General features: G+C 43.8%; 2 protein-coding genes across 3 annotated transcripts; both read right to left on the bottom strand.

Moving 5' to 3' along the window:
- Positions 1-25575: 25575 nt before the first annotated feature.
- On the bottom strand, positions 25576-80429 carry LOC143289554 (uncharacterized). Its single transcript, XM_076598562.1, has 21 exons — positions 80265-80429; positions 77507-79489; positions 75615-75659; positions 67688-67774; positions 62823-62904; positions 61896-61972; positions 58878-58964; positions 56665-56746; positions 54544-54632; positions 53723-53783; positions 49430-49629; positions 45723-45817; positions 42135-42197; positions 41255-41343; positions 38655-38733; positions 35871-35994; positions 34057-34494; positions 30615-30703; positions 27987-28103; positions 26899-27066; positions 25576-26022 (listed from the first exon to the last, which is right to left on the bottom strand). The coding sequence occupies exons 1-21, from the start codon at positions 80427-80429 to the stop codon at positions 25935-25937; spliced, it is 4308 nt and encodes a 1435-aa protein (XP_076454677.1). The 3' UTR covers positions 25576-25934.
- Positions 80430-90049: 9620 nt separating this feature from the next.
- Positions 90050-97507, bottom strand: LOC143289553 (estradiol 17-beta-dehydrogenase 8-like). Of its 2 annotated transcripts, XM_076598561.1 has the most exons (9): positions 97392-97507; positions 96017-96136; positions 94104-94294; positions 93242-93337; positions 92661-92746; positions 92112-92239; positions 91612-91686; positions 90944-91007; positions 90050-90558 (listed from the first exon to the last, which is right to left on the bottom strand). In XM_076598561.1, exons 1-8 carry the CDS (start codon positions 97429-97431, stop codon positions 90991-90993), a joined length of 753 nt encoding a protein of 250 aa, XP_076454676.1. In that variant the 5' UTR covers positions 97432-97507; the 3' UTR covers positions 90050-90558; positions 90944-90990. The 2 variants fall into 2 exon arrangements, with proteins under 2 accessions (XP_076454676.1, XP_076454675.1); XM_076598560.1 differs by lacking the exon at positions 90050-90558 and having other exon boundaries at positions 90609-91007.
- Positions 97508-112500: the final 14993 nt, after the last annotated feature.

Here is a 112500-nt window from a genome sequence, read left to right as displayed (position 1 = left end):
TCTCTACTTCAGTCACACACACTCCTCCCTCACCTCTCTCCATCCTCTCCGCTTCAGTCACACACACTCCTTCCTCACCTCTCTCCATCCTCTCCGCTTCAGTCACACACACTCCTCCCTCACCTCTCTCCATCCTCTCCACTTCAGTCACACACACTCCTCACCTCTCTCCATCCTCTCCGCTTCAGTCACACACACTCCTCCCTCACCTCTCTCCATCCTCTCCGCTTCAGTCACACACACTCCTCCCTCACCTCTCTCCATCCTCTCCGCTTCAGTCACACACACTCCTCCCTCACCTCTCTCCATCCTCTCCACTTCAGTCACACACACTCCTCCCTCACCTCTCTCCATCCTCTCCGCTTCAGTCACACACACTCCTCACCTCTCTCCATCCTCTCCACTTCAGTCACACACACTCCTCCCTCACCTCTCTCCATCCTCTCCACTTCAGTCACACACACCCCTCCCTCACCTCTCTCCATCCTCTCCGTTTCAGTCACACACACTCCTCCCTCACCTCTCTCCATCCTCTCCGCTTCAGTCACACACACTCCTCCCTCACCTCTCTCCATCCTCTCCGCTTCAGTCACACACACTCCTCCCTCACCTCTCTCCATCCTCTCCGCTTCAGTCACACACACTACACTCCAGTCTAAACTCACCACCACCCCTCCCACCTCCACCCCCTCTCACCCCAAACCCATCCCCCTTTTCCTTCACCCCCACCCCCACTCTAGTTGCCCTCCCCCCCCCCTTTTCAGTCCACTCCCACCACCACAAGTCCCCTCCCCCACCCCCACCCCTCCCCCGCCACACCCCAACCTTCTCTCTCTATAATAAAAAAAAAAAAAAAAAAAAAAAAATCATCTCTCCCTTTCGTTTCTGATTTATGCGCAGACTGGCAGCATTCTATTTCTAAACTGACTTCTTTCATCTTTTTTTTTTTAATTTTTTTTTTTTTTTTTTTTACTGAACTGAGCTGCGCTTGACTTGCACGCACCTGTCTGTTTGGCTTTCCTTTGTTGAAAAGGGACTGGCTGGCTGCTGTTTCTGCCAGCCCTCAGTGATAGCATTGACAGCAGTCACCGTGACAACCCTCACTCACGGTAACGGTAAAAAACAACAGCAAACAAAAAAAAACACACAAAAAAACAGAGGCTGGTTCTTCTTCTTCGGTCTTCTTTTTCTTCTTTCTTCTTCTTCTTCTTCTTTCTTTTTTTTTGTTTTTTGTTTTTTTTTGTTTGTTTTTGTTTCTTTCTTTTTTTTTCAGCCGGAAGCTGTCTTTCTTTTCCTCATTCGTTACAGTTGGGTTTTTCGACATCGTCAGTCGTCATCGCAATCATCATCATTATTATCATCAGCAACAGCAGCAGTACTGGTTGTGTGTGTGTGTGTGTGTGTGTGTGTGTGTGTTTATTTTATTTTATTTTCTTAATCGTTCTTTTTGCCCCATGTATGTTATCACCATGCACATGACTTTATGTAGTATTGCTTTGTGTAACCCTGTTCAGGGCGGGGACTGGTTGTAAAAAAAAAAAAGAACATCAGTGCTTATCTATTAGTCGTAGAAGACCTCCTTCGGTCATGGCTGACCATGGATAGAGTATATCCGACCTAATGTCTAACTGGGCTGTCTGCTTGGACCAAACAGCGTCGCCTGTGACTGTTGAGACCGATGCGAGAGAGACAGTCTCTGTCGCAGCGGTCACATGTGTAAGCTGATGCTGGTCTGTCGGCTGCCGTCCCTTTTCTGTGAGCTCGCTTTTCTGCTGCAGCAGCTGACAGTTTGTCCTCACCAAACCATAGCTGATTCTTGAGAGTGCTTCTCCATCTGTTGCGGTCATCTGCAATGTCCTCCCAGGACTCAGCGTTGATCTCAAGCGCCTTCATGTCACGTTTGCAAACGTCTTTGTATCTCAGCTGTGGGCGGCCGATGCTTCTCTGCCCCGTGGCGAGCTCTCCATAAAGGATGTCTTTTTGGATGCGACCATCTTTCATGCGGCGAACGCAGCCCAGCCAGCACAGCCGACGCTGTCTCAGCATGGAAAACATGGTCGGGAGGCCAGCGCGAATCAGGACTTCGGTACTTATCTATTATCCTCGAAAATAAAGAATTTTGTCTTGTATTGTCTTGTCTTGCCTTCTCTCTTTCTCCCCCCCCCCTTTCCTCTCTCTCTCACTCTCTCCCTCTCATTCTCTCTCCCCCTCTCTCTCCCTCCCTCTCTCTCTCTTCCCCTCTCTCTCCCTCTCTCTCTCCCCCTCTCTCTCCCTCTTTCTCCCTCTCTCTCTCACTCTCTCTCTCTCTCCTCATTCTCTCTCTCTCACTCACTCTCTCTCATTCTCTCTCCCTCTCTCTCTCCCTCTCTCTCATTCTCTCTCTCTCTCTCACTCACTCACTCTCTCTCCTCTCTCTCACCCTCTCTCTCTCTCTCACTCCCTCTCTCTCATTCTCTCTCTCCCTCTCTCTCTCCCCCTCTCTCCCTCCCTCTCTCTCCCTCTCTCTCTCTCTCTCCCTCTCTCTCCCTCCCTCTCTCCCTATTTGTCAACCCATCTCTCTTATTCCGATTTATTTTGATTTTTTTTTTTTATTCATCCATTTATTCATTTTATTTCATCATTTAGTTTTGCATCATTTCTTTCTTCCCCTCTCCTCTTCGTTGCCTGACAAAACTTTTTCTTCCGTAATTTGTTTGTTTGTTTGTTTGTTTGCTTGTTCGTTTCTGCTTGTCTGCCTCTCTGACTGTCTCTGTCTCCTGTTTGCTATCCAGAAAAACTCCAACTGGTGACGTGAAACGGCAATAAATCAGCTTAACATACAGCCGCACGCGATAATGTTGATATAGGAGCTGGCAAAGTGGAAATCTTGAGAATCAGAATGTCTTTACCCCCCGGAAAGCGGGGTATGGCTGCCTTCATGGCGGGGGTAAAAACGGTCATACACCTAAAAGCTTACTCGTGTACATACGAGTGAACGCGGGAGTTGCAGCCCATGAACGAAGAAGAAGAAGAAGAATGTTGCTAGGAATACCGACGTTGTTTTTGTTTGGTTTTGTTTAGTTTCTCCTTGTTATCTCCCCCTTCAGATGTTCATAAGATGTTCACAGCAAACCGTGTTCGTGATTTGAGATAATGTGGATGCCAAAAAAAAGAATAAGTAGTTGGGAAAATAAACAACAACAACAAAACATCTGACACATCATTATAAATCAAACACACACACACACACACACGCACACACACACACACACACACACGCGCACGCACGCACGCACGCACGCACGCACAGGGGAGGGAGAGAGAGAGAGAGAACTCAGATGATCTGATGCACTGCGCAGTACGCCCAGGTTTTGGAGACGAGGAAACCTAAAACATTAACTCTCTCCATACGAACGGCGAAAGAGACGACGTTAACAGCGTTTCAGCCCAATTACCATCATCAAAATATTGCAAGCGGAACGCTCTTATACTGAAGAGGTGAATGTTGACAAAGAATACCACAGTTCTGATGACGGAAGCTAAAGGTTGGGTCATTCAGACACCCACTGGACATCCGTGTGGTCTGTGTAGAGGAGAAGAGAGGACTGGCCGTACTGAGTGAGTTAAGTGCAGCAAACACAATCAGTAAACTCGGGTTAAAAACACACTGAACAGCAGAACATATACAAGCAAAAGCACAGACACGGACATACGTAGCAATGTAGCTGATGATCAATCAGTTTAGAGGGAGGGAGGGAGGGAGAGAGGGCACTGGAGTGAAAGTACGTTTTACTTTGTGGTAATTCTTTAAGTTTATTGTTGTGCAGTTTTTCGAACTCCAAATGTTTCTTTTTAAAAGCCTAAAAAATATAGCATGCAAGAACTTTACAGTGTTGAGAGAGAGAGAGAGAGAGAGAGAGAGGGAGGGAGGGAGAGGGAGAGACAGACAGACAGACAGACAGAGACAGAGAGACAGAGGAGGCACAAGAAAAAAAAAGAAGACAATTAGACAAAGCCGGATCAAACAAAAAATAAATTGTCCACCATAACGAAAACATGCAGAAAGAAGGTGTGTGTGTGTGTGTGTGTGTGTGTGTGTGTGTGTGTCTGTGTGTCTGTGTGTGTCTGTGTCTCTGTGTGTGTTGTAAAAAAAAAAAAAAAAAAAAAAAAAAAAAAAAGCAACAAAAACACAAACATCTGTATGTATCAATAAACGACCCCCCCCATCACAACCCAGCTCCCATAGCGACCTATGACTGCCAGGAGCAGTGCCAGCAATGGCGGTATATCAGGGGGACTGAAGCACTGCAGTGGTAAATGGCGTGGTGACTGCTGGGTTGGCAAAAACACTTTCCCCCGACTGTTAGTTCAACACTGATGACTTTTGATAGTTCGTCCTCCGACAGCAGGATAATCAGAGAACAGTGCCAGTACCAAGGACACAAGAACGGCCAGAACTCGGACTTGAACTCCGATCACTGCTGAGACACTGGGTCAGAAGTCTGAAGTCTGACCCACGGCCACCCCGATACTGCTAAAGTCTGACCCACGGCCACCCCGATACTGCTAAAGTCTGACCCACGGCCACCCCGATACTGCTAAAGTCTGATCCACGGCCACCCCGATACTGCTAAAGTCTGATCCACGGCCACCCTGATACTGCTAAAGTCTGACCCACGGCCACCCCGATACTGCTAAAGTCTGACCCACGGCCACCCCGATACTGCTAAAGTCTGATCCACGGCCACCCCGATACTGCTAAAGTCTGACCCACGGCCACCCCGATACTGCTAAAGTCTGACCCACGGCCACCCCGATACTGCCAAAGTCTGACCCACGGCCACCCCGATACTGCTAAAGTCTGACCCACGGCCACCCCGATACTGCTAAAGTCTGACCCACGGCCACCCCGATACTACTAAAGTCTGACCCACGGCCACCCCGATACTGCTAAAGTCTGACCCACGGCCACCCCGATACTGCTAAAGTCTGACCCACGGCCACCCCGATACTGCTAAAGTCTGACCCACGGCCACCCCGATACTGCTAAAGTCTGACCCACGGCCACCCCGATACTGCCGAAGTCTGACCCACGGCCACCCCGATACTGCTAAAGTCTGACCCACGGCCACCCCGATACTGCTAAAGTCTGACCCACGGCCACCCCGATACTGCCAAAGTCTGACCCACGGCCACCCCGATACTGCTAAAGTCTGACCCACGGCCACCCCGATACTGCTAAAGTCTGACCCACGGCCACCCCGATACTGCTAAAGTCTGATCCACGGCCACCCCGATACTGCTAAAGTCTGACCCACGGCCACCCCGATACTGCTAAAGTCTGACCCACGGCCACCCCGATACTGCTAAAGTCTGACCCACGGCCACCCCGATACTGCTAAAGTCTGACCCACGGCCACCCCGATACTGCTAAAGTCTGACCCACGGCCACCCCGATACTGCCAAAGTCTGACCCACGGCCACCCCGATACTGCTAAAGTCTGACCCACGGCCACCCCGATACTGCTAAAGTCTGACCCACGGCCACCCCGATACTGCTAAAGTCTGACCCACGGCCACCCCGATACTGCTAAAGTCTGATCCACGGCCACCCCGATACTGCTAAAGTCTGACCCACGGCCACCCCGATACTGCTAAAGTCTGACCCATTGTGCTATGGCTGTATCTGTGTGACAGTGTCAATGTGTGTCTTTGTGTGTGTGTGTGTGTGTGTGTGTGTGTGTGTGTGTGTGTGTGTGTGTGTGTGTGTGTGTGTGTGTGTGTGTGTGTGTGTGTGTGTGTATGTGCGTGTCTGTGTCTTTGAGTGTGTGTGTGTGTGTGTGTGTGTGTGTGTGTGTGTGTGTGTGTGTGTGTGTGTGTGTGTGTGTGTGTGTCTGTATCTTTGAGTGTGTGTGTGTGTTGTTGTTGTTGTTGTTTATGTCTGTTTTCCTTCAAGTGTCAGGCTATAGAAGGCAATAGAGCACAGTTCAGTGTGTGCATAGCCGCTGCATTGCATTACATTACATTGCATTACATCACATTACATTACATCACATTACATTGCAGTGCAGTGCAGTACAGTGCAGAAGCCAGCAGTGTGAACCAGGAACCAGTGTGTGTGTGTGTATGTATGTTTGTTGTTGTTGTTGTTTATGTCTGTTTTCCTTCAAGTGTCAGGCTATAGAAGGCAATAGAGCACAGTTCAGTGTGTGCATAGCCGCTGCATTGCATCACATTACATCACATTGCAGTGCAGTACAGTGCAGTGCAGTGCAGAAGCCAGCAGTGTGAACCAGGAACCAGTGTGTGTGTGTGTGTGTGTATGTTTGTTGTTGTTGTTGTTTATGTCTGTTTTCCTTCAAGTGTCAGGCAATAGAAGGCAATAGAGCACAGTCCGGTGTGTGCATAGCCGCTGCATTGCATCACATTACATCACATTGCAGTGCAGTACAGTGCAGTGCAGCGCAGAAGCCAGCAGTGTGAACGCAGGATGTACGGCCAGTGAAGTGAAGTCACAAATACTGCTGACTCCGGGGAAAATGGGTGGAACAGAGACTTGTGCTTGGAAGTGTGTACTGGATAACTCTGTCTCTCTCTCTCTCTCTGTGGGGGTGATGGGTGGGGTGGTTTGTGTGTGTGTGTGTGTGTGTGTGTGTGTAATGATGATAATAATAACCTTTAAAAATCAGTTCTTAGAGTTGCTAAAATAGTTATCCCCATATAAAGGTTCAAAGTAGTGTGACCATTTTTCTTCTCGAAATGTTTGGTGGAATAAGACACGTGTGTTGTGTGTGTGTGTGTGTGTGTGTGTGTGTGTGTGTGTGTGTGTGTGAATGCATACGTGTTTGTGTGTCTGTCAGGCTGTGCTTATATACACATTTTAAAGCAATGCGTTCGTATATACATAAGCTGATGCACAGATATCGTACAAGAACATGCAGACACTCGTTGTTCCTGTTATTCTCGGCAAATCTCAGATAAGCTGACAGCGTGAACCACTATCTGTCTTTCAACATTCCAGACACGCACATCCAGACATATAACATCCAATAAGAACTTTTGTTTTTCTCAACATTTTTGTTCAGACCAAGGTTTACAGATACAAAATGTCTATACCTTGTGCATTTGGAGACGGTAAAGACATAATGATTTCCATTTCCTAAATACTATTCCGCAGCACTATACTATAGGCAGAACAATACAATGTCAAGAACATTGTTAATTGCATGATGACGTTGTACAGCTTAATATCGTACTTGATATGTGCATCGTGCCCAATAAGAACTTTCAAACACTGAAAAACGTACTTGAAAATGTGAATAAGATAACTACGTATCCAGATACGTACATGAATGAACACATACATGGAATTCTCCCTTCTTCATTTTTTTTCCAGGCAGCCAATAAGAATTTATCGTATAAATCTTTTTTGTTATTGTTTAAACAGAGCGTGTGTGGAAGAGGGGGGGGAGTGAGGGGTGGAGGCGTGAGAGAGAGATTCAAAATTCAAGATTCAAGATTCAAAAACTTTATTACGCAAGAATAAAGATTTTAGGCATCACCCAGTCTTCCAATCTGTCCTTGTGACAACAATAACAGTAACAACATTAACGATAACGACACAACAATAATAATTTTGTTAACACTGCTACATCTACTGCTACTACCACGAAGAATAACCACCATTATCATCATTAACATCGTAAAGGTAATAAAACGAACGCATTCACACATTCATATCCATACACATGCACACACTCTCTCCACCCAACACACACACACACACACACACACACACACACTTATGCACAAACAGAGACATGACCGAAATGAGAAACATATAGCGGACATAAAGAGAACTGAGAAAAACAACTTTATCATTGTGCATATATAAAAGTGATTAATTTGCTGATGCAAGTGTTACAGGTAAAAAGTAAAAAGTAAAAACATTAAAGCACAAAGGTAGAAATAAAATAAATTCACTGCATGTAAAGGTATAGATACAACTTTCACAAAAAGCATGATTTTCTGTCTTTTTTAGCTGGTATAAAAAAAATGAAAAACTGCTTTGTGGGCCTATCGTTTGTGGAGCAGAAGTTTTCGAATGCTTGATTTGAAGGAACGTAATGAATCATACGTCTTAATGAACGAAGGAAGAAAGTTCCAAACAGATGGTCCAAAAAAATGCAAAGCTAGATTTGTACAAATCGATGCGCACATGAGGCAGAAAATAATTATCTGAATCGTAACGCTCTGATGCCCGTTGAACAAGGTCACTGAGGTATAGTGGTGACATGTTTTTGTGTACTTTAAATATGAAGACCATTTTGTTGTAGTCGAATTGCTTGTATAGTGGTAATATTTCCAGTTTTGTTAATTTTTCATCTGTTGATCGGGAGTGGGCTGGTAAAATAAGTTTAGCTGCTCGTCTATGCAATGAGTTAACTTTTTTTTTTAGCTGGTTGTGACTGGCATTGCTCCTGACTGTAGATGCATAATTGACATGAGAGAGACAGTGTGCCCCGAAGAATAATTTTCTGGTTGGAGTATCGACGTAATATCTAAGTTTATTGAATGAGAACAAATTGCGGGCTAATTGTTTGCATACATGGTTGATATGAGCTTGCCAGTTCAGTTCTTTATCAATAAATTACCCCAAGGACGCGGTGCTCACAAACTTGATCAATTGAGTTCTTGTTTACCTCGAGCTTTAAAATGAGAGGTTTACGTTGGTGTTTCTGTCTGGATGTTAATGCCATACTTTTTGTTTTGTGTGGGTTAAGTTCCATGTGGTTTTGATAACACCAGTCTGAAATGTCATTTATTCCCTGTTGTAGAGATGATTCTACAAGATCAATGTCGGTGTCGCTACAATGAAGGGAACTATTGTCAGCGAACAGATCGCAGATGACATTGCTAGTTGATATATGCATCGGCAAGTCGTTAATATAGATGCAAAAGAGTAGGGGTCCAAGAACAGAGCCTTGTGGAACACCACGATTTACATGACCTTCAGAAGAATACGAGCCGTCTAAGTAAACACGCTGTGTTCTGTTTTCCAGGTAAGACCGGAAAAAGGAAACAGTTGACTGGTTTTGAGTATACTCAGTCAGTTTTTATCTATTTTTATTATTATTATTTTTTTTTATCAGTATTCTGTGACCCACAAGATCGAAAGCCTTCTTTAAATCTAGAAAAACTGTTCCAGTGATCTTGTTTTGGTTGACTGCAGATAACCACGTATCACAAAGCCGGGTTAATGCTGTGTGACAGGAGTGATAACGGCGAAAGCCAGACTGAAGGGGATGAAAAGGGTTATTTTGCTCCGTATGTTTCATAAGGTGCTTGTGGACGTGCTTTTCGAGAGGTTTGGACACTACTGATAGTAGGGATATATGTTGTTGTTGTTTTTGTTGTGTTTTTTTTGGGGGGAAACAGGGGAGTGCATAGGGTGTGGGGGGCTTTATATATATATACACTTGTTGGTTGTTGTTGCGTGTGTTGTTGTTGTTGTGGTGTGTGATTTTGTGTGTGTGTTCTTGTGGTTTTGTTGTTGTTGTGTGTGTGTGTGTGTGTGTGTGCTTGCTTCCCCATAAATTATGATCTGATACAATGTATGAGGATGGGGGATAAGGGGGGAGGGGTATGATGTGGTGTGGTGTGTGATGTGGTGTGGTGGTGGTGGTGGTGGTGGTGGTGTGTGTGTGTGTGTGTGTGTGTGTGCGCGCGCGCGTGTGTGTGTGAGAGAGAGAGAGAATCAATCTGAATCAGAATCAATTCTAATGTCAAATAATCCCGAACAAGGTTTAAAAGACACGTGTGTGTGCAACGTTACATGAAACCACGCACAAAAAAAAAGCAAAATAAAATAGATAAATATTGAACAAGAGATTGAATCACTCAGATTCTGTGAACGACATATGTCAGTGCCTCCTCTCCTTGTTATATCATCAGTTTAACTCACTCAGTACGGCCAGTCCTCTCTTCTCCTCTACACAGACCCCTCGGATGTCCAGTGGGTATCTGAATGACCCAACCTCAGTTTTGCTTCCGTCGTCAGAATTGTGGTATTCTTTGTCAACATTCACCTCTTCAGTGTAAGAGCCTTCCGCTTGCAATATTTTGATGATGGTAATTGGGGTGAAACGCTGTTAACGTCGTCTCTTTCGCCGTTCGTATGGAGAGAGTTAACTGCTATGTTGTCGATGACTGCTGCTTTTTCCATTCTTTGGTCAGCTCTGGGCTTCCCCCACTTTATACATGCATACACATTTTCTGATACATTAGGTTACGCTGCTGGTCAGGCATCTGCTTGGTAGATGTGGTGTAGCGTATATGGATTTGTCCGAACGCAGTGACGCCTCCTTGAGCTACTGAAACTGAAACTGAAACTGATACATTATTTCACTCTGTGATCGTTTCTGGAACTTCGATAATATTTTGTTTTGTTTGTTGTTGTTGTTGTTGTTGTTGTTTTCCACATCTCTTTCATTCCTGCAACATTTTGGAACAAAACTCTCACGGCCTGGTGGGGGAACGAGCGAGAGAGAGAGGGGGATGGAGGGATGGGGGGGGCGGGGGGGAGAGAGAGAGAGAGGCATTGACAGACAAAAGATTTAAAGATTTATTCTTGCTACACAATCTAACAAGACAAATGACAGACACAGACACCCAGTTTGAGAAATCATAACAGATGTTCATTGATTTTTCTTTTTTTTTCAAATCATGTTCAACACACAATGCATACATGGAATCTGTTCAAGTTCTCAGTCAGCCACACACACACACACACACACATACACACACACGCGCTTGCTTGCTTGCTTGCTTAAAATTTAGAAAAAAAATTCTTACAGTTTACAACACTTTTATACGCTACTAAGGCATGTGTGTGTGTGTGTGTGTGTGTGTGTGTGTGTGTGTGTGTGTGTGTGTGTGTGTGTGTGTGTGTGTGTGTGTGAAAACCAAAAACATTTTAAAAACCCATTTCATAAACACAAACACTGAGTAATTTTCAATTTTACCAAAAAATGAAATCCGAACAAATAAATGAAAACTAAACTTATTTCATATCTCATGTCATAAATATAATCATTGAGTAATATACAAAAATGAAAACTACACAATTTTTCATTGCTGATTCTTTTTTTTTTCTTTTCTTTTTTTTTTTTAATCACCAACTCAATGTCAAACACACACTAAAAGAAAACCCAACTCTCAAAACATACAGTGGAATCAACCTGCTGATTGAAATATCAATCAGCCCAAACCCATCAACCAACCAACCAACCAGCCAACCAAAGTGGAATCAACCTGCTGATTGAAATATCAACCAGCCCAAACCCATAAACCAACCAACCAACCAAAGTGGAATCAACCTGCTGATTGAAATATCAACCAGCCCAAAACCCATAAACAACCAACCAACCAACCAGTAGAATCAACCTGCTGATTGAAATACAACCAGCCCAAACCCATAAACCAACCAACCAACCAAACCAGCCAACCACAGTAGAATCAACCTGCTGATTAGAATATCAACCAGCCCAAACCCATAAACCAACCAACCAACCAAAGTGGAATCAACCTGCTGATTGAAATATCAACCAGCCCAAACCCATAAACCAACCAACCAACCAGCCAACCAAAGTGGAATCAACCTGCTAATTGAAATATCAACCAGCCCAAACCCATCAACCAATCAACCAACCAGCCAACCAAAGTGGAATCAACCTGCTGATTGAAATACCAACCAGCCCAAACCCATCAACCAACCAGCCAACCAAAGTGGAATCAACCTGCTGATAGAAACATCAACCAGCCCAAACCCATAAACCACACAGCCAACCAAAGTAGAATCAACCTGCTGATTGAAATGTCAACCAGCCCAAACCCCCAAAACAAGCAGCCTAGCAATCAACGACGCCCGTGGAAAGACATGCATCAACAGATAAGAAGAAAAAAAGAAAATAAAAATAAAATGGGGGGTACGGGGGAAGCAGAAAACGCGCGTGCGCGCTTGTGTGTATGTGTCTCAGTATGGGTGGAGAGAGAGAGAGAGAGAGAGAGAGTGTGTGTGTGTGTGTGTGTGTCACTGTGTGCACGCGCGCGAGTATGCGTTTGCAAATGGTGCTGCGCGCGCCTGAGTGCATGTGCGTCTTAGTATGCGTTTGTAAATTGTGTGTATGTGTGTGTGTGAACGTGTGTCTGTGAGTGCGCGGGCACACGTGTATGTAAATGTGTGTGAATATGCCGTGTGTATGCGCGCGAACGCGCGCGTGTGCGTGTTTGTGTGTGTCTATGCGACCGTAAATGTTTGTAATAGTATGTGTGTTTGTGTGTGAGTGTGTAAATGTTTGCAATAGTGTGTATGCGTGTATGTTCGTGTGCGTGCATGTGCGCGCGTGGTTGTGTGTTTGTGCGTTCAAGTGTGTGTAAATGTAATAGTATGTGGGTGATTGTGAGTGAGTGAGTGTGTGGGTGTGTGTGTGTGCGCGCGCAAGCAAGCAAGCAAACAAGCAAGCGTGCGTGCGCGATGGGACGTCATATGAATGTAAACTCAAGCCCCGAAACATCATCAATCACAGAAACACACACACACACACACACACACAAATTCTTCTTTCCTCTCTCTCTCTCTCTCTCTGTTATTATTTTCTGCCAAGAGCAAAAATGCGCAACAAAAACACATACGTAAGATTCTGCAAAGCGGAAAGCAAACACGTCACACGAAATACTTCCAAAATCACAGATTGAAAGCTGATACCACAAACGAAAATAAACATGCGAACGAAAGAAGGGAAGAAGAGGAAAAACACAACAAAGACAAGAAAACAAAATATTCCAAGAAGCCCCCCCCCCCCCCCCCCTCCAAAAAAATAAAAAATCAAAAAAAATCCTGAACGGCTGCATCCTCTGGAACGTTTGTCGTGGAAACCGAAGTAGAACGTGACAAAGAAAACAGAGAAAACACAAACAGAAAAAAAATGAGGTTTTAAAACTCAAATTCCTGTTCGACTGCATAAAGTGCATTCACTGCGCTGATTCTAACAGGTGCTTGTTCAGCTGCTAATGAAACCTGTATAGATGAATTTAACTTAGTAAACATCAAAAATTAAAAACAAATTAATAAACGAATAATTAATGAATAAACTTTTTTTTTTCAATCAACATATAGAACACTACCTGCATAAAAAAATAAAACAAATTAATAAAGGAATAATTAATGAATAAACTTTTTTTTTTTTCAATCAACATATAGAACACTACCTGCCTGGATTAGGAAAACTGAAGGAGAACCAACAACAGACGTTTTGTGCTTACCTTCAGTTTCTGACTTCTTCTGTCCTGAATGGAACAAGTGCGTTGAGAGTGTGTGTGGGTGTATAAATAATCATACTGCCACCACTAGCCTACAGTGCCAAGACATTTCAGTTAGATATACATAATAATATAAAAAAAAATAATTAAAAAAAAAAGAAAGAAAGAAAAGATGAAGATACACACATAACACTATTGCTGGTGTACAATTGGCTAACAATGCCATGCACATGAGATGCATCGCATGCCGAATATTTGATATATCTCATGTCTGATATATTCTCACAATGTAGATAAAGTAAGTGTGTGTGTGTGTGTGTGTGTGTGTGTGTGTCTACGTGGGCGCGCGCGCACATGCATGTCTATCAATCTATTAATTCTGCTGCGCAGGTACAAATTAAGATTTCATTTATTCATTATTCATGCACTAATTTATCTATTTAATTTCACAAGATGGGGAGATGGGCGAGGGAGAGGGGGCAGAGAGAGAGAAAAAAAACAAAAACAATGAAAGAGCGAGACAGGGAAAGAAGAGAGAAAAGGCGAGAGATGGGGAGACAGAGAGAGAGGGGGGGAGACAGAGAGAGAGGGGGGGAGACAGAAAGAGAGAGGAGACAGAGAGAGGGAGAGACAGAGGGGGGGAAGACAGAGAGAGAGGGGGAGGGAGAGGGGAGACGGAGAGAGGAGGAGACAGAGAGAGGGAGAGACAGAGGGGGGAAGACAGAGAGAGAGGGGGGAGAGGGGAGACAGAGACAGAGAGGGGGGGAGACAGAGAGAGGGGGAGACAGAGAGGGAGACAGAGAGAGGAGGAGACAGAGAGAGGAGGAGACAGAGAGAGAGGGGGGGAGACTGAGGGGGAGACAGAGAGAGGGGGGAGACAGAGAGGGGGGAGACAGAGAGAGGGGGAGACAAAGAAGGAGACAAAGAGAGAGGGGGAGACGGAGGGAGACAGAGAGAGGGAGGAGAGAAAGACGGGGGAGACAGAGAGAGAGGCAGGAAGCAGAGAGAGGCAGGAGACAGAGAGAGGGGGAGACAGAGAGATGGGGGAGACAGAGAGGGAGACAGAGGGGGAGAACAGAGAGATGGGGGAGACAGAGAGGGGGAGACAGAGGGGGAGACAGAGAGGGGGAGACAGAGAGGGGGAGACAGAGAGAGGGGGACACAGAGAGAGGGAGAAAGAGAGAGAGGGGAAAACAGAGAGGGAGACAGAGAGGGAGATAGAGAGAGAGGGGGAGACAGAAAAGGAGACAGAGAGAGGGGGACAGAGAGAGAGAGGTAGGGAGAGAGAGATGGAGACAGAGAGAGAGGGGGGGAGACAGGGAGATAGAGAGAGGAGGAGACAGAAAGTGAGACAGAGAGAGGGGGACAGAGAGAGAGGGAGACAGAGAGAGGGGGGAGACAGAGAGAGAGAGAGGGGGGATACAGAGAGGGGCAGACACAGAGAGAGGGGGAGACAGAGGCAGAGGGAGACAGAGAGGGGAGACAGGGAGAGAGAGAGAGGGGGGAGGGATACAGAGGCAGACAGAGAGAAAGAGATAGAGAGAGAGAGAGAGAGAGAGAGAGGAGAGAAAAGGGAGACAAAGAGAGAGGAGACAGAGAAAGAGGGGAGAGAGAGAGGGGAGACACAGAGAGAGTTTCAGTTTTTCAGTTTCAGTAGCTCAAGGAGGCGACACTGCGTTCGGACAAATCCATATATATATATATATATATATATAGAGAGAGAGAGAGAGAGAGAGAGAGAGAGAATGAGAGGTGATACAGAGAGAGAGGGGAGACAGAGAGGGAAGACAGAAAGGGAGGGGGGGGGAGAGAGGAGAGACAGAGAGAGAGAGACAGAGACAGAGAGAGAGAGAATGAGAGGGGATACAGAAAGAGGGGCAGACAGAGAGGGGAGACAGAGGGAGAGGGGAGAGAGAGAGGAGACAGAGAGAGGTGAGAGACGGGGAGTCAGAGAAAGAGGAGACAGAGAGAGAGGGGAGAGACAGGGGGGGGGGGACAGAGAGGGATACAGAGAGAGAGGGGGGGAGACAGAGAGAGGGGGGAGACAGAGAAAGGGGAGACAGAGAGAGGAGAGACAGAGAGAGGGGAGACAGAGAGAAGGGGAGACAGAGAGAGGGGGGGAGACAGAGAGGGTGGAAACACAGACACAGGAGACAGAGAGAGGGGGAAGACAGAGAGAGGGGAGACAGAGAGATGGGGGGGAGACAGAGAGGGGGGGAAGACAGAGACAGGGGAGACAGAGAGGGGGGGAAGACAAAGAGAGGGGGAGTCAGAGAAAGGGGAGACAGAGGGGGGGGGGACAGAGAGGAATACAGAGAGAGAGGGGGGAGACAGAGAGAGGGGGAGACAGAGGAGCGAGGGGGAGACAGAGAGAGAAGGGGAGACAGAGGGGGGGGGGACAGAGAAGGATACAGAGAGAGAGGGGGGAGACAGAGAGAGGGGGAGACAGAGGAGCGAGGGGGAGACAGAGAGAGAAGGGGAGACAGAGGGGGGGGGGACAGAGAAGGATACAGAGAGAGAGGGGGGAGACAGAGAGAGGGGGTGACAGAGGAGCGAGGGGGAGACAGAGAGAGAGGGGGAGACACAGCGAGGGGGGGGGGGAGACAGAGGGAGACAGAGAGAGGGGAGACAGAGAGATGGGGGGAGACAGAGGAGAGAGGGAGAGACAAGAGACAAAGAGAGAGGGGCAGACAGAGAGAGAGAAGGGAGACATAGAGAGGGAGAGAGAGAGGGGAGACAGAGAGGGGGAGACAGAGGTGGAGACAAAGAGAGAAGGGAGACAGAGAGGGGGAGACAGAGATAGAGGGGAAAACAGAGACAGAGAGAGGGGGACACAGAGAGAGGGGGACACAGAGAGAGGGGGAGGGACACAGAGATTGGGGGACACAGAGAGAGGGGGACACAGAGAGAGGGGGAGGGACACAGAGAGAGGGGGACACAGAGAGAGGGGGATGGACACAGAGAGAGGGGCACACAGAGAGAGAGGGGGACACAGAGAGAGGGGGAGGGACACAGAGAGAGAGGGACACAGAGAGAGGGGGATGGACACAGAGATTGGGGGACACAGAGAGAGGGGGAGGGACACAGAGAGAGGGGGGAGGGACACACAGAGAGGGGGACACAGAGAGAGGGTGAGAGAGAGGGGGGACACAGAAAGAGGGGGACACAGAGAGAGGGGGACACAGAGAGAGGGGGAGGGACACACAGAGAGGGGGACACAGAGAGAGGGTGAGAGAGAGGGGGGACACAGAAAGAGGGGGACACAGAGAGAGGGGGACACAGAGAGAGGGGGACACAGAGAGAGGGGGAGAGAGAGAGGGGGACACAGAGAGAGGGGGACACAGAGAGAGGGGGAGAGAGAGAGGGGGACACAGAGAGAGCGGGACACAGAGAGAGGGGGAGAGAGAGAGGGGGACACAGAGAGAGGGGGAGGCACACAGAGAGAGGGGCACACAGAGAGAGGGGGAGGCACACAGAGAGAGGGGGACACAGAGAGGGGGGGAGGCACACAGAGAGAGGGGGACACAGAGAGAGGGGGAGGGACACAGAGAGATGGGGAGAGAGAGGGGGACACAGAGAGAGGGGGATGGACACAGAGAGAGGGGGACACAGAGAGAGGGGGAGGGACACAGAGAGGGGCACAGAGAGAGAGGGGGACACAGAGAGAGGGGGAGGGACACCGAGAGATGGGGACATAGAGAGAGAGGGGGACACAGAGAGAAGGGGAGGGACACAGAGAGAGGGGGACACCGAGAGATGGGGACATAGAGAGAGAGGGGGACACAGAGAGAGGGGGAGGGACACAGAGAGAAAGGGAGGGACACAGAGAGAGGGGGACACAGAAAGAGGTGGGCACAGAGAGAGGGGGACACAGAAAGAGGGGGGCACAGAGAGAGGGGGACACAGAGAGAAGGGGACACAGAGAGAGGGGGAGAGAGAGAGGGGGACACAGAGAGAGGGGGACACCGAGAGATGGGGACACAGAGAGAGAGGGAGAGGGGGGGGGAGACAGAGAGGGGGAGACACAGAGAGGGAGGAGACACAGAGAGAGGGGGGAAGACAAGAGAGAGAGGGAGGGCGTGGGGGGCGGCAGGCAATTGGCATGAGAAGGAAATACACGGACTGGCAGAAAATATCCAAACAATCACGCAGAGGTGCGGGGGAAAGCGAAACCATATGAAACACAATCACACACAACAGAAACAACAGACACACGCGCTCGTGCGCGCGCGCACACACACACACACAAACGCGTGCGTAAACATATTCTCACTTCCCACCTCCACACAACACACACACACACACACACACAAACATACAAATGCACGCATACGTGGGTCTGTGCGCGCACACACACGCACCACGGTGACAACACACAAAGACACTGAACACCCTCCCCCCCCTCCCCCCAGACAACAGGAAATAAATAAAAAGATAGACAACAGGAAATAAATAAAAAGACAAACAGACAACGGACAGACAACAGGAAATAAATAAAAAGACAGACAGACAACAGGAAATTAAATGACTGACAGACAACGGGAAATAAATAAGAAGACAGACAAACAAACAACAGAAAATAAATAAAAAAGACAGACAGACAACAGAAAATAAATAAAAAGACAGACAGACAACAGGAAATAATTAAGACAGACAGACAACAGAAAATAAATAAAAACACTGACAGACAACAGGAAATAAAAACACTGACAGACAACAGGAAATAAATAAAAAGAAAGACAGACAACAGGAAATAAATAAAAAGACAGACAGACAGACAACAGGAAATAATTAAGACAGACAGACAACAGAAAATAAATAAAAAGACTGACAGACAACAGGAAATAAATAAAAAGACAGACAGACAACAGGAAATAAATAAAAAGACAGACAACAGGAAAAGAAAACAGAAAAAAAAACCAGACAGACAACAGGAAATAAATAAAAAGACAGACAGACAACAGGAAATAAATAAAAAGACTGACAGACAACAGGAAATAAATAAAAAGACAGACAGACAACAGGAAATAAATAAAAAGACTGACAGACAACGGAATAAAACAGACAACAGAAAAAAGAAATGCATCAGCAAGAGAGGGCAAACAGCAACCAGATGCGCACAAAAAACAACAACAACAACAAAACAAAACCAAAAAAAAACCCACACACACACGAAAAACAAAAACAACACACAAAAAAAAAACAAAAAAAAAACCCACAACAAAACAAAAACAAAACACACACACACAAAAGAAAAGATGTCAACCCCTAAGATCATTTTGTCTAAGGATTCAAACCTTTAATAATGACACATCTCCTCACTGACAGTCTTGAACACACACACACACACACACACACAGACACACACACACACACTACAGAGATAAAATACACATCCCCACAACACAAACACACAGACAGACATGCGCGCGCGAACACACACACACACACACACACACACACACACAGAGGAGGGGCGGGGGGGGGGGCAATAATAAAATCCCTGACAGACAACAGAAAACAGGCATCATGCAGGGAAGGCAGACATGAGCCAGGTGGGCACAGCAGACAAAAAAAAAAAAAAAAGAAAAAAAAGAAAAAAAAAAGAAGAAGACAAAACCATCACCAAAGGAGCCAGCCTCTCGAATCACCAGTCAGGGCAGCAGCACAACCTTCCTGCAATTACTGAAATTATTCCACACAGACACACATGAAGGACAACAGATTCACAGGCAGGCAGAGAGGACAACAGATTCACGGGCAGAAAGGACAACAGATTCACAGACAGGCAGAAAGGACAACAGATTCACAGACAGGCAGAAAGGACAACAGGTTCAAAGGACAACAGATTCAGACAGAAGGGACAACAGATTCACAGACAGGCAGAAAGGACAACAGATTTATACACAGGCAGAAATATTCACGAAGGACAAAGGGCTCAGATATAAAGGGCAACAGATTCACAGACAGGCAGAAAGGACAACAGATTCAAAAAGAAAGGACAAAAGATTCAGAGAAAGGTAGAAAGGACAACAGATTCACAGACAGAAGAAAGGACAACAGATTCACAGACAGGCAGAAAGAACAACAGATTCACAGACAGGCAGAAAGGACAACAGGTTCAAAGGACAACAGATTCAGACAGAAGGGACAACAGATTCACAGACAGGCAGAAAGGACAACAGATTCACAGACAGACACAAAGGACAACAGATTTATACACAGGCAGAAATATTCACGAAGGACAAAGGGCTCAGATATAAAGGGCAACAGATTTACAGATAGAAGGGACAACAGATTCACAGACAGGCAGAAAGGACAACAGATTCAAAAAGAAAGGACAAAAGATTCAGAGAAAAGGCAGAAAGGACAACAGATTCACAGACAGAAGAAAGGACAACACATTCACAGACAGGCAGAAAGAACAAAAGATTCACAGACAGGCAGAAAGGACAACAGGTTCAAAGGACAACAGATTCAGACAGAAGGGACAACAGATTCACAGACAGGCAGAAAGGACAACAGATTCACAGACAGACACAAAGGACAACAGATTTATACACAGGCAGAAATATTCACGAAGGACAAAGGGCTCAGATATAAAGGGCAACAGATTCACAGACAGGCAGAAAGGACAACAGATTCAAAAAGAAAGGACAAAAGATTCAGAGAAAGGTAGAAAGGACAACAGATTCACAGACAGAAGAAAGGACAACAGATTCACAGACAGGCAGAAAGAACAACAGATTCACAGACAGAAGAAAGGACAACAGATTCACAGACAGGCAGAAAGAACAACAGATTCACAGACAGGCAGAAAGAACAACAGGTTCAAAGGACAACAGATTCAGACAGAAGGGACAACACATTCACAGACAGGCAGAAAGGACAACAGATTCACAGACAGAAGAAGAAAAAAAAACACATTCACAGACAGGCAGAAAGGACAACAGATTCAAAAAGAAAGGACAAAAGATTCAGAGAAAGGCAGAAAGGACAACAGATTCACAGACAGAAAGAACAACAGATTCACACAAAGCAGAAAGGACAACAGATTCACAGATAGGCAGAAAGGACAACAGATTCACATACAGAAGAAAGGACGACACATTCACAGAAAGGACAACAGATTCACAGACAGAAAGGACAAAAGATTCAGAGAAAGGCAGAAAGGACAACAGATTTACAGACAGAAAGAACAACAGATTCACACACAGGCTGAAAGGACAACAGATTTACAGACAGGCAGAAATGACAACAGATTCACGCAGGGCAGAAAGGACAGTAGATTCACAGACAGAAAGGACAACAGATTCAGACAGGCACAAAGGACAACAGATTCACAGACAAAAAGGACAACAGATTCATCGACAGACAGAAAGGGCAACAGTCACAGACAGGTAGAAAGGACAAAATATTCAAAGACAGAAAGGGCAAAAGATTCACAGGCAGACAGAAAGGACACCAGATTCAAATGACAACAGATTCACAGACAGAAAAGACAAAAGATTCACAGACAAAAAGGACAACAGATTCACAGACAGGCAGAAAGGACAACGGATTCACAGAATGGGCAAAAGATTCACAGACAGGCAGAAAGGACAACGGATTCACAGACAGACAGAAAGAGCAACAGATTCACAGACAGGCAGAAAGGAAACAGATTCACAGACACACAGAAAGAGCAACAGATTCACAGACAGGCAGAAAGGACAACAGATTCACAGGCAGGCAGAAAGGACAACAGATTCACAGACAGAAACTGAGAAAGGATAACAGATTCACAGGCAGGCAGAAAGGACAAACAATTCGAAGATAGGCAGAAAGGACAACAGATTCACAGACAGGCAGAAAGGAAACAGATTCACAGACAGGCAGAAAGGACAAACAGTTTGCAGACAGGCAGAAAGGACAACAGATTCACAGAAAGGGCAAAAGATTCACAGACAGAAAGGACAACAGATCCACAGACAGACAGAAAGGACAACAGATTCACAGACAGACAGAAAGGACAACAGATTCACAGACAGAAAGGACAACAGATTTGCAGACAGGCAGAAAGGACAACAGATTCGCAGACAGAAAGGACAACAGATTTGCAGACAGGCAGAAAAGACAACAGATTCATAGACAGGCAGAAAGGACAACAGATTCACAGACAGGCAGAAAGGACAACAGATTCACAGACAGGCAGAAAGGACAACAGATTCACAGACAGGCAGAAAGGACAACAGATTCATAGACAGGCAGAAACAGAAAGGACAACAGATTCATAGACAGGCAGAAACAGAAAGGACAACAGATTCATAGACAGGCAGAAACAGAAAGGACAACAGATTCATAGACAGGCAGAAACAGAAAGGACAACAGATTCATAGACAGGCAGAAACAGAGAGGACAACAGATTCATAGACAGGCAGAAAGGACAACAGATTCGCAGACAGGCAGAACAGACAACAGATTCACAGACAGGCAGAAACAGAAAGGACAAAAGATTTGCAGACAGGCAGAAAGGACAACAGATTCGAAGACAGGCAGAAAGGACAACAGATTCGCAGTGGAACAACAGATTTGCAGACAGGCAGAAAGGACAAAAGATTCACAGACACAAAGGACTACAGATTCACTGACAGACAGAAGGGACAACACATTCACAGACAAAAACGATAACAGATTCACAGACAGGCAGAAAGGACAACAGATTCACAGACAGAAAGGACAACAGATTCACAGGCAGGCAGAAAGGACAACAGATTCACAGACAGGCAGAAAGGACAACAGATTCACAGACAGGCAGAAAGGACAACAGATTCACAGACAGAAAGGACAACAGATTCACAGACACAAAGGACTACAGATTCACAGACAGACACAAAGGACTACAGATTCACAGACAAGCACAAAGGACAACAGATTCACAGACAGACAGAAGGGACAACACATTCACAGACAGAAAGGACAACAGATTCACAGGCAGGAGCAAACAACAAAAGATTCACAGACAGGCAGAAAGGACAACAGATTCACAGACAGAAAGGACAACAGATTCGCAGGCAAGAGCAAACAACAAAAGATTCACAGACAGGCAGAAGGGACAACAGATTCACAGTGACAAAATATTCATGGACAAGCATAATACGAGAGAATTACAGACAGACCAAAAGATCACAGGTGGGCAGAAAGAACCAGTGAACAAAGGATACAGAATGGACAAAAGATTCACACACACACACACTCACTCTCTCTCTCTCTCTCACACACACACACACACTCACTCTCTCTCTCTCACACACACACACACACACACTCTCTCTCTCTCTCTCTCTCACACACACACACACTCTCTCTCTCTCTCTCACACACACACACACTCTCTCTCTCTCTCTCTCTCTCACACACACACACTCTCTCTCTCTCTCTCACACACACACACACACACACACACACACACACACACACAACAACAACAACAACAACAACAACAACCCAGTCACACAGCGGTTCATCCTCCACACCCAGGTGGAGACACACACACACACACGCACACACACACACACACACACACAAAACCCAACAGGCAAGAACAAACTTGGGAACTAAGTAAATGCATACACATCACAACAAACACTTCATGGACCATAACAAAAATAACAGCACAAATTGCAATCAACGCTAAACACACACACACACACACACAATCAACATTAAACCAACCATCACAAAAATAACAGCATGTACATATATCAATGCACAAAGGCTACACTAGCAACATTGCACAGATAAAAAAAAATCTGGCAACAGACCAGACCACCCTTTCATCACTGTCTACAATCAGCATCAGAAACAACAGGATATGTCCTCACAAAGAGTGTGCCCTGAGAATTTTTCACTCATTCTATGTGGCAGTAATGGTGAAGATGGAAGGAGGAAAAAGGACAGATATGGATGGAGAGAACATAATCATATATAATAATAATAATAATAATAATACCTGACAGTAAGTTAAAAAGAATGACAGGACAAAAGAAATGAAGGAAGGAAAATAGGAAAATTAAAAGACAGACAAGAAAGGGGAAAAAAAATAGGTAGGGAGAGAGGAAATACGAAAAAAAAGGAAGGAAAGAAGAAAGGAAAGAAAAAAAGACAGATGGATGAAGCAAAAAAAAGTCAAAAAGGAAGGAAAAAAAAGGATAGACAGATGAAGGAAGAAAGGATGGAATGTCAGATTGATGAGTAAAGGAACGAAAAATGGAAGGAAAGAAACACGCGTGGATGAAGGAAATAAGAAAGAAAGGTTGAGGAAAGGAGGACTGATGGTGAAAGGAAGGAAGGAAGGGTGGGTGAAGGAAGGAAAGAAAGAAGGAAGGAAAGAAATATGGGAAGAGGAAGGATGGAAGGACAGGTAGATGAAAGAAAAAGGGAAGAAAGGATGAAGGAAGGAAGGAAAGAAAGAAGGAAGGAAAGAAATATGGGAAGAGGAAGGATGGAAGGACAGATAGATCAAAAGGGAAGAAAGGATGAAGGAAGGAAGGAAGGAAAGAAAGAAAATGGATGGGTGGATGGCTGAACGAAAGAGGGAAGAAATGAAAATGGATGGATAGCTGAAGGAAAGAAGGCTGAATGGATGAAGGAAGGAAGGGAAGGAAAAGGAAATAGAGGGATGGGTGGGTGAAGGAAAGAAGGAAGAAATGGATGAATGGTTGAAGGAAAGAAGGGTGAATGGATGAAGGAAGGAAGGGAAGGGAAATGGAGGGATGGGTGGGTGAAGGACAGAGGGAAGAAATGGAAAATGGATGAATGGTTGAAGGAAAGGAAAGAAGGGTGAATGGATGAAGGAAGGAAGGAAGGGAAATAGAGGGATGGATGGGTGAAGAAAAGAAGGTAGGAAGGAAGGCAGACCAGCAGAATGGAAAGAACAAAGAAAAAGAGACACAGAAAAGGAAAGAAAAAGAAAAAGAATGGGAGATACCCAGTCATAAATAAAATGAAGACAACAACACCAAAAAAGGCCCCATGGTATAAGAGAGTGGAGAGAAACTCTGGCAAACTGCACTGCAATATATACACACTGAGTCAATGTACAGAAACTCTGGCAAACTGCACTGCAATACATACACACTGAGTCAATGTACAGAAACTCTGGCAAACTGCACTGCAATGTATACACACCGAGTCAACTGGCGCTGTCCTGCATTAACCCCTTGACTGCTGCCACCGAGTTAGAGTACACTCATCAGAGACAAGCTTGTTCCCTGAGACAAGATTGAGTTTGCAGGTCAGGATGTCACTTGCATTCTTCATTCTGACTTCCTCCTCTAAAGGGACTGTGTTACTTTTTATTGTTCATTAAAAATAAATAAAATCAATCAAACCACTTTAAAAAAAAGAAAAAAAGAAAAAAAAAAGTACACTCGAAGTTGTACTTCTCCCACTTCTGAAGTGCATGTGGAGTGATGGCCTAGAGGTAATGCGTCCGCCTAGGAAGCGAGAGAATCTGAGCGCACTGGTTCGAATCATGGCTCAGCCGCAGATATTTTCTACCCTTCACTAGACCTTGAGCGGTGGTGGTCTGGATGAGGCGATAAACCGAGGCCCCGTGTGCAGCATGCACTTAGCACACGTAAAAGAACACACAGCAACAAAAGGGTTGGCAAAATTCTGTAAAAAAAATCCACTTTGAAAGGAAAAACAAATAAAACTGCATGCAGGAAAAAAAAAAGAAGAAAAAAAAAAAAAAGGGTGGCGCTGTAGTGTAGCAACGCACTCTCTCTGGGGAGAGCAGTCCAAATTTCACACAGAGAAATCTGTTGTGATAAAAAGAGAAATACAAATAAAAATACTTCAAGTTTCAAACGCCCCACTAATTTTCCTTTCACTCGGGTTCAGCAGTGAAGGTATTAAAACTGAACTGGAATGCACTGCGACTAATGCTACAATTTTCTAAACAGTGACCGGAGTCTGCCGTACATTCAGCTTCTGATACGGGCAGACTGAGCGTTAGCCTGGACAGTTTCAAAGTGAGTCCACAAGGAACCCATTTTGAATCTCCCATTGTCAACAATACAATAATCAGTAAGGATCAGCGCAACACAATAATCAGTAAGGATCAGCGAAATACATGTATGTGTCATGTCTGATTTAATATGTCAACATTTGAAAGAGGGATGATAAATGCAGACTTAGCATGTCCAACGTTTCATCTCTCAGTATGATCCAAGCACTCTCTCTCTCTCTCTCTCTCTCTCTCTCTCTCTCTCTCTCTCTCTCTCTCAGGAACTAAGATATGAAAATATCATCAATGCACAAAGTCCATGAACACATTTTCTTCATCTTAATTTGTGTAACATTGTTTTCAGCAATTCTCTTCCTCGTCTTTCTTTTTATCACTGCAAATCCTTTCTTTTGCATCAATCATGCTTCCAACATCTCTACTAATTTCTCCTATCTATATCACTGCAAGACGCTGCCAATCAGACGATTCAGTTTAAATTGTACACCCATCATCAATCCAGAGGAAGTAACTGTCACTCAGAGTAATTACATTCAGCACAAACATTCAATACAAGCAAAGTCCTAACAAAGGCAATGCGTTGTGCGTTGTCACAAGGTTACGGTTTGCTTTGGCAGTGTGAAAACTACACTACACTGGATACCCATGAGATCAACTTCTGCAGTCTCCCGACCATACCGTCCAGCTGTTCTAAGCCGTTTCGCAAAGGCACTCTGCACACACAGAGAGGAAGACAATGGTAAGAAACCTCAGGGTGTTTCAAAAACAGCTCTCCAGGAGAAAAGATTGTGGGAACCCTCATACAAAACAGCGAATCTTACACTCAAACAAAGTCACAGTTTAGGAGAAAACTCTGCCCTGGGATAAACCTTTTTCCAGTTACACTTTCACAAACAAAGAGTCACAGGTTATGAGAAACGTTACCCTGATATAAACCTTTTCCCAGTTACACTTTCACAAACAAAGAGTCACAGGTTATGAGAAACGTTACCCTGATATAAACCTTTTTCCAGTTACACTTTCACAAAGAGTCACAGGTTATGAGAAACGTTACCCTGAGATAAACCTTTTCCCAGTTACACTTTCACAAACAAAGAGTCACAGGTTATGAGAAACGTTACTCTGAGATAAACCTTTTCCCAGTTACAACTTTCACAAAGAGTCACAGGTTATGAGAAACGTTACCCTGAGATAAACCTTTTCCCAGTTACACTTTCACAAACAAAGAGTCACAGGTTATGAGAAACGTTACCCTGATATAAACCTTTTCCCAGCTACAACTTTCACAAAGAGTCACAGGTTATGAGAAACGTTACCCTGATATAAACCTTTTCCCAGTTACACTTTCACAAACAAAGAGTCATGTCATGAGAAACGTTACCCTGAGATAAACCTTTTCCCAGTTACACTTTCACAAACAAAGAGTCATGTTATGAGAAACGTTACCCTGAGATAAACCTTTCCCCAGTTACAACTTTCACGATCACCAACACCTGCAGCATTCAATCATCAAACAAGTTCCTACCGTATCTTCATTTCAAACGTTAGACACCTGCTTAAAAAACGAACCTTCCTCCCACAACACACACCTGTTTTCCGTGTTGCACATAAAGACAACCATGTTGCCGGGGGCGATGCGGGGACGAGGCGTGGCGGCAGGGATGTTGGCGCTGTCGAAGAACGTGTTCAGGCAGGAGCAGAGCGCGGAGACACTGCTCACCTGCTGGTCCAGGATACAGGGGGAAAACGCCAGACACCTGAAAAAAAAACAGTTCCAGTTTCTTCATCCTCATCTTCTTTAATAATAATGAATGAAATTCTCTTCTATCAATACCGCTGTTCCCTCACACAGAGAGGCTCATGGCATTTCACAAATGACAACTGCTATCAAGAAGATTCGAATAACAATCCATCACTCATGGCGCTCCATAAATTACATGTCACAAAAGATAAGCAACGATCATCAAGGAAAAGAAATCAATCACGAAGACACAATCACCATCCTTGCATCATGAACACCACACACACACACAGACAGAGGCACACACACACAGTACTCCCATCCCCCCCCCCCTCCCACACACACACACTACTGATAAGAATAGTACATCCCTCATATAACAGCAAATCAGACTAAACGGTTACTCAAAAGCAAGACAAAAAAGATGTTTCCAGTGGGGACCTGAAAAAGTCTAGGGAAAGGGCCTTTCCCAGGTCAGGTTTGTGGGTCGCGACTCCCACGTTCACTGGTATATATACGAGTAGGTTTTCACGTGTAGGACCGTTTTTACCCCAGCTATGTACACAGTCATACTCCATACACACATACAAGCAAGCAAACACCACACACAGACACACACACACCCACACTCTCACACACACCACACACATAACTACACACACACACACACACACAAACACATCACACAAACACACAACATAATCATACACACACACACCACACACACACCCCACACATACACACAACATAACCATACACACACACGTGCACACACCACACATAACCATACACACACACACACACAAACAACACACACGCACACAAACAACACAACACACACACACTGCACACACACCACACACACACTACACCCACACCAACACAAACACACACACTCAACCAAGCACACACAGCACACAGATCCTAGACACTCACTTCTTAAACGTCTCCTGCAGCTGCAAGGCGAGTGGGATCAGACGAAGCAGAGTGTCCTTGACATTGAGTAAGTCAGCTGACCCTGATGTTGCCTCCTTCATTTTCTCCACGTTTTCACTGAGGAGACAAAATGGCATCGATCGGTGTTAACATGTCCTTGGTTAGAAGAATGCCCCCCTACCCCCCCGCCACACACACACACACCCAACAGCCAATGACGAGCTTTAACTCTCTTAGAACGATCAGTTGCATATTGACCTTTGTTTCTTGACCTTATTTATCATCATTGTTGTCTTTTTTTATTTATTATCATTATCATCATTATTATTATTATTATTACTACTACTTTTTTATATTATAATTATTTATTTATTTATGTACGCTTATAATTGACTTCATCATGTTTTTGCGCCTTATACATATTATTAGTAGTGGTAGTAGTATTTTTTTTAATGTATATTTCTATTATTTATTTACCCTTTTTTTTCTTTTTTTTTCTCAAGGCCTGACTAAGCGCGTTGGGTTACGCTGCTGGTCAGGCATCTGCTTGGCAGATGTGGTGTAGCGTATATGGATTTGTCCGAACGCAGTGACGCCTCCTTGAGCTACTGAAACTGAAACTGATGCGTTTGACGTGTACATAAATGTGTGTGTGTGTGTGTGTGTGCGTGCTTGCATGCGTGCATGTGTGTGTGTGTGAGTGTGTGTGCGTGCATGTGCACATGTGTGTGTTCTTGTGTGTCTTGTGTTTTATTCTAAAATGAAAGAACAAGACCAGGAGAGTAAATGATGCACAAACAACAAAGAGTTTCATAAATGCAAAAAAATGCTTTGCGCTCTATTTGAAAAGCACCGAGTAAGCATTTATCATTATCATTATTAGTGACATCATTGTTGCCAGTATTATAATCACCATTATCATCATTATTATCATTATCACTCATTGTTATTGCTAATATCATCATTACTGTTATTTCTATTGCTATCATCATCATCATCATCACTATTTTCATTCAAGAAGCAATAGTGTGTTTCTTTGTTGTTCAGCATTCAAAACCCGTGGCCTCCTTCATACAGTGTTCACTAACAACTGTCTCAGACACATGTGCACCAGAAACGGCTGGAAAAAACCTGTTCGAAAAACCAACGTTTCAGCTTTAAATCTACATTCATTCAGTGATTTACAAATGACAGCTGTGGCTTTTCTTTGTGTTGGGGAAAAAAAAAAAACAGAAAAAAAAAAGAACTGCACATGTACGCAAGAAAGCACCTCTGGATATGAGCGTTGCTCATAACATGAGCTGCATACACTGTTGTTTTGCCAAAAACTTCAACATCTTCTTCTTCTGCATTCACTCGTATGCACACGAGTGGGCTTTTACGTGTATGACCGTTTTTAACCCCGCCATGTAGGCAGCCATACTCCGTTTTCGGGGGGTGTGCATGCTGGGTATGTTCTTGTTTTCATAACCCACCGAACGCTGACATAGATTACAGGATCTTTAACGTGCGTATCTGATCTTCTGCTTGCGTATACACACGAAGGGGGTGCAGGCACTAGCAGGTCTGCACATATGTTGACCTGGGAGATCGTAAAAATCTCCACCCTTCACCCACCAGGCGCCATCACCGTGATTCGAACCCAGGACCCTCAGATTGATAGTCCAACGCTTTAACCACTCGGCTATTGCGCCCGTCAAAACTTCAACATCGATTCAACATACCCCCACAGAAAAAAAACCTGTGCAAGTTTCCCCAAGTGTTCCGTAACTTATTGTGAACCGTGTATTTTGTTTCTTGATGTCACTAGCTTCCTCCTCCTCCTTTGTCCGTGGTCTGCGACTCCCATGTTCAACAGTATACACCATTTTTACCCCTGCCATGTAGGCAGCCACACCCAGTTTTCAGAGTGGTGGGGTCAGGGGGGGTGGGGGAATGAGGGTGGTGGGGGTGGTACAAGCCTTATGTTCTTCTTTCCATAACCCACCGAACGCTCATATGAATTATGGGATCTTTAATATACATATATGATCTTCTGCATGCGTATACGCACGAAGGGGGTTCAGGCACTAGCAGGTCTGCACATCTGTTGACCTGGGAGATCAGAGAAATGTCCACCCTTTATACCAACCAAGCGCCACGACCAGGAATCAAACCCTCAGACTGAAAGTCCAACACTTCAACCACTCGGCTCTTGTGCCCGTCACTTCATCCTCCTGAAAAAAAAAAACCCTGGAAACAGAGTATGGCTGCCTACATGGTGGGGGCAAAAACAGTCATACATGTAAAAGCCCACTCACACTCGACTCATGTATACGAGTGTACACGGGAGTCGCAGCCCACGAATGAAGAAGAGATCCTAGTGACGAAAAGCCCACAAAGCAAACAGCAGATTTTTCCTTGTGTTTGATACAGAATAAGAGCTAAGTGACGTGGTGAGCTGCCGTGTACCAGACTGCAGGCAATGCGATAACGTCAAAACAACATCCTCGTGAAGAAAAGCCCACAAAGCAAACAGCAGATTTTTCCTTGTGTTTGATACAGAATAAGAGCTAAGTGACGTGGTGAACTGCCGTGCACCAGACTGCAGGCAATGCGATAACGTCAAAACAACATGTGTCCACCCACCAACAGTTGAACACAGCACTCCAGATGCCCTGGAACACCTCTCCAATGGCCGCGTTCTCTTCAGCCGTGTTGCTTTTGGGAACCTGAATCTGGACATGACAACACAGCACTTTGTTGCTTGGTTTGTTTTTTTCAATCTGTTTGTTGTTTGTTTTTTTCCTGACTGGTTTATCATCAATGTCCATTCACAGCTAGGTGATTTGGATATGTATGCACTCATTCCTTTGAACACACACACACACACACACACATGCACACACACGTACACACACAAGTGCACACACACACACACGCACACACACACACAAACACATACACACACACATACACACACACACACACACTCTCTCTCTCTCTCTCTCTCTCTCTCTCACACACACACACACACACACACAGTATCTTCACATTACATCATTTTCAGCTCCTCACTACAACCAACTAAAAACACACACAAAACAAGAAAACAGTTTCCTTCATCCCACCTCCATCACCACCACCCTCTTGTCTTCCTCCTCCACCCTCCTCTCCCCCTCCCTCCCCACCACCACACACACGTGTATACATGCACGCAGAATGCATGAAATACATCACAGTAGCCATTTGTTGTCACATCAAACCGTACTGTATTGACAAAAAAAAATTTAAAAAATAAACAAAAACAAAAACATACCCTTGCAAAGAAACATTAACCCCCTGATTGGTGCTGATGAGTAAGAGCTTACAGGTCAGGAGGGTTCGGGGGTGGGGGGTGGGGGGGGGGGGGGGGGTGTGTGTGTGAAGAAGACAGAAAAATAACACCTACAGAAAAATAACACCTTCACAAACAATCACTACACAGACAGAAAAATAAAACCTTCACAAACAATCACTACACAGAAAAATAACACCACAAACAATCGCTACAGAGAGAGAACAATAACACCTTCACAAACAATCACTACACAGACAGAAAAATAACACCTTCACAAACAATCACTACACAGACAGAAAAATAACACCTTCACAAACAATCACTACACAGACAGAAAAATAACACCTTCACAAACAATCACTACACAGACAGAAAAATAACACCTTCACAAACAATCACTACACAGACAGAAAAAGAACACCTTCACAAACAATCACTACACAGAGAGAACAATAACACCTTCACAATCACTACACAGAGAGAGAACAATAACACCTTCACAAACAATCGCTACACAGACAGAAAAATAACACCTTCACAAACAATCACTACACAGACAGAAAAAGAACACCTTCACAAACAATCACTACACAGACAGAAAAATAACACCTTCACAAACAATCACTACACAGACAGAAAAATAACACCTTCACAAACAATCGCTACAGAGAGAGAAAAAGAACACCTTCACAATCACTACACAGAGAGAGAACAATAACACCTTCACAAACAATCGCTACACAGACAGAAAAATAACACCTTCACAAACAATCACTACACAGACAGAAAAAGAACACCTTCACAAACAATCACTACACAGAGAGAGAACAATAACACCTTCACAAACAATCGCTACACAGAGAGAAAAATAACACCTTCACAAACAATCACTACACAGAGAGAAAAATAATACCTTCACAAACAATCGCTACCAAGAGAGAGAGAAAAATAACACCTTCACAAACAATCACTACCAAGAGAGAGAAAAATAACACCTTCACAAACAATCACTACCAAGAGAGAGAAAAATAACACCTTCACAAACAATCACTACCAAGAGAGAGAAAAATAACACCTTCACAAACAATTGCTACACAGAGAGAAAAATAACACCTTCACAAACAATCACTACACAGAGAGAACAATAACACCTTCACAAATGACAACACAGAGAGAAAAACATCACTTTCACAAACTATCACTACACAGAGAGAACAACAACACCTTCACAAATGACAACACAGACAGAAAAATAACACCTTCACAAACAATCACCACACAGAGAGAGAACAACAACACCTTCACAAATGACAACACAGACAGAAAAATAACACCTTCACAAACAATCACTACACAGACAGAAAAATAACACCTTCACAAACAATCGCTACAGAGAGAGAAAAAGAACACCTTCACAAACAATCACTACAGAGAGAAAAATATTACCTTCACAAACAATCGCTACCAAGAGAGAGAGAAAAATAACACCTTCACAAACAATCGCTACACAGAGAGAAAAATAACACCTTCACAAACAATCACTACACAGACAGAAAAATAACACCTTCACAAACAATCACTACACAGACAGAAAAAGAACACCTTCACAAACAATCACTACACAGAGAGAACAATAACACCTTCACAAACAATCACTACACAGACAGAAAAATAACACCTTCACAAACAATCACTACACAGACAGAAAAATAACACCTACAGAAAAATAACACCTTCACAAACAATCACTACACAGACAGAAAAATAACACCTTCACAAACAATCACTAACACAGGGAGAACAATAACACCTTCACAAACAATCACTACACAGACAGAAAAATAACACCTTCACAAACAATCACTACACAGACAGAAAAATAACACCTTCACAAACAATCGCTACACAGACAGAAAAATAACACCTTCACAAACAATCACTACACAGACAGAAAAATAACACCTTCACAAACAATGACAACACAGAGAGAGAACAATAACACCTTCACAAGCAATCGCTACACAGAGAGAAAAATAACACCTTCACAAACAATCACTACACAGAGAGAACAATAACACCTTCACAAACAATCACTACACAGAGAGAACAATAACACCTTCACAAACAATCACTACACAGAGAGAAAAATAACACCTTCACAAACAATCACTACACAGACAGAAAAATAACACCTACAGAAAAATAACACCTTCACAAACAATCACTACACAGACAGAAAAATAACACCTTCACAAACAATCACTACACAGGGAGAAAAATAACACCTTCACAAACAATCACTACACAGACAGAAAAATAACACCTTCACAAACAATGACAACACACAGAGAGAACAATAACACCTTCACAAACAATCACTACACAGACAGAAAAATAACACCTTCACAAACAATCACTACACAGACAGAAAAAGAACACCTTCACAAACAATCACTACACAGAGAGAAAAATAACACCTTCACAAACAATCACTACACAGACAGAAAAATAACACCTTCACAAACAATGACAACACAGAGAGAGAACAATAACACCTTCACAAGCAATCACTACACAGACAGAAAAATAACACCTACAGAAAAATAACACCTTCACAAACAATCGCTACACAGAGAGAAAAATAATACCTTCACAAACAATCACTACACAGACAGAAAAATAATACTTTCACAAACAATCGCTACCAAGAGAGAGAAAAAAATAACACCTTCACAAACAATCACCACCAACCTGCTCTTTCACAATTTTATTCCTCATCCCCACAGGTGGCGGTGACTTCCTCTGATCACCACCATCACCTGACGACATTCTCCGCCTCGGCAGGGGCTGTGGTCGTGTCTCAGATCTGCTCACGTTCGGTCCCCACTCCTCTGTCTGGCGAGCAGAGTGAGTGCCCTCCCTCACTGGGACAGACGACGAGGTTGTCGCCCTTGCTGATGTAGTTGCTGCCCTTGCCGATGATGCGGAGGACAATGGGGGTGTCGTGGTCAGCAGCGATCGATTCCCGTGTCTGTTATCGCTGCGTGTTGATGATGTCAACGATGAGGAGGAGGGGGAGGAGGATAACGAGGGTGCTGTGGTCGGCGGCAGTGACTGGTTCCCATATCTGTCATTATCGTTGCGTGTTGACGACGTTGATGCATTGCTGTTTTCGAGTCCGGTGGGAGACTGTGCAGAATATAGATTAAAAAAAAAAAAGTTTAATATAATAATGATAATAATGTGCATTTAAAGAAAAATATTACAAGTTATATAAATCATTCATGACCACTCTTTCTCAAAACCCCTCCCCCCCCCCCCACCCCCACCAACCCCCCTCGGGCCCCCCCACACACTCTCCCTTTCCCACTCTACATACATCGAAAGTGAGCTGACATGGGTGGTGTTGGAGAACAAGGAAGCTGAGAGTGTTTACAGATAGGTCTTAAAAAGATGAGTTTTTAGTGATGAGCGAAAATGAATATTATGTGCATTAGTTTCAGCTTTAATGTGTCAAAATGTGCAGTCTCATCCATATATGCTACACCACTTCTGCTTTAAAAAAAAATTAAAATAAACATACTGACTGAATGACCACTTACTACACATCACACCTAAGACATTCAAATACATGAACGAAAGCAAAAAGGAAGAAATAAATAAATAATGAAATACATAAATTAATAGAAAGTAAAAATAAATTTTCCAATATGAACAAAATTAAATAAAATACATACAAATAAACAGTAAAACAAAATTTTCTAATATGATTGAAACTGGAAAATGATGGTAAAAGAAGAAAAAAAAAAAAAGAAAGAAGAAAACCACTCTTCCAGCAACACCAATACTTCTGTTAATCACACAATTATTTTGCCTTTCCAAGAAAATTAAAAAAAAAAAAAAAAAAAAAAAAAAAAAAAATTTAAAAAATATCTTTTAACACACACACACACACACATATCCCCACTGTATCAAATTAGTCAAAATAACTCCAGATAATAACAGACTGACCAACAGCCCCAATCATAAGAACAAGATAGCAACTCTGCCCTTATATCAACCTTTAATATCAAATTTTATTTCCTGACTACCTAGCACTGTAATGTATTGCATTGCATTGCATTGCATTGTACTGTGTTGCATTGCATTGTCTCTTTTTCACAACAAATTCTCTGCGAAATTCGGGCTGCTCTCCCCAGGGAAAGAACGTCCTTACAGTAAGAGCGCCGCCTTTTTTCCTTCTTTATGTTTCTGCCTGCAAGAATATCTGTTTTCCTATCAAAGTGGATTTCTCAACACAATTTTGACAGGGACAACCCTTTTGTTGCCGTGGGTTCTTTTACGTTCACTAAGTGCATGCTGCACACGGGACCTTGGTTTATCGACACATCCGAATGACTAGCATCCAGGCCAGACCACCAGTCAAGGTCTAGGGGAGGGGGAGGAAATACTGGTGAGTGTGGGATTTGAACCTGTGCACTTAGATTCTCTCCCTTCCTAGGCTGAAGCGTTACCACGACTACCACTCTATGCTCCATCCAAGTTCAGGTGAAGGAATCTTTTACCTGCTGAGGGCCAGGTGTGGAAACGGAGGGTTGTGTGCCGACACTGTCCTGTCCGGACTCCTGAAGCAGTGCTGCCCCCTTCTGGATCAAACTGTTCAGCCGTTTCACACAGTCCCCATAGGGGCTGAAGAGAGACAGAGAAAGCAGGGGGGGTAAAAGGAAATCATTCATCCGCATTATAAGTCAATGTGTTTTCAGATAATGTGGTTTTGTATTTGTATTTGTATTTCTTTTTATCACAACAGATTTCTCTGTGTGAAATTCGGGCTGCTCTCCCCAGGGAGAGCGCGTCGCCATACTACAGCGCCACCCATTTTTTTGTATTTTTCCCTGCATGCAGTTTTATTTGTTTTTCCTATTGAAGTGGATTTTTCTACAGAATTTTGCCATGAACAACCCTTTTGTTGCCAGGGGTTCTTTTACATGCGCTAAGTACATGCTGCACACGGGACCTCGGTTTATCGTCTCATCCGAATGACTAGCGTCCAGACCACCACTCAAGGTCTAGTGGAGGGGGAGAAAATTTCGGTGGCTGAGCCGTGATTCGAACCAGCGCACACAGATTCTCTCGCTTCCTAGGCGGACGCGTTACCTCTAGGCCATCACTCCACTTTACACATGCACAGTCCGGTTTTTCGGGGTGTGGGGTTTTTTACACTTATTTTAACTTACGTTGCCTTCCCTGTTCATTAATCTGGAGTCGTGGTTTGCTTGCATGGTCCCTTAGCTCTGTGGGGAACCGTCAGGGTACCGCGATGCTGACTCGTGCACAAGTCTTCTCCGTTCTGGACGATCACGTGTGAGTGACTGTGTCTCGGCAAATGTCAGCCCTGTCCACTCTTCAGTGTTGTCAGACCTTTTTTTTTTCCTTGTCTGCCTCTTCTTCTCTTCCCATCTACAGTTCCTTGGAGGATGAATTTGGCAAGGCAATTTGATTTTGTGATATAACCATACCATTCCAGTTTCCGTTTCTTCACGATGGTCAGTAGAGTCGTTGTGTGGAATCCTGGTACTTGCTGCAAACAAGTGTTGTCTCTTCAAACTCTCTTCCAATAAAGGCTCCAACCAGACCCTTCTGAAAATCTAAATTTTTAGCATGGCACCTAATTTCCTTGCCCTGTGGGTTGGGCACTGATAGAATAGACCCACTGCCCTGCCATGCATGTCGTAAGAGGCGACTAAGGCAGGACCACCTCGCCGGGAGGATAAAGGGGTTTGCGTAGGGTTAACTACCCTGCCTGTAAAAAAGACCAGTTACAGAAGCATCAACGACAAAGAACCAAAACATTCACCTGGGCAAGGAAGGAATGGCCTGAACAGCCCAGAACAAAGTGCGATGGCGAGGGGTCGTCGATGGCCTATGCTCCACCAGGAGCGATGGGCAAAATGAATGAATGACCTAATTTCCAAAAATGATGTATCTTAAGTGACCTTTCCACTGTTGTGTGCAACCAATGAAAGCAGAATTTGTTGCTGTGCTCAAGAGCAGGAGAGGAACTTTCTAGATGACTGATTCATGAGTTCAGTGTGAGTTGAGTGCTTTTGGCTCTATTTCGCTACAGTCACACACAAACACACACACACAAAGCCAACATTTCAGCAGCCTTTGAAGCGATTGAAAAGTATCAGACGGAAGGCTCTGGTGTTGATGAGACAACAGTGATAACAGCTGTAAAGATATATGATTCAGAACAAAAATTATGGATACCTTCCTTCACTGGAAGGTAGATCAGCTTCAGTTTCTCAAGGAGATGTCACTGTGTTTGGACAAATACGCTACACAACCACTGCTAGGCAGATGCCCGATCAACAGCATAACCCAACGCGCTTAGTCAGGCCTTGAGTGCATGCATATATATTTGTGTACCTATCAGTGGATTTCTTCAACAGAATTTTGCCAGAGGACAACACCTGTATTGCCATGGGTTCTTTTTCAGTGTGCTAAATCCATGCTGCACATGGTACCTCCATTTATGGTCTCAATTAGACACTCGATTTGATTTTGGCAAAAAAAAGGGTAAGAGTGGGTTTAGAACCCAGACCCTCAAGGACACTCTATTGGCAGGTAAGCATCTTAACCACTCTGTTACCTTTCTCCTGGAAGGTAGAATGGAACGATAATAGTATAATTTGTCCTTGGCTAACGACGGGTGAAACAGCCGAGTGGTTAAAGCGTTGGACTGTCAATCTGAGCGTCCCGGGTTCGAATGACGGTGATGGTGCCTGATGGGTAAAGGGTGGAGATTTTTACGATCTCCCAGGTCAACATATGTGCAGACCTGCTAGTGCCTGAACCCCCTTCGTGTGTATATGCAAGCAGAAGATCAAATACGCACGTTAAAGATTCTGTAATCCATGCCAGCGTTCGGTGGGTTATGGAAACAAGAACATACCCAGCATGCACACCCCCGAAAATGGAGTATGGCTGCCTACATGGCGGGGTAAAAACGGTCATACACGTAAAAGCCCACTCGTGTGCATACGAGTGAACGCAGAAGAAGAAGAAGTCCTTGGCTAACTCAATGTGTTACTGATCAGTTTTGAAAAAAAATTATTTCCTTATTTTGAATAACTTTTCTTCTTTTCTTTTCTTTTTTTCTCTCTCTCTTTTTTTTTTTTTTAATTATTTTTTTTACTAACCCCTATAAATGGGTGTCTGTGGTGAACACCAGGGGAGCAAACTGGCAGCACAAAGGGAGCCAACCGAAGTGACTGATAACCTGAACATGTCGCACACTTTGGTGTGTGACAACACGTTTCTTGTTGGTCCTTTTGCTTACTTACCCAAGTCGACTGACCCCTTCAACCAGCCGCAGACAGGTTTGGAGACAGGTCAGCACACGCCTCAGCTCCAGACTGACTCCTGCACAAAATACCAAACTTTCAGCTGTAGTTGTCACGCTCAAACCAACCAACACATACACAGACATACACACACACACACACACATGCACACACACACACACACACGCACAAACATGCACACACATGCACACACACACTGACAGTAAAACAAATGAACTTGCAGACAGGAAAAAAAAAAGGGATACAGTACAGTACAGTGAAAGTAGTACAGGTGAACATAAAGGCTCTCACATACCACGCAAACCATTCATCCAATAACTATGTCAATGAGGTGAACATAAAGGCTATCACACATCACGCAAACCATTCATTCAATAACTATGTCAATGAGGTGAACATAAAGGCTCTCACACATCACTCAAACCATTCATCCAATAACTATGTCAATGAGGTGAACATAAAGGCTCTCACACATCACTCAAACCATTCATCCAATAACTATGTCAATGAGGTGAACATAAAGGCTCTCACACATCTCGCAAACCATTCATCCAATAACTATGTCAATGAGGTGAACATAAAGGCTCTCACACATCACGCAAACCATTCATCCAATAACTATGTCAATGAGGTGAACATAAAGGCTATCACACATCACGCAAACCATTCATCCAATAACTATGTCAATGAACATCAAGGTTCTCACACATCACGCAAACCATTCATCCAATAACTATGTCAATGAGGTGAACATAAAGGCTCTCACACATCACTCAAACCATTCATCCAATAACTATGTCAATGAGGTGAATATAATGGGTCTCACACATCACGCAAACCATTCATCCAATAACTATGTCAATGAGGTGAACATAAAGGCTCTCACACATCACTCAAACCATTCATCCAATAACTATGTCAATGAGGTGAACAATAAAGGTTCTCACACATCACACAAACCATTCATCCAATAACTATGTCAATGAGGTGAACATAAACGCTATCACACATCACGCAAACCAATCATCCAATAACTATGTCAATGAGGTGAACATAAACGCTATCACACATTACTCAAACCATTCATCCAATAACTATGTCAATGAGGTGAACATAAAGGCTCTCACACATCACTCAAACCATTCATCCAATAACTATGTCAATGAGGTGAACATAAAGGCTCTCACACATCACGCAAACCATTCATCCAATAACTATGTCAATGAGGTGAACATAAAGGCTCTCACACATCACGCAAACCATTCATCCAATAACTATGTCAATGAGGTGAACATAAAGGCTCTCACACATCACTCAAATCATTCATCCAATAACTATGTCAATGAGGTGAACATAAAGGCTCTCACACATCACGCAAACCATTCATCCAATAACTATGTCAATGAGGTGAACATAAAGGCTCTCACACATCACTCAAACCATTCATCCAATAACTATGTCAATGAGGTGAACATAAAGGCTCTGACACATCACGCAAACCATTCATCCAATAACTATGTCAATGAGGTAAGCATAAAGGCTCTCACACATCACACAAACCATTCATCCAATAACTATGTCAATGAGGTGAACATAAAGGCTCTCACACATCTCGCAAACCATTCATCCAATAACTATGTCAATGAGGTGAACATAAAGGCTCTCACATACCACGCAAACCATTCATCCAATAACTATGTCAATGAGGTGAACATAAAGGCTCTCACACATCACGCAAACCATTCATCCAATAACTACGTCAATGAGGTGAACATAAAGGCTCTCACACATCACGCAAACCATTCATCCAATGACTATGTCAATGAGGTGAACATAAAGGCTCTCACACATCACGCAAACCATTCATCCAATAACTATGTCAATGAGGTGAACATAAAGGCTCTGACACATCACTCAAACCATTCATCCAATAACTATGTCAATGAGGTGAACATAAAGGCTCTCACACATCACACAAACCATTCATCCAATAACTATGTCAATGAGGTGAACATAAAGGCTCTGACACATCACACAAACCATTCATCCAATAACTATGTCAATGAGGTGAGCATAAAGGCTATCACACATCACGCAAACCATTCATCCAATGACTATGTCAATGAGGTGAACATAAAGGCTATCACACATCACGCAAACCATTCATCCAATAACTATGTCAATGAGGTGAACTTAAAGGCTCTTACACATCATGCAAACCATTCATCCAATAACTATGTCAATGAGGTGAACATAAAGGCTCTCACACATCACTCAAACCATTCATCCAATAACTATGTCAATGAGGTGAACATAAAGGCTCTCACAGATCTCGCAAACCATTCATCCAATAACTATGTCAATGAGGTGAACATAAAGGCTATCACACATCACGCAAACCATTCATCCAATAACTATGTCAATGAGGTGAACATAACGGCTCTCACACATCATGCAAACCATTCATCCAATGACTATGTCAATGAGGTGAACATAAAGGCTCTCACACATCACGCAAACCATTCATCCAATAACTATGTCAATGAGGTGAACACACAGGCCATCACACGAAGTCTCACCGCGGCCTGGGTTGAAGTCTCTGACCAGATCGTCAATGATCGGTTTCAGACCCATGTCCAACTTCATGGTGAACACAGCCATCCAGTGTCTGAACACACACAGCACCACTTCGATACGCACATGCTCCCTCACGTTTCTTCTCTCTCTCTCGTCCCTTCTTCCTCTCTCTTTCTCTCACTCCACCCTTACTCACTCACTCCCTCCCTGCCCCCTTCCTCTCTCTCCCTCCTTTTCTCCTTCCTTCCCTCTCTCTCCCTTCTCTCTCTCTCTCCCCCCTCTCTCTCCCTTCTCTCTCTCCCTGCCCCCCCTCTCTCCCTTCTCTCTCTCTCCCTCCCCCCTCTTTCTCCCTTCTCTCTCTCTCCCTTCCCCCTCTTTCTCCCTTCTCTCTCTCCCTCCCCCTCTCTCTCCCTTCTCTCTCTCTCCCTCCCCCCTCTTTCTCCCTTCTCTCTCTCCCTCCCCCTCTCTCTCCCTTCTCTCTCCCCCCTCTCTCTCACTTCTCTCTCTCTTTCCTTTCTCCCTCCCTCCCAACTCATTTCTCTCCCTCCTCATCTCTCTCTCTCCCCTTCTGTCCGTGTCCCACTTCACCTCCTCCCTCCCTCTATCTCCACCCTCTCTGTCTCTCTCCATCCTTCTTCCCCTCCCTCACACTGGAGGTATGTCATGAACTGAACTACGGTTTCTTATTTCTAATATTATTTCCCTGCTATTTGATTTTGTTCTTGATTTTTTTTTTTTTTTTTTTTTGTAATGGTATATGTTCACTAACCCCTTCAAGAGAGGCCATGGCCTGATGAATAAACCATTCACATTCGCATTCCCTCCCTCACACACACACACACACACACACACACACACACATACACACACACACACACTCACTTCTGCAGGATAAGGACGAGGTCGTGGGGGGACCAAGGGGGTTTCCGAACCACCAACTCCAGCCTGCAAAACACAAAACACTGTTCTTTTTTCTCCTTTTTTTTTTCGTTTTTGGTGACTAAACAGACTGGAGCAGAGACCAGGTGAGCCACTGTCACCATCATGAACAGAATCCAGACTTGGATCAACAAACACCTGCCTCAAAAAGGTCCTTCACATTGCTGGTCAGACAGAATCCCTGATGAAGATCTGTGGGAACGAACAAGACAGCAGAACCTGCAGAAGAAGAGATCTTCCAAATCCAGGGCCACAAGACAACGCCCTCACCTGGAACATGCATCCAGGGCCATGAGACATGCCCTCACCTGGAACCTGATTCCAGAGCCATGAGACACGCCCTGACCTGGAACCTGATTCCAGAGCCATGAGACACGCCCTGACCTGGAACCTGTATCCAGGGCCATGAGACACACCCTCACCTGGAACCTGTATCCAGGGCCGTAAGGCACGCCCTCACCTGGAACCTGATTCCAGAGCCATGAAACACGCCCTCACCTGGAACCTGCATCCAGGGCCATGAGACACGCCCTCACCTGGAACCTGCATCCTGGACCATGAAACACGCCCTCACCTGGAACCTGTATCCAGGGCCATGAGACACGCCCTCACCTGGAACCTGCATCCTGGACCATGAAACACGCCCTCACCTGGAACCTGTATCCAGGGCTACAAGACACGCCCTCACCTGGAACCTGCAGGAGAAAAGCAAACGAGGCCGACCAAGAAATATGTGGCGCCGTGACCCGGAGCGAGACATGAAGAGGACAGGCCACACCTGGGGACAGCTGGAGACCATTGTGAATAGGACAGGCCACACCTGGGGACAGCTGGAGACCATTGTGAAGAGGACAGGCCACACCTGGGGACAGCTGGAGACCATTGTGAAGAGGACAGGCCACACCTGGGGACAGCTGGAGACCACTGTGAAGAGGACAGGCCACACCTGGGGACAGCTGGAGACCATTGTGAAGAGGACAGGCCACACGTGGGGACAGCTGAAGACCATTGTGAAGAGGAGAGGACACACCTGGGGACAGTTGGAGACCATTGTGAAGAGGAGAGGACACCTGGGGATAGCTGGAGACCATTGTGAAGAGGACAGGACACACCTGGGGACAGCTGGAGACCATTGTGAAGAGGAGAGGACACCTGGGAATAGCTGGAGACCATTGTGAAGAGGACAGGCCACACCTGGGGACAGCTGGAGACCATTGTGAAGAGGACAGGACACACCTGGGGACAGCTGGAGACCACTGTGAAGAGGACAGGACACCTGGGGACAGCTGGAGACCACTGTGAACAGGATAATACACACCTGGGGACAGCTGGAGACCATTGTGAAGAGGACAGGACACACCTGGGGACAGCTGGAGTGACAACAGATTTCTGAGTGTGAAATTCGGGCTGCTCACCCCAGGGAGAGCGTGTCGCTACACTGAGAACGCCACCCATTTTTTGGGTATTTTTTCCTGCCTGCAATTTATTTGTTTTCCTATCAAAGTAGATTTTTCAACAGAATTTTGCCAGGGACAACCCTTTTGTTGCCGTGGGTTCTTTTACGTGCCCCAAATGCATGCTGCACACAGGACCTCGGTTTATCATCTCATCCGAATGACTAGTATCCAGATCACCACTTAAGGTCTGGTGGAGGGGGAGAAAATACTGGCAACTATGTCATTCAAACCAGTGCGCTCAGATTCTCTTGCTTCTCAAGGCCAACATTCCACACAATCTCAAACTTTTCGACAGACAGTGGGGTGACACCAGCAAAGTGTGGATGGTTCCATCACTCTTCGTTTCCTTCCAGAGTTTCTGGCTAAGAACCAAGAGCCCGAGGTCCCTTCCCCCGACCTTTGTCTGATATTGTTGCCCAAGATGATGAGGATAGGCATCTCTGCCCTGTTCGGTGTCATCCAACAATGCTGGAGCATCAAGTCTAAGTCACCAGGGTAATTCATATAGATTCTTCGTCTTTGTTCGAAGTCTGCGACTCCATCGTTCACTTGTATACATGCACGAATGAGCTTTTACGTGCATGACAGTCTTTACCCCCACTATACAGGCAGCCATACTCCGTTTTCTCCGTGTTTCATCCTACGGCAGGAGCAATGTACATCTTCAGTACACACACCAGGTTAAACAAAAGTTGGCATCAGGACACTGTCACGCTTACAAGCTGTGAAGAATGGAGCAAAGGCACAACATTTCCTTTGTGCAAACAATGCAGAACAAAAGAAAATGCACAAAACAAAGTTTGTCACAGACTGAGAATCTGTCAACCTTTTGTTTTCTCTGTCCTGTTCCCTCCATGAAATTCAAAAGTAAACAAGAGAGGCAAGGCCTTCAAGACTCACTTGTAATACACTTAAAAAAAAAAAATCCAAGCTTTTTATGTATTGAGTATAATTTCAAAATGTAATGTTTAAGATGAGAAAGATCAGTTTAAAGTAAATTAAGTCCCCTAGCAGTAATTACAGAGTAATTTCCCTTCTTTACTATCTGCACCAAAACGTTTGCAAAATAAATAAAACTTCCATGCTGAGCAAAAGAAGTTCCTGTTTGAAGAGAAAATGATAATAATGACTGCTCTTGTTGTTGGGTCAGAATATCAGATCAAAGTGCCAAGTTTAGAGAATACAAAAAATATAAATATAACAGTAAATGCAGTTTGCATATAATTTGGCTTCATTCTTTATTTTTTTTGTGCCCATCCCAGAGGAGCAATATTGTTTTAAACAAGATGACTGGAAAGAACTGAATTTTTCCTATTTTTATGCCTAATTTGTTGTCAGCTGACAAAGTATTTGCAGAGAAAATGTCAATGTTAAAGTTTACCACGGACACACAGACACACACACACACAGACAACTGAACACCGGGTTAAAACATAGACTCACTTTTTTACACGAGTGAGTCAAAAAAGAAAAGAAAAAAAAAGAGAAATACGCAAAGCAAACTCGCACAAAAAAAAGGGCCGTGTGGACATGATTTCATTTGGTTTTCATGAGGTATTCAGTACTATATATTTTTTTCTCTACGTGTTTATAAAGGCACTCCATTCCATGCCTGTACTCTGTGGATCCACATCTATTTCTTCCATGCTTGTTTGTGTGTGCGAGCATGCATGCGTGTGTGTTTAAAAGTGTGTGAGTGCATGTGTGTTTGTGTGTTTTTGTATATGTGTGTGTGTGTGTGTGCATGTATGTGTGCATGTGTGTTTTTGTATGCATGCATGTGCATGCTTGTGTGCTTTGTGTCTGACTGCTACAGTCCAGCACTCCGAGAGATTTGGAAAGTGCTGCATCAATGTACCATTATGATAAAAATCATTATCATTACTAGTATCATATGTGTGTGTGTGTGTGTGTGTGTGAGCGTGCGTGCGCGTGTGTGCAGACACTTGCTTTGTGTCTGACCATGACAGTCCAGCGCTTTTGAGAGATTTGGAAAGTTCTGCATCAACGTACCATTACAATAAAGACAATGAAGATGACGATTATCATCATCAAATTATCATACTGATCTCACCACAAGTCGTCATACGCCTCTCTCATCTCTCTCTTCACCAGGTCGCCCAGGGCAGAACTCACGACAGCCTTCCCCCCACACAGCAGTTCGTCAGCCTGACAGCAACACAGCAACACAGCAATATTTCATTTCCCTCCTTTATATCTATATGTATCGTCAGCCTGACAGCAACACAGCAACACAGCAATATTTCATTTCCCTCCTTTATATCTATATGTATCGTCAGCCTGACAGCAACACAGCAACACAGCAATATTTCATTTCCCTCCTTTATATCTATATGTATCGTCAGCCTGACAGCAACACAGCAACACAGCAATATTTCATTTCCCTCCTTTATATCTATATGTATCGTCAGCCTGGCAGCAACATAGTAACACAGCAATATTTCATTTCCCTCCTTTATATCTATATGTATCGTCAGCCTGACAGCAACACAGTAACACAGCAATATTTCATTTCCCTCCTTTATATCTATATGTATCGTCAGCCTGACAGCAACACAGTAACACAGCAATAATTCATTTCCCTCCTTTATATCTATATGTATCGTCAGCCTGACAGCAACACAGCAACACAGCAATATTTCATTTCCCTCCTTTATATCTATATGTATCGTCAGCCTGATAGCAACACAGTAACACAGCAATAATTCATTTCCCTCTTTTATATCTATATGTATCGTCAGCCTGGCAGCAACATACTAACACAGCAATAATTCATTTCCCTCTTTTATATCTATATGTATCATTTAACAGCACTTCATCAGCCTGATAGCAACATAGCAACACAGCAATAATTCATTTCCCTCCTTTATATCTATATGTATCGTCAGCCTGGCAGCAACATAGCAACACAGCAATAATTCATTTCCCTCTTTTATATCTATATGTATCATTTAACAGCACTTCGTCAGCCTGATAGCAACATAGTAACACAGCAATATTTCATTTCCCTCCTTTATATCTATATTTATCATTTAACAGCACTTCGTCAGCCTGACAGCAACATAGCAACACAGCAATATTTCATTTCCCTCCTTTATATCTATATGTATCGTCAGCCTGACAGCAACATAGCAACACAGCAATATTTCATTTCCCTCCTTTATATCTATATGTATCGTCAGCCTGGCAGCAACACAGTAACACAGCAATAATTCATTTCCCTCTTTTATATCTATATGTATCATTTAACAGCACTTCGCCAGCCTGATAGCAACATACTAACACAGCAATATTTCATTTCCCTCCTTTATATCTATATGTATCGTCAGCCTGATAGCAACACAGTAACACAGCAATAATTCATTTCCCTCTTTTATATCTATATGTATCATTTAACAGCACTTCGTCAGCCTGATAGCAACATAGTAACACAGCAATAATTCATTTCCCTCCTTTATATCTATATTTATCATTTAACAGCATTTCGTCAGCCTGATAGCAACATAGTAACACAGCAATAATTCATTTCCCTCCTTTATATCTATATTTATCATTTAACAGCACTTCGTCAGCCTGATAGCAACATAGTAATACAGCAGTATTTCACTTCCCTCCTTTATATCTATATTTATCATTTAACTCACTCAGTACGGCCAGTCCTCTCTTCTCCTCTACACAGACCCCTCGGATGTCCAGTGGGTGTCTGAATGACCCAACCTTTAGCTTCTGTCGTCAGAATTGTGGTATTCTTTGTTAACATTCACCTCTTCAGTATAAGAGCCTTCCGCTTGCAATATTTTGATGATGGTAATTGGGGTGAAACACTGTTAACGTCGTCTCTTTTGCCGTTTGTATGGAGAGAGTTAACAGCAGAGCGGACACTGAGTGAAGAGAGAGGAGACTTTGCTGAAACTCAGGTCACTATCCCACGACGACCGCCAGAAATGGAGAATGTGGCACATGCACAGCAATATTTCACTTCCCTCGTTTATTTATCTAAATTCATGATCTAACAGCACAGTGAACAGTGGGTGAGCAGAGAGGAGACTTTGCTGAGCCTCAGGCCACTATCCCACGACGAACCGCCAGAAATGGAGAATGTAGGTGATGCGTTCTGCAATGCAGCGCCCCTATGACCGAACCAGGTTTTGGAGCCCAGTGACAGTGACAGACCAGCAGAAGAGGGAGGCAGAGGGGAAGGGAGAGGGGGAGGGAGAGATGGGAGGGAGAGGGGAAGGGAGAGAGAGTGATCCAGTGAGTGAGAGAACCAAAGATAGTGACAGAGTGACGGAGAGAATGAGAGAGCTGGTGAGAAAAAGAGGGAGAGACTGAGAAAAAGATATATATAGAGAGTGAGAGTGTGTGTGTGTGTGTGTGTGTGTGTGTGTGTGTGTGTGTGTGTGTGTGTGTGTGTGCAAACATGTCTGTGTGTTACTGTTAGGGGAAAGGGTGAAGGGAGATGTGTGAGTAAGTTATTGAGTTAGTGAGTACATAAGTGTGAGCGTCAAAGCTTACGTTTTATTTCAAGATGGCAAACTGAATGAGCAACCACTGCTTTTTTTTTTTTACATCTGAGTGAGTGAGTGGGTGAGTGAGTGAATGTGTGTGTGTGCGTGATCATCTACTTCACGGATATGGCTTTGGGTGTGCTCAAACTTCCTGACCAACACTGCAAGTGTCTGCATCTCTCAGGCCTAGTTAACTCATTCAGTACGGCCAGTCCTCTCTTCTCCTCTCCTCTACACAGACCCCTCGGATGTCCAGCGGGTGTCTGAATGACCCAACCTTTAGCTTCCGTCATCAGAACTGTGGTATTCTTTGTCAACATTCACCTCTTCAGTATAAGAGCCTTCCGCTTGCAATATTTTGATGGTGGTAACTGGGGTGAAATGCTGTTAACGTCGTCTCTTTCGCCGTTCATATGGAGAGAGTTAATGCTGGGATATCATTATGACAGGAAGCGTAGAGTACAGCCTTGTTTCACAGTCCCCAACCTGAAGTTAATGCTGGGATATCATTATGACAGGAAGCGTAGAGTACAGCCTTGTTTGATAGTCCCCAACCTGAAGTTAATGCTGGGATATCATTATGACAGGAAGCGTAGAGTACAGCCTTGTTTGATAGTCCCCAACCTGAAGTTAATGCTGGGATATCATTATGACAGGAAGTGTAGAGCACAGCCTTGTTTTATAGTCCCCAACCTGAATGGACCTCCACAGCAGCATGGTCATCATCAACATCATCTTCCTCCTCTTCCATCATCATCAATAAAAACAAGTCCCAAATTCTGTGGCCTTTAATGCCATGCTCTCATGGTGACCTCAGATTAGGTCCCCCTTCAATTCTGTGCTTGGGGTGAGTCATGTCCAGGTCTTCAGTGCTGATGGATTCATACTGTCACTGAAGGGACAAGGTGGTCTCCACACTGTGGGGACGTTCCCTCAGTCTGGCTTTTTGTAATCAGTATGGGGCCAAGAAGAAGGTGTCCTAAGTATGTTAAATCAAAACAGGCAGCACCAAACACCACCGAAGTGACTCAGCAGCAGTGCAGGGTCTCCTCTGGTGTGTGGCGACCTAACATCAATGGTTCCTTGTGAACTGTTGACGCTGTGACTGCGACAGATGAATCCAGGTGTGGCCGTGTATGGGGAGAGGGAGTCGGAATGAGTGGGGTGGGAGCAATGCCAATCAAAGGGTGCAGATGATGGGACAGCAAAGAAATAGACAACAAACAAAAAAAAAAGGAAAAGGAATTCTTACTGCTCTTCTCTGCTGATGGAGCTGTGGACTGTTCACAACAGAGGTGCCGCTCTCTCTGCGCTGTGGCTTCTTCCTTCTCACAGCAGCAGAGCTGGCAGGGACAGACGCAGGGAGGGTGGATCTACCCGTGTCTGCGTCACTCTGTTGTTGGCCTGTCCGTCTAGGCACCTTAGCTGAGGATGCGTTCGACGGTGCGCCCGCTACGAAAAATGAAAGGGGCCAGTGAAATATCTACCATAGACTTCTGCACTTTTTACATCTTTCTTATTTCTTGTCATTTGTCTTCTACGGTATCTTTCATTATGTCTTACATACGTGCGTCTGGGTTTGTTCCAATGTACTTTTTATTTACCTCTGCTCTAGCTGACTCGGTGGCATGGGTGGCAGTGGCTTGAGGTTGTGTGCCTTGTGAATGGAGAGGATTACCACTCAAGGCCTGACTGAGTGCATTGGGTTACACTGCTGGTCACGCATCTGCTTAGTAGTGTGTTTGTGGATTTGTCAGGATGCTGTGTCACTTCCTTGAGTAACTGAACTAATGTTATTTACTTATTCATTTACACTGCTTCAATTTTAATTTCATGTTGTTTTAAACAAACCTAGTGAAGGTTCTCAAGGCCTGACCAGCAAGTTGGGTTGTCTAGGTCTGTCGTCTGTTGTCTGTCACCTAGGTCTGTCTAGGTCTGTCGTCTGTTGTCTGTCACCTAGGTCTGTCGTCTGTCGCCTAGGTCTGTCGTCTGTTGTCTGTCATCTGGGTCTGTGGTCTGTTGTCTGTCACTTAGTCTGTCGTCTGTCACCTAGGTCTGTCATCAGTTGTCTGTCACCTAGGTCTGTCGTCTGTCATCTAGGTCTGTCATCTGTCGTCTGTCACCTTGGTCTGTCTTCTGTTGTCTGTCACCTAGGTCTGTCATCTGTCATCTAGGTCTGTCATCTGTCATCTGTCACCTAGGTCCGTCGTCTGTCGCCTGTCATCTGGGTCTGTCTAGGTCTGTCGTCTGTCATCTCTCACCTAGGTCTGTCGTCTGTCATCTCTCACCTAGGTCTGTCGTCTGTCACCTAGGTCTGTCATCTGTTGTCTGTCACCTAGGTCTGTCGTCTGTCACCTAGGTCTGTCGTCTGTTGTCTGACACCTAGGTCTGTCGTCTGTCACCTAGGTCTGTCATCTGTCAATGTCTGTCACCTAGGTCTGTCGTCTGTCACATAGGTCTGTCATCTGTTGTCTGACACCTAGGTCTGTCTGTCATCTGTCACCTAGGTCTGTCATCTGTTGTCTGACACCTAGGTCTGTCTGTCATCTGTCACCTAGGTCTGTCTAGGTCTGTCGTCTGTTGTCTGTCAATTAGGTCTTTTGTCTGTCATCTGGGTCTGTCGTCTGTCACCTAGGTCTGTCGTCTGTTGTCTGTCACCTAGGTCTGTCGTCTGTCACCTAGGTCTGTCGTCTGTTGTCTGTCACCTAGGTCTGTCGTCTGTCACCTAGGTCTGTCGTCTGTTGTCAGTCACCTAGGTCTGTCGTCTGTCACCTAGGTCTGTCATCTGTTGCCTGTCACCTAGGTCTGTCGTCTGTCACCTAGGTCTGTCATCTGTTGTCTGTCACCTAGGTCTGTCGTCTGTCACCTAGGTCTGTCATCTGTTGTCTGTCACCTAGGTCTGTCGTCTGTCACCTAGGTCTGTCGTCTGTCACCTAGGTCTGTCATCTGTTGTCTGTCACCTAGGTCTGTCGTCTGTCACCTAGGTCTGGTGTCACCTAGGTCTGTCATCTGTTGTCTGTCACGTAGGTCTGTTGTCTGTCACTTAGGTCTGTCGTCTGTCACCTAGGTCTGTCATCTGCTGTCTGTCACCTAGGTCTGTCGTCTGTCATCTGTCACCTAGGTCTGTCGTCTGTCACCTAGGTCTGTCATCTGCTGTCTGTCACCTAGGTCTGTCGTCTGTCATCTGTCACCTAGGTCTGTTGTCTGTCACCTAGGTCTGTCTGTCAACTGTCACCTAGGTCTGCCATCTGTTGTCTGTCACCTAGGTCTGTCATCTGTCATCTAGGTCTGTTGTCTGTCACCTAGGTCTGTCTGTCAACTGTCACCTAGGTCTGTCGTCTGTTGTCTGTCACCTAGGTCTGTCGCATCTGTCATCTGCTTTGTTTTCTTTTGTTTTTTGTTGTTGTTTCTTCTCAAACACAGATGTGGGTAGCATTTACGGATCAGTTCACATGCTTTCTGATGCCTACCTGAATCTGAAACTTAGACATGACACTTGCTGATGCATTCCCAATTAAAACAACAACAACAACAACAAAAAACAAAGTTTATTTCATAGTCTAGTTTTTAGGTAAATCTGCCTCTATCTTCTTTTTTTTTTTTTTTTTTTTTTTTTTAAAGTGAAACATACTTTACAGTATTCAATTAATCTAAAACACTTCTGCTTTATCATAAAAAAAATGAACCTCAGTAACTTCAGATCACTGTCTAATGGCTGGCCCTCATTAGATCTTTGAAACACTGTGGTAATTCAACGATCTCACAAAATCTGACTGCTCTTGTGAACACTTCACACCACTTCAAGGGCAAATCAGTATGTGGGCTGAGATTTCTGAAGGGGAGATTATTTCCCCTGCTGCAAGATGAGCCTGAATCAAGTGCCAAGGCTATTTCATGCTCAGTGACTATTTTGCCAGGAAGGTTTTGGTCAGGGAGGGTAATCTTTTTTTTTTTTCAGCATGCAAACTACCTGAAAGAGAGTATATCAAACCTTTACTTTTTCTGAAAGGAAAATTAACACACTATCGAATTATAACAATCTCACATGAATTTAATAAAACTCCAATAGGAAAATTCCTACAATGAAAAGGACAGAAAATCCCATCCTGGGGTACTCAAAGAGGTTAATGGAGGTACTTTGGTTGGGTAACAAGAGAGAAGAGAGAACTCAGAACTCAGAACATTTTTTTTATTCAAGGTTTAGGATTTTAGGCTTGGCCCATTCTTCCAACCTGTCCTTGAGGCAGAGAGAGGCAGACAGACAGACAGACAGAGACAGAGAGAGAGAGCGACGGGGGGAGAGAGAGAGAGAGAGAGAGAGAGAGAGAGAGAGAGAGAGAGAGATGGAAGGGAGGAGGGAAGAAACAGAAACAAACAAAGGAAAGACAGAATGCTGAACATGTGAAGGAGGCAGTGATAGACACAGTGAGTACAGAAATACATCTATCACACAGTTCAAGAGCTTCCTATCAACACCACCAGTTCAACAAGACTTCTCCTGCACACCCTACAACAGGTACCCAGCAAGTGCTGGACAGTGAAACTAAATAAGGGAGAGGACTCCTGCAAAGGGAAAAAAATATCTGGTAAATGCCCTCCCCCCAACTTTAACCCTTTCACCGCCAGTCAATTTAGAGTACAAAATTCCCTTGTGGTATAAACACAGAAAAGACAGTGGCTAAGAATAGCTGGGAACTCCCCTAGCGAAGTACAGAAAATATGGCCTTATCCTACCACCGAACATTAAGAACAGTAGGTTCACGGATAACAGACCAATGAATGGTCACCTTTCAGTGACATGGGTCCTCTACCACGCCTGTGCATAAATGCGAGCTTGGCGGTGAAAAGGTTCACTCAGTACTGCCAGTTAGCTCCCCTGACATTCCCCACAGATGACCATTTGTATGGGTAAGAAATAAAATCACCAAAACATAAATGTCAGAATTTATGAACTGGAAAAATTCCTACTGTTCAGTAACATAACAAGTTAGCTGGGGACAAAATATAAAACCTCCTCCCTTTTCATGCTATCATACAGTGAATTGATGAAAGTATCCTTTTTTTCTTCTTCAAAATTTGCACACACTGATGACTTGTAAACGAATCCAGGAAAGCACAAAGAGATTGAAACAGATTAAATTCAGAACATTTTCAGCCACGATAGGGCCCCTTCATCTAATTCTGTTGTCTGCCTTGTGACCGAGAAGAACCTGAGTCAGACACCATTGTTGACATACACTGTTCATGTGAACTGGTCACAGCGAAAATAACTCCCATGCTCGCAAATACAGCAACACACTCTGCATTCATTGGTCGCAGTGGAGAGTGGAAAGGTCAGTTAAGATATTCTTAGCTTATGACGTCATTATGCAAGTTAGGAGCCACTCCAAAAATTCAAAGTTATCTAAAACCCCCATTGAGGCTCCTTCATCTGAAACAGATGTAAATAGTTGGGCCTCCATCGGGGCCCTATGTGCTGAGTGAGTTAAGGTGAAGTTTGAGCAAAGAGGGGCTGGGCACTCACGAAGTAGTTTACAGTACCTACCATCTGTCAATGGCGGATAATCATCGTCCAACGTGCTGGTCCCTAGCAGGGGCTGTAAGCGCTGTAGACAGAAGCAGAGCTGGGTCATTCAGGACCAACATGAAGACAACAACACTGACGATGAAAACTGTTGAATACATCAAACAATAAATGCTTTAGCCTCACTGACCTACATGTGTTGTTTCCTCAAAGCCAAGGAGACACACAGACACACATGCACACACACACACACGCACAAACACATATGCACACACACACACACACACAATACCAGTTACCACACACAGCTCTTTCGTTTACAAGAATATGCGCGATACCTGTCTGACTCCTACAAACCACTTCACTCTGACTTGAAAAATGTCTGAAAAAAACAACAACATTTTCTCTAGCAGAACACAACCATAAAAAATTCCAGCACTGTAAAAAGTGAAGTTTCACCTTCGTGCTTCTTCTTCTTATTCCTTTGTGAGCTGTCACTCCCACATTCACTTGTATACACCAGCGGGGTTTTACGTTTTTATCCCCGTCATGTAAGCAGTCGCACTCCGTTTTTGGGGTGATGCATGCCAGGTATGTTCTTGTTTCCATATCACACCAAACGCTGACATGGATTACGGTATCTTTAACTTGCGTATTTGATCTTCTGCATGTAAACAATACAGGGGTTCAGGCACTACTAGCAGGTCTGCACAATAGCTGACCTGGGAGATTGTAAAAATCTCCACTCTTTACCCACCAGGCACTTTCAATTGGGTTCGAACCCAGGACCCTCTGATTGAAAGTCCAGTGCTTTAACACCACAGCTGTTGTGTATGTCTCACCTTGGTGCTGAAAGTCCTGATGCCCATGACGACAGCCTTGTTTTCCAAATTCATGTCATCTGTTAGCAGCATCACAGAGCTTCCCCCATCTGAAAACCATTCACCACACGTCAGTTATCACACTCAGTCCATTCACCACACGTCAGTTATCACACTCAGTCCATTCACCACACGTCAGTTATCACACTCAGTCCATTCACCACACGTCAGTTACCACACTCAGTCCATTCACCACACGTCAGTTATCACACTCAGTCCATTCACCACACGTCAGTTATCCACACTCAGTCCATTCACCACACGTCAGTTACCACACTCAGTCCATTCACCACACGTCAGTTACCACACTCAGTCCATTCACCACACGTCAGTTATCACACTCAGTCCATTCACCACACGTCAGTTACCACACTCAGTCCATTCACCACACGTCAGTTACCACACTCAGTCCATTCACCACACGTCAGTTACCACACTCAGTCCATTCACCACACATCAGTTATCACACTCAGTCCATTCACCACACGTCAGTTATCACACTCAGTCCATTCACCACACGTCAGTTATCACACTCAGTCCATTCACCACACGTCAGTTACCACACTCAGTCCATTCACCACACGTCAGTTACCACACTCAGTCCATTCACCACACGTCAGTTACCACACTCAGTCCATTCACCACACGTCAGTTATCCACACTCAGTCCATTCACCACACGTCAGTTACCACACTCAGTCCATTCACCACACGTCAGTTACCACACTCAGTCCATTCACCACACGTCAGTTACCACACTCAGTCCATTCACCACACGTCAGTTATCACACTCAGTCCACGTCAGTTATCACACTCAGTCCATTCACCAAACGTCAGTTATCACACTCAGTCCGTTATCACACTCAGTCCATTCACCACACGTCAGTTATCACACTCAGTCCATTCACCACACGTCAGTTACCACACTCAGTCCATTCACCACACGTCAGTTATCACACTCAGTCCATTCACCACACGTCAGTTATCACACTCAGTCCATTCACCACACGTCAGTTATCCACACTCAGTCCATTCACCACACGTCAGTTATCACACTCAGTCCATTCACCAAAACCATTCACCACACGTCAGTTACCACACTCAGTCCATTCACCACCACACGTCAGTTATCACACTCAGTCCATTCACCACCACACGTCAGTTATCACACTCAGTCCATTCACCACCACACGTCGGTTACCACACTCAGTCCATTCACCACACGTCAGTTATCACACTCAGTCCATTATCCACACATCACTTACCACACTCAGTCCATTCACCACACATCAGTTATCACACTCAGTCCATTCACCACCACACGTCAGTTACCACACTCAGTCCATTCACCACACGTCAGTTACCACACTCAGTCCATTCACCACACATCAGTTATCACACTCAGTCCATTCACCACCACACGTCAGTTACCATACTCAGTCCATTCACCACACGTCAGTTATCACACTCAGTCCATTCACCACACGTCAGTTACCACACTCAGTCCATTCACCACACGTCAGTTATCACACTCAGTCCATTCACCACACGTCAGTTATCACACTCAGTCCATTCACCACACGTCAGTTATCACACTCAGTCCATTCACCACACGTCAGTTACCACACTCAGTCCACGTCAGTTATCACACTCAGTCCATTCACCACACGTCAGTTACCACACTCAGTCCATTCACCACAGTATAACACCTTTAGTATAATACTGATACACACACACACACACACACACACACACACGCACACACACGCACACGCACACACACACTTATAAACGGACACTAACATACAAACATGCATGCACAAACTCACAAATACACACACACATAACACATGCATGCACACATTCACAAACACACAAACACACAAACATATATCCCCACACAAGCACATACACAGACACACATATATACACACACATACACACAAGCACATGCACACACACACATATACATATATACACACAAGCACATACACAGACACACATACATACACACACACAAACATACACACAATGCTACATGCACACACACTTCAACACACACAAAGACAGCCTGTTGACATACGTTTACGCTGGCACTGCAAACAGCACTGCAGGATGCGATCATCATTGCACTGGGCACGGAAATTGTCAACAGGCTCTGACGCCTGAAACATCAATCATCCAAACCAACCAGGTCATCACAAACCATCCTGTCTGACAGCATTGTCACTGACCAACATACACACAAGTATGCACAAATACACAAACACACAAGCCTGCACACACACACACACACACACACACACCCATGCACACAAACACACACAAGAAAAATAACATGAATTCCCCTCAAGTATCTTGTACACTCTCTATGCAAAGATACCAATTCCTTCTCTCTTTACAAAACGCGCCAACATCAGTCCTACAAACGTATAGTATATACTCTGTACAAAGACGCACTGACATTGGCGCTTCCACACAGAACAGATGCAAGAAGCTCATGTAATCTTTTTTAACCCATTCAACCCAGGGGAACCTTTATACAACCTGGGAACGTTCCCTGCCATATTGATGCAGAAAAACAAAGAAGATATGCTGAAATTGACCAGTTTTTCCTCCAAACGGACAAACAGGGACACAGCAGGGAACACTGTACAACAGGGACACAGCAGGGAACACTGTACAGCAGGGACACAGCAGGGAACACTGTACAACAGGGACACAGCAGGGAACACTGTACAACAGGGACACAGCAGGGAACACTGTACAACAGGGACACAGCAGGGAACACTGTACAACAGGGACACAGCAGAACACTGTACAACAGGGACACAGCAGGGAACACTGTACAACAGGGACATAGCAGGGAACACTGTACAACAGGGACACAGCAGGGAACACTGTACAACAGGGACACAGCAGAACACTGCACAACAGGGACACAGCAGAACACTGTACAACAGGGACACAGCAGGGAACACTGTACAACAGGGACACAGCAGAACACTGTAGAACAGGGACACAGCAGGGAACACTGTACAGCAGGGACACAGCAGGGACACTGTACAGCAGGGACACAGCAGGGACACTGTACAGCAGGGACACAGCAGGGAACACTGTACAACAGGGAACACTGTAGAACAGGGACACAGCAGGGAACACTGTACAGCAGGGACACAGCAGGGAACACTGTACAACAGGGACACAGCAGGGACACAGCAGGGAACACTGTAGAACAGGGACACAGCAGGGAACACTGTACAACAGGGACACAGCAGGGAACACTGTACAACAGGGACACAGCAGGGAACACTGTACAACAGGGACACAGCAGGGAACACTGTACAACAGGGACACAGCAGGGAACACTGTACAACAGGGACACAGCAGGGACCACTGTACAACAGGGACACAGCAGGGACCACTGTACAACAGGGACACAGCAGGGACCACTGTACAACAGGGACACAGCAGGGAACACTGCACAACAGGGACACAGCAGGGAAAACTGTACAGCAGGGACACAGCAGGGAACACTGTACAACAGGGACACAGCAGGGAACACTGTACAACAGGGACACAGCAGGGAACACTGTACAGCAGGGACCACTGTACAGCAGGGACACAACAGGGAACACTGTACAACAGGGACACGGCAGGGACCACTGCACAAAAGGGACACAGCAGGGAACACTGTAGAACAGGGACACAGCAGGGAACACTGTACAGCAGGGACACGGCAGGGACCACTGCACAAAAGGGACACAGCAGGGAACACTGTAGAACAGGGACACAGCAGGGAACACTGTACAGGAGGGACACGGCAGGGACCACTGCACAACAGGGACACAGCAGGGAAAACTGTACAACAGGGACACAGCAGAACACTGTAGAACAGGAACACAGCAGGGAACACTGTAGAACAGGGGCACAGCAGGGAACACTGTACAACAGGAACACAACAGGGAACACTGTACAACAGGGACACAGCAGGGAACACTGTAGAACAGGGACTCAGCAGGGACACACAACAGGGACACAGCAGGGACACACAACAGGGACACAGCAGGAGCACTGTACAACAGGGACACAGCAGGGAACACTGTAGAAGGTCCTTTGCTTGTGGTTTACACACATGCAGAAACATGAACACCGTTTTAATGAAACGAACCTTGACACTAGGGCAATGCTCAGGTGCAGGGATGAATGAGTTCATCATTCCACATCAATACAAAAAAAAGCAAAAACATAAAACCAAAAAACATCTAGATTTTGACCACCCCACACAGGCCTCACCTCAGCAGGCGTCTGTCCGCGAACACGAGGGTGGAGGTTGATCAGACAGGAATGAATGTACCGCACAGCGTTCTGGGCTCTCCTCGACTGCCAACACAAAACACAACTGTTCACACGTGAGCTGCTTTATAAGATTCAGTTTCAGTTTCAGTAGCTCAAGGAGGCGTCACTGCGTTCGGACAAATCCATATACGCTACACCACATCTGCCAAGCAGATGCCTGACCAGCAGCGTAACCCAACGCGCTTAGTCAGGCCTTGAGAAAAAAAAAAAAAGGTGAATAAATCATAGATAAGCTTACATAAATAAATAAATAAATAAATAATAATTATGATATAAAAAGGTAGTAGTAATGATAATGATAATAAAATAATAATAAATAAATAAATACGACAACAATGATGATAAATAAGCAAATAAATGTAAAACATGAAGACACACATTCACACATACACCGCCACATGCATAACAGATATGCTTTATAAGATGTACTTTTTCAAAGATGTACTTTTTCAAACATTTCCTAACTGGTACATTATCAAACAAAATGTATCTACACAAGCATGTTTTCATAGAGCACATTTTTCAAACGCTTCCAAACTGGTACGTTTATCAAGTAAAATATGCACGCAAGCAGCTTTCCTGAAGCGCATTTCCAAACGTTTCCTAACTGGTACATTATCAAACAAAATGTACACACAAGCAATTTTTCATGGAGTACTGTTCAACTGTTTCCTGGATGGTATGTATCAAACAAAATATACACACAAGCAGCTGTTCATGGAGTACATTTTCAAAAACTTCCTGACTGCTATGTCGTCAAACAAACTGCATGTCTTGATATTTCCAAAATAAGTCTCTTTCACACGGCAGAAAACAGCAATTTATATTTCATGCAAAAAAAAAAGCTTCAAACAGCATTTTGCAAGTGCTTTTTGAGGAACACGTTCACAAATCCTTCCCCCTTGCACTGTGCATCTTGACATTTCTAAAATGCATCTCTACTAAAAGATATTGTATTGTATTGTATGGTATTGTTTTGTGTTGTATTTAATCTTTTTGTCACAACAGATTTCTGAGTGAAATTCGGGCTGCTCTCCCCAGGGACAGCGTGTCGCTACACTGACAGCATTACCCTTTTTTTTTCTGCCTGCAACTTAATCTGTTTTCCTATCCAAGTGGATTTTTCCACTGAATTTTGCCAAGGACAACCCTTTAGTTGCCATGGGTTCTTTTACATGCGCTAAGTGCATGCTGTCCACGGGACTTCGGTTTACCATCTCAACCGAATGACTAGCGTCCAGACCACCACTCAAGGTCTAGTGAAGGGGGAGAAAATACTGGTGATTGGGGGATTCAAACCAGTGCACTCAGTTTCTCTCACATCCTGGGCAGACGCATTACTTCCAGGCCAACACCCCACTTGCGAAAACAACAATCTAAACATCAGGCTTCAAGTCTTTTAAATGACACAACTCAAGCACCAGATCTTCCAGCATTTCCCAAATGTCCCAAATCATCAATGCAAACTTCATGCCCGCACAGGTGTAGTGTATTGTATCTGTCTGCATTTTTTTTTCTGTTTTCCTATCAAAGCGGATTTTTCTACAGAACTTAGCCAGGGACCATTGCTTGCATGGAACAGGTGTAGTGTGCGATACGGACCATTGATTGCACGGAACAGGTGTGGTGTGCAATATGGACCACTGCTTGCACAGAACAGATGTGGTGGGTGATATGGACCACTGCTTGCACGGAACAGGTGTGGTGTGCGATACGGACCACTGCTTGCATGGCACAGGTGTGGTGTGCGATATGGACCATTGCTTGCACGGAACAGGTGTGGTGTGCGATATGGACCATTGCTTGCACTGAACAGGTGTGGTGTGCGATATGGACCATTGCTTGCACGGAACAGGTGTGGTGTGCGATATGGACCATTGCTTGCACGGAACAGGTGTGGTGTGCGATACATACCACTGCTTGCATGGCACAGGTGTGGTGTGCGATATGGACCATTGCTTGCACGGAACAGGTGTAGTGTGCGATACGGACCATTGATTGCACGGAACAGGTGTGGTGTGCAATATGGACCACTGCTTGCACAGAACAGATGTGGTGGGTGATATGGACCACTGCTTGCACGGAACAGGTGTGGTGTGCGATACGGACCACTGCTTGCATGGCACAGGTGTGGTGTGTGATATGGACCATTGCTTGCACGGAACAGGTGTGGTGTGCGATATGGACCATTGCTTGCACGGAACAGGTGTGGTGTGTGATATGGACCATTGCTTGCACGGAACAGGTGTGGTGTGTGATATGGACCATTGCTTGCACGGAACAGGTGTGGTGTGCGATACATACCACTGCTTGCATGGCACAGGTGTGGTGTGCGATATGGACCATTGCTTGCACGGAACAGGTGTGGTGTGCAATATGACCATTGCTTGCACGGAACAGGTGTGGTGTGCGATACAGACCACTGCTTGCACGGAACAGGTGTGGTGTGCGATATGGACCATTGCTTGCACGGAACAGGTGTGGTGTGCGATATGGACCACTGCTTGCAAGGAACAGGTGTGGTGTGCGATATGGACCATTGCTTGCATGGAACAGGTATGGTGTGCGATATGGACCACTGCTTGCAAGGAACAGGTATGGTGTGCGATATGGACCACTGCTTGCACGGAACAGGTATGGTGTGCGATATGGACCACTGCTTGCACGGAAAAGGTGTGGTGTGCGACATAGACCATAGCTTGCACGGAACAGATGTGGTGTGCAATACGGACCACTGCTTGCAAGGAACAGGTGTGGTGTGCGATATAGGCCATAGCTTGCACGGACCACTGCTTGCACGGAACAGGTGTGGTGTGCGATACGGACCACTGAATGCAAGGCACAGGTGTGGTATGCGATACGGACCATTTGCATGCAAGGCACAGGTGTGGTGTGCGATACGGACCATTTGCGTGCAAGGCACAGGTGGTTGCCGACGACAGTTTCTGGTCTCACCTTTGCCCATGACATTTTCAGCCCGTCCAACTCCTGCAGCACGACCCAGGGTATGATGAGGTATGGACGACCGTAGTCTGAAAATTTCATCCAAAACCAATGCTTCATCATCATTTTCAGCTGTCTGTGTCAACAATGAAAGAAAGTATATCTATCTATCTATCTATATATATATATATAGAGAGAGAGAGAGAGAACTCAAGAACTCACCTTTTGTTCCCCCCCCCCCCCCCCCCCCCCCCCCCTGTTGTATTGTAGCCCAAGGTTTATGTACGTTAAAAAAAAAACAGCCAAAAAACCAACAACAACAACATATATATATATATATATATATATATATATATATATATATATATATATATATATACAGAGAGAGAGAGAGAGATGGAGACAGATACACCGAGAGAGAGGCATATTCATATACATATATAAATACAGACACACACACACATATTCACACAAAACCCTGTTTATGCAGGTATGCACACTCCTGTGTCAACTACAAAGGCAGAAAACCAACTTCCATTATTTTCCAAAGCCTCGTAGCCAAGTAATTGGCAATTAACAAAATAAAAGAAAATATAATTAAAATAAACGAATAAATAAATAACAGAAATACAAACTGATTTACAAATCATGTTCTCTATGAAGGTAGGCAGGTAGGTAGGTAGGCAGACATGTAGGAAGAAAGGTAGGTTGATTTGTATGTATATATATATATATATATATATAAATGTATGTATTTATATATAATAGATTGATCAACAGAGATATATATATATATATATATAGAGAGAGAGAGAGAGAGAGAGAGAGAGAGATAGAAAAGTTGAAAAGTGAATGTGCACATGCATGTGTAACCAGACAGATAGTTATACAGATATAGAAAAAAATATATACATATACATAATGAAAGCCAACACTGACCTTTGAGGGTCATATCTCTCAGGTGTTTCAAAGTGTCAAGCTCCCCAATGAAGATGTTTGTATCCACCACAACATAGACCAGCTGAAACAAAGGCTGTTTGCTTTGCAGGAAGACACAACCACATCATACGCTTTAATCTGAATCGCCATCAATACTCCACAACATATATCCTTCAACAAATGCTCTGACACAGCTGTCATCAATGATGGCTAACTGAGTTTGGCTGGTTTGTTTTTTCCCTTGAATGTCCATCTCTTTCCAAGTTTTGGAAAAAAAAAAAAAAACATTGAACGTTTTATCCCTAAAGAGACTGGATCAGCAATTAACTATTAAAGATGAATTACTCACTCAGAAAACTGATCTGCAGAAAAAAGAAAATGCATAAAAAATTAACATAAATCACAAAAATGTGCAAAAGCATCTTTAAAAAATAAAAATAAAAACCCTCAAAAATACTATCGTCTGTAATATTTGAAAACCATCTAAACTTAAGAAACGTTGAGCTTCGATCATAAGCTACATATACATGTGATGTGTGATAATCGCCCAATGACAGCTGTCCATCAGCTCAAACGGGGTAGGCAGCCTGTTATGCAAATGACTTTGTTAAGTGCTCATAGCTTGGTCTCTGACCAAGGAGAGGTGCGACATAAATATCCATACCGTATCATACATGTGAACATTACAAATCATGTTTAACTCTCTCCATATGAACGGTGAAAGAGACGACGTTAACAGCGTTTCACCCCAATTACCATCATCAAAATATTGCAAGCGGAAGGCTCTTATACTGAAGAGGTGAATGTTGACAAAGAATACCACAATGATGAAAGCTAAAGGTTGGGTCATTCAGACACCCACTGGACATCCGAGGGGTCTGCGTAGAGGAGAATAGAGGACTCGCCATACTGAGTGAGTTAACAAGTGCACTTTTTATGCATGCGTTGTGAAGTTTCAATTTAGAACTGTGCTGTTATGAGGTAATTCCATGATACCAAATGTAACTTGCATAGAAGTGATGAACAAAAAAAACAAACAAAAAAATCTGAATAGCCATGTTGAAAAATGAAAAGAGAACGACGATGTATGAATGTGATAACAAATAAGATCTGTCAATAAGTCCTGTCAATGATCTTCACACAAAAAAATACATTTATCAGCTTGTGCTTATGAAGACAATGTTATCAAGACAAAAACTGCAAAGGTAGATGTATATGTGTGCATCAGTGTGTAGGGGGAATGGGGGATTGTGTGTGTGTGTGTGTGTGTGTGTGTGTGTGTGTGTGTGAGGTGCATGTGTGTGAGCATAACACAGTGTGTGCAAAAGTGAGTACATGCATGTGTATTCAAATAGAAACCAGTACATTAACACCTTACCCTTATGGCAGGTTTCACAGTATTTGGGTAAGAGATAACTCTTGATTTATGCGGCATCAATCTTGCCAGTTTCTGTCAATTTAATGTGTGTTTTTACAATTTACATGTGAAAATGTGAACCAAAAAAACCCCACCCCAGAATTCTTAGTATTTCTTCCCCAGTGTTGCATTTTACTTGTGTGAGACGTGATGCTGTGTGTCTGGCTGTGAGACGTGATGCTGTGTGTCTGGCTGTGAGACGTGATGCTGTGTGTCTGGCTGTGAGACATGATGCTGTGTGTCTGGCTGTGAGACGTGATGCTGTGTGTCTGGCTGTGAGACGTGATGATGTGTGTCTGGCTGTGAGACATGATGCTGTGTGTCTGGCTGTGAAATGTGATGCTGTGTCCGGCTGTGAGACGTGATGCTGTGTGTCTGGCTGTGAGACGTGATGCTGTGTCTGGCTGTGAGACGTGATGCTGTGTGTCTGGCTGTGAGATGTAATGCTGTGTGTCTGACTGTGAGACGTGATTGTGTGTCTGGCTGTCAGACATGATGCTGTGTCTGGCTGTGAGCTGTGTGTCTGGCTGTGAGACATGATGCTGTGTGTCTGGCTGTGAGACATGATGCTGTGTCTGGCTGTGAGACGTGATGCTGTGTGTCTGGCTGTGAGACGTAATGCTGTGTGTCTGGCTGTGAGACATGATGCTGTGTCTGGCTGTGAGACGTGATGCTGTGTGTCTGGCTGTGAGATGTGATGCTGTGTCTGGCTGTGAGACATAATGCTGTGTGTCTGGCTGTGAGACGTGATGCTGTGTGTCTGACTGTGAGACATGATGCTGTGTGTCTGGCTGTGAGATGTGATGCTGTGTGTCTGGCTGTGAGACGTGATGCTGTGTGTCTGGCTGTGAGACATGATGCTGTGTGTCTGGCTGTGAGACGTGATGCTGTGTCTGGCTGTGAGACGTAATGCTGTGTCTGGCTGTGAGACATAATGCTGTGTGTCTGGCTGTGAGACGTGATGCTGTGTGTCTGGCTGTGAGACGTGATGCTGTGTGTCTGGCTGTGAGACGTGATGCTGTGTGTCTGGCTGTGAGATGTGATGCTGTGTCTGGCTGAGACATGATGCTGTATGCTGTGTGTCTGGCTGTGAGACGTGATGCTGTGTGTCTGACTGTGAGACATGATGCTGTGTGTCTGGCTGTGAGACATGATGCTGTGTCTGGCTGTGAGACGTGATGCTGTGTGTCTGGCTGTGAGATGTGATGCTGTGTGTCTGGCTGTGAGACGTGATGCTGTTAGTCAGACTGTGAGACGTGATGCTGTGTGTCTGGCTGTGAGACATGATGATGTGTCTGGCTGTGAGACGTGATGCTGCGTGTCTGGCTGTGAGACATGATGATGTGTCTGGCTGTGAGACGTGATGCTGTGTGTCTGGCTGTGAGACATGATGATGTGTCTGGCTGTGAGACGTGATGCTGCGTGTCTGGCTGTGAGACATGATGATGTGTCTGGCTGTGAGACATGATGCTGTGTGTCTGGCTGTGAGACATGATGCTGTGTGTCTGGCTGTGAGACATAATGCTGTGTGTCTGGCTGTGAGACGTAATGCTGTGTGTCTGGCTGTGAGACGTGATGCTGTTAGTCAGACTGTGAGACGTGATGCTGCGTGTCTGGCTGTGAGACATGATGATGTGTCTGGCTGTGAGACGTGATGCTGTGTGTCTGGCTGTGAGACGTGATGCTGTGTGTCTGGCTGTGAGACATGATGATGTGTCTGGCTGTGAGACGTGATGCTGTGTGTCTGGCTGTGAGACATGATGATGTGTGTCTGGCTGTGAGACGTGATGCTGTGTCTGGCTGTGAGACGTGATGCTGTGTGTCTGGCTGTGAGACATGATGCTGTGTGTCTGGCTGTGAGACGTGATGCTGTGTGTCTGGCTGTGAGACATGATGCTGTGTGTCTGGCTGTGAGACATGATGCTGTGTGTCTGGCTGTGAGACGTGATGCTGTGTGTCTGGCTGTGAGATGTGATGCTGTGTGTCTGGCTGTGAGACATGATGCTGTGTCTGGCTGTGAGACGTGATGCTGTGTCTGGCTGTGAGACGTGATGCTGTGTGTCTGGCTGTGAGACGTGATGCTGTGTCTGGCTGTGAGACATGATGCTGTGTGTCTGGCTGTGAGACGTGATGCTGTGTGTCTGGCTGTGAGACGTGATGCTGTGTGTCTGGCTGTGAGACGTAATGCTGTGTCTGGCTGTGAGACGTGATGCTGTGTCTGGCTGTGAGACATGATGCTGTGTGTCTGGCTGTGAGATGTGATAATGTGTGTCTGGCTGTGAGATGTGATGCTGTGTGTCTGGATGTGAGATGTAACGCTGTGTCTGGCTGTGAGACGTGATGCTGTGTGTCTGGCTGTGAGATGTGATGCTGTGTCTGGCTGTGAGAAAAGAGACGGATGCCATGTCCTCATTCCACACAAGCCTAAAACTGATGTCAAACAATTTTTTACATTCGTGCCATACACACATTCTGAGTGAAAAAAAAAATTTGTGATAGAATAACATATTATCGTAGGTGTTTTTCAACCCCTCACAACAAATATTTCAAAACGTTTTCCACCAAAGAATGATCACCAGCCCAATCTGTCTCTGAAAGTCAGTCAAAACTGGGTCACAAAATATGCACTTTCCAACATATTCTGTAAATGGTAATGATAACAATAGCCCTGAAAATAAAGTCTGAATTGTTTTCTTCAAATTCCAATGGAAGAGAAGTGCAGACAGATTTTACCTCCACTTCCTGAGAGATCATATTTGGAAAAAACAAAAAAGTTGTCCATCTCCACATTTTCTTTACCTTCATCTCACTTTCATTGTTTTGTTCCAAGATAAAAGTGATAAACCGGATATGGTTAAGTGTTCTGTGCATGTGTATTCATCCATTCTCCAATAAACCGGATATGGTTGAGTGTTCTGTGCATGTGTATTCATCCATTCTCCAATAAACCAGATATGGTTGACTGTTCTGTGAATACACTCTCCAATAAACCGGACATGGTTGACTGTTCTGTGCATGTGTATTCACCCATTCTCCAATAAACCGGATATGGTTGACTGTTCTGTGCATGTGTATTCATCCATTCTCCAATAAACCGGATATGGTTGAGTGTTCTGTGCATGTGTATTCACCCATTCTCCAATAAACCAGATATGGTTGACTGTTCTGTGCATGTGTATTCATCCATTCTCCAATAAACCGGATATGGTTGAGTGTTCTGTGCATGTGTATTCATCCATTCTCCAAAGCATACTGTAGAAGAGAAGGTAAGATCATAAATCTTTTTTTCCCCCGGTTTTTCTGACTACAATGGCATTGACAACTCAAAACCATGACACCCATACCATCTTTGTCATAGAACTGCAACCAGCTAAAGCAAGGATTCAAACCCAGGACCCTGTGCTGGAAGTCCTTTACTCTGTGATCACGTCCAACTGATGACACTTACCTTGGTGGTGGGACCCAGAGGCGACAACGGAGTGATGGGCCTTGAGGGGTGTGTCTTCTGCACGCTCTCCGTCAGCACCCCCACCACCTGCAGACAGTGCAACCAGCAACACCACCCAGTGTTCACACACACTTCATGAACAAAACAAAAAAAGAAAAAAAAGTGAAAGGTTAACCCATACATCACTAGCTATGTTCCAAACTGCTAACAGCTGCTAGCCAGCTATGTCAGCTGCACAGTGTATCTGAAAACCGGCTGTGCAGCAGAGCAGCCAGTGGGAATGTGAGGTACTCGTTTTCTCACTGCCACGTGGCACGAACTCTTCTCCACTGTCACTGTCAGCAGCAAAATCATTTTCTGCCAAATGACTTTCAATCAGACTTGCAGTTTGCTGTCCCGTACAGCATGGTCTAAAGCGAGACTGCTGGTTGCCATCTGAACTGGTTGAAGAACTCGCTATCATTCAAACTAAGTTTTAAAACGCCACTGAAAATCGCTCCAAACTGCGCAAGAGTTGGTTCAACAATCAGAAGGACGTTTCCAGTACATGCAGCAGGAAGTGCTGGCTAAGTTTGGTTTTATTTATTGAACAGCAGCACAAGTTTGTTAAATGCAGTGCTCAATTCGACAACTGGTGCCAGCAGTATTCTCGCTGCAAGTTGCCGTGCGGTGACTAAAGCGACCAAAGGGTTAAAGGTCACGAAGCCTTTTACAGCCATCATGGCAGTGAATTCGTATCCACTGTGTCTAGGGCTCGGCACAGGAACGTGTTTCACCCAATTCTCTCATCCTGCCCTTCTTAACCTTCCACTGGCTTGAAGGAAGAGCTGAAGGAAGGCCACCGTGAACTTGGAAGACCCTGCAAGCGCTTCAAAGACACCTTGAAAACAAACCTCAAAGCCTGTGACATAGACATCGCTTCCTGGGAAACTGATGCCCTTGACCGCTCTCGCTGGAGGAGGATGTGCTCTAGTGGCATAAAGACGTCTGAAAACAAGAGAATGCTGGCCATTAAGGAGAAGCGTGAGTGAAGGAAACAGGGCTCAACTTCTGGAGACGTTTTCCCTTGCAACACCTGTGGGAAGTGCTGCGCATCCAGAATCGGCCTCTTCTCCCATATGAGGACACACACCGACAGATAAGCCTGCCTACCTACTCATCCGTCGGACCGACGGGAGACTCCATCAGCTGAAGTCAGGTGTCCATTCACACCTCAGTGGAGTGAGGAAAATCAGAGTCCAGTGCCTTTCCCAAGGACACACTACCATGCCAAAACGGGGGCTTGAAGCCATAATGACTGGTGATGCTGCCTCTTTGACAGTTCATACAAATGTTTAATTCAGAAATTAATTAAAATTGAAGCACCAAAGGCCAAAATCTTTAATCAAATTGTCATGTTGGGAAGACATGAATTTTGAGTGCCAGCTTATGCCTCCATACATCAATCACATCATCAGCTACAAAGATGCGAACCATGATCTAGATCAGGTAAGAACACTTTCAGGGATCAGGGTTTGTTTCTCTTTTCCAATTATATTACTTTAACATTAAAATCAAATGGAACATTTTACTGATGTTTTTAATCAATGACACAAAAAATGTATAACATTTTGTCAGTAGAGACCTAAAATCAAAAACCATCACAAACCTGGGCTGTATTCCAAAGACTTTTATAAGAACTTGATAAAAAAAAATTTTTTAATCAAAATAAAAGAGTGTAACATTTCAATTTCCTTTTTTTTTTTTTTAAATGTCAAAACCTGGCGCTACATAAGTATTCTTATCATGGTGGTGTGTCCATTGAGATCGATGATGACCATCGTTGTCATCCAGCTGGGGGATGGGGGGAGGGTGGTGGTGGGGTGGGGGGGAGGATGCTCATGAATCTACCTGTGAATGCGCAGATGGCTGAATAGTCCAATTGGCCTCGCACAACTTGGCGCCTTTGTGCACAGCAGCGCGCCATTTGTCACGGTCCACTGCAGATTCCTCCCAGGAGTCAGGGTTGATATCAAACTCTTTCAGAGAGACTTTCAGAGTATCTCTGAAGCGCTTCTTCTGACCTCCGTGTGATCTCTTCCCTTGTTGCAGCTCGCCATAGAAGAGCCTTTTGGGCAGCCGATGGTCTGGCATATGCGCCACGTGTCCAGCCCAGCGAAGCTGGGACTGCATCAGCATGGTGAAGATGCTGGGAAGGGTGGCTTTTGCGAGCACCTCTGTGTCTGGGTCCTGTCTTGCCATTTGATGTTCTGTAGCTTCCTGAGGCATGTTGTGTGGAAGTGGTTCAGCTTCTTGGCATGTCGTTGGTACACTGTCCAAGTTTCGCAGGCGTACAGTAGTGTGGGGAGAACTACTGCTCTGTAGACCTTTAGCTTGGTCTCAAGACTAATGCCTCTTCTGTTCCAGACATTTGCATTGAGTCTACCAAAAGTTGCGCTTGCTCTTGCAATCCTGACGTTCACTTCATCGTCGATGGTCGCATTTCATGACAGTGTGCTGCCAAGGTATGTGAACCGCTCCACCGCACTGAGTCTCTGACCGTTGACTGTGATGTTGGGCTCAACGTAGGGTTTCCCTGGGGCTGGCTGATGTAGAACTTCAGTTTTCCTCGTGCTGATGGTAAGACCGAAGTTTCTGCTGGCAGTGGCAAACTTGTCGACGCTGAGTTGCATGTCAGCTTCAGATCCAGTGTTGAGGGCACAATCATCAGCAAACAAAAAGTCTCTGATGATGTCTGTCATGACCTTCGTTTTTACTTGAAGCCTTCTGAGGTTAAACAACTTGCCATCTGTTCGGTACTTTAGGCCGATTCCAACATCGCCATCTCTGAAGGCATCAGTAAGCATTGCAGAGAACATGAGGCTGAACAGCATTGGAGCCAGGACGCAGCCTTGCTTGACACCATTTGTGACAGCAAAAGGAGCAGATGTTTCGCCATTGTCCTGGACTCGAGCCTGCATGCCTTCATGGAATTGGCTGACCAAGGAAATAAATTTCCGAGGGCATCCGTACTTGGCCATGATCTTCCACAGTCCCTCTCTACTCACGGTGTCGAAGGCCTTAGTGAGGTAGACATAGGTGGAGAACAGATCAGCATTTTGCTCCTGACATTTCTCTTGCAGCTGCCTTGCAGCAAACACCATGTCGGTGGTTCCGCGCTCTTTTCGGAATCCATATTGGCTCTCAGGCAAATGACCTTGGTCAAGGTGTGCTGTGAGGCGGTTTAGTATGATACTGGCAAGTATCTTGCCTGCGATGGAGAGCAAGGAAATGCCCCGATGGTTATCACAGGCTTGCCGGTTCCCCTTTCGCTTGTACAAGTGAATGATAGATGCATCTTTGAAATCCTGGGGGATCGTCTCTTCTTTCCACATGAGTGAGTACAGCTGATGGAGCTTCTCAGTCAGCACAGTGCCTCCATCCTTGTAGACCTCTGCTGGTATGGAGTCTGAGCCAGGTGCTTTGCCACTGGATAGCAGACGGATTGCTTTCTGGGTCTCAAGAGGTGTTGGCGGATCGTCCAGTGCTTCGTTGATGGGGACTTGTGGGAGACGGTCTATGGCTTCATCATTTATGATGGAAGGGCGATTTAAGACACTGTTGAAGTGCTCAGCCCAGCGTTCGAGAAGTTTCTCCTTCTCGGTGATCAAGGTATTCCCATCTGCACTGAGGAGGGGGGATGATCCTGAGGATGTGGGGCCATAGACTTCTTTTAAGGCATCATAGAACTTCTTCATATCGTGCCTGTCAGCATATCCCTGGATCTCATCAGCTTTGTCACTCAGCCACTTATCCTGCATCCCAGGAGATGCAGTCGGAGCCAACTCTAGCACTGAAGTCCCCAAGAATGATGAGCTTGTCTGCTTTAGGGATAGCAGCAATGACAGAGTGAAGGTCCTCGTAGAACTTCGCCTTCACTTCATCCGGGTTGGTCATGGTTGGGGCGTAGGCACTGACAATGGTGAGGTGCTTCTGGCCAGATGCCAGTGGGAGTTTCATGGTCATAAGCCTATCGTTGACTCCCTTTGGGATTCCAGCTAGCTTGCTGCCAAGTGTTGTTTTTACTGCAAAACCAACGCCAGCCTCGTCCACTCCAGAAGAAGGTGTAACCAGATCCCTGTTCACAGAGCTCGCCTTCGCCTTCAAGCCAAGTCTCACTCAAGGCTGCGATGTCAATGTTGTATCTGGCGAGTTCGGATGCAACTAGTGCTGTTCTCCTTTGGGGTCTGTCCGTGTTATCTCTGTCCAGGAGAGTCCTTATGTTCCAAGCACCAATGGTGAGAGGAACGATCTTTGTTTTTTTCTTTTCTTTCTTGTTGTTTCGACCGCTGATGTAGGGTCCCCGCCAGCCGCGGTATGCTGGCCAGGGTGATATGGAGCAGGCAATTTTTAGGGCACCTTTTCTAGCCCCTTCCTCATGCCAGGGAGGTGAGCAGTGCATTCCTAAAGAGGGCTGCTCAGACGCTCAGACGGCTGCTGAGCTCCATCGCTGCTCCTGTCGACGAAGAACGACCCTATGGCCTGAGCCGCCTGCGTGCAGGTCTGCGGCTGCGACTGCCAGTGTACCCACACCTGTCGTTTCGTCGCTCACGGCTGCTCAGCCGAGCACAAAATCCACCTCTTTAGTTTCCGAGCAGCGTCTAGCGTCTGGGGTCAAACTTTTTTTAATGCCAGACTTTCCCACCACACTCTGCATTGGCCGGCGCATTCACCGCGGTATTTCTGGCCCCGCGTGCCAAACCTGGACACTGCCTTCTTTGTTTCACTTGGCCCCGCAGCCCCTGCCCCACTTTTCTCACGCTTCCACAGCATCCACACATTTCCTGCAGGGATTACACTCACCCTGCTCTCCATGCCCCTGCTGCTTGCACTCACCATGCTACAGTGTGTTCATTTAAACACTTGTTGTGCTGACAAGAAAAAATCTACAACTCAAAAGGGTGGACTGATCTGCATGCAGGCATGCTAAATGTTCTGGTGATTTTTACGATTTCATTGTAATAAGCGTATGTTTTCTTAGAGAGGGATTTAAATTTTACGATTTTTGTGATCATGTTTCTGCTTGACCTTCTCTTCTCTTTCTTCATGTATGTTTCAACCGTTGCCGCAACAATTGCTATGTAAGAAAATATATTGTGTTTGGAGTCAATAGAAAGCTCATTTTGCATTCTTTGTAGAAACCCACTTCTTTTGTCGTTATTTCCAATCCATCCGGGAAGATGATGCGCGAAAGAAACAAAGCAGATTTACCGCTGAACAAGCGTACAGCGAGTGCCGCTGGCACGGCCTGTTTGTCAGCCGCGTTTATCTATATCCATGCCCTACTTCCTGGGTTCATGAACTTTCGCTGGGCCAACTAAAGTGCCAGCACTGAACATCCGTGCGCTCGCCTGTCGCCACAGGACTTGGGGGTGATGAAATGATGAAGGATGAAAGGTCATTTTGGATGACTGATGACTTGCGCGATGAGTTTGTTTAAAGTGAAGAGGAGTTGCACAACGTCGACCTCACTCTCTCGTCCGGGTCCACCAATTTCCAGTGGCAAGACTAAGTCGAGACGACTGGAAGATGAGCACGGATGCAGTGGATGACCAAGATATCCTTTCGGTGTCTCATCTTGCTCTCTGCACTCCACAGTGCGTTGCTGTAACCGCCTTCCTCTCCGTTGAACCGATAGGTTTCTTCCGCAGATTCTGCCGGATCCAGACTTCGCATGCATGGGTAGACACACCCCGGGGGCCAACTGCGTGTGGCATGCACACAGCACGGTGGAGCTAGATGGCCGTCGGTGGCTCTCCTGAGCCAACGCCCTTTTATGGATCTCCATAAGGGTGTCTAGCCACCCGCCTCACCAGTCCCGGAAGGGAGCAGTGGGAGTGCCGGTTTAGTCGCCGGCAACCCGACCCTGAACAGGTTGTACTGGATTACAGGTTACCAGTAGTAGATCTAATGACCTGACCTGACTCTCCACACTCCACTACTCCGGGGCCAAACTCCACTGTTCTAACAGGGGCTTTTCTTACTTTTTCTTCTCATAAAATGACCAAAACAAAGGCCATACTCCATTATTAAAAAGGAAAATTTCCTACTTTTTCTTAACATACACTGACCACAATCTGGGCCACACTCCACTACTTCGGGGCCAAACTCCACTGTTCTAACAGGTACTTTTCTTACTTTTTTTTTCTTCTCATAAAATGACCGAAGCAAAGGCCATACTCCATTCTTAAAAAAGGAAAAATTTCCTACTTTTTCTTCACATACACTGACCACAATCTGGGCCACACTCCACTATTCCGGGGCCAAACTCCACTGTTCTAACGGGACTTTTCTTACTTTTTCTTCTCATAAAATGACCGAAACAAGGCCATACTCCATTATTAAAAGGAAAATTTCCTACTTTTTCTTCACATACACTGACCACAATCTGGGCCACACTCCACTACTCCGGGGCCAAACTCCACTGTTCTAACAGGGACTTTTCTTACTTTTTCTTCTCATAAAATGACCGAAGCAAAGGCCGTACTCCATTGTTAAGAAGGAAAAATTTCCTACTTTTTCTTCACATACACTGACCACAATCTGGGCCACACTCCACTATTCCGTGGCCAAACTCCACTGTTCTAACGGGACTTTTCTTACTTTTCCTTCTCATAAAATGACCGAAACAAAGGCCATACTCCATTATTAAAAAGGAAAATTTCCTACTTTTTCTTCACATACCTGAACCAAACTCCACTATTCTAGAACGGGACTTGTTCCAACTTTTCACATTCAGTGACCAAAGCATAACCACAAAGGAACTTTTCTATGCTTTCTTTGACATGCAATGACCACAGCCCAAGCCATAAGAAAAAAAAAACACCTTTTATTAAGCTGTCATTATACATTCTTAACTCAATGGCACAGTCCAGAACTATATATATACATTTTTTTTAAGTATTCTTTTTAACAACAGCATTCATCAATCACAAAAGTATACGACTATCGAAACAAGGGAAAACTTTCTGGGCTTCAAAATCCACACGCTAATTGCTTCAGAACATGTAGCAGATCTGTTTTCTTTATGCAAGAGACTCCAGCAGGAACCTTCCCAAAGATTGTATATGTGGTGTTGTTTTTTTTAAACAAACATCAGTTTATCAAGGTCATGAGGCATCTGCAGAGTAAACCAATTACTCTTCACAAGCGTTTATGAACAAGTTTTGCTAAATTAAATACAATATTGATAAGTTTGATAAATTGATAACGCACTAGTCATTAGACTGAAACTATAATTAGAAACATGAGAATGTTTGACACCATGCGTGTCAGTGTTCAGAAAATTCCGGTATATATGTATGCATGTATGCATGTGTGTGTGTGTGTGTGTGTGTGTGTGTGTGTTATTATATTTGAGGTCACTGTCTATTGACATTAAAAACAGTTAATCATATTTCATTGAAGAATCAAACAAAGGAAAACAAACAAAAAACCATAAGTACAACACACAAAAAACACCACAAAAAAAACAACAACATATGTGCCATCTTTCTATTATATTCTTCACTCTTGCATCTAGCATTTGTTGTAAGTGTGATTTCTGTGAATTACATTTTCTCTCCTGCATCATTCTCTGACATAAAAACTAGTTTAGTAAATCTAACAACCTAAGAAACATGGAGTGATGGCCTAGAGGTAACGCGTCCACCTAGGAAGCCTGAGAATCTGAGCGCGCTGGTTCGAATCACGGCTCTGCCGCCGATATTTTCTCCCCCTCCACTAGACCTTGAGTGGTGGTCTGGACGCTAGTCATTCTTATCATAATAATAAACTCTATCACATAAGTTCTCAAGCCATGTTACTACGCAGAAGCACAGAGGGACGATAACGAACAAAACAGCACTTGCACCCACACAGATTTATTTGCACAGAACCTGAGCCATACCTCAGTTTTGATGTCTGGCTGGAATTTTTCACGAAGTTCATGGAGCTGAAACATGGACAAAAGAGAAAAAAAGTTGTAAGATATCACAGATGGTCACAGCCGAATGATAGAGTCATAAACTTTATTTAAACTTTCTAAAATGTGAAGTGAAAGAGGCCAACCAAAAAACAAAAAAACAACAACAACAATAACAAAAAACCACACAAGAACCAGAAGCTTACAATATTTAACCAGCAGATTTCTTTTAGATATATATAAATTATAACTTTACTGTTTTAACTATAAATTTAAGTCTTAAGATTTCCACTTTCCAACACAGCTGCACAACCCAGTCATAGGATAAATCTACATTAGAAATATAGCAAAATACTGATATGTCTGTTCACTCCAGCACAAGGACGGTCAAACTGATCTCCTGACACTAACAAAGACATGCATTCTTTTTAAATCATTTATTTTAATGCACATTCTTAAAATAATGCACTCTCTTCCCAACATAACAAGACAGACAGACAGACAGACATTGATACAAACCTCACCTCTAAACAGAAGTTTCAAGTTTTACTAAACCTTTATCTGTTGAAGCATGAACGATTATATCGTTTGCACACACACACACACATACACACACACACAGAGGCACACACACACACACACACAGAGTCACAAACATGTATAAAAATTACATTACCAACTTACCATACAATACATATACACATGATACATACACAGGATGGTTGATACGATACACAGTACAACACACACATGACTAACTTCCAGTTTAAAGTTTTTAGCTTGAAACCGTAATTTTGGGGTTTTCATCAACTATAAAACCCTCCAGATGAAAGCTTCAATCTGACGGGCGCAATAGCCGAATGGTTAAAGCGTTGGACTTTCAATCTGAAGGTCCCGGGTTCGAATCACGGTGACGGCGCCTGGTGGGTAAAGGGTGGAGATTTTTTACGATCTCCCAGGTCAACGTATGTGCAGACCTGCCAGTGCCTGAACCCCGTTCGTGTGTATACGCAAGCAGAAGATCAAATACGCACGTTAAAGATCCTGTAATCCATGTCAGCGTTCGGTGGGTTATGGAAACAAGAACATACCCAGCATGCACAGCCCCGAAAACGGAGTGTGGCTGCCTACATGGTGGGTTAAAAAACGGCCATACACGTAAAAGCCCACTCGCGCACATACGAGTGAGCGTGGGAGTTGCAGCCCACGAATGGAGAAGAAGAAGCAGCTTCAATCTGAAACATTGTTTACAGTGTGCTTGTGTATAACTGTGTAACAGTGTTTGTGGATGTGTGGGTAGGAGAGTGTGTGTGTGTGTGAGTATGTGTGTGTGGGATAGTGGGAGTGTTTATGTATAGTGTTTTTACACAGACCAACATGATACTGGAGTGAAAAACAAACAAATATAATCGCATTTGAATGTTGTGTCCAATACATTTGCAAATATCTTAGCACAATTTCCCCCCATAAAATAGAGACATGAGTTTTCTTCTTTTTTTCTCAAACTGTTTTGTATACATTCTTTACAAAAAAACAAAACAAAAAAAAAATCTGTTCTCTTCCCATGATTGGGAGTTATCTGATCCTGTCACAATTGAACAGATGATAATTATATTCTCCACTCATTTTCATTCATTAAAACACATAGTTTTATATACTTGGGAGCATTATTCAAACTTTTTGTGATTTTGTTTGTTTTTAGAGGTTGGTGGTTTTGTTGTGTTTTTTGCTGCTTTTTCTGTGTGTGTGTTTGGGTTTTTTTGTGTTTTTTTGCAACAATAAGTTCTGGCAATCAACAAAGGATTAAAAGAGGCAAAAGACAGGGAGCAAACAAACAAAACCAATTAAAAAAAAATTTTTTTTTTTAATCATCTTACATCCATCATGATATGGTCATCGTCACTGCCGGGGTCATCACAACAGCTGTCATTGTCGATCTCCATGTCGTCCTCCTCCTCCCTCACCCAGGTCGCCCCCACCCCAGAGTCCACCCCACCGGCCGAGTCCGGCGTGATGGGAAAGGCATTGACACCCGGCATGAGCAACCCGCCGCTGTGGTCAGTCACAGGTGTCAATGCAGTGCCAAGTCCACAGTGACCAGGTTTTAACGACGTTCCTGGTTCCGGAGTCGGTGGCTGTGAATTAGAAAACGGTGATGAAGACGCCGAGTGAAATCCTCCCGACATGTTCCGGACGGTTGTCAATGGAGAGCGAGAACTTGGACGCAATGATTCTTCCGACCTGTCAAGCGGGGACACGGCACGGTGGCGAGACTGTGGCTGAACGACGGTGAACGCCGAACTCGCTGGATCTTTGCTCAGTGTCTGTCTGGGATGGAAGCTGTCTGCCAAGAGAGGGGCAGACTGGGATGGACGGTTCAATGCTGCTGAAGCGTCTTTGCTGCCTGACAGGGGAGAGAGTGTGGATAGAGGTGATTGTGGAGCACTCTCTTCACTCTTACTCTTTGAACATGACCGCCTCTTTCTCCTCTTTGCTTTGATAACGGGGCGATCATTTTGCGCGTCTTGTGATGTGGCATCCAAAACCTCTGATGTGGGGGTGGAGACAGCTGAGTTCTCCTCTTTTCTGTTCACGGGTGTGCTCAGGGGAGACAAACCACAAGCAGGGAGGGTTGTGGGGCTTGTTGCTTCACTACGGGAAGCAGCATTGCCACGACTTGTCACCTGCATGGCTTGGGAGTCACGCTTTCTCGTCAACCTGAGTTTATCTGCTGAGGTTTGTGCATCATCTGCTGCTCCATCTCCTGTCCTGTGTGCACGCCCTGTTGTGCCTTTGTTTACATCAGAAATAACATTGCCAGCATCCTTCCCTGAACTGGAGACGTTACCAGAGGCTGAGCTTGGAACAGCAGCAGCAGTGTTGGCAGACTTCACTGTGGTTAACACTCTGGGCACAAAGCCCAAAGACACACTACCAGCTGAGGATAGATCAGACTGGGAGGCAGCTTTCAAACCTGCCCTCTTCCCTGGGCAACTTTTCACCCCCTGTCCAACCCCCACGACACTTTCTGAAGATTCTACCATCTTCTTTCTCTTGTCCTGAGGTGGTTTATTTTCTGGCAGGCTGGGAACAGGCACTGGTTTTTTCCCAGGTTTGACCCCCGACCTGTATTCCACTGCCACTGCACGTGGAGGAACGTTGGGCGTCCGAGCAGTTCCACCTGACCCCGGCGCTCTCTTTGAACCATGTCCCAGGGGCTCAGCGGACGGCTTTTCCACCACAGAAGTGGAGGAGATGGGTGTTTGCGACAACTTGTCGTCATCACCTGAACGTTTCATGATGTTACCCATGTTTGCGTCAGCACAGCTCCACAGACAGATGCTGTCACCTGAAGAAGGTGTGTGCGTTCCCTGAGCTGTGTCTCTTTGATCGCTCACTGCAGAGTTCTCTCCCAGTCCTTTAGCATGACTGCACTTGGGGAATCGGATGATCTGCAGCTCCTCAGCACTCAAAGCATGTTCTTCTTGCAAATTGGATGAAGATGAGTTCGCTTGCGGTTTTAGCCCACACGGTGAGTCCCACAGTTTTTTCCATTTCTTTTTGACCTTCTGTCCTTTGGCCATGGGCTGTCTGTCGTCAGTTCTGTCAGAGTGTGACACACTGTTGTGAGTGCTGTCAGCACTGTGCGATTCCGGTGCAGACAGCACAAAGTCTGGTTCAGCGTCATTTTCACAGGTCAGATCCAACACATCATCATCATCGTCATCAGGCTCATCGTCTGAAGTCTGCTGCAAGGGCTCTGGATTCTGCTGTCCCTGAGTGTTGTTTTCGTTAGCGCGATGTTTTTTCTTTGACTTGTGACGATGTTTCTTTTTACTTTTCCTCGACTTCCCAGAAGACTGCAACAAATCAAACACACTGTAACAAACACCATTAGAGCTTTGTTCCCTGTCTTTCCTTCCTTCCTTTTTTTTTATGCTGCTGACAAAAATTAGGAACAGTTACACTTCAAACCCACCCATTTTTGTTTCCTCTTACCTCACAATACTTTCATCAAACTGGGTGCCACGGCAGTGAGCTAGAACCAACAATCCAAGCATTCAAAATAAGAAGTCACTCACCAGAAGACTGGGGTGAACAGATAACAGACAGGTTTTTCCCTCAGAGTTTTCAAGCGTGACAATTCAGTTCTCATCACTTTCTGGGCGCCACGCCACACATGTCTAAGAGTCAGAGAATAAAACATATATATATATATATATATATATCCATGTGTACATACTTGTACAGGCATCATTATCATGATTATGTGACCTTTCACTTTTTACAATCATTGACTTCAAAGAAGCTGGTTAGTATTTTCTGAACTGGTCATATGATTTCAATCAAAATAAAACCTTGAGTACATTGCTGAAAGTCATGTAAAATTTGATGGTTAAGATGAAAAAAAACAACAACAAAAAAACAAACATGATCACCACTGATGAGTGCAACAACACACACACACACACACACAAACATACATGCACAAACTCACATAACATACACACTGCATGCACACCCACACAACACACACCCCACACACATACACCACACACGCACGCGCGCACACACACACACACACACACACACAACATACACCCACACTCACACCCACTCTCACACACACGCAACCTGTGTCAGTTCAGGCAGGTTCCAGGTGGAGCTTCCAGTGACAGTGTTGAAGTAGTAGACCCTGTCAGGATGGCTCCTGGACACTCGCACGATCCAACCATCAGGTAAACTGCCTTTACCTTCCACAGCGCCGGCAGATGTTTCTGACTTTTCACCTTGGGCCATTCTGTTTTCTACTCATAGTACCCTGCAGACAGATTAAATAAATTTATTTTAAAAAATAATAATGAATAAAGCACACAAAAATTAGACATGTATACTCTGACCTCAAACTAATATTGTATTGTTGTATTGTGCTGTAATATTTTTTAGTCATAAGATTGTGTGTGAAAATGATCTGTGTGTCTGCCTGGGGAAAGAGCATCCCCGCAATGCAGTGCCAACCCTTTCTTTTTGTTTTTTCTTTCTTTCTTTCTCACTTTTTGTGTGCAAGCATATTTGTTTTATGATCAAAGTGGATTTTTTCAATAGCACTTTGCCAAGGACAGTACTTTTGTTGCTCAGTGTCAGGTCAGGTCATTAGATCTGCTACTGGTAACCTGTAATCCAGTACAACCTGTTCAGGGTCGGGTTGCCGGCAACTAAACCGGCACTCCCACCGCTCCCTTCCAGGACTGGTGAGGCGGGTGGCTAGACACCCTTATGGCGAAGAAGAGGCAGGCCAGAAAGTCACGGGCAAACAAGCTCCCTGACAATGGTATGCCTGTCTTTGTCTGCCCCAACTGTCAGCGAACATTTAGTGCGCAGATTGGACTATTCAGCCATCTGCGCATTCACAGATAGATTCATGAGCATCCTCCCCCCCACCCCACCACCACCCTCCCACCATCCCCCAGCTGGATGACAACGATGGTCATCATCGATCTCAATGGACACACACCACCACTTTTGTTGCTGTCGGTTGTTGTTTTTTATGCAGTAAATCAAGTGCATGCTTGGTTTTTAGTCTTACCTGAACTACTACCACCCAAACAACCACTCAAGGTCTAGTGAAGGGGTTGGGGGGGGGGGGGGGGGGGGAGTAAAACTCTGTATAGAACTCAAACCTCTGTACACTTGCTTCCTAGTTAAGTGCCCTACCTCTAGGCCACCACTCCATTGTTGTCAACAGCATGGAAAGAGAGTGAGATTCTGAAGATGTGTGAGTGTCTTTTCAAATTAAATAACGGCAGATAAGAAGGGAAAACATCTAAAACTGTTCACTGTTTGACCTCGTTACATTCAAATCTGACACTTTGTGAATTGCAACATAACCAGGCTGAAAAAAACACCACACACACACACACACACACACACACACACAACAACAACAACAACAACAACAAAACAAAACAAAACAAAACACTGACTGAGGGTTTAATACCAATTATTTGCAAATTTTGGCTCAGGAGCTCAGGCAGAAGGGTTAAAATTGCTCAGGAACTCAGGGCTCAAAGGGTTAAACATTCTGCCACCTTCTTCCATCAGGAGGAAGAACCAGTCAGGCACTGGACCCAGTGTTCACCAATGATCAGGAGGGTTAGAGGTTCCATTGGCATGGTGTTGTGTCCTCAGGTGAGTCACTTTACTACATTTTTCCACACTCCATCCAGGTGTGCATGGGGACTTGACTTCAGCTGGAGAAGGTTAAAAACTGGGAAAGTAGAAGATTGGGTCCCAACTTCCTATGCTAAGCCATAGAATATAAGTTCCAGTTTCAAATTCTCAAGCAGGCATCACTGTGCTCGGACAAATTTGTATTCGCTATACCACATCTGCAAGGCAGATTCCTGACAAACAGCATAAGCCAAGGCAGTCAGTCTGGCCTTGAATGCATGCCTATATTGTTGTCAACATATCATCAGACTGGATTTCGTCTACAGAAGTTTGCCATAGGATAACCCTTTTGTTGGTGCAGGTTCTTTTTTCTGCTAATATGCAGTATACAGCTGTATGCAGAGCTGCACCACTGTTGTCAGGCCTTGTCCCACCACAGACCTCATGGTGGTAGTGGTGGACATACTGGACAACATGGTGGTAGTGGTGGACATACTGGACAACATGGTGGTAGTAGTGGACATACAGACCACATGGTGGTAGTGGTGGACATACTGGACAACATGGACCACATGGTGGTAGTGGTGGACATACTGGACAACATGGACCACATGGTGGTAGTGGTGGACATACTGGACAACACGGACCACATGGTGGTAGTGGTGGACATACTGGACAACATGGACCACACGGTGGTAGTGGTGGACATACTGGACAACATGGACCACATGGTGGTAGTGGTGGACATACTGGACAACATGGACCACATGGTGGTAGTGGTGGACATACTGGACAACATGGACCGCATGGTGGTAGTGGTGGACATACTGGACAACATGGACCACATGGTGGTAGTGGTGGACACACTGGACAACACGGACCACATAGTGGTAGTGGTGGACATACTGGACCACATGGACCACATGGTGGTAGTGGTGGACATACTGGACAACATGGACCACATGGTGGTAGTGGTGGACATACTGGACAACATGGACCACATGATGGTAGTGGTGGTGGGCATACTGGACCACACAGACCACATGGTAGTAGTGGTGGACATACTGGACAACATGGACCACATGATGGTAGTGGTGGACATACTGGACAACACGGACCACATGGTGGTAGTGGTGGACATACTGGACCGCATGGACCACATGGTGGTAGTGGTGGACATACTGGACAACACGGACCACATGGTGGTAGTGGTGGACATACTGGACAACATGGTGGTAGTGGTGGACATACTGGACAACATGGACAACATGGTGGTAGTGGTGGACATACTGGACCACATCGTGGTAGTGGTGGACATTCTGGACCACATGGTGGTAGTGGTGGACATTCTGGACATCGTGGTAGTGGTGGACATACTGGACAACATGGACCACATGGTGGTAGTGGTGAACATACTGGACAACATGGACCACATGGTGGTACGGGTGGACATACTGGACAACATGGTGGTACGGGTGGACATACTGGACCACATGGTGGTAGTGGTGGACATACTGGACCACATGGTGGTAGTGGTGGACATACTGGACAACACGGACCACATGGTGGTAGTGGTGGACATACTGGACAACATGGACCACATGGTGGTAGTGGTGGACATACTGGACCACATGGACCACATGGTGGTAGTGGTGGACATACCGGACAACACAGACCACATGGTGGTAGTGGTGGACATACTGGACAACATGGTGGTAGTGGTGGACATACTGGACCACATTGTGGTAGTGGTGGACATACTGGACCACATGGTGGTAGTGGTGGACATACTGGACAACATGGTGGTAGTGGTGGACATACTGGACAACATGGTGGTAGTGGTGGACATACTGGACCACATGGACCACATGGTGATAGTGGTGGACATACTTGACCACAAGGACCACATGGTGGTAGTGGTGGGCATACTGGACCACATGGTGGTAGTGGTGGTGGGCATACTGGACCACACGGACCACATGGTGGTAGTGGTGGACATACTGACCACAAGGACCACATGGTGGTAGTGGTGGACATACTGGATCACATGGTGGTAGTGGTGGTGGACATACTGGACAACACGGACCACATGGTGGTAGTGGTGGACATACCAGACAACACGGACCACATGGTGGTAGTGGTGGACATACTGGACAACACAGACGACATGGTGGTAGTGGTGGGCATACCAGATAACACGGACCACATGATGGTAGTGGTGGACATACTGGACCACACGGACCACATGGTGGTAGTGGTGGACATACTGGACAACACGGACAACATGGTGGTAGTGGTAGACATACTGGACAACACAGACCCCATGGTGGTAGTGGTGGACATACTGGACAACATGGACCACATGGTGGTAGTGGTGGACATACTGAACATGGACCACATGGTGGTAGTGGTGGACATACTGGACAACACGGACCACATGGTGGTAGTGGTGGACATACTGGACAACATGGTGGTAGCTATGGACATACTGGACCACACGGACCACATGGTGGTAGTGGTGGACATACCGGACCACATGGTGGTAGTTCTGGACATACTGGACAACATGGTGGTAGTGGTGGACATACTGGACAACACGGACAACATGGTGGTAGTGGTAGAGATACTGGACAACACAGACCCCATGGTGGTAGTGGTGGACATACTGGACAACATGGACCACATGGTGGTAGTGGTGGACATACTGAACATGGACCACATGGTGGTAGTGGTGGACATACTGGACAACACGGACCACATGGTGGTAGTGGTGGACATACTGGACAACATGGTGGTAGCTATGGACATACTGGACCACACGGACCACATGGTGGTAGTGGTGGACATACTGGACCACACGGACCACATGGTGGTAGTGGTGGTGAGCATACTGGACCACACGGACCACATGGTGGTAGTGGTGGACATACTGGACCACATGGACCACATGGTGGTAGTGGTGAACATACTGGACCACACAGACCACATGGTGGTAGTGGTGGACACACTGGACAACACGGACCACATGGTGGTAGTGGTGGTAGGCATACTGGACCACACGAACCACATGGTGGTAGTGGTGGACATACTGGACCACACGGACCACATGGTGGTAGTGGTGGACATACTGGACCACACGGACCACATGGTGGTAGTGGTGGACATACTGGACAACATGGACCACATGGTGGTAGTGGTGGACATACTGGACAACACAGACCACATGGTGGTAGTGGTGGACATACTGGACCACACGGACCACATGGTGGTAGTGGTGGACTTACTGGACAACATGGACCACATGGTGGTAGTGGTGGACATACTGGACCACATGGTGGTAGTGGTGGACATACTGGACCACATGGTGGTAGTGGTGGACATACTGGACCACATGGTGGTAGTGGTGGACATACTGGACCACACGATGGTAGTGGTGGACATACTGGACAACATGGTGGTAGTGGTGGACATACTGGACAACACAGACCACATGGTGGTAGTGGTAGACATACTGGACAGCACGGACCACATGGTGGTAGTGGTGGACATACCAGATAACACGGACCACATGATGGTAGTGGTGGACATACTGGACCACACGGACCACATGGTGGTAGTGGTGGACATACTGGACAACATGTCCACATGGTGGTAGTGGTGGACATACTGGACAACATGGACCACATGGTGGTAGTGGTGGACATACTGGATCACATGGTGGTAGTGGTGGACATACTGGACCACAAAGTGATAGGTGCGGGCAACTGGGCTTGTTTGGATCGCTGGGACCACAAGGACCGCATAGTGAGGACACAATGGCGAAAATGGTCCTAAATTCAGCTCCAAGAATTTAGATTGCTAAAGAGCGACACTACATAATCAAACTAATAATGTTACTGACCCTTGTCACCAAGCAAACGAAGGGCAAGGAATTGATCTTTGATAAACTAAAATTATAAGGAACTTCGATTTCAAGAAGCACATGTCGACTTCACAATGTTTTGTATTTTTGCTGTTTTCTAGCTACGCACACATACATGTTAAAATCAGTGATCATACAGTTTCACTCGCCTTCAACTGCTTTTCAGAACTGAAACCTTCACTGTGACACTGTCAGTGTTCGACGTTTCCGCTCTCTTCTTCGAACTTGTCACCAAACGTGCAATGTTGTGATTCAACTGGCTGAAGGTGACTGTACAAATACAAGCAACTTTAGGTCTGAAAGAGAATTTACCATTTAAGAATAATTCTGTTTGATGATGGACAATATTTTTTATTCCTTTATTTCTTGAAACTGTCCATTTGACATTTGAAAATGCTGGTGAGACGAAAACAGTAATAGAACAGAAAGTGGGTGGGTCATGAAAGCGATTGTATGTGGAATTCTCTATCCCCATCTTCCACCCACCCCTACTCACAATGTATGCGTGGGTGTTGTGCGTCCCTTTGTGTTGTCCGTCCGTCCGTGCATGCGTGCGTGCGTGTGTATGTGTCTGTGTGCACCATGAGAGACAGAGACTGGGCAGTGGCATTTATGAAAAGGGTGAAGGAGTGGGAAAGGGAGGATGTGGGGGCGGGGGGTGGGAGGTTAAACATAAGGCCGTGTGGCCTGCGGGTGTCACATTCAGCCATAGGCACCTGAAACAATTACATTTCTGAATGAGAAATTTATCTGGAAGAATAATGGAATAACCCTCCCAGTGTACATGTAATGAGATGTTGTTGTTGTTGTTGTTGTTGTTGTGTGTGTGTGTGTGTGTGTGTGTGTGTGTGTGTGCGTGCGTGCGTGTGTGTGTGTGTGAGAGAGAGAGGTGTGTCTGTGACGGTGTGTGTGTGTGTGTGTGTGTCTGTCTGTTTTGTTTAGTTCTTTTTCTCTCTTTTTGTTGTTGTTGTTGTTGTTTTGTTGTTGTTTTTTGATAGTTGTCTGTGTAAAAAGGGTAGGGGTGTTGGTGGAAGGAGGAGGTATGATGGGTAGGGTATAGAGGGTTCAGACCTCAGTACTGCGCACTGATTTTGTTGACAGTTGTGAAGAGTAGAAAATTCATTGTAGGTGGTGGTTACAATTATCATCATGATTAAGATCCAGAGAAGGATATGTGTGTGTGTGTGTGTGTGTGTGTGTGTGTGTGTTATCTTTCTGAGTGAGCTTATGCGTAGTCTTCTACTCTCTCTCTCTCTCTCTGTGCGTGTGTGCGTGCGTGCGTGTGTGTGTGTGTGTGTGTGTGTGTGTGTGTGTGCGTATGTGTGTGTGTGATTTGTTTTGCAGCTCTTAGTGATCTTGTGCGTAGTCTTCAGTCTCTCTCTCTCTCTCTCTCTTTCTCTCTCTCTCTCTCTCACTGTGTGTGTGTGTGTGTGTGTGTGTGTGTGTGTGTGTTTAATTGTCTATCCGTGCGAGTACGCTCATTGTCTTATCTGTGGGACTTCTTGGCGCCATCTTATCTCTGTCGATGGCCGCGTGGCTCGATGGGGTCATTTTTGTGTGGTATGGTATGTCAGAAATAGGTACTCCCGTTCAATAAGAATGCTAAAATTGATTTTTTGTTGTTGTTTTGTTTGTTTGTTTTGTTTGTTTTAATAGGTTCTTCTGACCTTAAATTACACACTGAAGGTAGGGTTCAAATTTTCCACCCCCTTAACCCCGCGGGAGGAAGGGGTCCTTTGACGTTGCTCCCGCGAATGGATTTCTGCTAAAAAAAAAAAAAAAAAAAAAAAAAAAAAAAAAAAGTTTCTTTGCAAAACTAACATTGTTGTAAAGGTTTTCATTGATGCAGAATCAATTTTTGACATTTTCAAAGTCATTGGAAGCAGAGGTATGCGTGCCTGAAATCTGATTGAATGACACAGGAAATGAATGATGAGTGCCCAGTGGCACCTGTCAGTCGGCTCTACCCAGGTAGGCAGCCCGTTGTGCAAATGACCCCGTGTTTGTAACGCGCTTAGAACTTGGTCTCTGACCGAGGACAGGTGCTATATAAGTATCCAATCGACGGGCGCAATAGCCGAGTGGTTAAAGCGTTGGACTTTCAACCTGAGGGTCCTGGGTTCGAATCACGGTGACGGCGCCTGGTGGGTAAAGGGTGAAGAATTTTACAATCTCCCAGGTCAACATATGTGCAGACCTCAGTGCTTAGTGCCTGAACCCCCTTCGTGTGTAAACGCATGCAGAAGACCAAATACGCACGTTAAAGATCCTGTAATCCATGTCAGCGTTCGGTGGATTATGGAAACAAGAACATACCCAGCATGCACACCCCCGAAAACGGAGTATGGCTGCCTACATGGTGGGGTAAAAACGGTCATGCACGTAAAAGCCCACTCATGTACATGCGAGTGAACGTGGGAGTTGCAGCCCACGAACGCAGAAGAAGTATCCAATCAATCAATCAATCAAATGTGTGAGTGCATATTAGTGCGTATGTGCATGCATGTATGTGTGTGTGTGCGTGTGTGAGGGTGGTGGTGTGGGGGGACTGAAAGAGCAAGCGTGAGCCCGCATTGCATTTTGTGATTTTGACACAGAGTGGCTGATGATTGTATGTCATTTTAATAACACCTATTGCATACCAAACTGCTCTGTTTGAAGCAAACAGACCTGAAGTCTTGGATTGTCACCAGGATCATTCAGTGTATTTGTATTTGTATTGTATTCCTTTTTATCACAACAGATTTCTCTGTGTGAAATTCGGGTTGCTCTCCCCAGGGAGAGCACGTCGCTACACTACAGCGCCACCCATTTTTTTTTGTTTTTTCCTGTGTGCAGTTTTATTTGTTTTTCCTGTCGAACTGGATTTTTCTACAGAATTTTGCCAGGAACAACCCTTTTGTTGCCGTGGGTTCTTTTACGTGCGCTAAGTGCATGCTGCACACGGGACCTCGATTTATCGTCTCATCCGAATGACTAGCGCCCAGACCACCACTCAAGGTCTAATGGAGGGGGAGAAAATACTGGCGGCTGAGCCGTGATTCGAACCAGCGCCTTCAGATTCTCTCGCTTCCTAGGCGGATGCGTTACCTCTAGGCCACCACTCCTAGAGTGAAAGAAAAAAAAAGTGACCATCAGCTGACAGGGGCAGTGACATTCATGTACAAATTCTACTCCCAAGGACTGCAAACTTAACTCTCTCCATACGAACGGCGAAAGAGACGACGTTAACAGCGTTTCACCCCAATTACCACCATCAAAATATTGCAAGCAGAAGGCTCTTATACTGAAGACGTGAATGTTGACAAAGAATACCACAATTCTGACGACAGAAGCTAAAGGTTGGGTCATTGAGACACCCACTGGACATCCGAGGGGTCTGTGTAAAGGAGAAGAGAGGGCTGGCCGTACTGAGTTAAGCTGTTTGCAGCTGAGACCAGTGTATGCATGATCAGTGTTGATCTGAGGGATAAAGCAGCCAGTTGGAGCATATGTTGGGAATGTGAGAACTTGGTGGTATATATACATGTGTGTGTGTGTGTGTGTGTGTGTGTGTGTTTTATCTTCAGTTTAACGTCTATTCACTATAAGTGTTTTTAGACGGAAAGGAGTAAAGAAGTGGATAAAGGAAAGGGAATGCATGTGAACATTAGTGTAAAAAAGTATTCATGTTATGTATCAGAGGAAAAGTATATTATAAGAACAAGGTCTAAAGAGATGGTGGTGTGTACTGAATGGTGTCATGGGAAGGAGAATATGTATATGCATATCAACAAGTATTAACCTACAACAATGTAAATATAAATAACATTAATTATAACACATCAAAGGAGGATACCAACTGGACTGGAGTTTAAAATTTCCAAAAACATTCTAAGCAATGAAAAATCATTCAAAATCAAAGTGTGTGTGTGTGTGTGTGTGTGTGTGTGTGTGTGTATGTACATACATGTCTGTGCATATAAGTGCATGTGTGTGTTTGTGCATGGAAATTAACCTGTAAACCTTGTGGACCCATTCCATACTCAAATCTCTCCACAGACTCTGTCGGCCTTATTTCAAAACTATCATAATATTTTAAAACTCGCAAGTCCAGAGTATAAGTTACTGACATGATTGCAAGGGTCCTCCCTCCCCCCCTGTCAAAAAAAAAAAAAATCTGATCAAGACGCAGATGAACAGTTATTTTGATCATCACAAACAATGGTACAAAACAAAGTAAAGCACACAGCTATGTGTGTATAAATTGATAACATATTTTTTTTAAAGTTCAATAACAGGGCAGAAAGCAAATTCATCCACACAAATTACTCAGAAGCACATCATGTTGTTGTTGCTGTTTTATTGATTCCTATTTATAAAATATAGTTTTTCAATAATCTAAACAATAAGCCATAAATCAGTATCATACTGATGGCACAAGCAAGGAAACTTACGTTAAGTTAAGTTAAGTTAAGTTAAGTTAGTGTGTGTGTGTGTGTGTGTGTGTGTGTGTGTGTGTTAACATTATAAATGAACACAGATGTTGTTGCATGTAGAATTCTTAAGATCTGAATAAGAGAAGATGAGTCATCTATTGACAATCATAATAAAATGTAAAAAAGATTAAGAAGTCTTTATCACATGCAAACACAAATCCGTTTACTACAACAACAAAAAATCTTTAAAAAATACATAAAAAAGTATGCATTTAGTAATAATTAAATATGCATGTGGCAGGCGCTCACTCACACACGTACACATACACACACAAGCATTTCAATACAAATTACAATGCCAATGAAAATCTTTTTGCAGACACATTCAGGATTTTCTCTCTTCACATGTTCAATCCACCTGAAAGAAAAAAAAAGTGCAAGAATGTATCATACAAACATGTGTATGCATGTGTGTGTGTGTGTGTGTGTGTGTGTGTGTGTGTGTGTGCATGTGTGTGTGTGTGTGTGTGTGTGTGTGTGTGTGTGTGTGTGTGTGCATTATAAATGAACACAGATGTTGTTGCATGTAGAATTCTTAAGATCTGAATAAGAGAAGATAAGTTATCTACAATCATAATAAAAATGTAAAAAAAAAAAAGATTAAGAAGTCATTATCACATGAAACATAAAACCATTTACTGAAACAAATTCTCAAAAATACATAAAAAAGTATGCATTCAGTAATGCATCTGGTATGCACTCACTCACACACACACACATACAAGCATTTCAACACAAATTACAATGTTCCTGAAAATCTTTTTGCAGACACATTCAGGATTTTCTGTCTTCACATGTTCAATCCACCTGAAAGAGAAAAAAAAAACTGCAAGAATTTATCATATAAACATGTGTATGCATGTATGGAAGTGTGCATTTGTGTTAAGGCATACAATTAATGAATTATGTGTGTGTGTGTGTGTGTGTGTGTGTATGTGCATCTGAGAGCAGTGTGTGTGTGTGTGTGTGTGTGTGTGTGTGTGTGTGTGCATGTGTGTTTATGTGTTTGTGTGTGTGTGTGTGTGTATGTGTATGTGAGTGTGTGTGCTTGGTGTGTGTGTGTATGTGTATGTGTATGTGAGTGTGTGTGCTTGGCATGCATGCATGCGTGTGTGTGTGTGTGTGCATGCATGTGTGTGAAGTCAAGTTTATCATCTCTCAAGAAAAATTAATGTGTGTGTGTGTGTGCATGTGTCTGTGTGTGTGTGTGTGTGTGCCTAGACATGTGTATGCATGCATGTGTGTGTGTATTTGACTGGGTATGAGCGTATGCAGGCTCATGCACACACAAGCACGTACGCACACACACACACACACACACACACACACACAAGCACACACGCACACACACACACACACACTTTTATTTCCAGCTGGCCAAAATTTGCATGTGATGAACAACCACACAAACCTGTCACTTCCAGAGTAGTGCCTGTGATAAAACTGCTCTTCTCTGAAGCCAGGAAGACGCAGGCATCTGCAATTTCTGTCAACACACACACACACATGGGACATTATCTCACTAACCACTTGTGCTCATCCTTCAAAACTTGCATGCAAAGAAAAGCAAAATGAAATAATAAAGAATAAAGAAAGACTCTTTTCTTTTACTATTATATGCACAGACACCCCTCCCCTCCCTACACACACACATACAAAATGACACAAAGCTTGCATATACAGTAGTACACACACACACACACACTCACGCAAATCATGTGCATACAGAAGCACATACATGCAAATTATATGCATACAGCAGCACACACACACACACACACACACACACACACACACACTCTCACACACACAGACACCACACACACACACACACATATACAAACATACACACTCACACATACACCCACAAGTGAACACACACACCCACACAGAGCCAGCCACACTCCTCACCTTCTGGTCTGCCCACACGCTGCAGTGGTGTGATGAAGAGAATCATACCCATCACCTTCTCTGGTACGGTGTCTGTCATCGGTGTCTGGATAAAGCCGGGTAGAACACAGTTCACCCGGATATTGAACCTGTTATCAACAACCAAATGAGAGTTAACCCTGAAAGAAAAAAACACTCTTTAGTTTCATAAAAAAATAACTCATGGATCCATCCAATCATTCTTTCTTTTTTGTGTGTGCGTGTGCGTGTGCATGTGCATGTGTGTGGGCATGTGCGTGTGAGAATCAGTCCACATACTTTGACACCCTAGCGAGACTGAAACTGAAACATGTACAAAAAAAACACAACAAAACATTTGAATATAATCTCCAAAACTCACTTGTATAGTCTAGAAGCATTCACATAGTCCACTTACCAGTGCACAAACCTGTGTTTAACAGATTACATAAACTGTCCCTGCTTCTCCTGTTTCATGACAAAAACACATCTGGACAGATCTTTCATGGCAAAACATTCATAATTTTGCCCTAAACAGTGCAATCAACTTACCTGGCCAGTTCTTTGGCTGCTGTCTTGGTCAAACCAATCACACCTGACTTTGAGGCAGAGTAGTTGGCTTGTCCAAGATTGCCTGTCTGATGACAAATGAAAAAAGAATCAAATTCATGAGCCAGCAAAAAATAAATTTTAAGTTAACAATTATAATTTTCACTGAAAAAAAAACCTGCTATAAAACCACAGAAAAGGTCACATATTCAAAATAAAACTGGATAAAATAGCATCCATGACAGATCGATTACTTGATAAATTATTTCACTGACTGACAAGCTGATTGGCTGTTTGGTCAACTGAATATTTTGGTCTAATGAATATTTTGGTCAACTGTGTTCTGAAGTTGATTGGCTGACTGGCTATATGGCCAAATCATCAACTGAACATTTCAAAGTTATTTTGTAAGTTATTGCGTTGTGTGTGTACATATTTAATCTTTATTCTAAAGCAATCTGAGCTCCCTCTAAGGGAGCAAAATGCTCAAGTATCCATTATTATTATCATTATTAAGTCAAAATCCTATGTCCCAAGTTACAAACAAGATCAGAGACAAATTATACAGTGACGGAGGGACCAACCTTTCCAACAATACTGGAGATGTTCACGATGGACGCTGTTTCCAGATTTGCTTCAGCCACCGCTCTGCCAAAGGCCTGGCTGACAAGGTATGTGCCCTGCACACAGACTTCTTCTTTCGGTTATACGACCAACATAGACTTGCCGATGACTCTGTCGTGTTTCATGCATGCTGGGTATTTTCGTGTCTCCATAACCCACCGAACACTGATAAGGGTTACACATGAAGGGGGTTCAGGCACTAGCAGGTCTGCACATATGTTGACCTGGGAGATCGGAAAAATCTCCACCCTTTACCCACCAGGCGCCGTTACCGTGATTTGAACCCGGGACCCTCAGATTGAAAGCCCAATGCTCAAACCACTTGGCTATTGCGCCCGTCAAGACACAGTGAGAGAGAGAGAGAGAGGTGAAATAAAAGTCTCTCCATAAAAAGGAACCCCCACCCCACCCCCAACACCACCCCTAAAATTGTCTTCAATCACACATACTTAATGGTGCAGACTCTGGAAGGGATCTGATTCCTATCTTGTGCAAAATACCACTCCACACATGCAGAGAAGATCAAAAGTAGCAGTGGCTGATGGACTCCCTTGAGAATATTACCTCCCTTCTGTTTACGTATGAATTGTCCTCTTTGCCATTCCTGACACACTTACCTGATACAGCATCCAGTATGAGTCAGCTTTCCTTCTCTGAAGACTTAACAGTTTGTACCATGATCAAAGATTTAAATGTAATCCTAGGACAGGAGAATATGGACATACTCACATACAATCTTTTTTTCTTTCTTTTTTTCTTCTTCTCAAATCAACAGCACTAAATCTATCCAAAGTTAAAACACAACACAACAATAATCATCACCTTCAAATTGACATTGATGACTTCATCAAAGTGTCCCTCCTCCATTTTCAACAGAAAGTTATCTCTAACTATGCCTGCAGCGTTCACAGCAATGCATGGGGTGGCTGAGAAGTCTTGCTGAACTTGCTTTACCAAGGAATTGACGCTTGCACTGGATGACACATCCACTTCGTAAGGTCTGCTGGCGACACCTGAGGGAAAAAAAAAGTTTGAATTTTGAGTGACTCCACACATGGTGTTGTTCGCTAATGCTTACTGCTGCATTCATCTGTATCCCAGTTAAGAAATCACACACTACTTAAATCACAGACTGGCAATGAACGCCCACGCACACACACACAAAGTAACACATGCGCACATACACAAAGTAACACACATACACAAAAACATATGCATTCACAAACACACACACACTCATACATTTACACACACACACACATACACACACAATTATTATTCGCGCAATTCTAGTATGTATATATCTTTTTTTCTTTTTTTTCCCCCTTTTATGATTCTCCTCTTTTTTTTTTCTTTATCTATATTTATATTTGTTTTGTTTATTTTCTATTATCTAGATGGCTTGATGTAAAAAAGCATTTGCTGCTTATTCAATTACCATCTTGAAATAAAAATGTTGACTTGACACACACACACACACTACTAACAGCACACACATGCATAACAATAGCATCAAACATGCACACATATTTACTCAGACAAAGTCATCTATAACAGAAAAAAAGGCAGAAAAAATGCCTTGTGTGTTTGTTGTTGTTGTTGCTCAAAACCACACTGGTCTTGTATTTGTATTTGTATTTCTTTTTATCACAACAGATTTCTCTGTGTGAAATTCGGGCTGCTCTTCCCAGGGAGAGCGCGTTGCTACACTACAGAACCCCCCCCCCCCACCCCCCCTCCGCATGTACTTTTATTTGTTTTTCCTATCACAGTGGATTTTTCTACAGAATTTTGCCAGGAACAACCCTTTTGTTGCTGTGGGTTCTTTTATGTGCTAAGTGCATGCTAGCACAAAGGACCTCGGTTTATCGTCTCATCCGAATAACTAGCGCCCAGACCACCACTCAAGGTCTTGTGGAGGAGGAGAAAATATCAGTGGCTAAACCGTGATTCAAACCAGCGTGCTCAGATTCTCTCGCTTCCTAGGCAGACGTGTTACCTCTAGGCCATCACTCCATCGTTAAGTGAGGGGTGTCAGCATGTGGGAAGTGTATGAGCTGAACTCAGTATGCTAATAACACAGATTTTAGAGGATACATTAAGTTCCATATCTAATTTATTTGATCTTCATTTTATTTATTCTTTTTTTATCTTTTAGTATTGGTCAGTGGCAACCAAACCAGATGAGACCTCAAATAGACCTCTTTTAGAAAAAAATATTTCAATGACAGAGGATATCATGCAGGCACAAAAAAATCAGTCTCATTTATCTATGACCTCTGTAGGTCCTGTCTGATGTGGAAAAAACAATTCCTGGTAGATGTTGACAGTGTGGGAATATAATTATACAAAATAGGAAGAAATTGAAACAAGGAAATGTCTTGGAAATAAAAAGTAGTATAACCTTATGCTTCTAGATCCAAAAAAGATGCAAGGGGGTCAAACACACACACACACACACACACACACACACACACACACACTCATACACATATACACATGAAGTTCAAATCAAACATAAAAGGAAGGTTAGTTTACACACGTACACACCAAGTTCAACTGTTCATTTCAAACAGACCATTAAAACAAAATATATTAAGAAACTGTGTTGCACTGTACTGTCTTGTATCATATACTGTACAGTCTATATATGCCTTGGATCATATTGATAACACTGTGGTCTCACTATATACCTGTGTACCGGTAATTTCATTTTGTGTTATTTCATTAGATACCTGTGTCTAGCAGTGATACAGTTTCTTCCACATGTTGTCGGTTGATGTCAGCTGCAGCAACAGCCGCCCCTTCTTTTGCAAAAGCTTGACAGACAGCACGCCCAATACCACTGCCTCCTCCTGAAACGTGAAAAGAGCTTGACATACAGCATGCCCAATACCAATGCCTCCCCCTGAAATGTGAATAACAGAGAGGGAGTTTTTTTTCCTCACACAGCTCATCTCTCACAGTTGATGACTCTTGGTAGAGGAAAACAGCTGGGAGGGAGATTGGGGTGGGGTGGGGAAGGCCTGTATGTAGAATGTATACAGAATCATAAACACACACACACACACACAGACAGGCAGACACATACACGGAGTTAATACATCCACATACACATAAAATGGCAGAATCTTAACAATCACACACACATATATATCACCTTTCCACACCCACACCCTAAATCCACACCTGTATGTGAGCGTGCACACCACACACACACACACAAACACACACACAATATATATATATATATATATATATTAAAATATAATTAATATATAATATGCAGAGAAATACACATTCACACATACACCTTCCTACACACACACACACACACACACACACAATATATAATTAATTAATATATAATATGCAGATAAATATACACTCACACAGACACACCTTCCTACACACACACACACACACACACACACAACACACACACATGAACATAATCTAAAAAGTTAAATAAAGCATTGCAGTTCTACTTGCTCAACTTATCTTGCAAATAAAGTACACAGGCAGATAGTGAGGTACTTAATAAATGTGCACACAATAATAAATAATAACAATAAATGTAACACCACAGAAGTGTACACACATTCATATATATATATATATACAGAACAGAAAAAACATATATTGTGCGCATAATACCAGATATATGGAAGTAAGTTGATAATGCCACACATACAAAACTCTTCGTCCTGTTAATTCCTTGTTCGAACTTTGAACCCTGGGCAGTCGGGGACAGACAGGGCACCCCACTCAGCCTCAACAACGCACATCAGTGATCTAAAACTCATATCGCTTTCTGTTTTCCATCCTATGATTTTCGTTTTCAATCGTGATTGATTTGACAATGTCATTATGAAAGTAATGGCTGGTATAACATCTCTACACTACGTTCATTTGCATTGGGAACTTGAACTTGATTCAATGTTTGAACTTGAAGGGATAAACTGTACGAAAGTGCATTAAAACGGTGCCCAACATTTCCATTGAAGAATTTCTGACCAGATAAAGAAACAACACAATGAACATGCTAATACTTTATTAATACTTTATGCGCAACGGCATCTGCTACAAAGACATCGCACAAAAGTTTACCTGTCACAAGTGCCAATCGTCCAGCAAGCAGACCCGCCATTGTTGGAAGCAGACGACAAACTGGGCTGGCAGCGTTATGGCCCTTTGTAGTACGTGGTACCCTTGCCTCATGAGCATCACTGCAGTGCAAGTCAAAATCCACCACAGACTAAAAGTCCAGGGCAAATACAAAAATGTTCAAAATGTGTGCAACAAAATCGTTCTTTTCACGATAAAATAGAATAAATCACACTGATCACACTGATAAAAAGTTTACCGCTTTACGTGGGCGGTAACGTAGTTAGATTTTGATTTTTAATAATCATTGTTATACTTCTGGCCGTGAGAGAGCGCCTTACAATTAGTCGCAAGACAAGAGCAAGCCAGGGTTACGCATGCGTGGTATGAGGGGTCGCGAGGGAAAGTGTTTAGCGCGGTACAGTACTTGTGACTGACTGTTGCCGCGCTGATGCTGTCCTATACCTCCGAAGTTATCAGGACACTGCGGCAGATGACAGATACCGTACAGAAAATAAGAGATCTCTTTTGGGTCAAAAGGAAACAAAAAAAATTTTTAAGTTCATGTATTTTATACTAAATTCGTAGAAGACGCAAATTTGCTTTTATTATTATATTTTGTATTATACTGATTGCAAAGGTGAATTTACGAAGGCAGCACGGGATCATTTAGTTCGTAAGTACAATTTTGTTGACATTTTACGCACTGATGCACAACGTGGACATACTTCATGCTATGTTTACAGGATTAACGTGTAGAAAAAAATATATCTAAATACGCGTTAACCAGGTTTGTTTCAATGATGAACTTTTTCCCGGGCGGCGGAGCACTGTCCAGACAATTAATTCAGAAAGCATGGAAGGCAGATGATGGCAAAATCGACCAACACCATGCCTTGATGTAAAAAGAACGGTATGAAAAACATATTATTCTTTGGAAACGTGACTCACAAACCCTGGCGCAGTAGTCACGTCAGTTTACCGTGGGGGGAAAAAATGCATCTGGCTGGAGTATGAAGGTGGCAAAATGAAGTGCATCAGATAGTCATGAAGAGCAAAGACTACGTGGAAGACGAAAATGTGTCAGTCTCCAGAACTTTGTTGGAAATTGGGGTCTCTCTGTCTGATTCAATATAAATATGTGTTACAATGATTATTCAAATGTTTCACATGTTATCAGGATTGCAGTTGAATAGAGAAATGTCTGCAACAATTTCAGTGTGAGAATCTGTTTTGTTCTTGTGTCTTAAATGTGTTGAAAATTATTAAAAACATCCAAAATTTCGGCGCCATTTTGTGACATGGCAATATGTCTTAATATGACGTGGTCAGAAACAAATAAGTACAAACCTTATAAAAATCAAGTACATACAGACCTGATCTATATTCATTTGTTGTGATAATCATGGTAAAACATTGATCATCAATAAAAATGGTACATCAAGTTTGAAATATTACGAAAAAAAAGAAGAAAAAACCACCACGTGACAGACGTAAACAACCAGTTCATCTTGACGTTTTTTATTTTTTTTTTTTATTATTATTCATTCAAAGGCAAGCACATTAATGAATACACTACACTGACGGTCTTTATTGCAACAGGTGGTCAGCACATCTATCTTCGACAGCACATACACTCATTTTCTGGTAAAATTGTCTATTCAACTATCTAAATGCAATCGACGTCGCATATTACTTTTCGGTTCCGCTTTTCTGTGTTACTTCTGTTGCATGTAAACGACCCAATAAAAAATATACATGTAAACAAAATGTTTTCACATAAATCATGCGGATTCATCGAGGGAAAGTGTAAATCGGTTGGACAAACACCCTTCAATCGTGTGTTTGAACACAGATTCAGAAAATGTGTTGTTTCCGACAGCGTGTGAAATGTACATATGTTACACGGAAATCTCCGATATGTTCATTCGCACCCCATAGTTGCTATATTGTTTGAAAATAAACTGTGTATGTTAATCACGTCGTTTTTATGGTTTGTTTATGCATTTTTCTCTCATCCGATCAAGTTTAGACACAATCACTGTTTCTGACACATAGCGAGATGCGGTAATATTCGGATACTGGCGTAAGATTTCGAACCAAGTCAACACATGTAGTTCAGTAAGACTGCTTTCAGTTGAAGACTTGTTGCATCAAAAGTTCCAAACCCCCTTAAATTACCTTGATTCAGGCTTATGCTGTCTGGTGAAGTTTTATCACGAAATGATGTAGTTTATCAGTTCACGTGACAGACGAAGCGTGGAATTAAAAAAAAATGAAAAAAATCAATCGTTGTATTCGAAACACGTCAGTTCCTACGTGCTTATTGTTTTGCAGAATTTGATTAGAACAGCCACATTTTGCATCACACAAGTTCTGAGACACCCAACTATACACTGATTGTGAATGAATTTCTTAAAATCAATTAAGTTTGAAGCATTCCACGTTTAGTAGTGCTTGAGTTGAAGTCAAGTGTTACATTCAGACACGGAACACATGTTCTTCTTTTCTGCTTTATGTAGAAAATAAAATTCCTTGTTTTTAGTTGTTGTTGTTGTTATTGTTGTTATTTTGTTTTTTGTTTTTTTCTCATAGTTTTACTTTTATTACATTTTGTTTTTCTGCCGTAAGCCTACAGATTTGTTCACTGTGAGGATAACGCTAAGCAGTTTTCTGTTGACTGATCGAATAAAAAACAACAACAAAAAACAAATAATCCGGTGTTTTTATCAGAATTCTTCAGATAAAGAGATAACTTTTGTCAAGTGATATGAATTATATAATTCCCATTTCATAATAAGATGAACAGTAGTACTTTAAACAGTTAAACACTAGGGAGAATTGATGTGAAAATGGAGTGCCTGCAATGTTTCTGAAAAATAAAATCATCCAGGGTGGGGAAGTTAGTTTGGGTATTTTGGGTTCCATGTTACCTATGTCATAAGGTTATAGGTAATCTTTGATAAAATAAAGAATTTTGCAAGGACTTTGTTTGATTTCATTGCATGGGTTAAGGACTGCATGATAGATTCATTACTGTCATTATCATAAATTCAGTAATTCAAACATCTATGTCGGGAAAGTTAGTTTAGGTAACCTGAATTCAATGTTACACATGCTACAACATGTAACAAAGTTTTACATAATCATGAATAAAACCTATGATTCATTGTTATTATTATGATTATTATTTATATCCCACGCTAAATTGACGTCTACTGCGTCAGGGTTCATGAGTCACATTTGCAAATACCGGTTCATTTCCAAAGAAAAAAATGTATTTTAAACCGTTCATTTCACATCAAGACATGATGTTCAATTTTGCCATCATCTGCCTTCCATGCTTTCCGACTTAATAGTCTGGACAGAGTGTCTACAATGTTGATTGAAACAAACCTGGTTAACGCGTATTTAGATATTTATATATAACACGTCAATAAGCAGAGCATGAAGTATATCCAAGTTGTGCATTGCGTAAAATGTCAACAAAATTGTACTTATAAACTAAATGATCCCGTGCTGGCCAGCCGCCGTGGCGAAGTGTTGCTTTTCCCGTTCGTCAGTCATGGCTTCCTCCACTTCTCCGAGCAGCATTCAAAAGTCACATTGTTTGTTCACTCCTGGCTTGAGAGTACCCTGGATCTTCATTTGCTTGATGGTCAGAAAACTCTTTGCGGACCAGCCGCCGTGCGGCGAAGTGGTTAGCGTCGCGGACTGACGGCTGGGAGGACGCGGGTTCGAATCCGAGCGGAGGTTGGTTTTTCGGCCCGTAGCCGGCTCCTACCCAGAGTTGAGTGTGCTGTGGGCTTAAATGGGGAGACTGGGACCACACAGTCGAGTGTCATCCACTTCAAGGATGCGTCTTTGGGTGTGTTGCTCTAATTACCTGCCCAACACTGCAAGTGTCTGTATCTCTCGGGCCTGGTTAACGCCGGGATATCATTATGACAGGAAGTGTAGAGTGCAGCCTTGTCACGCAGTCCCAAACCAAAAATGGACCTCCATAGCAACTTCGTCATCATCATCGTCATCCTCCTCCTCCTTCATCGTCATCAATCTAAACAAAATAGTCTCAAAGTCTGTGGCCTGTCATGCCCTGCTCTCATGGTGACCTCAGTTTCGATACCCCTCCACTTCCGTGCTTGGGGTGAGTCCTGTCAATGTCGTCAGTGTCGGGAGATTCATGGGGGACTGCTGTTTGAGGGACGTGGAGGCGGTCTCCACTCTGGGAGGGACGCTCACTGAGTCTGGCTCCGCGACTAAGCCATTATTGTCGTTAGTAGGGGGCTTAGTAGGTGGTGTCCTAAATACGTTAAAATAGAACAGGCACCACTGAACACCACCGAAGTGACTCAGCAACAGTGCAGGGTCTCCTCTGGTGTGTGGCCTCCTGGCGACCTAACATCAATGGTTCCCTGTGGACTGCCGACGCTGAAACTGCGGCGGACGAACCCGGGTGTGGCCGTGTATGGGGGAATCTAAATGAGCGGCGTGGGAGTAATGCCACTGAAACGGTGCAGATGATGGGGCAGCAAAAAAAAAAAAAAAAAAAAAAAAAAAAAAAAAAATCCCGTGTTGCCTTCGTAAATTCACCTTTGCAGTCGGTATAATACCGATCTCATTCTTTATGATATGTCATGAATGATAAGAAACTGGAAAACATTCACAAAAACGAATTTACGTCTTCTACCAATTTAGTATAAAATACGTGAAATTGAAAATGTTTCTTTCCTTTTGACCCCAAAGAGCTCTCTTACTAGTATTAGCTTTCTGTTCAGAGTATGGTGTGTGCCGCAGTGACCTGTCCACAGATCAGCATCAGCGTGGCAGCAGTCAGTCACATGTAATGTACTGTACCGTGCTGAACGCTTTCCTCTGACGACCCCTAAAACCGCGCTTACGTAACCCTCAATGTTCTTGCCTCGCCACTCTTTGTAAGGCACTCTCACACGGACAGAAGTATTAAAAACATACGATTCTGGACATTAAAAATCAAAATCTGATTATGTTCCACTCCTTTTATATCAATGTGATCAGTATGATTTATTCTATCTTATCGTAAAAAGAACGGTTCTGTTACTCACATTTTGACCTAATGCAAATATCAATCTAAATTCCCTAGCCTTTTACAACTTATATACGTCTGTGAACTCCACCCACCCTAGTCGCTCACGGTGTGGTGGTACACTTGTTTCAAAAGGAAATTGATCATTTTGACGTAAGAACTTTGTTGTTTTTACCTGTCATGCCAACTGAACGCTCAGTTTACATCACAGATTGACTTTAGCTTACAGCTGGTCCAACAGCAAAGGGAGACCTGTATGACCAATGGTTTCTCCAGTGCAGAGGGAAGTCATTTACATCTTAGTCTTTTGTGAAGGATTGTGACTCTCAAACTAGGAGGCAAGATGTCACTGGCTCTTAGTGCTGCAGCCTTGGGGGCCAGCTGGCCTTTGGGAACTGTCTCAGAGTCAACACCGACTGTCCTAAAACCCTCTTGGCCGAGAGAGTGTGGGTGTTACACACTCTCCATTGTAATCAAATTCCAGCCCAGATAGTCGGGACAGCAGTTCCGGTAGTCATAATGATATTGTCGAACACGACCATCATACATGTTGTTACGAAGGCATATTTACTTAAATAGTAATGATTAGTTTTGTTGTTGCTTTTTTCACATGATTTCTCTTTTCATTGTGAAAATTGAGATATAGGCATTCACGCTTGCGTAGGCCATTTGTCAGCATATTTTACTTTTGATATTTGTTTATGATTATACACTTTAAAAGTCTATGTCTATTTGCATGATTTACTGTTGGTGTTTGCTTATTACTATCGTCTTTAAAAAGTGTATGGTGTGTTTACATATTCCACTATGGATGTTCAGTATTACTATCGTCATTAGACAAAAAGTCTATGTTCTGTTTGCTTATTTTACTATTGATCTTATTTATCGTTTATTACTATCGTCTAAACCCGCCTATTGTCTATTAGTATGACGTACTAAAATGTCCTTGCTTTGTTGTGTGAACCTTGTTTATGTTTCCGAAATAAATTATTTTTGACCAGCACTGACTTCTGCAATATATTTTATCGTATGTTAATGTGTGTGTGTGTGTGTGTGTGTGTGTGTGTGTGTGTGTGTGTGTGTGTGTGTGTGTGTGTGTGTGTGTGTGTGTGTGTGTGGGTGGGTGGATGGGCGTCTTTGTGTGGGTGGGTGGCAGCGGGTGGGTGTAGGCCGGTGTGTGATTATAAAAAAAAAAAAATTAAAAAAAAATAAAAACCGAAAAGGAGAAACAATAAAAACGAAAGCGACATATTGCAAGCAGGAGAGCCACGAATTAGATAGAGAACACACACACACACACACACACACACACACACACACACACACACACACACACACAGAGACTGGGTCAGGGTTCATGTGTTGGTTCCGTGTAAACACTAACTTTGTTCAACCATCACAATTTTATTTCATTCTATCTAATGTTTTATACAAGCATCTACTGTTGTTGTTGTTAATTTAGTAGCTGTGGTGTGGCGTGCATGGATCAGTCAACGCGCTTTGACACTCCCTTGAAACTGAAACTGAAGCCGTCATTGTATGCACTGCATGCAATGATGTCTGTCTGTTCATTGTGCACTGCATGCAATGATGTCTGTCTGTTCATTGTACACTGCATGCAATGATGTCTGTCTGTTCAGTGTGTACTGCATACAAAGATGTCTGTCTGTTCAGTGTATGCACTGCATGCAATGATGTCTGTCTGTTCATTGTGCACTGCATGTAATGATGTCTGTCTGTTCAGTGTATGCACTGCATGCAATGATGTCTGTCTGTTCATTGTACACTGCATACAATGATGTCTGTCTGTTCAGTGTATGCACTGCATGCAATGATGTCTGTCTGTTCATTGTACACTGCATACAATGATGTCTGTCTGTTCAGTGTATGCACTGCATGCAATGATGTCTGTCTGTTCATTGTGCACTGCATGTAATGATGTCTGTCTGTTCAGTGTGTACTGCATACAATGATGTCTGTCTGTTCAGTGTATGCACTGCATGTAATGATGTCTGTCTGTTCATTGTACACTGCATGTAATGATGTCTGTCTGTTCAGTGTATGTACTGCATGCAATGATGTCTGTCTGTTCAGTGTGTACTGCATGCAATGATGTCTGTCTGTTCGGTGTATGCACTGCATGTAATGATGTCTGTCTGTTCAGTGTATGCACTGCATACAATGATGTCTGTCTGTTCATTGTACACTGCATGTAATGATGTCTGTCTGTTCATTGTACACTGCATACAATGATGTCTGTCTGTTCAGTGTATGCACTGCATGCAATGATGTCTGTCTGTTCAGTGTATGCACTGCATGCAATGGTGTCTGTCTGTTAATTATGCACTGCATGCAATGATGTATGTCTGTTCAGTGTATGTACTGCATGCAATGATGTCTGTCTGTTCATTGTGCACTGCATGTAATGATGTCTGTCTGTTCAGTGTATGCACTGCATGCAATGATGTCTGTCTGTTCAGTGTGCACTGCATGTAATGATGTCTGTCTGTTCATTGTACACTGCATACAATGATGTCTGTCTGTTCAGTGTATGCACTGCATGCAATGATGTCTGTCTGTTCATTGTACACTGCATGTAATGATGTCTGTCTGTTCAGTGTGTACTGCATGCAAAGATATCTGTCTGTTCAGTGTATGCACTGAATGCAATGATGTCTGTCTGTTCGGTGTATGCACTGCATGTAATGATGTCTGTCTGTTCAGTGTGCACTGCATGTAATGATGTCTGTCTGTTCATTGTGTGCACTGCATGTAATGATGTCTGTCTGTTCAGTGTATGCACTGAATGCAATGATGTCTGTCTGTTCGGTGTATGCACTTCGTGCAATGATGTCTGTCTGTTCATTGTGTGCACTGCATGTAATGATGTCTGTCTGTTCGGTGTATGCACTTCGTGCAATGATGTCTGTCTGTTCATTGTGTGCACTGCATGTAATGATGTCTGTTCATTGTGCACTGCATATAATGATGTCTGTCTGTTCAGTGTGTACTGCATCCAATGATGTATGTCTGTTCGGTGTGTACTGTATGTAATGATGTCTGTCTGTTCATTGTACACTGCATACAATGATGTCTGTCTGTTCAGTGTATGCACTGCATGCAATGATGTCTGTCTGTTCAGTGTATGCACTGCATGCAATGATGTCTGTCTGTTCATTGTGCACTGCATGCAATGATGTTTGTCTGTTCAGTGTATGCACTGCATGCAATGATATCTGTTAATTATGCACTGCATGCAATGATGTATGTCTGTTCAGTGTATGTACTGCATGCAATGATGTCTGTCTGTTCATTGTGCACTGCATGTAATGATGTCTGTCTGTTCAGTGTATGCACTGCATGCAATGATGTCTGTCTGTTCATTGTACACTGCATGCAATGATGTCTGTCTGTTCAGTGTATGCACTGCATGCAATGATGTCTGTCTGTTCATTGTGCACTGCATGCAATGATGTTTGTCTGTTCATTGTGTGCACTGCATGTAATGATGTCTGTCTGTTCAGTGTATGCACTGCATGTAATGATGTCTGTCTGTTCAGTGTATGCACTGTATGTAATGATGTCTGTCTGTTCATTGTGCACTGCATGCAATGATGTATGTCTGTTCAATGTACGCTGCATGTAATGAAGTCTGTCTGTTCAGTGTGCAGTGGCAGAAACGGAACCCATCGCGTGTGAACCTGATGACAGCTGCAGGAGATCCTGTCCTATGTGAATCTGACGACAGCTGCAGGAGATCCTGTCCTATGTGAATCTGATGACAGCTGCAGGAGATCCTGTCCCATGTGAATCTGATGACATTGCAGGAGATCCTGTCCTATGTGAATCTGACGACAGCTGCAGGAGATCCTGTCCCATGTGAATCTGATGACATTGCAGGAGATCCTGTCCTATGTGAATCTGATGACAGCTGCAGGAGATCCTGTCCCAACTGAATCTGATGACAGCTGCAGGAGATCCTGTCCCATGTGATAAGATAAGATAAGATAAGATAAGATAAGATAAGATAAGAATAACTTTATTATCTCCAACTGGAGAAATTTGGTCAGGTGCATTATCACAACATAGACAAGTAAACAACATGGGGACCATAACTGTAAAAGCCAACAACAGCCCCTACAAATATTACGAAGATACAAATGTAAAAAATATCACATACATCGTTTCATACATACATCCACACACTGCAGGTAATAACTAGTATTCTTAATGTAAAAACAGAAAGAATTAAGAAACATTATTTGAATATAATTATAAACATAGCCTACTATACTGCACATTGATTATAATAGACAGATAAGATAAGAATAAAGATGGATTGCGAAAAACCACAACCAGATAATCAGCAGCACCCCCCCCCCCCCACCCCCGCACCCACCCCAAACACGCGGATAACTTGATTAAACAAGAGTAATAAACATATGTTCTCAAATAAAAGCATTTCACATATTCGCTTTAAAAAAAAAAAAAAAGACAATTCAGGAGATCCTGTCCCATGTGAATCTGATGACAGCTGCAGGAGATCCTGTCCCATGTGAATCTGATGACAGCTGCAGGAGATCCTGTCCCATGTGAATCTGATGACAGCTGCAGGAGATCCTGTCCCATGTGAATCTGATGACAGCTGCACGAGATCCTGTCCCCATGAGTTTTTGACGGACAAGCAAGGCTGCTCCACTGCCAGTGCAGTGAGTTCAGACTGCAGTTCACAATAAGATAAGATATGAACAACTTTATTTTCTTGTAAAGAGAAATTACATCAGGTGCGGCAGAATAAACGTGTGTTTTTTTGGGTTTTTTTAACGCGAAGCTTTATAATAACAAATACAGAACACATTTTAACGATTAGATTTTTTTTTTTTTTTTTTTAAAGTGTATCACAAGTGAGTCTTGAAGGCCTTGCCTCTCTTGTTTTTTTTTTTTTTGTTTGTTTGTTTTTGTTTTTGTTTGTTTTTGTTTAACATGTTGTCTTCTTTGGGTGTTTGCTTGCGATCCTAACTCCGGGAGTTTGTTTATGTAAAGACGATTTGCATCTTCAGTTTCTTCTGTTAAACTCTGAAGAAACCACCACCTTAAAAAAAATGTGCAGGACTGCTGACTTCGTGATGTTACCCACTGGAGTGGAGTGTAGTATTGTTCAGCTTGCATTTATCTATATATCTAGTTAGTTAGTTAGTTAGTTACTTATTCAGTAATTCATTCATTTGCGTATTTATTAATTCATTTGTTTATTTATTGTTTTGTGGTTGGTTTGTTTGTTTTTCGCTCATTTTTAACATTTTTATTCAACGGACAAAGGTTTACATTGTCTAATACAATGCAAAAATTGGGAAGTGGAAATGGAATATCGTTCAGAAGATTGACTGACCATTCCACATCAAAACAACATAGGCAGAACTGGGAATAATGTCCAAACATCAAGACATCGATTCCATAACAATGGTGTTACAACGCTTAGTGGTGTACAGTGCATACCAACAGTGCCCCCCCACTTCTGAACAATTTGTTATATTGCATTGATTTTGTTGTTTTGTAGTTGTTGTTTTCAACACACTTACCCGTTACCGACTTCCTATGCCCCAATAAATCTGTCATGAACTTGTTTTTGTTCTTTAACTACAACGATAAAAACCCACTGCAATGTCAAAAAGTGATTTTTGCATAATGGAATTTTTTTCTTTCTTTTTTTCTGTTTCTATAATCTATTAGTCTGCATGTATTTCTGGAGAACGTTTGAGCATTGAGCATCGCCCAAAACGCATAGTCCGGCCTTGAGTGCATGCATTTATATATATATATATATATATGTTTGTGTATCTATCAGAGCGGATTTCTTCTGCAAAATTCTGCCAGGGGAGAACACTCGTCGCCATGGGTTCTTTTTCAGTGCGCCAAGTGCGTGCTGCACACGGGACCTCGGGTTATCGTCTCATCCGAATGATCAGGCGCTCCGTTTGATTTTCCAGTCAAATGTTGGAAAAAGGGCGAGAGCGGGATTCGAACCCACGCCCACACGGACTCTGTACAGGTAGACAAGCGTCTTAACCATTCTGCCACCTTCCTCCTGGGAGTGTAAAGGATCAAACAACTACAACCCCTCACTCTCCAAACCTCGTCATTCTCTCCTTTCCAATCCAAAAGCCATCGAATCAACCGTAGTTTAGTCTTTGTTTTGTATTGTCTGAAAACTCTGCGAAGCTGAGGACAAGAAAGGCGATGTCAGTCTTGAATAAAAGCCTAAGATAGTGCTTGCACATTTCTTCTGTCATGGCTGTTGTTTGTGTGCACATGTCAAACGATCGCTGTTATGGACAAGCCCGGAATGTCCTTTTTGAGGTACTATCAGGGATAATTTCCCAATGTACTTTATATTTGCTGAATCAGTAGCATGTATACAGCATTGACTTTAAGTTGTGTACTTTTGTAAATGGAAAGTGTTATTTCTCTTTATTGCTGTGCACAAACTGTTGCAAGCACAGCAGGCGACACCAATGATTCACACACTTGAGGCAGAGTGACACAGAGTATGAAAGTGTATATCACGGTTTCTATTGAAAAGTTCGTGGGTGTGTACATGCCTGTGTCTCCTGTAGAAAGAGAAAACAGCAACAGCAACAATAACAACAAAAACGGCTGAGTGGTTTTGAGGTGGGGGGTCGCCTCTCAATCTAAAGCAGACCTGAAAAAAGACTGATAGAGGGACGGTAGACTAAAAATAAAAGCTCTTTCTCTCTTCGAACTACGGGAAGTAATTCAGTAACACGCGCTTTCCGAATGGCAGACTTTTGTGAATTAACTCCCTTGGAGTTGTGGCTGAGTTGTCCTGCCCCCCCCTCCCCCACCCTCTCTCTCTCTCTCTCTCTCTCTATATATATATATATATACAATGTCTATTCTACATATGCTCTCAGAGACCCGATAAAACGTATGAAGATGAACAAAAGTATCAGTGCATCTCTCATTGAAGCTCGTTAGAAACGTGCATTCCCAATATCGTCACTTATTCCCGAAGCAATGCTAATGAATGACAGACCCACAGATCAGATGGACATGATACACTTATTGTGTATCTTTTATGTGATGTGAATTGTGCGTTCGTATTTGATGAGAAAAAGGAAATGGATGTAGCTTCAAGTTACTACACAAACACTGACTGACCGCTGCACACACACACACACACACACACACCACCACCACCACCACACACACACACACACACACACCACCACCACCACCAACACACACACTGACTGACCGCGGCACACACACACACACACACACACACACACACACCACCACCACCACCACACACACACACACACCACAACCACTACACACACACACACAAACCACCACCACTACCACCACCATCACCACCACCACCAACATACACACTGACTGACCGCGGCACACGCACACACACCAACATACCAACACACACACACACACACTACCACCACCACCACCACACACACACACACACCACAACCACCACACACACACACACACACACACCACCACCACCACCACACCACCACCACCACCACCACCACCAACATACACACTGACTGACCGCAGCACACGCACACACACCAACACAAACACACCAACACACACACACACATACAAAACTGAACAGAACTCCCAGCGGCTCCAGTTACAAAGCACTGAATATGTCACAGAAAATAAGGAATGTAATCTAACTGAAAAACAAGAGGCGAAGCCTTTATGGCTCACGTGTGATTCCTGCTGATTCAAAAACTACAATAACGAAACCGAAAACGCAGGTGATGGTGAAGTTTCAGTTTCAGTTTCTAAGGAGGCATCACTGCGTTCGGTAAATTCATATACGCTACTCCACATCTGCTAGGCAGATGCTTTACTAGCAGTATAACCCAAGTGCTCCGTCAGTACCTGAGTGCATGCCTTTACATCTATGTACTTATTGGAGTCAGTGGATTTCTTCAATAAAATGTTGTCGGAGAACAACCAGTGCTTAGGTAACGCGTCCGCTTAGGAAGCGAGAGAATCTGAGCGCGCTGGTTCGAATCACGGCTCAGCCGCCGATATTTTCTCCCCCTCCACTAGACCTTGAGTGGTGGTCTGGACGCTAGTCTTTCGGATGAGACGATAAACCGAGGTCCCGTGTGCAGCATGCACTTAGCGCACGTAAAAGAACCCACGGCAACAAAAGGGTTGTTCCTGGCAAAATTCTGTAGAAAAATCCACTGCGATAGGAAAAACAAATAAAACTGCACGCAGGAAAAAATACAAAAAAAAATGGGTGGCGCTGTAGTGTAGCGACGCGCTCTCCCTGGGGAGAGCAGCCCGAATTTCACACAGAGAAATCTGTTGTGATAAAAAAAGAAATACAAATACAAATACTGATACAGTCTGTCCAGCTCTCTCGTCAAAATTATGATTGATTTTCGGCAGTCTTCTATTTTAGGGTTAATCTCTTTCGTATCAACAATCGAATTTCTGGACAATTTAGACAATGAGAAGGAGGGCGAGGTGGGGTGGTGGGTGGGTGAGAGGCAGCTGCCAGTACTTACATATTGATATACTTACATATTGATACACTTACATATTGATATACTTACATATTGATACACTTACACATTGATACACTTACATATTGATACACTTTTATATTGATATACTTACACATTGATACACTTACATATTGATATACTTACATATTGATACACTTACATATTGATACACTTACATATTGATATACTTACATATTGATATACTTACATATTGATACACTTACACATTGATACACTTACACATTGATATACTTACACATTGATATACTTACATATTGATATACTTACACATTGATACACTTACATATTGATACACTTACACATTGATATACTTACATATTGATAAACTTATATATTGATATACTTACATATTGATACACTTACACATTGATATACTTACACATTGATATAATTACATATTGATACACTTACATACTGATATACTTACATATTGATATACTTACACATTGATACATTTACACATTGATATACTTACACATTGATACACTTACATATTGATACACTTACATATTGATATACTTACACATTGATACACTTACATATTGATATACTTACACATTGATACACTTACATATTGATATACTTACATATTGATACACTTACATATTGATACACTTACATATTGATATACTTACACATTGATATACTTACATATTGATACACTTACATATTGATACACTTATATATTGATACACTTACACATTGATATACTTACACACTGATATACTTACATATTGATACACTTATATATTGATATACTTACACATTGATATACTTACATATTGATATACTTACATATTGATATACTTACACATTGATACACTTACATATTGATACACTTACACATTGATACACTTACATATTGATACACTTACATATTGATACACTTACATATTGATATACTTACATATTGATATACTTACACACTGATATACTTACACATTGATATACTTACACATTGATACACTTACACATTGATATACTTACATATTGATATACTTACATATTGATATACTTACACATTGATACACTTACATATTGATACACTTACATATTGATACACTTACATATTGATACACTTACATATTGATACACTTACACATTGATATACTTACACACTGATACAGCCTGATCGGTTCTTTTGTCAAAATGTTTGATTGGTTTTCGTCAATCTCCAATGTTGGGGTCATGATTTTCTGTTTCGTATTAACAATCGAATTACTTCAGTTCGGTTAGACAATGACATTGCGTAAACTGCATACGCTGATCCAAATCACATTTTAATGCTCACCGTAAAAAAATAATTAAACAAAAGAAAGAAAAAAAGAAAGAAAGAAAAGGATTTGTGCACATAGTTATCGGAACGATGTGCTGCACGCTCTTCGCCACATCGGTCCCTCATTTCACCAATACATACATGCAGCAAACTGTGTACTAATCCTACATGCAA

This window comes from Babylonia areolata, chromosome 14 (assembly GCF_041734735.1).
Source record: "Babylonia areolata isolate BAREFJ2019XMU chromosome 14, ASM4173473v1, whole genome shotgun sequence".
In the NCBI taxonomy this organism is placed as follows: Eukaryota; Metazoa; Mollusca; class Gastropoda; order Neogastropoda; family Buccinidae; genus Babylonia; species Babylonia areolata.
The sequence above is the reverse complement of the archived record's forward strand: the minus strand, read 5'-3'. Positions and strand labels throughout refer to the sequence as shown.

Excerpts from the sequence above, each read along its gene's own strand:
- LOC143289554 (XM_076598562.1), bottom strand. The coding sequence starts at position 80,429 with ATGGCCCAAGGTGAAAAGTCAGAAACATCTGCCGGCGCTGTGGAAGGT. Across the intron at positions 67,775-75,614 it reads AGCCAGACATCAAAACTGAG|GTGGTGGGGGTGCTGACGGA; the intron begins GTATGGCTCAGG and ends CACTGTCTGCAG. Across the intron at positions 38,734-41,254 it reads AGACTTCAACCCAGGCCGCG|GAGTCAGTCTGGAGCTGAGG; the intron begins GTGAGACTTCGT and ends TATTTTGTGCAG.
- LOC143289553 (XM_076598561.1), bottom strand. The coding sequence starts at position 97,431 with ATGGCGGGTCTGCTTGCTGGACGATTGGCACTTGTGACAG. Across the intron at positions 92,747-93,241 it reads TCTCCAGTATTGTTGGAAAG|ACAGGCAATCTTGGACAAGC; the intron begins GTTGGTCCCTCC and ends ATTTGTCATCAG. Across the intron at positions 92,240-92,660 it reads GCAGCCAAAGAACTGGCCAG|GTTCAATATCCGGGTGAACT; the intron begins GTAAGTTGATTG and ends TGTTGATAACAG.